Raw genomic sequence first — 144179 nt, forward strand, 5'->3', positions numbered from 1 at the left:
CCTGCGCCTCGCCCTCTGGGTCGTCCCCGAGGCCGGTGTCGGCGTGCCGCTTGAGCCATGCGTCAAGGGGGGGTACTGTCACGACTTCCGCCTAAGTCGGCCCCTGTCCTTGTTCGGGCGACGTTTGGCAATCGACGTCACCGGCTTTCTAGCCATCGCCGCTCCATTTTTCATATTTCCATTTGTTTTGTCTTGTTCCATACACACCTGGTTTTCATTCCCTAATCATACTGCATGTATTTAGTCCTCTGTTCCCCTCCATGTCTTTGTGTGAAATTGTTTTGTGTTACGTGGTTATCGTTACGCGCCAGACTGAGTTTTCATGTTTCTGTGTCTTTTGCACACAGTTTGTTTATTTTGTTATTGCAGTGTCTTGTATTGTACATTTATCACGCCTTACACTTTTGCCTTGTGGGCTGGAGGTTTTCAAGAAGCTGCGTTCTTCTGTTATTTTCTCTACTGCCATAATAAAGTGTGCGCTTGTTCAATACTCCCTGCTCTCCCCACCTGACTTCTCCACCAGCAGCGCACAGCCATAACAGCCAGGATCGATGGTCTCAGAGTTTCACCATTTCCCGCCGTGTAGCCAATGCTCCACATGGTATGGTTAGGAATTCAACGCGTGGTCTAAAGAGGATTTCCTCAGGAGTAGGAAAGGGCTGTTCCATGATGCCGGATCATGTCTGTGCTCACGGGGGCGGGCCAATTACTTAGTTAAACTTTGAAGGGAATATCATTCTCTCACAGTCTCACTGTTTCATCTTTACTCATTCATTTGATACAATAATTATATGCAAACCCCATAATTGAGACATGTACGTATTCAGAGATATAGTTATGTGTTTCCTGTCCTCTCTGAGGTCACCAAATGAAACACACTCGTCATACCCACCCCTTAAGTGTCCACAAACCATTCCCACCTACTGACAAGTGGACCTTTTGTATCAAATCCCCATTTTGGGGATTTAGGAGTTCACCATATGAAATCTTGTGTTTTCTCTGTGTCTCTCGTTCTGCATGGACAAGGGGTAAGAGTCTCTGCCAGGAATTTACGACCTGAGATAACAGAACCTGGGTGTAGGAGAGAGAGAGAGAGAGAGAGAGAGAGAGAGAGAGAGAGAGAGAGAGAGAGAGAGAGAGAGAGAGAGAGAGAGAGAGAGAGCGAGAGAGGGGGAAGCCACAATCTATACCCAGAAAGGGCCACGTCATGACTGTAGATTCTATTCATGGCGAGGTGGTGCAAAGGGAGATCAAACAACTTAAAGAAACCTTGCTTGATGTACAGTGTCGATCAATGCGGACAAGCTAATCTCTTCAGGGATACCGGAGAATGACAACAGCAGAGGCTGTGAGGACACTGTCCGAGACTTTATGTCAACTCAACTGAAACTGCCCACTGATGTTGTGTGTAATGTCACTTTCTCCAGACTATAGAATGGGTAAGGCCTCTGGGAATAGGCCACGGGCTATTATTGCATGTTTTGACAATTTTAAGCAAAAGGAAATGGCGAAGAGCAGCGGCAGAGAACTCAGAAACACTGATTTGGGAATAAATGATCACTTCCCCACAGATATCAATGAAAGGAGATAAAACTGTATTCTATTCATGAATGATAAGAATTGCCTGAATCAAAAAGTTTCCATGGTTATGGATAAACTTTACATCAACGGGCAGTTGTATCGGAACTCTAGAGTAACTCCCTGGCTGTTTTAATTCAATGTTCAAATCTGAGTTTGTGTGTTGTAGTGTATCATGACAACTTCAACTAACTAATACATGCTCTTTTGATCTCCACTTGACAAGGAAAGGGCTGCATATAGCTCAGGTTAATGTATGTAGTCTTCCTAACAAAATACATGAGCTTTTTAACTTGGTCCACATAAATAATATTCATATCTTGGCTTTCACCGAAACGCATTTAGATGCATCTGTAAATGATGGGCAAATGAACACTCAAAGGGCCTCCCGGGTGGCGCAGTGGTCTAGGGCACTGCATCGCAGCGCTAGCTGCGCCACCAGAGTCTCTGAGTTCGCGCCCAGGCTCTGTCGCAGCCGGCCGCGACCAGGAGGTCCGTGTGGCGACGCACAATTGGCCTAGCGTCGTCCGGGTTAGGGAGGGTTTGGCCGGTAGGGATATCCTTGTCTCATCGCGCTCCAGCGACTCCTGTGGCGGGCCAGGTGCAGTGCGCGCTAACCAAGGGGGCCAGGTGCACGGTGTTTCCTCTGACACATTGGTGCGGCTGGCTTCCGGGTTGGAGGCGCGCTGTGTTAAGAAGCAGTGCGGCTTGGTTGGGTTGTGCTTCGGAGGACGCATGGCTTTCGACCTTCGTCTCTCCCGAGCCCGTACGGGAGTTGTAGCGATGAGACAAGATAGTAATTACTAGGGATTGGATACCACGAAAATTCGGGAGAAAAGGGAGTCAAAAAAAAAATATTTAAAAAAATTAACACTCAAGGATATAGTCTACTGAGAAGGGACAGGAATAGGAATGGTGGGGGTGTAGATACATTCAGATTCATATACCTTTTAATGGGAGGGATGACCTTAATGTATGTCAAATAGAGGCACTATGGGCTCAAGTACATCTGCCTCACCAGGCACCCATATTGGTAGGATGTGTGTATAGACCTCCTAGCTCTACGGTGTCCTATCTGGATAACTTATGTACTGGGTTTGACCAGGCCACAGATAGTAACAGAGATGTATTTATCTTGGGTTATTTTAACATAAATTGGAATGATCATAATAAATAAAATAGATCTAAATGTATGAGATATCCCGAGAACAGGGGTTTGAAACAAATGGTTAATGATACTGCTAGATCATCAACTAAGTTGGGTCACCGTCCTGACACATGCATTGATCTGATCTTCTGTAATATACCATTGCAATGCTTAAAAGCCAGATCAATGCCAGTGGGCTGGACAGACCATAACATTGTGATCATAACCATGAACACCAAGGTTCCAAAGAAACCCCCAAGAATTGTGGTCAAGAGAAATTTTAAAACACTTAATCATGAGCTAATTCAAAATGATTTGGCTGCTGTACCCTGGAAGCTGATTTATCTAGAGGATGATTTAAATCACGCTACAGAATGTTTTATTGATTTGCTCACTGATGTAATGGACCATCATGCCCCAGTAAGAAAGAGTACATTTGGGGCTCATCCATCTCCATGGATTGATGATGAGTCTTTTTCTCAAAGAAATATGGCAAAAGATTTAGCAGCCAAATCTAAACTAGAAATTGATTAACAGAATTATAGAACACTACGTAATTATGCAGTTAAATTAAGTCATACGAAAAAAAAATGATTTTACAAAAATGATTTTATTTATTTATTTTTAAAATGATTCTAGAAAGGTATGGAATACAGTTAAGTGCTTACTTGGTACATCTATCTCATCATGCCCATCTAGTGTCGAGGTTGGCGGCAGGAGAACAATAACAAAATCAGCTGATACTGCCAATTATTTTGCAGTTTTTTTACTGCCAAACAAGCTATTGTCCAATGGATTGATGATCATATTATGAGCAACAAGACCGGCTCTTTTAGTCTACAAATGGTGTCAGTAGAGGAGGTGTTAAACCTATTGAAGTCATTACCCGATGGAAAATCTACAGGTTATAATCTTATGGACAATTTTTTACTTTGCTATGCTGCTCCCCAGATTGCAGCTCCACTGAAGTACATATTTAATTAGACATTGGAACAGGGGATGTTTGCAAATGTATGGAAGCACGCTAAACTGTGTCCTATTCCGAAAGACAGCAAAGAACTCATTACTCCTGCCAATAGTCGACCAATTAGTCTACTCCCTTCACTCAGTAAGATATTGGAGGGTATTGTGAGTAGACAACTATGGGAGTACATGGAAAATAATGATCTGATTACAGCCAATCAGCATGCTTATTGCAAAAGCCATTCCACTACCACTGCATTGGTTGACATGACTGACCAGTGGCTCAATGCTATGGATAATGGCAGGTTTGTGGGTGTACTAATTTTTGATTTTAGTGCAGTATTTGATTTAGTGGATCATTAAATAATTTTGACAAAATTATTTCATTATGGTTTTAAGGAGGTAGCATATAATTGGGTACAGTCATATCTAACTGACAGAAAACAGTCCACCTATATCAATGGTTCATTTTCTTCCCCTCATACTTTAAACTGTGGAATACTGCAGGGCCACTTACTGCAGGGCCACCCAAGGAAGTTCCTTGGGCCACTTCTTTAATTCATATATACCAATGACCTTCCTTTTGCCTTATCTGAATCTCAAGCTATTATATTTGCAGAAGATACTACAATTTATACAGCAAGACAATTGGTTCAACAGGTACAGCAAGCTCTACAAGTAGATTTGGAAAATATCAGGGATTGTTTTTGCCGGAACAAACTTGTTTTAAACACCAAGAAAACCAAAGTTATGTTGGTCTGTTCCACCAGGAAAGGGCCAACACAGCATGGGATACACTTAAGTACGGGGGAGTACAAATTGAGGAAGTGGCAAAAAACAAACTACTAGGAGTGCAGCTAGACAACTGCTTATCATGGTCATCTCAAATAACTCATCTATGTTAAAAATAAGTATTAAAACTGCATGCATGATCAGAAGGATAGCTAAGTATTTACCTGGAAATATTCTTAAGGACTCTTGGAAGATTAGTCCAAATGAGGACTAAAAGAGATCCTAATAATCAAATGAAATGTCCATTGCTTGTGTTTCTTGGCCCAAGCAAGTCTCTTCTTCTTATTGGTGTCCTTTAGTAGTGGTTTCTTTGCAGCAATTCGACCATGAAGGCCTGATTCAAGCAGTATCCTCTGAACAGTTGATGTTGAGATGTGTCTGTTACATGAACTCTGTGAAGCATTAATTTGGGCTGCAATTTCTGAGGCTGGTAACTCTAATGAACTTATCCTCTGCAGCAGAGGTAACTTTGGGTCTTCCTTTCCTGTGGCGGTCCTCATGAGAGACAGTTTCATCGTAGTGCTTGATTGTTTTTCCAACTGCACTTGAAGAAACTTTTAAAGTACTTGACATTTTCCACATTGACTGACCTTCATGTCTTAAAGTAATGATGGACTCATTTCTTTTGGCTTATTTGAGCTGTTCTTGCTATAATATGGACTTTGTCTTTTACCAAATATATATACCACCTCTTCCTTGTCACAACACAACTGATTGGCTCAAATGCATTTAAGAAGGAATGAAATTCCAAAAATGAACTTTTAACAAGGCACACCTGTTAATTGAAATGCATTCCAGGTGTATACCTCATGAAACTGGTTGAGAGAATGCCAAGAGTGTGCAAAGCTGTCATCAAGGCAAAGGGTGGCTACTTGGAAGAATCTCAAATATAAAATGTATTTTGATTTGTTTAACACTTTTTTGGTTACTACATGATTCCATATGTGTTATTTCATAGTTTTGATGTCTTCACTGCTATTTTACAATGTAGAAAATAATAAAAAATAAAGAAAAACCTTGGAATGAGTAGGTGTGTCCAAACTTTTGACTGGTACTGTATAGTGTAGATGATGTCGCCACTGTCTGGGATCAAATCAAAGTTTATTGGTTGCGTACACAGTTTAGCAGGGGTTATAGTGGGTGCAGCGAAATGCTTATCTCACGAGCTCCTTACAATGCAGTAAAATGTCAAACATTTACACAAATAATCAATTTAAAGCAGCAATATGCAACTTTTTGGGCGACCTTACCATATTCACATAGAAATGTGTGTTATAGATCTATCATTCTCATTGAAAGCAAGTCTACTATTTTGTAGGTCTGTTCTATGTGCTCTAATTCTATGCTTCTCATTCTTAAGTGTCATTTTTGCGTCTTTTACTTTCGGTTTTGTACACCAGCTACAGACATCTGAAAATCCAATATTTTGGGTTATGGAAAAGATATTTCACAGCAGTTTAGATGGTACAATATTTCTCTACACTATACTTGCTTGTTTTGCCACGGAAACTGAAATTAGTTGAACTATTAGAATTTTAGCAACCAGGAAATGGCAGAGTGATTTCTGCATAGTGGATCTTTAAAAAACTAAAACACAGAAAGAACAACATGAGAAATCAAGAAATGTCTGAACAAATCCAATTAACAACCCAAATAGCACAGTAACAGTAATCCAAATGCAATCTATATATATCTACACCGGATTAATTTACACAAGATATACTATTAATTACTGCCAGATAAGAGGCAGTAGGGATGACCAAAGATGTTCTGTTGATAAGTGCGTGAATTGGACCATTTTCCTGTCCTGCTAAGTATTCAAATGTAACGAGTACTTTTGGGTGTCAAGGAAAATATATGGAGTATAAAGTACATTATTTTCTTTAGGAATGTAGTGAAGTAAAAGTAAAAGTGGTCCAAAATATAAATACCCCTGAGAGAATGCCAAGAGTGTGCAAAGGGTGGCTATTTCAAAAATCTCAAAAATAAAATATATTTTGATTTGTTTAACACTTTTTTGGCTACTACATGATTCCATATGTGTTATTTCATAGTTTTGATGTCTTCACTATTATTATCTTCACTATTATTATTCCACAATGTAGAAAATAGTAAAAATAAAGAAAAACCCTTGAATGAGTAGGTGTTCTAAAAGTTTTGACAGGTAGTGTATTTCTATAGAAGAAGAAAATAGAAGCCAATATGTTTTCTAAAAGACAGCCCGTCGTCTATCCAGATGCCCAGATATTTGCAAGCAGGAACACGATCTTAGTGGGCACCATCTGAAGTACAAATGCTTAAATAATTTGTGTCCTTTTAACACCCGCTAGAAAACAATATATACTTAGTTTTACCCGCATTCAAGACTAGTTTGAGGTCAATAAAGGTTTTCTGTAAAACAATGAAGGCAGACTGTAGATCAGACAGAGTCTTGTCAACAGAAGTGGCAGCAAAATACACAGTAGTATCATCCGCATACAAGTAAAGGTTACTTTTTCTTTCTTTCCTTTTTTACAGACAAACAAATATTGTTAATATTGATAGTAAAAAGTACAGGACCCAAAATCGACCACTGTTGGACACCTTTTGTAGCATCAAGGAAACTTGATTTAACGCCATTAAAAAATACACATTTTGTCCTGTGTCTCAGGTCGTTTTTAAACCAGTTACATGCAGCCTGATCCAGGCCAATATTGGACAACCTTTGAATTAATAATGAGTGGTCCACAGTGTCAAAAGCCTTTGACAGGTCAATTAAAAGGGCAACACAATGTTGCCTGCTGTTAACTATATCATTTATAAACAGTGATGAAGCAGAGATGGTCCTATGACCTGGTCTGAAAACAGATTGATGAATATTTTGAATACATTTTGCAAACAGGAAAGATCTTAAATGAGAATTGATCAAAGATTCTAATATGTTTGCAAGGCAGGAAAGTTTAGAAATAGGCCGATAGTTATTTAGGTCACCAGGTTAAACACCTTTGTGGAGAGGTACATGGGCTGCCCTCCAAACCCTGGGGATAGTACCAGTTACCATTGTCAGAGTAAAAATACGTGCTAATGATTCAGCAATCAAGACGTGAAAAGCTGCAATAAAAACGGGTCAAGCATATCTACACCAGTGGATTTATTTTGCATCAATCTTAAAAGCAAGGCAGTTAGCACAAAATAGGTAGTAAGTTGTTGAAATGAAAACAAAGATTCACTAGTAAATGATGACTGCCCTCTGGGACTGTGCCTTTCCTCCAGCAGCACTGGCTTAGTCTCATTCTCCATGCCTCTTATTGTGCTTACAACATTACGCTTTACCACTTAGTCTCATTCTCCATGCCTCTTATTGTGCTTACAACATTACGCTTTACCACTTAGTCTCATTCTCCATGCCTCTTATTGTGCTTACAACATTACGCTTTACCACTTATGTCAATAAAAACTCAGAAATTGTGTGTGAGACTGCAAAGTGCAAAATATGTTTTTGTTCAACTTATTGACTTATAACTGTTTTATAAGTGGTTTTGTTCATCAAGGCCAGTTTTGGATTTTTGAATCACAGCCAAAATCTGCTAATGGTTTCTGTCTAAATATGTCATCATCCAAAGGATCTATCTAAGCAGCATATGTCTGGAACAGTTGTTTTAGTTTTGTCATCACTCTCTCATCATCCAACAACTTCTGCTTGAAAGACATCCCTTTCTCAGTCATCAAGTTTATTGTAGTTGTGACTGCTGTGCATGTGGATGTTTTGTGGATGTATTTACATGTTTCTCTGCATGTTCCCATGTGCTCTTTCCCATAGTCTCTAGTGGGCCCCAGACATGACCATGGCCCCCTGGGCCGACCACGTGTGTGTGTGTTTGTGTGTATGCATGTGCATGTATCAGCAGAAGCCAGCACACTCCCATTCAGATGGGAAAGGGTGGGTGTTTGGGGGTAGTGATGGAGATGATGTTTGGCTTAACAGCTGGCACGGGGCCATAGGAGACCTGCTCCCCGGCTTTGTTCCTCTCTGGCCCCGGTGACATGGCACTCGCCCTGCTGTCCCCCCACTGCCTCCCTTCAACTCCAGACCCCTCTCTCTGGACCCCCTGAACCAAACAAACCCCTGTCCAAACCCCACCCTTTCAGGGGCAAGGCCAGTGGGGGCCGATCCATCATGAGTTAATCAGAGAGCACTAAAAACAGACACCAGATGCACAATGAATGACAACCACATAGATAGATAAATATATAGATAACCCAGGCATGAATCTGTGATCGGCAATGTAGTCCCTACCACTGCTATGGGTGTTCAAGGGCTGTCCACCAATATAGAAAGCATATTGAAAGTGATTGAAGTGAATTAATGGGAATCGTGTGGGAATCGTGTGGTGTCACATTTGACCTTGTCTCTGTGTCATATATCATAGTGGTGATGGCAGCAGCACCATGTAGAAATGACTGGGGAGGTCTCTATAGGACGTGTCCTGCCAGAGGCTCTGTTAGGGAGTACACTGGGATTCCTAGTGTGCTAGTCTGACTGGCACATTGTTTCTTGGATGATGAGGAAAGTGTTGTTGAGTTAGGCCATAGTATCTCAGTGAAGTCTTTACTCCTTTTCTCTGGGTTTGTAGGGGAGGAATCCACTCCATCACTATTAACCAACAGCTCTGAATGAACAGCAGGTGGTGGTGGTGGTGGTGGGGAGGGGGGGTCGTAGAGGTACAATGGACTGGCCTTAGGCCTACTGCCCTCAGGATCACTTAAACCAATGTGCACAAACACACACCACACACACCGAACATGCACACCTCCCAACACAATACTAACAGCCCTCACACATGCTCCCCCCTATGGAGAAGACGGCAAGACTAAGGAATCTAACAGGGCCCCATGCTGTGTGTGTTTGCACAATAGAGAGTGTCCATGTGTGGTGGTGAGTAGAGATATAAGCACAGAGCATCAGCTGGGCTTCTGGACTACCTCCCCTTTAGAGGCCTGGGGCTCCCAGTGCAGGCCCAGTAGCCTGGGGCTGGAGTAATCCCGTTTGCCTGAAAAAAGTGTGGCACTGTGGGGTTGAAGAGGAGGCGCTACCTGGCCACAGGGAATGCCATCCCACTATGTCCCCTTCCTTCCTCCATCTTTTTTCAATCACTGTTCATCTTTTAGTATCTCTTTCTCTGCCACTTTCGCGTGGCATGTCCTTCATTTAAGTCAGTGTTGATGGGATGGAGCATCTCTCTCTCTCTGTCTCTCTAGTTTCTGTTTCGAGAAGGGGCAGTTTGCTCAGCCTAATCAGATATGGCATTTTACAACAACTATGCTGAACAAAAATCTAAATGCAACATGTAAAGTGTTTCATGAGCTGAAATTAAAGAACCCAGAAATGTTCCATAAGCACATAAAGCTTATTTCTCAACAACAAAAAAATGCACTAATTTGTTTACATCCTGTTAGTGAGCATTTCTCCTTTGCCAAGATAATCTATCCACCTGACAGGTGTGGCATATCAAGAAGCTGATTAAACAGAATGATCATTACACCGGTGCACCTTGTGCTGGGGACAATAAAAGGCCACTCTAAAATGTGCCGTTTTGTCACACAACACAAGGCCACAAGTTTTGAGGGCGTGTGCAATTGGCATGCTGACTGCAGGAATGCCCACCAAAGCTGTTGCCAGATAATTCAATGTACATTTCTCTCCCATAATCTGTCTCCAATGTCGTTTTAGAGAATTTGGAACATCCAACCGGCCTCACAACCACAGCCCACGTGTAACCATGTCAGCCGAGGACCTCCACATCCAGCTTCTTCACCTGCGGGATCGTCTGAGACCAACCACCAGGATAGCTGATGAAGCTGTGGGTTTACACAATCAAAGAATTTCTGTACAAACTGTCAGAAACCGTCTAAGGAAGCTCATCTGCGTGCTCGTTGTCCTCACCAGGGTCTTGACCTGACAACAGTTTGGTGTAGTAACCGACTTCATTCGGAAAATGCTCACCTTCGATGGCCACTGACATGCTGGAGAAGTGTGCTCTTCACGGATGAATCCCCGTTTCAACTGTACCGGGCAGATGGCAGAAAGCGTGTATGGCGTCATGTGGTCGAGCGGTTTGCTGATGTCAATGTTGTGAACAGAGTGCCCCATAGTGGCGATTGGCTTATGGTATGGGCAGGCATAAGCTAAGGACAACATTCCACAGGCCACAATCAACAGCCTGATCAACTCTATGTGAAGGAAATGTGTCGCGCTGTATGAAGCAAAAGGTGGTTTTCTGATTCACGCACCTAGCTTTTTTTCTGTGACCAACAGATGCATATCTGTATTCCCGGTCATGTGAACTCCATAGATTAGGGCCTAATGAATTTATTTCAACTGACTGATTTCCTTGTATAAACTGTAGCTCAGTAAAATCTTTGAAATGATTGCATGTTGCATTTATATTTTTGCTCAGTGTAAATAGTTTCACCTTCTTTTGTTACTACCTCAATAGTTTATTTCTACTGAACTAGCAGCACAGCAGCATGTGTAACAACGTCTTCAAGAGACCCACACATCTTCTTTAAGGATTTAAATCAAACCAAGTGAGGAGAGCAGGTTGCATTAGTTCCCTACAGGCTGAGATGAGCCAGTTAAGGAGAGGAGAACAGAGCAGTGGTGTGTTCTTCTATAAACAGACTAGCGCAGGGTTTGAAAGGTGCAGGGCCAGACCGGCAGGCAGAGAGGCAGGCAGAGAGGAGGAGGAGGACACCTGTTTATATCAGCCTTAGCAGCAGATGGCCAGGTCATGGCTCCCCAGGGGAAAGCTGTCAGCTGAGTCACCCACTGCACTGCACCCCTCAGCAACGCAAGTCAAACTGCCCAGGATACCTCTCCCGCCTGCGATTACACCTACATATGGACTCACAGAGTTACGCACATACTGTACGTAGGCACACACACTCAAATAGGCAACTGCAAACCCTTATGTCCCGCCTCAAACGCACCTTCCAAAAACACTTTCACATTCATGAAGACCCTCCACACGTCCACTACTGCAGCCCCAAACCTGTTAATACCTACATTCCCCCCAGCATACCACACATATACAGTACCAGTCAAAAGTTTGGACACACCTACTCATTCAAGGGTTTTTCTTTATTTGTTATATTTTCTACATTGTACAATAATAGTGAAGACATCAAAACTATTAAATAACACATTTGGAATCATGTAGTAACCAAAAAAGTGTTAAACAAATACATTTTGAGAATTTGAGATTCTTCAAATAGCCACCATTGATGACAGCTTTGCAAACTTTTGGCATTCTCTCAACCAGCTTTGTGAGATTTCAATTAACAGGTTTGCCTTGTTTTAAAGTTAATTTTGTGTTATCCCAGGAGGCCTACCCCGGGGGATGGTAATAGAGGGCAGTCACACCGCGAGGGAGAAGGGGGAGAGACGGACACCAATTACAAGAGAGGAGAAAGACTGAGCAAAACCGAAGTGATTTCTTTGATATATTTATTTTCCGTCTTAGTAAAGTTGTTTTGTCGACTAAAGCCTCCCTGTCTCTGTGTCAATCTCTGTACGCTCAACCCAACACCCCACGGTTTACCACATATGGTGGAGAATGCGGGAAGCTCAGTAGCTTTGGGTGCCGTGGGGTCGAGTGTGCGGAGATTACCATGGAGGAGCTGGTGGCTCAGTTCATCCTCAGCCAGCAGAAGCAACAGGCTCTCCAGGAGCAAGCACTGGAAGAGCTGTACCAAAAAAAACGCAGACTGGTAGAGGAGGTAGTCCAGTTGAAGGTTGGGAGGGCTCAGGAGTCTGGCCCGAATCAGTTCCTGGTTCAGTAAACGTCTTGACGCTAGGGGACAGATTATTTTTTATTTTTTAAAAAAACGTTCCCAAGATAAACAGACTATTTCTCAGGTCCAGATCGTAGAATATGCATATAATTTACAGATTAGGATAGAAAACACTCCAAAGTTTCCAAAACTGTCAAAATATTGTCTGTGAGTATAACAGACAAGGCGAAAACCTGAGAAAATCTAACCCGGAAGTGATTTTTAAATTTTTTTAATCTGTGTTTCCTGGCCCGTCTTTCTTCCATTTAAAGGGGTATCAACCAGATTCATTTTCCAATGGCTTCCTCAGGCTGTGACCAGGCTTTAGACATAGTTTCAGGCTTTTATTTTGAAAAATGAGCGAGATCTTTCAAAAATAGTCAGGTGTCCTCTGATTACTTCCTGCGCGCGAGAGGGGTAGCTCCCCATTTTCTTTTTCTCTCTTATTGAATAGGTTACGGTCCGGTTGAAATATTATCGATTATGTTTGTTAAAAACAACCTGAGGTTTGATTATAAAAAACATTTGACATGTTTCTATGACCATTACGGATACTTTTTGGAGTTTTCGTCGAACGGAACGAGGCTTTGGTTTTCTGAACATAACGCGCAACCCAAATGGCGTTTTTTTGTTCTAAAAGTAATATTTATCGAACAAAAATAACATTTGTTGTGTAACTGGGAGTCTCGTGAGTGCAAACATCCGAAGATTATCAAAGGTAAGCGATTCATTTTATTGCTTTTCTGACTTTCCTGACCAAGCTAACCAAGCTAATATAAGGCTAACTGTTCTAGCATTGATTGATACACTCACAAAAGCTTAGATTGCTTTCGTTGCAAAGCATATTTTCAAAATCTGACACGATAGGTGGATTAACAACAAGCTAAACTGTGTTTTGGTATATTTCACTTGTGATTGCATGATTATAAATCTTTTTAGTAATATTTTTGAATCTGATACGTTTGGGAATTTTCTTCTGCCTTTCAGCCCCGGAACGAGGCTGTAGTTTTCTGAACATAACGCGCAACCCAAATGGCGTTTTTTTGTTATAAAAGTAATATTTATCGAACAAAAAGAACATTTATTGTGTAACTGGGAGTCTCGTGAGTGCAAACATCCGAAGATTATCAAAGGTAAGCGATTAATTTTATTGCTTTTCTGACTTTCGTGACCATGCTAATTTGGGGCTAGCTGTTCTAGCATTGATTGATACACTCACAAAAGCTTGGATTTCTTTCTCTGTAAAGCATATTTTCAAAATCTGACACGATAGGTGGATTAACAACAAGCTAAGCTGTGTTTTGGTATATGTCACTTGTGATTGCATGATTATAAATATTTTTAGTAATATTTTGCGCCCTGCAATTCAGCGGTTGTTTAGGAAAATGATCCCGTAAAAGGGATCCGTAGTGCAGAGAAGTTAAGGGAGGAAGATGATGTGGAGTTGTATCTGTGCACCTTCGAGAGGACGGCACAGCGGGAAGAATGGCCCAAGCCCAGTGGGCAAGCCTGTTGGCACCCTACCTCTCTGGGAAGGCCCAGAAGGCCTACTTTGATTTGAACACGGACCAGGCCGCGAATTATGAGGGACTCAAACGGGCGATACTAAGCCGCTATGGGTTCAATCTCGCACACCGTGCACAACTGGTCCACGACTGGGCCTTTGACCCCACCCTGTCCCCCCGTGCTCAGATGAGCGACCTTTTGCGACTGACCAAGGGCTGGCTACTGACGGAAGTACCGTCCCTCCCGATGCTCGACAAGCTCGTCCTGGATAAATACCTTCGGGCCCTGCCCTATGAGATGAAGAAGACAGTGAGCATGCAGAACCCCCAGAGCCTGGAGGAGTTGCTGACAGCGGTGGAAATTCACCAGAACACCCAGGACCTGCTGAGAGGGGCCAGAGCGGAGAGAGGAGATGCGGCGAGGGGGGTGACCAACACAAAGAGAGGCGAGGAGCTGAAGGGGGCCTGGACGGAACCAGCCGAGGCTGTGAAACGGGACCGTGACCCAAACCAACAATGTCGGCGGCTGCTGGACCCTGATCAGAGACGCTGCTATGCGTGCGGTGAGCTGGGGCACCTTGCGTGGAGCTGTCCCTGCCGGGAGGAGGCCATGCCCTCCGCACCCCCCAGCTCTGGGATAACCCGGATGGCGAGTTACATCACCTCCTGTTGGGCGCACACCGAGACGGCCCCTCCGATGGTTCCGGTATGAATTGACACCAGCGCTCTGCTGGACTCCGGCAGCATGGTGACCCTGGCCCACCCGCAGTGGCTCACATGAGAGGGCAAGGAGGAACCAGGGGGCGAGGAGGTGACAGTGTCCTGTGTACACGGGGACACGAAGAGGTACCCAACGGTGCCCATGAGGATAACCACCCCAAAGGGGGAGTGCCAGATGCGCGTGAGAGCTGTTCCTAACCTGCCCGTGTCCCTTCTCCTCGGTCGAGACTGCCCTCTATTCCAGGCACTGTGGGGGAGGGACCTGGGGAGGCGAGCACGGGAGGTAGGAAGAAAAGGAAAAAAGACGGTGGCCTGTGCAACCCAACCCCCGCCACGAGAGGTGTCCACTGGGCCCGAGTCGGACCCAGAGGAGGGAGACAACCCCGCTCCGGCAAGTGATCCACCGTGCGAGGAAGACCTCAGGCTCCCCTTTATGGAGGTGGAGACCCTAGACGGACCTCCTGACACGGGAATCCTCACGGGTCAGTTCGGGACGGCCCAATTAGAAGACCCCGATCTCCAGAACGCTAGGGGCCAGGTGATTGTGGTGGATGGCGTACTGTTACCTGGGGTAAGTGATTGGCGCTACCCCCACTTTGCAATCAAGCATAACGTATTGTATCAGGCTAGTAAAGCATAATGGGGAGACCAAAGACTTGTTACTCATACCCAGCCAGTATGTTAGGACTGTGTTGCAGCTTGCCCACATCCACCTGCTTGGGGCACACCTGGGGATGGAGAAAACCAGGGAGCGGATCGGGAACCGGATCGGGAACATGTGGAGGAGATGAGGGAGAGGATGATGGTGATTTGGCCAGTGGTGAGAGAGCACATGGCCCAGGCGCAACATGCCCAGGAGCGTGTATACAACCAGGGGGCCCAACCACGAGAGTTCCAACCCGGTGAGAAGGTCTTGGTGCTGATCCCTACCACGGAGAGTAAATTCCTGGCTACATGGCATGGGCCCTACGACATCGTTGAGCGGGTAGGCGACGTCAACTATAAGGTCCGCCAACCGGGGCGGAGAAAACTCCTCCAGCTTTACCATGTGAATTTACTGAAGAAATGGCATGCACGCGAGGCGATGTGCGTAACGTGGACCCGGCCACAGCAGGGTCCGCCCTCGGTCGAAGTGGCAATGGGGGAAGATTTCAGCCCGACCCAATCAGTCAGCCTGAGCCAATCAGTCCAAAATTCTTTTTTTTTCAAACTTTTGACTGGAACTGTACATCAGACTGGCATGAAAAAGCTGTGGACCACACTATCTACCAAGAGAGATAACATCTATATTTTCCAAAGCTGTCTATATACCACAGCAGACCGATGCTGGCATAAAGACCGCACTCAATGAGCTGTATACGGCCATAAGCAAACAGGAAAACATTCATCCAGAGGCGGCGCTCCTAGTGGCCGGGGACTTTAATGCAGGGAAACTCAAATTTGTTTTACCTAGTCTCTACCAGCATGTTAAATGTGCAACCAAAGGGGAAAAAAACTCGAGACCACCTATACTCCACACACAGAGACATGTACAAAGCTCTCCCTAACCCTCCATTTGGCAAATCTGACCATAATGCTATCCTCCTGATTCCTGCTTACAAGCAAAACTAAACCAGGAGGCACCAGTGACTCGGTCAACAAGAAAGTGGTCAGATGAAGCAGATGCTAAGCTACAGGACTGTTTTGCTAGCACAGACTGGAATATGTCCGCGATTTTTCCGATGGCATTGAGGAGTACACCACATCAGTCACTGGCTTCATAAATAAGTGCATCGATGACGTTGTCCCCACAGTGACCGTACGTACGTACCCCAACCAGAAGCCATGGATTACAGGTAACATCTGCACTGAGCTAAAGGGTAGAGCTACCGCTTCAAGGAGCGGGACTCTAACCCGGAAGCTTATAAGAAAATAAGAGCTGCCCAGTGACACAAACCTACCAGACAAGCTAAATTACTTCTATGCTCGCTTCGAGGCAGGTAACACTGAAACTTGCATGAGAGCACCAACTGTTCCGGACGACTGTGTGATTACGCTCTCCGTAGCCGATGTGATTAAGACGTTTAACTTCTTAGAGATCCCTTCCCACTCCAATCCCGTTAACAGGATTGATTTAACAACATCCAGGAAATTGCAGCGCGCTAAATTCAAAAACAGAAATACTCATAATAAAAATTCATAAGACATACAAGTGTTATACATCAAAATAAAGCTTAACTTCTTGTTAATCCAGCCGCCGTGTCAGATTTCCAAAAGGCTTGACGGCGAAAGCAAACCATGCGATTATCTGAGGACAGCGCCCCAGCATACAAATGCATGACAAACATATTTCAAACAGGCAGGTGCGACACGAAAGTCAGAAATAGCGATATAAAAAATGCCTTAAAAATGCCAGATGATCTTCTTCTGTTGGCACCCAAAAAGGTCCCAGTTACATCACAAATGGTCCTTTTGTTCGATAATGTCCTTCTTTATATCCATAAAAACTCAGTTCAGCTGGCGCGATTCAGTCAATAATCCACCCAGTTTCCCTCCATCCAAATGCATAGAAAATGAATCCCAAACGTTACTAATAAACTTTTCCAAACAAGTCAAACAATGTTTATAATCAAACCTTAGGTATCCTAATACGCAAATAAACTATAAAATTTAAGACGGAGAATAGTATGTTCATTACCGGAGATAAATAAGAAAGAATGCGCTTTCCTCCACACGCTTGGAAACACTACAGCCAAAATGGGAGCCACCTAGAAAAACTACAATTTCTGGGTAATTTTTCCAAAAACCAGCCTGAAACTCTTTCTAAAGACTGTTGACATCTAGTGTAAGCCCTAGTATTTGCAATCTGGGAGGACTTGGCCTTATTATTTTAGTTCTAGCCATTGAAAATAGAGGTAAGCTGAATTTTTTTTGGGGGGTGGTATGTCCTCTGGGTTTCGCCTGCGATATCAGTTCTGTTATACTCCCAGACATAATTTGAACAGTTTTAGAAACTTTAGAGTGTAAGGGTAGGCAACAACACGTATGCCACGCTGATCCTCAACACTGGGGGCCCTCAGGGGTGTGTACTTAGTCCCCCCCTGTACTCCCTGATCACCCACGACTGCGTGGCCAAACATGACTCCAACACCATCATTAAGTTTGCTGATGACAAAAAATAAAAATAAAATAAATAAAAAAGTTTGCTGATGACACAACAGTGGTAGGCCTGATCACCAACAATGATGAGACAGCCTATAGGGAGGAGGTCAGAGACCTGGCCATGTGGTGCAAGGACAACAACCTCTCCCTCAACATGATCAAGACAAAGGAGATGATTGTGGACTGCAGGTAAAGGAGGACCAAGCACGCCTCAATTCTCATCGACGGGGCTGTAGTTGAACAGGTTGAGAGCTTCACGTTCCTTGGTGTCCACATCACCAACAAACTATCATGGTTCAAACACACCAAGACAGTCGTGAAGAGGGCACAACAAAGCCTATTCCCCCTCAGGAGACTGAAAATATTTGGCATGGGTCCTCAGATCCTCAAAAAGTTCTACAGCTGCACTCTCGAGATCATCCTGACTGGTTGCATCACTGCCTGTTATGGCAACTGCTCGGCCTCCAACCGCAAGGCATTACAGAGGGTAGTGCGTACAGCCCAGTACGGACAAGCGGTACCGGAGCGCCAAGTCTAGATCCAAAAGGCTTCTTAACACCTTCTACCCCAAGCCATAAGACTCCTGAACAGCTAATCAAAGGGCTACCGAGACCCCTCTTTTACGCTGCTGCTACTCTCTGTTTGTAATCTATGCGTAGTCACGTTAACTCTACCTACATGTACATATTACCCCAATTACCTTGACTAACCGGTGCCCCCGCACAGTTGACTCTGTACCGGTACCCCCTGTACATAGCCTCGCCTGTTATTTTACTGCTGCTGTTTAATCATTTGTTACCCATTTTCAATTATTTACTTATCTATTTTTTACTTAACACGTTTTTTTCCCCCTTAAAACTTCTTAAAGCGTTGTTGTTTAAGGGCTTGTCAGTAAGCATTTCACTGTAAGGTCTACACCTGTTGTATTCGGCGCATGTGACAAATACAATTTCAAATTTACTGCCTTCATGTGCTCGTCGCAAGTGGAAAATGTTCAAGTCGTATTTCTGACATGATTGTGTTCAAGTGCTTTTGATGTTGGAACAACTCTTCAACCAATAATATTTCAGCTAGCTAACATTGCTAATAAGGAGGTTAGCTAGCTCGATTAACATTGACAATATGGTCAAAATAGCTTTTTTACCAAATGTCTATCTTTGTAAACTCAGCAAAATAAGAAACGTCCCAATTACAGCACCCTCTCTTTCAAAGATAATTCGTAAAATTCCAAATAACTTCACAGATCTTCATTGTAAAGGGTTTAAACACTGTTTCCCATGCTTTTTCAATGAACCATGAACACTTGTGGGGCAGCAGGTAGCCTAGTGGTTAGAGCGTTGGACTAGTAACCGAATGGTTGCAAGATCAAATCCCCTAGCTGACAAGGTAAAAATCTGTCGTTCTGCCCCTGAACAAGGCAGTTAATCCACTGTTCCAAGGCCGTCATTGAAAATAAGAATTTGTTCTTAACTGACTTGCCCAGTTAAATAAAGGTAAAATATTTTTTTTTATGAACATGCACCTGTGGAATGGTCATTAAGACACTAACAGCTTACAGACGGTAGGCAATTAAGGTCACAGTTATGAAAACTTAGGACACTAAAGAGGCCTTTCTACTGACTCTGAAAAACACCAAAAGAAAGATGCCCAGGTTCCCTGCTCATCTGTGTGAATGTGCCTTAGGCATGCTGCAAGGAGGCATGAGGACTGCAGATGTGGCCAGGGCAATACATTTCAATGTCCGTACTGTGAGACGCCTAAGACAGCGCTACAGGACGAACAACTGATCGTCCTCACAGTGGTAGACCATGTGTAACAACACCTGCACAGGATCGGTACATCTGAACATCACACCTGCTGGACAGGTACTGGATGGCAACAACAACTGTCTGAGTTACACCAGGAATGCACAATCCCTCCATCAGTGCTCAGACAGTCCGCAATAGGCTGACAGAGGCTGGACTGAGGGCTTGTAGGCCTGTTGTAAGGCGGGTCCTCACCAGACATCACCGGCAACAACGTCGCCTATGGGCACAAACCCACCGTCGCTGGACCAGACAGGACTGGCAAAAAGTGCTCTTTACTGACGAGTCACGGTTTTGTCTCACCAGGGGTGATGGTCGGATTCGCGTTTATCGTCAAAGGAATGAGTGTTACACCGAGACCTGTACTCTGGAGCGGGATCGATTTGGAGGGTCCATCATGGTCTGCGGCGGTGTGTCACAGCATCATCGGACTGAGCTTGTCATTGCAGGCAATCTCAACGCTGTGCGTTACAGGGCAGACATCCTCCTCCCTCATGTGGTACCCTTCCTGCAGGCTCATCCTGACATGAACCTCCAGCATGACAATGCCACCAGCCATACTGCTCGTTCTGTGCATGATGGCCTGCAAGACAGGAATGTCAGTGTTTTGCCATGGCCAGCGAAGAGCCCGGATCTCAATCCCATTGAGCATGTCTGGAACCTGTTGGATCGGAGTGTGAGGGTTAGGGCCATTCCCGCCAGAAATGTCCAGGAATTTTCAGGTGCCTTGGTGGAAGAGTGGGGTAACATCTCACAGCAAGAACTTAATGTACTTAATGCAGCTGGTGGCCACACCAGATACTGACTGTTACTTTTGATTTTGACCCCCCCCCCCCCCCCCCCTTTGTTTAGGGACACATTATTCAATTTCTGTTAGTCACATGTCTATGGACCTTGTTCAGTTTATGTCTCAGTTGTTGAGTCTTGTTATGTTCATACAAATACTTACACATGTTAAGTTTGCTGAAAATAAACGCAGTTGACAGTGGAATGTGGGTTTATTTTTTTGCTGAGTTTTGTTGTCAAAAAGGATTTCTTGGCATCTTTTGGTAGAAAAGGTGAAAGGTCAGTGATGAAAAGTCACAATTCGGGAAAACTCAGGTAATTACGAGTCGGGGTGTAGTTCAAGCTAATCTTCTGAAACTCATGTTTTTAATTATTCCGAAGGCACCATTAGGTGTGAAGGCACCATTAGGTGTGAAGGCACCATTAGGTGTAAGTAAAGGTACCATTAGCAACAGATCTCAACAGGACTAGAGATAGATACGCATCACTGGTTTTAGTGCATTTCACTAAGTCAAGACTTTTCTTTTTATCAAATTAAAACGTGTTGGAGCACTTCTAAGATGCCTTTTGTGAGACTGTATTTTTTTTAGATGTAAGGCATGAGTTTGCTTGTTCTGTGTTTTGTTTATGCAGAGGAAGAATCCAACATGTACATCTCTCTATTGTTTGTTAAAGCGGTGTGGAGAGTTGAGTTTGGCTTTGTGCCTGGGAGATATTGCATTTGGGGTTTCTGTGTTATATGCAAATATGTGTCTGTAGGTGATAATAGGATACATGTTGTCACAGTAAGGTAATGAGACGTCTCCCTGGCTCTCAGGGACAGAGAGTTACCAACCCCAGTTGTTGAACTGTTGCCTCACACTGACTCTTTGATAACCTCAAAGTCCGAAAGTAATCCCTGTCTGTCGCTATCCGTATCCTTTGAAAAGAGTGCACCATTTTGTTGAAGTGTGTCCAAAAAATTAGGATCCCCCCGCCCTCACTCCCCCCTCTCTCTCTATCTCTCTCGCTCTCCCTCTCTCTTTCTCTCTGGACCTCCAATGACACTGAAAGCTTTTGCAGGGTCTCCCTCCACAACCCCATCTTAACTTTTCCCCTCTTTTTTCCTTCTTTCCCCCTTCTCCATTCCATCTATTCTAACACCATTTAGGAATATGCACTACTTTTAACATAATTCAGCTCATTATCTGCCCACCCCCCACCCTCTGGGGGACAAAGGGTCCAAGGGAGACAGTGGTCCCCAGTGAGCCAGGTGTTCCCCAGGGCAAGGCCGCCGCTCTGTAATGGCTGCAGCCTGGTGCCTCTGCAGCTGCCTGCCGGCCGGGACCCTTTTGTTTGACTGCCATTGTCAGTGCACGCCCCTTGTCCATTCATGGCTCGAGCTGGAGGGGTGGAGGGAAGGGAGAGGTGCTTATTTTATTGCCATATTGGTGTGTGTGGGTTTGTATGTGTTGAGGGGAGGGGGGGGGGGGGGTCGAGGTAGTGGGTTTAGGGTGGTGTGTGTGTGTGTGTGTTGAGGGGGAGGGGGTCAAGGGTGATGGTTTAGGGTGGTGTGTGTGTGTGTGTGTGTGTGTGTGTGTGTGTGTGTGTGTGTGTGTGTGTGTGTGTGTGTGTGTGTGTGTGTGTGTGTGTGTGTGTGTGTGTGTGTTTGCGTGTGTGAATAAATGTGTGCCGGATTAGACGGCTTGATGGTGGTCACTGCTGTGCTCTTATTGGTCACTAGGCAGACTGTGTGTAATGGGGAAATGAATGGTAGACACTGCAGCTCCATCTGTTCACACTCACATTGTTCAACCCTCCTGCCTTGGGACCAGACTGCAGCACTACCAAACCTAAAAAGGCATTGAGTTGAGTTGAGTTTGGACCACTGTGCTACAAGGAAGCTTGATTCACTACACCTCCCTTTGGATTTTTTGTCACTTTATTCATTCTCTGCTGGATACATAGAACCTGGATTTGTATGTACAAACATTTGAGAAAATTTGAAAAAGCTGAGAAAGTCCTTCTGGCATGCAGGAATGACCAAAGCTATTCTGTCCGGAGCATATCTTTAGCAGTTCCTTCTGTATTTGTATCGCTGTTTTTTTTTTTTCCTTGAAGCCTGTGGTAAGTCTTTTGATAAACATTTGTATAGGCAGATATATACATTCATTTTATAGTTACAACAGGTGTAAAAACTACATCTGAAGTCAAATGTTTCTCTGTCTGGTCCTGACCGTTGCACAGTTTAGTGCACAATGGTTCATTTTCATTGATTATGTGATTTAATTGAAGTGTTTGATTAAGTGTTTTTATTTTCTGAATTCTTGGTGGGAAACAATCTTAAATAAATCTAATGATAGATAAGCTTTATCCCAGTTTGATTATTTATTCATTTGATATCTATGATAAATTAATTGATAAATAGACTACACTTAATACTACCGGTATACTATCAGTAAAACAGTAAAGATGTAAGATGCTAATTGTCCTAAATTTTGCTATGTGGTCCTCTGTAGCTCAGTTGGTAGAGCAGGGTGCTTGCACCACCAGTGTTATGGGTTTGATTCCACGGGCCACCCATATGTAAAATGCATGACTGTAAGTTGCTTTGGATTAAAGCGTCTTCTAAATGGCATATATTATTATGTTTATACTCGGAACATAGCAACCAGGGAATCCCTAACCCATTGAAGTTTACATTTAAAATGGTTAAGGTTAGTGTTAGGTAAGGGTTATGGGTATGGATGACCCAAGGATCCCGGATAGCACTAACCCATAAAACAGTGTTGGAGTAGACAATACAACATGGAGTGTGTTAGTGTTGAAGCTTTTCATTTCACCTTTGGGCTAAAGATACAGTTTATGTTTGAAAGATCGAATTGTTCAATCCATGTAGTCAGGCGCTTTCAGAGTCACCAGTCTTCATGTTTAATGACAGGGAAAGACAGGTCAGGGATTGCTGCCAATGAAAATAAAACATACTTTCACATACAGTAGCCTATGATACAGTGAATATTTTGTCTGAGAGAGAGAGACAACCTGTCCACTGTCGCTATGTACAGACACAGTGAGCGTTGTTATTTCATAGAGGCCGCCATAGGCAGACCTGGCTCTCAAGAGAAGACAGACTATGTGCACACTGCCCACAATATGAAGTGGAAACTGAGCTGCACTTCCTAACCTCCTGCCACAGATCACACAGACCCACAAAGAATTTTAAAACAAATCAAACACTGATAAACTCGCATATCTATCTGTCAGGCGAAATACCACAGTGTGCAATCACAGCAGTAAGATTTGTGGCCCATTGCCATGAGAAAAGGGCAACCAGTTGAGCACAAACAACATTCTAAATAACACCAATATTTATCTGTTTATTTATCTTCCTCTACTATTCGTACTAGAAGTATATGCACATTGCTAAAACACTGTATATAGCTGATAATATAACACATGAAATGTCTTTTTGAGTGTAATATTTACTGTTAAATTTTAATATTATAAAAAGAATCACTTTTGTTTATTGTTTATTTCACTTGCTTTGGCAATGTTCCCATGCCAATAAAGCCCCATTTAATGTAATTTAATTGAGAGAGCGAGAGAGAGAAGCAAGAGCAAGAGAGAGAGATGGGGGGGCAAAATATAAAGTGAGTGAACGACTGAGCAAATGGAAATTTGTGTTCATGTCCGTGCTGAGGGGTGAAAGTGAGGTCCATCACCGGGTCACATGACAGTGGTGATATGTATCAGCCTTTACTGAGCGCCAGTTTCCGTGGTCCCCTGTGGTTTCAGTAGGCATCTGTTGCCCCTGCTGCCTATACACTCCCCCTGTCCCTCCTCCCCCCCTCTCTTTCACTCCTCTTACCTCCCTTTCTTTGTCCCTGGCTCAGTGCAGACTTCAGAGTGTCATGGCTCAGCATTCTGAGGGGAACAGGTCAGGTCTGCCCCAGCCCCAGGGGAGATAGCAGGGCCTAAGGGGGCTAACTCTCTCCCCCAGCCCCAGGTACAGCAGGCTCGAACACTGAGGAGGAGGCTGCAGCATCTGCTCACTGTAGTACACCCTGAGGCTGCATTCATCGTAGCTGGGGATTTTAACAAGGCTAATCTAAAAACAAAACTCCCTAAATTCTATCAGCACATCGATTGTCCGACCAGGGCTGGCAGAACTCTGGACCATTGTTATACTAACTTCCGCGACGCATATAAGGCCCTCCCCCGCCCTCCTTTCGGAAAAGCTGACCACGACTCCATTTTGTTGATTCCAGCCTACAAACAGAAATTAAAACTACAAGCTCCCGCGCTCAGGTCTGTTCAACGCTGGTCCGACCAATCTGAATCCACGCTTCAAGACTGCTTTGATCACGCGGATTGGAATATGTTCCGCACGGCGTCCAACAACAACAATGATGAATATGCAGATTCGGTGAGCGAGTTCATTAGGAAGTGCATTGACGATGTCGTACCCAGAGCAACGATTAAAACATTCCCAAACCAGAAACCGTGGATTAACGGCAGCATTCGCGTGAAACTGAAAGCGCGAACCACTGCTTTTAACCAGGGCAAGGTGACCGGAAACATGACCGAATACACACAGTGTAGCTATTCTCTCCGCAAGGCTATCAAACAGGCTAAGTCCCAGTACAGAGACAAAATTGAATCGCAATTCAACAGCTCAGACACAAGGGGTATGTGGCAGGGTCTACAGTCTATCACGGATTACAAAAAGAAAAGCAGCCCCGTCGCGGATCAGGATGTCTTGCTCCCAGACAGGCTAAATACCTTTTTTGCCCGCTTTGAGGATAATACAGTGCCACTGACACGGCCCACTACCAAAACCTGCGGGCTCTCCTTCACTGCAGCCGAGGTGAGTAAAACATTTAAACGTGTTAACCCTCGCAAGGCTGCAGGCCCAGACGGCATTCCCAGCCGCGTCCTCAGAGCATGCGCAGACCAGCTGGCTGGTGTGTTTACGGACATATTCAATCAATCCTTAGCCCAGTCTGCTGTTCCCACATGCTTCAAGAGGGCCACCATTGTTCCTGTTCCCAAGAAAGCTAAGGTAACTGAGCTAAACGACTACCGCCCCGTAGCACTCACTTCCGTCATCATGAAGTGCTTTGAGAGACTAGTCAAGGACCATATCACCTCCACCCTACCGGACACCCTAGACCCACTCCAATTTGCTTACCGACCCAATAGGTCCACAGACGACGCAATCGCAACCACACTGCACACTGCCCTAACCCATCTGGACAAGAGGAATACCTATGTGAGAATGCTGTTCATCGACTACAGCTCAGCATTTAACACCATAGTACCCTCCAAACTCGTCATCAAGCTCGAGACCCTGGGCCTCGACCCCGCCCTGTGCAACTGGGTCCTGGACTTCCTGACGGGCCGCCCCCAGGTGGTGAGGGTAGGTAACAACATCTCCACCCCGCTGATCCTCAACACTGGGGCCCCACAAGGGTGCGTTCTGAGCCCTCTCCTGTACTCCCTGTTCACCCACGACTGCGTGGCCATGCACGCCTCCAACTCAATCATCAAGTTTGCGGACGACACTACAGTGGTAGGCTTGATTACCAACAACGACGAGACGGCCTACAGGGAGGAGGTGAGGGCCCTCGGAGTGTGGTGTCAGGAAAATAACCTCACACTCAACGTCAACAAAACAAAGGAGATGATTGTGGACTTCAGGAAACAGCAGAGGGAGCTCCCCCCTATCCACATCGATGGGTCAGTAGTGGAGAAGGTGGAAAGTTTTAAGTTCCTCGGTGTACACATCACGGACAAACTGAATTGGTCCACCCACACAGACAGCGTTGTGAAGAAGGCGCAGCAGCGCCTCTTCAACCTCAGGAGGCTGAAGAAATTCGGCTTGTCACCAAAAGCACTCACAAACTTCTACAGATGCACAATCGAGAGCATCCTGTCGGGCTGTATCACCGCCTGGTACGGCAACTGCTCCGCACACAACCGTAAGGCTCTCCAGAGGGTAGTGAGGTCGGCAGAACGCATCACCCGGGGCAAACTACCTGCCCTCCAGGACACCTACACCACCCGGTGTCACAGGAAGGCCATAAAGATCATCAAGGACAACAACCACCCAAGCCACTACCTGTTCACCCCGCTATCATCCAGAAGGCGAGGTCAGTACAGGTGCATCCAAGCAGGGACCGAGAGACTGAAAAACAGCTTCTATCTCAAGGCCATCAGACTGTTAAACAGCCACCACTAACATTTAGCGGCCGCTGCCAACAAACTGACTCAGCTCCAGCCACCTTAAAAATGGGAATTGATGGAAATTATGTAAAAATGTACCACCAGCCACTTTAAACAATGCCACCTAATATAATGTTTACATACCCTACATTACACATCTCTTATGTATATGTATATACTGTACTCTATATCATCTACTGCATCTTGCCATCTTATGTAATACATGGACCACTAGCCACTTTAAACTATGCCACTTTATGTTTACATACCCTACAGTACTCATCTCATAGGTATATACCGTACTCTATACCATCTACTGCACCTTGCCTATGCCGTCTGTACCATCACTCATTCATATATCTTTATGTACATATTCTTTATCCCTTTACACTTGCGTGTATAAGGTAGTAGTTGCGGAATTGTTAGGTTAGATTACTTGTTGTTATTACTGCATTGTCGGAACTAGAAGCACAAGCATTTCGCTACACTCGCATTAACATCTGCTAACCATGTGTATGTGACTAATAAATTTGATTTGATTTGATTTGATTTAGTAGGACCTTAACGCCCACTTCCATCTCTGTCTCTATCTCCATGTCTAGATCTAGCTTGCCCTATATTTCCATTTTTCCATATCATTCTTTGTCTTTATTTGTATCTCTCTCCAGCTGGAAGTCTAGCTTTACATTTAGTTCCACTCATCTTTGCTGGAGACTGAGGCAGCGCAGAGGGGAGAGCAGTTGTGGAGTTTCTAGGACTGCTAGTGCCTGTGGTTATTGTTTGCAAAATAAAATGTGCAACCAGGCTCACTTATTTTCTAAATAGCCATTCAAGTTTCTCTTCATCTCTAATACAGCATAGGTCTGGTTTCTGTTGTTGCGTTTAATAAAACAATATTACTCTTAAGTCATCACATAAAGAAGTAAAATAAAGAAGGAATGGACACAGTCCTCTATAAATGAGTCAAAGGACCTTGGGCATTCATTGATCTGATCTCAAAGCCTTGGACCTTTCTACATTGTAATTTCAATTCAGTGTCTATTCAGCCTTGGTCCTTTACATCTGACTACAGTACCACCAATGGACTGAGCACTGCACTGTACTACTCCTCTTCATGGGGAGAATGAGTATATCTATGATGTGTAGAAACATGGAAATAATCTGACCTCCGTATCCACTGCTTGTGGAAGATTTTAATGGTGTCTGTGTTTGTTTGGAAGATTGTTTGGGTAAAATTTGAAGGTTGTGTGTTTGTGTTTAAAGAGAGATATAATAAGGGTGTGTGTAGTGTTGGTGTGTGTGTACTGTTGGTGTGTGTGTTCGTGTTGGTGAGTGTGAGTGTGATCATGTTGGTGTGTGTAGTGCTGGTGTGTGTGTGTTCATGTTGGTGTGTGTGTTCGTGTTGGTGTGTGTATAGTGTTGGTGTGTGTGTGTGTGTGTGTGTGTGTGTGTGTGTGTGTGTGTGTGTGTGTGTGTGTGTGTGTGTGTGTGTGTGTGTGTGTGTGTGTGTGTGTGTGTGTGTAGTGCTGGTGTGTGTGTGTGTGTTCGTGTTGGTGTGTGTGTTCGTGTTGGTGTGTGTGTAGTGCTGGTGTGTGTGTGTTCATGTTGGTGTGTGTGTTCGTGTTGGTGTGTTTGAAGTGTTGGTGTGTGTGTTCATGTTGGTGTGTGTGTTCGTGTTGGTGTGTTTGAAGTGTTGGTGTGTGTGTTTGTGTTGGTGTGTGTGTGTGTGTGTAGTGTTGGTGTGTGTGTGCTGGTGAGTGTGTTCGTGTAGGTGTGTGTGTAGTGTGTCTTATCATGTTTAAACACTTGCGGATTCCATCTGGTGAGCAGTGACTCAGGCCCGCACAAGTACGTCTGTTCTGATTCTGACGGGGTAATTGTATGGGTGTGTGTATGTGGTGTGTGTATGTGATGTGTGTGTGGTGTGTGTGTATGTGTGTGTGTGTGTGTGTGTGTGTGTGTGTGTGTGTGTGTGTGTGTGTGTGTGTGTGTTTGAATAGCCCCATCCTCTGTCTGTGCACACCGCATGCCGCTGTGGAACAATGCTCTGTCGGAGGAGTCCAGATTGGGATGTCAGCGGCTTTGTTTGGGGACGGCAAGCCAGACACACTTTAGCCCCACATATCACCCTCCCTCCCTCCCTCCCTCCCTCCCTCCCTCCCTCCCTCCCTCCCTCCCTCCCTCCCTCACACCCTCACACACACACACACACACACACACACACACACACACACACACACACACACACACACACACACACACACACACACACACACACACACACACACACACACACACACACACACACACACACTCTCTCTCTTTCTTTCTTTGTTTGTGCCCCTTTTGTTGTTGCAGGACTAAATTATTTCAGCCATCTTGTGGCATTCATAGCGACCCACAATGGGGCAGCAGCTTGGACACTGAGAGGCAGGTCATTAGGAGGCCTTTTTTCCAGTACTGAGATCCCACCTTTACCCTACTTATACATGCAGAAACACACAGACATATACACACTCATAAATCACTTCACACACATTTATAACCACTCATATATCACTCCACACACACACACTTATACACACTCATATATCACTCCACACACACACACTTATACACACTCATATATCACTCCACACACACACTTATACACACTCATATATCACTCCACACACACACTTATACACACTCGTATATCACTCCACACACATACTTATACACACTCATATATCACTCCACACACACACTTATACACACTCATATATCACTCCACACACACACTTATACACACTCATATATCACTCCACACACACACTTATACACACTCATATATCACTCCACACACACACACTTATACACACTCATATATCACTCCACACACACACTTATACACACTCATATATCACTCCACACACATACTTATACATACTCATATATATCACTCCCCACATACACTTAAACACACTCATATATCACTCCAGACATTCCCTTAAGTTTGATGTGCAGTGGTCTGGTGTAAATACAGGGCTATAGGACAACTGCTTGTGCACATCGATGAAATAATAGTATAATGCAAACGTCTAGCAACCCAATGATTCCGTGTTCAAATCTCATCACTGACAACTTTAGCATTTTAGCTAATTAGCAACTGTGCAACTACTTACTATTTTTTAGCTACTTTGCAACAATTTGCATGTTAGCTAACCCTTACCCTAACTTTAACTCTTTAACCTAACTCCTAACCTTAACCCTAATCGTTTATTATATTACGTATACCCCTGGGTCCAGGTTGCCCTGGGTCCCTAGATTAGTGTGTCACCGTGCTCAGATGATGCTGTAATACATTTCCCTTTTAAAGGGGTCACTGAGCAATTAGGAGGCTGGCCCATTAGAACAGGTCTTTCTTTGTTTCAGCCAATCACAAACCCCAGCCAGGGCTGCACACGACCACTGATCCTAGTTTGAACATCAGGTGGTGGATGTAAAGAGTTCCCTTTAAATCATGTCAAAAAAATACCATCCTGCATTCTCCTGTATGGGTGTAGGTGCAATGTAGAGTATGTTATTGAGTGTCAATTACACCAGGTTTGTGTTTCTTAGCATGGTGTGTTGTTAACAGCGATGTTGATTGAGAGCTTCTTTGACTTCTGATCTCATCGCTGCTAAAATGCAAATCAGTTGAAGTGAATGATGGAAATGACGGTTTTGAACCTGCCCTTTTGGAAATCCATTTGGTGTGTCATTCAGCCTAACCCTTAATAAGCTCTACTACAGCTCAGGTTACTCAATTAGAGCTCTTTAATGTTACCTACCGCCTGCAGCATGGGTGTTGAAAGGGAGGGCTGGGCCCAGTGATTTAATCTGGCTGTTATAAAGTATCTCAACAAGTTAGGAAATAGGAGTCAAATCACTTGGGGTTTCATTGTAACATTACGAAAGGTTCAGATAGAAAAGTATTGAAAATTCGCCAGATTTACAGGAGGAAACCAGTCTGACCAATGCCCCTCCCTCTCCCCCAGGCTTCCGTCTCAGGATTGGTCAGAGAGCAGCCCGTCAGCAGCAGTGACATTGGGGTCGTCTGGGGTCAGAGGTCCGGTGTTAGATACTGGATGTATGAGACGGCTTCATGGGCCTGAAGGACCATCTGGAGGATGAAACAGGCCACATCCTCAACCTGGGGCTGGATTTGGACTACCTCCACGTGGAAGGCACCGACCGCCAGGCCAGCTTGAGTGCCACAGTCGGCACACACTCAGGAGCCTTGGAGGGGGACGAGACAGAGGTAGGAGGCACCCATAGCAGTGTCAGTAGTAGCAGCATCAGCAGTAGTAGTAGTTGTAGTAACTCCTCTGAAGAGAGTGCTGCGTCGGACAGCGAGGATGAGCGGGGGGTCCAACATGGCTCTGGTTCTGACGCTCATACCACCCACCCGCACCCCTGTCACCCTGCTAGGCAGGGCCTGGCACAGAGCCCCCATTCTAGGGACCCAAAACACTCCACCAACCCCTTCACAGAGTACCGCTCCAAGATGGAGTTTGCCCTGAAGCTGGGCTACTCTGAGGAGCTGGTTCTGCTGGTTGTGCGGAAGCTAGGGCCTGACGCCCTCATTAATGACATACTGGGAGAACTGGTCAAACTGGGCACCAAGTCAGAGACGGATCAGGCTGGGGGGTCGGCCACCTCCCACTCGCCCTCCTCCTCCTCCTTATCCTCCTCCTCTCTGGACTCCTGCAGGCTGGACTGCTCCTCCCAGCTGCTGTTGGATGACAAGGAGAACATCAGGCCTGTGGTGGTGGATGGGAGTAATGTAGCCATGAGGTGAGTCAACACAAAATGCTGCTCTATTCAGAAACACTTTACTCAGGTTCCTTTTCACTCTGAAAAACCTCATCCACTAGCTCTTCTAATCTTTATTCCATTTTATTATAGAAATAAACGAAGACACCAAGAATTTCATGACCATGAATTTGTGTATGTTTTTCCACAGCCATGGGAATAAGGAAGTGTTCTCCTGTCACGGCATCCAGCTGGCTGTTGATTGGTTCCTGGAGCGTGGTCACCGTGACATCACTGTGTTTGTTCCCGCCTGGAGAAAGGAACAGTCCAGACCGGACACCCTCATCACAGGTTAACCACCATTTCCACGTGCACCGCCAACATTCCATAACTCTCCACCAAATCCCCACCTGATTTTGATTAAACTCCACCCTCACTCCTGTTTTAAATCACCTCTTTCTCCCAACATTTGTGTCTTCCCTTTACTGTCAAAGGACAGTAACACCAATAACACATTTTAGGTAATTGAGGATGCTCAAATCTCAGGTCATTAACCCTTAAAAAAAACGGAAAAAGTCTATCCTCCTGAGCTTTTTTTTTTACATAACATAAGTGTTTGGGGTGGGAAAAAAACATGTTACCAAAAATGTGTTTCGAAAAAATATTGTTAATTATATTTTATGGTAAGTGCAAAATTGTCCTCTGTAGTGGTCATTAGGATTTAAAAATGAGAACATGTACAGTCGTGGCCAAAAGTTTTGAGAATTACATAAATATTAATTTTCACAAAGTCTGCTGCCTCAGTTTGTATGATGGAAATTTGCATATACAACAGAATGTTATAAAGAGTGACTAGATGAATTGCAATTAATTGCAAAGTCCCTCTTTGCCATGCAGATGAACTGAATCCCCCAAAAACATTTCCACTGCATTTCAGCCCTGCCAGAAAAGGACAAGCTGACATCATGTCAGTGATTCTCTCATTAACACAGGTGTGAGTGTTGACGAGGACAAGGCTGGAGATCACTCTGTCATGCTGATTGAGTTTGAATAACAGACTGGAAGCTTCAAAAGGAGGGTGGTGCTTGGAATCATTGTTCTTCCTCTGTCAACCGTGGTTACCTGCAAGGAAACACGTGCCGTCATAATTGCTTTGCACAAAAAGGGCTTCACAGGCAAGGATATTGCTGCAGTAAGATTGCACCTATATCAACCATTTATCGGATCATCAAGAAATTCAAGGAGAGTGGTTTAATTGTTGTGAAGAAGGCTTCAGGGTGCCCAAGAAAGTCCAGCAAGCGCCAGGACCGTCTCCTAAAGTTGATTCAGCTGCGGGATCGGGGCACCACCAGAACAGAGCTTGCTCAGGAATGGCAGCAGGCAGGTGTGAGTGCATCTGCACACATAGTGAGGCGAAGACTTTTGGAGGATGGCCTAGTGTCAAGAAGGGCAGCAAAGAAGCCACTTCTCTCCAGGAAAAACATCAGGGACAGACTGATATTCTGCAAAAGGTACAGGGATTGGACTGCTGAGGTCTGGGGTAAAGTTATTTTCTCTGATGAATCCCCTTTTCAATTGTTTGGGGCATCCGGAAAAAAAGCTTGTCCGGAGAAGACAAGGTGAGCACTACCATCAGTCCTGTGTCATGCCAACAGTAAAGCATCCTGAGACCATTCATGTGTGGGGTTGCTTCTCAGCCAAGGGAGTGGGCTCACTCATAATTTGGCCTAAGAACACAGCCATGAATAAAGAATGGTACCAACACATCCTCCGAGAGCAACTTCTCCCAACCATCCAAGAACAATTTGGTGACGAACAATGCCTTTTCCAGCATGATGGAGCACCTTGCCATAAGGCAAAAGTGATAGCTAAGTGGCTCGGGGAACAAAACATCAATATTTTGGGTCCATGGACTTGTGGTCAAAAACTTGTGTTGCGTCAAAAAACAGAACACTCACAAAAATTGGCACAATGGCAGCACTTCCTTTAAAGAACTCCAGGCCTCAAAAGGGCAGATAACCCAAAAACACAGGTGGAACTAAAAAATTGAGCCAGGATTTCTGGAGGGACTACTTTTACATGCGCACCTGGCAGATAAGCATGGGTATAAAATGTTTGGTCCTCAACATACACACAGCTCATTGTTAAACCCTAAAGACGCAACTGGTATGTAATGTTTGGAATTATTTATTATGTTGCATCCAGTGCTTAGCACAATTTACATGTTTAACTCTGGTAGTGGTGACTTTTGTTGTGGATATTTTCTGACTGCAGAAGTAATTGCTAGAAGTGCTAGATTAAATTGTTTAAACTGTTACTTTATTCAAAGCCATGCTTTGTTGCTGTGTCATGCATTGTTTAGTGTAAAATAATGCATGTTTATTCTCTGTTTAAGGTTATCAACCTATTGCTATTCCTATTCCTATTCCTATTCCCTATTCCTTATTCCTCTGTCATTCAACTACTCTATTCAACAAATCAACTGTTTCAACATATTCAACAAATGGCATCAAAACCATAATAAAACACTGGAAAGGAATTGAGTTGTCCCTTTGCATCCTTCACGGGTTGAGCAAGCCGTTTTCAAGTTTGGGCAGAGCTGAAATAATTATAACACCTAGACAACTTGACAGTTGATAACCAGCGTGGCAGTGAAGACAAAAGGATTAACGGCCTGAAGTCAGGAAAGCTGTCGTCGCAGAGAGGAGGATTGGCTTACATCTCAAAATGGCGGAGGAAACTCTTGGGAAAACAGTGAAGGAGCTGAAGCAAGAAAGAACTTTGGCTAAGAGTGCTTTTACCAAGCAAGCAAACTTCCTTAGCAGAGGTGCAAAACACATGACTAAGAGCGAACTGCGAGAGGAGTTCAAGAAGCTCACGTCGGAGGCAAGGAAGGTCAGTGAGACAAATGATGAATACAGGGCTGGACTTCTGGCAGACATTGAAGCTGAAACCGATGAGGGTGAAGAAGCTGACCTGAGCAAGCAGCAGCAGACTGAACTTGAGAAGACATTCCAAGAATGCGAAGTACGATTGGATGAGGTCAGGGGGATGATCCAGTCCAACCTATGGCCTAGATACGGGGAGGACGAGGTGAAGTCTGCAATCAAAGAAGCTGAGACCGCCTGTGATGGAGTTGCTCAAATACCTGTTATTGCTGTAAATAGAGATGGCTTCGAGCTACGGTGGGATGGTGCGAAGGCACAAGTCCAAGATGCAATCACAAGCCTAGCAGAGTGGGAGATGTGGATTCCAGTAACAGAAAAAGAACGGCTGGAAGCCAGAGTAAAGGATCTGAAAGCATTCAGAAACAACCTTGAAGCAAGGAGGGCAGAATTTCTCACAGCGCAAAGAATTGCAGAAGAGGATAAAGACAGAGGGAGAGTGCCGCAGATGCCCGTGCCAGCTCCACAGCCGACACTGAGAATAAAACCAACCTGTTTACCCAGGTTCAGTGGGTATAAAAGGAATTTCCATCGATGGAGGAGAGACTGGGAGAGTCTACAGAAGCAGGGGGAACCAACAGGCTCAGTCGAAGTAAAGAAGATCCAACTCCTTGACAGTGTAGATGAGAGAATGTGCAGAGACCTCCGTTTGTCTACTTACAATACTGCTGAGGACATGTTCAGGGTGCTTGAGAACAGGTATGGAAACAAGTCTACAATTGCCTTGGAGATAATTGAGGATCTGGAGAAGATTCCTGCTTTAAGAGCAAATCAGCCAAGGAAAGTTATCGACATGATCCAAACTATAGAGAAGGCACTGGATGATCTCACAGAGCTTGGAGGCACAGGAGCCATCGACAACCCTCTAGTGATCAAATCCATAGAAAGCAAGTTACCTGACAACATCAAGCGAGATTGGCTTGTCTTCATGGTTAACCCGAGGAATAATGTCACGCCGGACAATCACTTTGAAAACCTTCTTAAATTCCTGAAAACACAGGAGGAAATTCTTGAAAAATTAGAGCAGCTGGGAGTGAGTGAAAAGCCAGAAAAGAAATATGCTTGTGTGGAGAGAAGATCTGCGTCCACACGTTCCACAAGGAAAGGCGGCTGTGTTGTCTGTGGAGATGAAAAGCATAGAGAAAAGATCTTCTTTTGCAAGCGTTTCAAAGAACTGAAGCCTGTGGAAAAGTTGGATGCTGTAGAAAAGCTGGGGGCCTGCAAGAGGTGCTTGGTCTGTCATGGAGAAGATGATGAATGCAAAGACACTTACCTGTGCAGGAAAAGAGACTGTAAGAAAGACCATCATTTCTTTCTTTGTCTGAATGGAGATTTCAAGAGGAGTGACTCAGACAGAAGACAATCCAATGTGAGAAGGTATATGCTTACAGAGGAGCAGGAGGAATTGGTATCTAAGCTCTCCCCAGAGATGGCAGAGAAATTCAAGAAAGCATTCACCAACATCACTGCGAAAACAAACTGTGTGGAAAAGAATCAGCTGGGAGTGACTGAGTCAAGTGCAGTAGAAGAATTGCCAGTTATTCTAATGCTGCTCAAGGTAACTGCCAATGCAGGACAAAAAATTGGAACCCTGATCGACTTGGCATCGGACACAAACTACATCACTCACAGAGCTGCCAGAAGATTAAATCTTCGAAGTGAAAACATCACTTTAGTCGTTCATGGAGTCGGAGGAATGGCCATGAAGGTTAGAACCAGAAGATATCTCCTCAGAGTGAGGGTCAAAACGCCCATAGGCACGGAAAGAGCTCATGAGTTTATCTGCTATGGTTTGAATGAAATTGCCAACATCCACAGAGTCATCAAACCTGAGGAACTCAAGAAGTTCTTCCCAGAAGTCAATCTAGGAGATCTGAGTAGACCGGAGAGTATTGAGCTACTGATAAGCCACCGCGAAGGAAGACTTGCTCCGCAAAGAGTGAAGGTGATTGGAGACCTTGTCTTGTGGGAAGGCCCGCTAGGAAAGACTGTTGGTGGAGCACATCCAGATCTGTTTGAAGAAGTGGATATAGCCGCACACAGGTCTGAAACACACTTTGCTCGATCCATGAGAGCAACCGCTGTCAAGTATCAAGAGATAGCTAAGCTGTTCACAGCTGAAACCAAAGGCACAGTTGCTCGCAGAGAGTTCTTGGATTGGTGGAAATGGGACAGCATTGGAGCAGCTTGCGACCCAAAGTGTGGAGGATGCCGGTGCGGCAACTGTCAACCAGGAGGCAAGGAAATGACTCTGAGTGAGGAAAGAGAGCTGGAGATCATAAGGAAAGGCCTCACCTACATCAAAGCAGATGCTCACAGTGATGAACCCCACTGGGACACAAAATACCCCTGGATTCAAGATCCAAGTTCCCTTCCTGACAACAGGAGTGGGGTGGGAGCCACCTTCTTGAGAACAGAAAAGCAACTCAAAAAAGAGCCAGAGTGGAGAATGGCATACACAGCTCAAGTCCATGAAATGGTGAAGAGAAGAGCAGCGAAGAAACTCACCAAAGAGCTCATTGCCAGCTGGAAGGGGCCAGTATGGTATGTCAGCCACTTGGTGGCTGCAAACCCGCACTCTCTCACAACACCTGTGCGACTGGTATGGAACAGCAGCCAGAAGTTTAGAGGGGTCAGCATGAATGACCTTCTGCTGAAAGGGCCTGATGTCCTCAATCCCATCCGAGCAGTACTACTCAGGTTCAGGAGAGGCGTCCATGCTGCCCTCGGCGACATTAAGAAAATGTACAATTCTGTGTGGTTGGAAGACCTGGAGATGCACCTCCACAGATTTCTCTGGAGAGACACTGAGGAGGAAGAGATTGAAGAGTATGCGATCACCAGAGTCAACATTGGCGATCGACCAGCAGGGTGCATTGCGCAATTGGCTATGAGAGAGACAGCCAAACTGCCCATGTTTGCTCACCTGGAGGAGGAACGTAGGATCCTTGAAGAGGATACCTATGTCGATGACATCCTGACTTCCCATAATGACTTGCAAAAGCTGGACCAGAACACCAAAAGGGTTGAAGAGATCCTGAAGGCAGGCGGCTTTGTCCTCAAGCCCTGGGTCCGGTCAGATCAAAGTGGGAGGCAGGAGATCGTACCAGGAGAACAAGGAGCGCAGTCAAGCACAGCACTCATTCTCCCAAACCAAATGAGGGAAGGAGACAATAAAGCCCTTGGAGTTGGATACCTTGTTGAGGAGGATAAACTGTACCTCATGACTTCAATCAATTTCTCAAAGAGGAAAGGGAAAATGAGAGTCGGCCAAAATCTCCTTGATGAAGAGGTGAGAGGGAAAACTCCAAACCCACTGACGAGAAGAGAACTGCTGAGCCAGGTAGCTAGCCTGTATGACCCAATAGGCCTCGTCACACCTGCCAAACAAAAGGGCGCCATTCTTGTCAGAAAGGCGTTTCAGGAAGCTGGAGGCAAAACTCTGACCCGAGACACTTGGGACAAACCTTTGTCTGAAAATTTGAGGGAAGAAGCCATCCAATTCTTTGAGGAATACACACGTCTTGGCCAAATCACCTTTCACAGAAGCCTCACACCAGTCAACTGGATTGGAAAACCTTGGGGAATAACATTCTCTGATGGAAGTGACAAGAGCTATGGAGCCGTAGTGTACTTAAGATGGGAGACCCAGCAAGGCATCAAAGTCAGACTGGTTGAATCCAAAGCAAAGCTCACACCATTGGACCAAAAGGGAGAACCAGTAAAAGCTGAAATCTGCGGTGCTGTCTATGCAGCACGACTTCGAAAGTACGTTGAAAAGCACAGTCGAATAGAAATTGAACGATGGCTCCATCTACTGGACAGTCAAACTGTGTTGGGAGCAATCCAGAGAGACAGCTATGGATATCAAACTTTCTTTGCGAATAGAGTTGGAGAGATCCAGAAATCCACATCCGTAGAAGACTGGTGGTGGATCCCAGGAGTCCTGAACAGTGCTGACATCATAACAAGAGGGGCAGCCCCAGAAGACCTCCAGGAAGATTCCATGTGGCAGGATGGACCAGCATTCCTGAGGCAACCTGTAAAAGAGTGGCCACATAAGTCAGCCAAAGAAATCGCCGCGTATGCCAAGGAAGGCATAAACAAACTTCGAAGGAAAGCTTTCTCGGCAGCACTGACCAGAGCGCAGGTCAAGAGAAACCAGAGTGATGTATAGCGAAATAACCCAGATGAACCCAAGACTCGGATCCGAAGATCACCAGCCGGCTCTGCGGTAACCAAACTGATTGACATCAGGAAATTCAGCAGTCTGACCAGACTGATCCGAGTCATTGCCTGGGTTTGGAGAGCCGTAACGAGATGGAAAGAAATGTTGACCAAGAATTCAGCCTCAGATAAACCAAAGTGGGAGGACGCTCTTTCAACAAACTGGAGGTCCAGAGCCAAACAAGCTGTACTCACTGCCGGGGAGTGTGAAGATGCACTAAGCGACTTGTTCCTTGCAGCTCAAGAAGGTATAACCTTTCAAGACACCACTCTCAACAGACTCGCTGTTTACAGAGATAAAGAGACTGGGCTCTTAGTTTGTGGAGGAAGGTTGCAGATCTTTGATGAGGATGAAACTGCCGTACCAATTCTACCATATGAGGCATGGATATCCACTCTCCTAGCTCAAGAGGCCCATGGTGCAAACCATGAAGAAATAGCAGGCACACTCCTCCGGATGAGGAAGAAAGCCTGGGTGATAAAAGGCCGGAAGCTGGCTAAAAAGAGAGTTGACAACTGTGTGGTGTGCAGAAAGGCCAGGGCCAGAAAGTGCCAACAGATCATGAGTGACCTTCCATCCGAGCGGATAACACCAGCCAGACCATTTGAGTACACAACAGTGGACTTATTTGGACCGTATGAAGTCAAGGACGAGGTGAAAAAGAAAACCAAGCTCAAGGTGTGGGGTATTGTCTTCTGTTGCATGGTATCCAGAGCTATACACACAGATGTTGTCAGTGACCAGTCGACTGAAGGCTTCCTACTGGCTTACCAAAGATTCACGGCACTAAGAGGGCACCCAAAGAAATTGTGGTCAGATCCTGGAAAGAACTTTGTGGGTGCCAGACCTGCCCTCAAAGAACTCTACCTCTTCTTGGATCAACTAAGTAAATCTGAGCTTGAAAATGAAGCTTCCAAGCATGGGACAGAATGGAGCTGGAAAATCCACCCAGCAGACTCCCCTCGCAGGAATGGAGCTGCAGAAGCAGCTGTTCGTACTGTGAAGTGGGCTTTGCACAACCTGGGAGGAGAAGGACTCTTCACATGGAGTGAGTTTCAAACATTTCTCTACACGGCTGCTAACCTTGCCAATGAGAGGCCCATAGATGCAAGAACTCAAAGCCGGGAGGACTGCATAGAATACATCAGCCCAAATTCCCTTCTGCTTGGACGGATTGGACCCAGAGGAGATCTTGGATGCTTTGATTTTGAAAGCTACCCATACAAAAGGTTGAGAGCTTTCCAAACAGAAGTTGACCGGTTCTGGAGGAAGTGGAGTCAGTTAGCTGGGCCCAATCTATTCGTGAGGAGTAAATGGCACACAACACATAGGAATGTGGCTGTTGGAGATGTTGTCTGGCTGGCTGACCAAAATGCCTGGAGGGGTCACTACAAACTAGCCAGAGTCATCAGTGTCAACATTGACAAGAAGGGCATCGTCAGAGATGTGCATGTCAACTTTTCCCAGCTACCCAGTCCCAACTGTGAAGCCTGCTCAAGAGAAGTCAAAGAAACTCTCAACTAAAATACCTGCTACAGTTCTTCATAGGGATGTCAGACGCATCATTGTTTTACTTCCTGTTGAAGAAGGAAGAGCCTGATAGCTGAAATCGAACCTGCCCCAACATCGAGGTTCGTGTGACCTCCTTGGGTTCAAGAACCAGGAGGTCAAGTGGGAGGTGTTGCGTCTAAAAACAGAACACTCAAAACATGAGCACAATGGCAGCTCTTCCTTTAAAGAACTCCAGGCCTCAAGAGGGCAGATAACCCAAAAACACAGGTGGAACTAAAAAATTGAGCCAGGATTTCTGGAGGGACTACTTTTACATGCGCACCTGGCAGATAAGCATGGGTATAAAATGTTTGGTCCTCAACATACACACAGCTCATTGTTCAACCCTAAAGACGCAACTGGTATGTAATGTTTGGAATTATTTATTATGTTGCATCCAGTGCTTAGCACAATTTACATGTTTAACTCTGGTAGTGGTGACTTTTGTTGTGGATATTTTCTGACTGCAGAAGTAATTGCTAGAAGTGCTAGATTAAATTGTTTAAACTGTTACTTTATTCAAAGCCATGCTTTGTTGCTGTGTCATGCATTGTTTAGTGTAAAATAATGCATGTTTATTCTCTGTTTAAGGTTATCAACCTATTGCTATTCCTATTCCTATTCCCTATTCCTTATTCCTCTGTCATTCAACTACTCTATTCAACAAATCAACTGTTTCAACATATTCAACAAATGGCATCAAAACCATAATAAAACACTGGAAAGGAATTGAGTTGTCCCTTTGCATCCTTCACGGGTTGAGCAAGCCGTTTTCAAGTTTGGGCAGAGCTGAAATAATTATAACACCTAGACAACTTGACAATCCTCAAGAGGCAAACAAAACCCCACAAATTCTGACAATCTCCAAGCATTGATTATGCAAGAATGGGCTGCCATCAGTCAGGATGTGGCCCAGAAGTTAATTGACAGCATGCCAAGGCGGATTGCAGAGGTCTTGAAAAAGAAGGATCAACACTGCAAATATTGACTCTTTGCATCAACTTCATGTAATTGTCAATAAAAGCCTTTGACACTTATGAAATGCTTGTAATTATACTTCAGTATTCCATAGTAACATCTGACAAAAATATCTAAAGACAATGAAGCAGCAAACTTTGTGGAAATTAATATTTGTGTCATTCTCAAAACTTTTGGCCACTACTGTACATTACAGTCAATGGGTACAGTAGGTGAAAAACATCATTGTGGCATCTGGGTGTCCACTATAGAGGACATTTCGTAATGTCACACAAATTCAAGGACAAACCTGAAGCCACTTTAGACTGTTATAGACTTGTCTAACATTTTTCCGATATCATTGCTTTTTTCATATAGGTGGGAATTGCGTACTTTTACATTCTCTATAGGCACAAGCCGAGCCCTGGTGTTAGGCTACTTGACATTTAAATGTTTCATCAGAGAAGAATCACAAACAAACGCTGGGTGGCTTTGTTCATGAATTCAAATCAAATCAAAATAAATGTTATTGGTCACATTCACATAGTTAGCAGATGTTATTGCGAGTGTACTGCAAAGTTTCCAAAGGACTAGAAGCGAGGCAGCACTCTCTGTCGGCGCCATCTTAATTCATTGGTTTTTACATGTCTCTCCAGACTAAAAGTCTGAAGCCATAGTCAATTTCTTCACCTAAGTTCCGAGTTTATCTTATACTGTATAAGTTCAATCAATCAAATTTATTTATAAAGCCCTTTTTACATCAGCCGATGTCATAAGTGCTATACAGAAACCCAGCCTAAAACCCCAAACAGCAAGCAATGCAGATGTAGAAGCACGGTGGCTAGGAAAAACTCCTTAGAAAGGCAGGAACCCAGGAAGAAACCTAGAGAGGAACCAGGCTCTGAGGGGTGGCCAGTCCTCTTCTGGCTGTGCCGGGTGGAGATTATAAGAGTACATGGCCAAGATGTTCAAACGTTCATAGATGACCAGCAGGGTCAAATAATAATAATCACAGTGGTTGTAGAGGGTGCAACAGGACAGCACCTCAGGAGTAAATGTCAGTTGGCTTTTCATAGCAGATCATTCAGAGTTAGAGACAGCAGGTGCAGTAGAGAGAGTCGAAAACAGCAGGTCCGGGACAAGGTAGCACGTCCGGTGAACAGGTCAGGGTTCCATAGCCGCAGGCAGAACAGTTGAAACTGGAGCAGCAGCAGGTGGACTGGGGTGGACTGTGAAAGCAAGGAGTCATCAGGCCAGGTAGTCCTGAGGCATGGTCCTAGGGCTCAGGTCCTCCGAGAGAAGAGAGAAAAGTGAGAAAAGAGAGAGAAAGAGAGAGAGAGAGGAAAAGAGAGAGAGAATTAGAGGGAGCATAGTTAAATTCACAAAGGACACCAGATAAGACAGGAGAAATACTTCAGATATAACAGACTGATCCTAGCCCCCCGACACAAAAACTATTGCAGCATAAATACTGGAGGCTGAGACAGGAGGGGTCGGGAGACACTGTGGCCCCGTCCAACAACACCCCCGGACAGGGCCAAACAGGCAGGATATAACCCCACCCACTTCGCCAAAGCACAGCCCCCACCACCACTAGAGGGATATCTTCAAACCACCAACTTCCTACCCTGAGACAAGGCAGAGTATAGCCCACAAAGATCTCCCCCACGGCACGAACCCGAGGGGGGGCGTCAACCCAGACAGGAAGATCACGTCAGTGACTCAACCCACTCAACCCCTCCTAGGGACGGCATGGAAGAGCATCAGTAAGCCAGTGACTCAGCCCCCGTAATAGGGTTAGAGGCAGAAAATCCCAGTGGAGAGAGGGGAACCGGCCAGGTAGAGACAGCAAGGGAGGTTCGTCGCTCCATTGCCTTTCCGTTCACCTTCACACTCCTGGGCCAGACTACACTCAATCATAGGACCTACTAAAGAGATGAGTCTTCAATAAAGACCTAAAGGTTGAGACCGAGTCTGCGTCTCTCACATGGATAGGCAGACCATTCGATAAAAATTTAGCTCTATAGGAAAAAGCCCTGCCTCCAGCTGTTTGCTTAGAAATTCTAGGGACAATAAGGAGGCCTGCGTCTTGTGACCGTAGCGTACGTGTAGGTATATACGGCAGGACGAAATCGGAAAGATTGGTAGGAGCAAGCCCATGTAATGCTTTGTAGGTTAGCAGTAAAACCTTGAAATCAGCCCAAGCCTTAACAGGAAGCCAGTGTAGAGAGGCTAGCACTGGAGTAATATGATCAAATTTTTTGGTTTTGGTCAAGATTCTAGCAGCTGTGTTTTATTTTTTTTAATGTATTTATTTAACCAGGTAGGCCAGTTGAGAACAAGTTCTCATTTACAACTGCGACCTGACCAAGATAAAGCAAAGCAGTGCGACAATAGACAACAACACAGAATTACACATGGAATAAACAAAGGTACAGTCAATAACAATAGAAATATCTGTATACAGTGTGTGCAAATGGAGTACGGAGGTAAGGCAATAAATAGGCCGATAGTGGCGAAGTAATTACAATTTAGCAATTTACACTGGAGTGATATGTGCAGATGAGGATGTGCAAGTAGAAATACTGGTGTGCAAAAGAGCAGAAAAACAAAAACAAATATGGGGATGAGGTAGGTAGTTGGTTGGATGGGCTATTTACAGATGGGCTGTGTACAGCTGCAGCGATCGGTAAGCTGCTCTGACAGCTGACGCTTAAAGTTAGTGAGGGAGATATAAGTCTCCAACTTCAGTGATATTTGCAATTCATTCCAGTCATTGGCAGCAGAGAACTGGAAGGAAAGGCGGCCAAAGGAGGTGTTGGCTTTGGGGATGACCAGTGAAATATACCTGCTGGAGCGTATGCTACGGGTGGGAGTTGCTATGGTGACCAGTGAGCTGAGATAAGGCGGAGCATTACCTAGCAAGGACCTATAGATGACCTGGAGCCAGTGGGTTTGGCGACGAATATGTAGCGAGGACCAGCCAACGAGAGCATACAGGTTGCAGTGGTGTGTAGTATGTGGGGCTTTGGTGACAAAATGGATCGCACTGTGATAGACTGCATCCAATTTGCTGAGTAGAGTGTTGGAGGCTATTTTGTAAATGACATCGCCGAAGTCAAGGATCGGTAGGATAGTCAGTTTTACGAGGGTACGTTTGGCAGCATGAGTGAAGGAGGCTTTGTTTCGAAAAAGAAAGCTGATTCTAGATTTCACTTTGGATTGGAGATGCTTAATGTGAGTCTGGAAGAAGAGTTTACAGTCTAGCCAGACACCTAGGTATTTGTTATTGTCCACATATTCTAAGTCAGAACCGTCCAGAGTAGTGATGCTGTTCGGGCGGGCGGGTGTGGGCAGCGATCGGTTGAAGAGCATGCATTTTGTTATACGAGCATTTAAGAGAAGTTGGAGGCCACGGAAGGTGATCGATGGTATCAAAAGCAGCACTAAGGTCCAGGAGCACGAGGACAGATGCACAGCCTTGGTCTGATGCCATTAAAAGGTAAGGTAAAGGTAATTTAACTTCTCACGAGTCACCAACCCTGATCCTGTAGCACCCCCCACCCCCCACCCCACTGAGTAGCATAGCTAGCATAGCGTCACAAGTAACTTGTAGCATCTAAATATCATTAAATCACAAGTCTAAGACACCAGATGAAAGATACAGGTCTTGTGAATAAAGCCACCATTTCAGATTTTTTAAATGTTTTACAGGGAAGACACAATATGTAAATCTATTAGCTAACCACGTTAGCAAAGGACACGATATTTTTACTCCCAACAGCTTTTTCCTGCGTCAGTAGCTATCACTAATTCGACTAAATAAAAATATATATAGCCACTAACCAAGAAACAACTTCATAAGATGACAGTCTGATAACATATTTATGGTATAGCATAGTTTTTTTTTTTGAAAAATGTGCATTTTTCAGGTATAAATCACAGTTCTACATTGCAGCTGCAATCTGAAATAGTGCTGACCCAGCCAGAACAATTACAGAGACCAACGTCATATAACGAATTACTCATCTTAAAACATTTCAGAAAAATACACAGCGTACAGATATTGAAAGCCCAACATCTGGTGAATCCAAACAATATTTCAGATTTATGAAATGTTTTATAACGAAAACAAAATGTAGCGCTAAATTAGCATAGCTATACCAGGCAGATTCGGCTAGGCGCCCACGGCCAGTTCACATGCACAACAGATATGATATAACATCGTAAATTGGGTCTTACTATGGCTGATCTTTCATCAGAATGTTGATCAAAGTGTCCTTTGTCAAGATGAGTCGTTGGTTCCGTTCAGAATTGTTCCTTGCCCACTCCATTTAGCACAGGTACCGGTCGAGTGGCACGGATCTCAAACGGAACACCACAAAACTCCCGAAAAAATTCAAATAATCTGATTAAACTATATTGAAAAAACATACATTACGATGATCTGGTCACATGTATCAAACAAACTTCGAGACGGAGATAGTTTTCATCCATAATGGCCGCACAAAAGAAGACAATCGCAGCTAAAAGTCGCACGATTTAGACAACCGGAAGTTGTCGGTCACGCCAAAGAATTAGCTCTCATTTCACGTCAGTCCCAGATAAACAAGATATTTTTCCTCTGACGTCCTCTTGACACCCAGAGGAAGGCCAATGAGGTGTGTTTCGGGTCATAGGGGGCACGACCATATATAGGCAGAGCGTTGAAGCTGGCATACACATCTTGCTTTTTTCTTCTTGGTCATGGAAAGTGCTGTCAAATGACTTCTGTATCACTCAGAGACAAAATTGAAACGGTTTTAGAAACTAGAGATTGTTTTCTTTCCAATGGTATTATTTATATGCATATAGTAAGAGCAATAATTGAATAAGAGGCAGTTTAATCTGTAGAGCAAATTATGCTAATGGGAAAATAGCACCCCCTGTATTCTCAAGAAGTTAACACCTTTACTAGTGCAATCTCAGTGCTATGATGGGGTCTAAAACCAGACTGAAGTGTTTCATATACATGGTTGTGAATTGCTGTGCAACATTTTTTCAAAACGTTTTGAGAGGAATGGGAGATTCGATGTAGGCCGATAGTTTTTTATATTTTCTGGGTCAAGGTTTGGCTTTTTCAAGAGAGGTTTATATTACTGCCATTTTTTTATATTTTTAATACATTTTCCCCCCTTTTCCCCCCAATTTTCGTGGTATCCAATTGCTAGTAATTACTATCTTGTCTCATCGCTACAACTCCCGTACGGGCTCGGGAGAGACGAAGGTCGAAAGCCATGCGTCCTCCGAAACACAACCCAACCAAGCCGCACTGCTTCTTAACACAGCACGCCTCCAACCCGGAAGCCAGCCGCACCAATGTGTCGGAGGAAACACTGTGCACCTGGCTCCCTTGGTTAGCGCGCACTGCACCCGGCCCGCCACAGGAGTCGCTGGTGCGCGATGAGATAAGGATATCCCTACCGGCCAAACCCTCCCTAACCCGGACGACGCTAGGCCAATTGTGCGTCGCCCCACGGACCTCCCGGTCGCGGCCGGTATTACTGCCAGTTTTAGTGAGTTTGGTACACATTCGGTGGATATGGAGTCATTCATTATGTTCACCATTGGAGGGCCATGCACAGGAAGCAGCTCTTTAGTTTACTAGTTTAGTTGGTAGTTTAGTTGGAATAGTAGTTTAGTTTAGTAGTTCAGTAGTTTAGTTGGAATAGGGTCCAGTATGCAGCTTGAAGGTTTAGAGGCCATACCTATTTTCATCAATGTGTCAAGAGATATATTATTAAAAAACTTGAGTGTCTCCCTTGATCCTAGGCCCTGGCAGTGTTGTGCAGACTCAGGACAAATGAGCTTTGGAGAAATACGCAGATTTAAAGTGGAGTCCGTAATTTGCTTTCTAATGATCATGATCTTTTCGTCAAAGAAGTTCATGAATTTATCACTGCTGAACTGAAAGGCATCCTCTCTTGGGGAATGCTGCTTTTTAGTTAGCTTTGCGACAGTATCAAAAATAAATGTTGAATTGTTCTTATTCTCCTCAATTCATTTGGAAAAATAGGATGATCGAGCGGCAGTGAGGGCTCTTCGCTACTGCAAGGTACTGTTTTTCCAAGCTAATCGGAAGACTTCCAGTTTGGTGTAGTGCCATTTCCATTCCAATTTTCTGGAAGCTTGGTTCAGGGCTTGGGTATTTTCTGTATACCAGGGAGCTAGTTTCTTATGACAAATGTTTTTAGTTTGTTTGTGGTGCAACTGCATCTAGGTTAAATTTAGCTCCTCAGTTAGGTGGTTAACCGATTTTTGTATTCTTTGTACGTCTTTGTACGTCTTTGGGTAGGTGGAGGGAGTCTGGAAGGGCATTTAGGAATCTTTGGGTTGTTCGAGAATATATAGCACGGCTTTTGATGACCCTTGGTTGGGGTCTGAGCAGATTATTTGTTGCGATTGCAAACGTAATAAATGGTGGTCCGATAGTCCAGGATTATGAGGAAAAACATTAAGATCCACAATATTTATTCCACGGGACAAAACTAGGTCCAGAGTATGACTGTGGCAGTGAGTAGGTCCGTAGACATGTTGGACAAAACCCACTGAGTCGATGATGGCTCCGAAAGCCTATTGGAGTGGGTCCGTGGACTTTTCCATGTGAAGATCAAAGTCACCAAAAATTTGAATATTATCTGCCATGACTACAAGGTCCGATAGGAATTCAGGGAACTCAGTGAAGAACGCTGTATACAGTCATTTTATGGGGGGGAAGTGAAATTTGCTATCGTAAATGTTAGCAACACATCCGCTTTTGCGGGAAGCGCGGAGGATATGGTCACTAGTGTAACCAGGAGGAGAGGCCTCATTTAACACAGTAAATTCATCAGGCTTATGCCATGTTTCAGTTAGGCCAATCACATCAAGATTATGATCAGTGATGAGTTCATTGACTATAACTGCCTTGGAAGTGAGGGATCAAACAATAAGTAGCCCTATTTTGAGATGATGAGATACTGTATCAAAATTTCTTTCAATATTGACAGGAATGGAGGAGGTCTTTATTCCAGTGAGATTGCTAGAGTGAACACTGCCACGTTTAGTTTTGCCCAACCTAGATCAAGGCACACACGGTCTCAATGGGGATAGCTGAGCTGACTACACTGACTGTGCTTGTGGCAGACTCCACTAAGCTGGCAGGCTGGCTAACAGCCCGGTGCCTGGCCTGCACCCTATCTCATTGTGGAGTTAGAGTTAAAGCCCTGCCTATGTTCATAGATAAGATGAGAGCACCCCTCCAGCTAGGATGGAGACCGTCACTCCTCAGTAGGCCAGGCTTGGTCCTGTTTGTGGGTGAGTCCCAGAAAGAGGGCCAATTCTATCTTTTGGCAGGGGCAGAAAACAGTTTTCAACCAGCGATTGAGTTGTGAGACTCTGCTGTAGAGCTCATCACTCCCCCTAACTGAGAGGGGGCCAGAGACAATTACTCTACGCCGACACATCTTTCTAGCTGATTTACACGCTGAAGCTATGTTGCGCTTGGTGACCTCTGACTGTTTCATCCTAACATCGTTGGTGCCGACGTGGATAACAATATCGCTATACTCTCTACACTCGCCAGTTTTAGCCTTAGCCAGCACCATCTTCAGACTAGCCTTAACGTCGGTAGCCCTGCCACCTGGTAAACAGTGTATGATCGCTGGACGATTCTTTACTGCGGGGCTAATACTGCGGGTAATGGAGTCGCCAATGACTAGGGTTTTCAATTTGTCAGAGCTAATGGTGGGAGGCTTCGACGTCTCACCATGTGACATCTCACCATTAAATGTGCTGCATGGTCAATCTGACGTCTTTATTGGCCTTGCATCATTTACGGCGATACGGCCTCTGCAGAAGTCAGGGCATTCACACTTCTTGCGCTTTGTAGAGCAGAGCTGTTGTGAAGGAATCAAATCAAATGAAATGTTATTTGTCACATGCGCTGAATACAACAGGTGTAGGTAGACCTTAGTGAAATGCTTACTTACAAGCCCTTAACCAACAACGCAGATTTTAAAAAATACCTAAAAAAAGTAAGAGATAAGAATAGCAAATAATTAAAGAGCAGCAGTAAATAACAATAGCGGGGCTATATACAGGGGGTACCGGTACAGAGTCAATGTGTCAATGTGCGGGGGCACCGGTGTCAAGGTAACTGAGGTAATTATGTACATGTAGGTAGAGTGGCTATGGATAGATAATAACAGAGAGTAGCAGCAGCGTGGTGGGGGGCAATGCAAATAGTCTGGGTAGCCATTTGATTAGCTGTTCAGGAGTGTTATGGCTTGAGGGTAGAAGCTGTTTAGAAGCCTCTTGGACCTAGACTTGGCGCTCTGGTACCGCTTGCCGTGCGGTAGCAGAGAGAACAGTCTATGACTAGGGTGGCTGGAGTCTTTGACAATTTGTAGGGCCTTCCTCTGACACCGCCTGGTTTAGAGGTCCTGGATGGCAGGAAGCTTGGCCCCAGTGATGTACTGGGCCGTACGCCCTACCCTCTGTAGTGACTTGTGGTCGGAGGCCGAGCAGTTGCCATACAAGGCAGTGATGCAACCCGTCAGGATGCTCTCAATGGTGCAGCTGAGGATCTGAGGACCCGTGCCAAATAATTTTCAGTCTCCTGAGGGGGAATAGGTTTTGTCGTGCCCTCTTCACAACTGTCTTGGTGTGCTTGGACCATGTTAGTTTGTTGGTGATGTGGACGCCAAGGAACTTGAAATTCTTAACCTGTTCCACTCCACTACAGCCCCGTCGATGAGAATGGGGACGTGCTCTGTCCTCCTTTTCCTGTAGTCGACAATCATCTCCTTTGTCTTGATCACATTGAGGGAGAGGTTGTTGTCCTTGCACCACACAGTCAGGTCTCTGACCTCCTCCCTATAGGCTGTCTCATCATTGTTGGTGATCAGGCCTACAACTGTTGTTTCATCAGCAAACTTAATGATGGTGTTGGAGTCGTGCTTGGCCATGCAGTCATGAGTGAACAGAGAGTACAGGAGGGGACTGAGCTCGCACCCCTGAGGGGCCGCTGTGTTGAGGATCAGCGTGGCGGATGTGTTGTTACCTACCCTTACCACCTGGGGGCGGCCCATCAGGAAGTCCAGGATCTAGTTGCAGGGGGAAGTGTTTAGTCCCAGGGTCCTTAGCTTAGTGATGAGCTTTGAGGGCACTATGGTGATGAACGCTGAGCTGTAGTCAATAAAACATATTCTCACATAGGTGTTCCTTTTGTCCAGGTGGGAAAGGTCAGTGTGGAGTGCAATAGAGATTGCATCATCTGTGGATCTGTTGGGGCAGTATACAAATTGGAGTGGGTCTAGGGTTTCTGGGATAATGGTGTTGATCTGAGCCATGACCAGCCTTTCAAAGCATTTCATGGCTACAGACGTGAGTGCTACGGGTCGGTAGTCATTTAGGCAGGTTACCTTAGTGTCAAGGAAGTGAGTTTGTATCTATACAGGACCTCCCACCCCCACCTACCATCAAGCAATCATGTCAATGGGGAGCTATATGGAGCTATACAGAGCCCTCCGCATTGTTACAAAATTTGAAAGGCGCATGGCGATGTGTTACGGAGCTCAATTTGGCCTCTGCAATTGCGTCACATAATGCATACCTCTCTCTCGCTCTCTCTCTTCTCTCTCTAGACCAGGAGATATTGCGGCATCTAGAGAAAGACAAGATCCTTGTGTTCACTCCCTCTCGTCGGGTCCAGGGCCGCCGGGTGGTCTGCTATGACGACCGCTTCATCGTCAAGCTGGCCTACGAGTCCGACGGCATCATCGTCTCTAACGACAACTACCGGGACCTGGCCAATGAGAAGCCAGAGTGGAAGAAGTTCATTGACGAGCGGTTGCTCATGTATACGTTCGTCAATGACAAGTATGGAAGTCCCACCAACACAGTGGACAAAGAGCCTATCACTATTAGTATCTGGAGTTGTTTTTCCAAGGGGATTGATATGTGGATATCTGATGGTGTGTCTGGTATGTGGTTGTGTCCAGGTTCATGCCTCCTGATGATCCTCTGGGTCGCCATGGTCCCAGTCTGGAGAACTTCCTGAGGAAGAGACCAGTTATCCCAGAACACAGGAAGCAGCAATGTCCCTATGGTAACACCTAGCCATTCTCTCTTATGCATTATTCATTCAGCCTCTTTTGGCTTGCCTCAAAATTGAGAGTTAACCATCCTGTATTCTCTCCTTAGGGAAGAAGTGCACTTACGGCCACAAGTGTAAGTTCTTCCACCCTGAGAGAGGCAGTCAGCCCCAACGCGCTGTGGCCGACGAGCTGCGTGCCAAGAACTCCTCTTCATCCTCTACCTCTTCCTCCAAAAGGGTGGGCGAGGCTCTGATGGTAAAGAGTCACAGCATGTCCAGCAGCTCCAGGGTAGACGGGATCCCAGACCCCCACCAAGCTCCCCCAAAGAGGCAGTCGGACCCCAGCCTTTGCGCCCCCTCATACAACGACCTCCTGGAAGAGCGTCTGGGCAGGAGAACTAAAGCAGAGGCCCGCAGAGGGAGTAGCAGCAGCAGTAGCAGCAGCTGCAGCAGCAGCCTCTTGGCTTCTGCTCCTGGGGGACCTCCTTCCGGCCACGGCTTCTCTCTTCAGGACTGGGGGAACACCTCCTCCAGAGCTCCAGGGCTGTCGGGGCTTGGTCACTCAAAGTCATACTCCACGTGTGAATCCCCGGAGCTAAGCTACCACTCCCTGATGAGGGCCTACTCCAGCCTAAGCCTGGTAGTGCCGCGGAGCCCCGATCGGCTGTTCCCGGCTGACCTACGGACGGGCTCACTGGTGTCTGACTGCAGCAGCGAGGGCAGCGTGAGCTCAGACTCCTTCTCCCCTGATCCCCTGCTGGATGACAGCCTCAAGTGCCACTATCCCCACCCCCATCACCACCACCATCACTGCCCTAGCTGCTACCCACATCACCCCAACCACCCACCCCCTGGTCTGACCCAGCACCCCCATGGAGGCTCCCACCATGGCTACCCTCAAGCTCAAAGCAGCCTGGAGGATCCTCCCTCCTCCCTCCACCACTTCAAGGCACAGCTCTCCTACCTTCCTCCCCATATTCAGCAACCGTCTGTGGGGAGCCACTCTGGCTGTTCTGGGAACTACCCTCCCCAAACTCTATCCCAGACCTCAAGCCCCCACTCCCTCTCTCACAACTCTCCTCTGGGGCATAACCTGGGGGGCTCCACCTGGCAGGACAACAACAGCCTCTACAAGCAATCCCATGTCCACCCAAGGAGGATCTACCCTGGGCCAGGACAGGAGCAGCGACTGGCCAGATGGGACCCCCACTACCAGCATCCCCCCCAGGCCTGCTACGAGCCTTTCACTTTCCAGTCCCTGCCTGAGGGCCGCAAACAACCCTGGCACTCGCCCTGGCCCAGGGGGACACACTCTCCCCATCCTCAATCCCTTTCCTCCTCCCATCCTCCACCTCTTACCCACCCCTCCACGGCCCCCCAGCACCAGGAGCCCCCTGCCCTGGGCAGATACCAGGATGTGAGGGAGAATGTGTTTGTCAACCTGTGTAACATCTTCCCCCCAGAGCTGGTGAGGGTGGTGATGGTGAGGAACCCCCATGTGATGGACGCCCAGCAGCTGGCTGCAGCCATCCTGGCTGAGAAGTCCCAGGCTGGCTACTGAGTACTGACACTACCGTAGCAGAGGAAATAAGTGGCGTGCTCAACTCTATAATCTCCCCAAAACATCTACGATGCAGGGGAAGATGCTTTATCTTTTTCCAGCAAATGTTTTTTTTTTCAACCTTTTTTTCAACCTTATTGTTTTATGTCACTGCCCTGCTCGTTCATTACTGTTGTGTGGTATGAGAACACCTTCAGCACTTAAGGTCAGGATTCCGGAGACTCTGAATGGGATGTGTTGCTTTAATTAATTTATTTTGTAATATATTTAAAATTATTTCTATAGCTTTTTATATTTTTTAATGGCACTTTTCATAGATTTATTTATGATTTTTTTATTTTTGGAAATCACATCATAGGGTAAGAGGGGCTCAAGTGTTTCAGGGTGCTTCAGAGTTAGGGAAAGTCCTGAGGTGTCAAAACAGGGTGAATTCTGGGATTCCAAATCTAGGGTATGGTTTGTCATCATAAAATTACACTTCCAAACATTTTAAACTAAAAGACAAAGCAAATACATAAGTCCAAGCTACACTGATGACATTTTATCCCTGTCCTTTTTCATCAGAGAATTGTTAAAACAGGTGGTGAATTTTATATCATTGTTGAAAGATTTGATGAATTTCCCATTGAGAGAAGTGAAACGCAGGAACTCCAACTGTTAAAAGGCCTGATAAAGTTAATGTGAAAACCCCAGGTTATTGTTTACTCTTACATACAGGAGCTAGTTCCTCTCTGGGGAGAGACCAAAAACTTACTTCACAGCATAGAAGATTGCGATATTGATTTTCTTTTCCTTTATTAAAATCATTTTTCTTTGTCCTCCAAAAAACATTCTGGCCATTGAAATCATATCAAGATGGTTCTTGAGGATATTCAGACTAGTGCAGGTGCACTGTTCGTTTAAACATTTTTTTTATATTGCTGTTTTTTTACGTTGTAATGTGTTAATTTATTTGTACCTTTGTCATTTTCATTAAGAGTAAGAGTATTTTAGTTAAAGAGGGTATCATTACAAGAGAAGACGTCTGGTGTAACCATCCAGACAGACAGACAAATAGCGCTGCACTGTAACTTCAGTCTGTGGACAGGGTATTTCTAGCCTCTACCTCCTGGCTTAGAATCCATTGCAAGTTGTCACTATCGCTCAGTGAATAGAATAAATAGTACGGCAATGACACCTCTGTGCCTTACTCACACACAGCAGTCCAAAACACTGGACTTGTGTTGCCAAGGTAACCTGACCACCACATACTTTAGTGAACAAGAGAATGCCTCTCCTCGTTGATACAAATTGTATCCTATTAACTTAAACCAGATCATTGTTTTATATGAGAATATTTATACAAGAGGTATTTTGAGTATATGTGCCGTAATTGGTCACATTTGTTACTGTTCTAAAATATACTGAACAAAAATATAAACGCAACATGTAAAGTATTGATCCCATGTTTCATGAGCTGAAATAAAAGATCCCAGATATTTTCCATACACACAAGAAGCATATTTCTCTCAAATGTTTACATCCCTGTTAATGAGCATTTATTTTTTGCCAAGATAATCCAGATGTGGCATATCAAGAAGCTGATTAAACAGCATTATCATTACACAGGAACAACTTCGCTGCGGAAAATAAAAGGCCACTAAAATGTGCAGTTTTGTCACACAACACAATGCCACAGATGTCTCATGTTTTGAGGGAGTGTGCAATTGGCATGTTGACTGCAGCATGTCCAATAGAGCTGTTGCCAGATAATTGAATGTTCATTTCTCTACCATAAGCCACCTCCAATGTTGTTTTATTTTTGTTCAGTATATATTTTGGGATTTAAAAAAATTGTGTTTTAAGAAGTATTTGTGAAAGAAAAGGGCATCAAATGCAATTTATTCAAACTACTGTACTGTGATTGATGATCAGCATACAGAGAGGACAGAAAAAGTTATGTGATATCCGGGTTCCTTGGGACGTCCCTACCCCATTGAAGTTGACATTTTAAATGGTTAAGGTTTGGGTTAGGTAATGGTTAGGATGGGGGTGAGGGTTTAAGGTAGGGATGTCCCAAGGATTCCGGATAGCACTGATCGACAGGAAAAGGTGAGTTGTTTTTATTATTGTTGAACTGAAATTGTGTTGGGTGGTCTCAGTCATGCGAGTGTGACTGTGTCAGCTTTACGGTGAAGCCAGGATTTATTTCTTCACCATCAGCCTCTATTGACAGTCATGATCTTTCTCTTAATATATTTCTGTACCGTGGTTCTCAGCTCTCTCTTCAAACTAAGGCTATCCCTTCAGAGGATCAGTGGAACACCGCTGACTTGACAAAGACAGTACTTAGTCTCTGGAACCAGTTTCTCATCATGACAACAGCCAAAAGTGCATTTTTTTAGCTGAGCAACGTCTAGCACCTTTCTAGGGCACTATGTGCCAGTGTGCTCCGGTGTGTGGCAGAGTATCACATGCCTCTACATGGCATTGTGCTTTTTTTAACCACATCTGATGATAGTCTGAACCATGTTCAGTTAAACAAATTCATATTTTTCCATGTTCAGATTTTTTAAAGAGGTGTTTTTGGAATTCTGTGTGATGTTTCTGTACTCTGTGTGATGTTTCTGTACTCTACTGTTCATCTCTGGTATAATTAAACACCCTTTGATGAGGTGACTTGTGTTCAGTTTGCAGACAGTGTATGTATACTGTATGTCAATGGAGGCTGCTGAGGGGAGGATGGCTCCTAATGATGGCTGGATGGAGTAAATGGAATGGCATCAAACCTGGAAACCATGTGTTTGATACCATTCCACTTAATCTGCTCCAGCCATTACCACGAGGCCGTCCTCCCCAATTTAGGTGCCACCAACCTCCTGTGGTATATGTGCTGGTTTTTGTATACAGTACTTGGTTGAATTTCTTCCACCAATTTTTTTTATCATTTTGGAATTTGGTTCATTTTATTTTATTTCATCTGACTGGTTAGTATATTATTGTATTTGACTGTTTGTTTCATTGTGTCAGTCTGTATCCAAGGCCTACAATTCAGGTTTAAAAAAACAGTTTGTCAGACACTTCTCCAAATACCATGTATAATTTATTTAAATAGTCATCCCTGTTGTGCTTTAAATCCAACATCATTTATGCTACAATAAAACTATTACATCTAATAAATGCCTTATAAAAGTGCAAAAAAATAAGGTTGGGAGGCAGTAACCTGTCAGGGACCAAAACAATTGGCAAAATGATTGAGGGTTAGCCTATGTTATATATGTATTATGATGATCCTCTCATCACAGGTCAACATGGGTCATTTCAAGCCAAAATGTAATGGAGGAAAATGGAGAACTGATGTGATGTTGATGTTCTTGCCTTAGTGACTGTACTGTATGTGAATGGGGGGGGGCAACGCATGTTAAAACAATGAGCTTTAAGTACTGTAACCCCAGAGCACGTGACTCTTTATAATACTCTGGCCTGTGTAGCAGTCTTACTTGCTGATTCAGGGAACTGAGGCCAAATGGAAAATGTTGACTTCTTATGAGTTATGAATAATAAAGCCTTACTCAAGCTTTCAAGGTGGTGATGATGAGTCTTTTTCGGGGGGGAAAGGAATGGGTTTGCTGCCAAAATTGTTCTCAGGTTAATTTAGATACAGTAGGATGCTAGTGAGGCATGTGTGTATCATCCTGGGATAATGAAATTTCAACACTCGGTGGCATATGTCAAAGACATGTACTGTAGCCTACACTGAATGGGATGACAGGATAATGACACTTAATAAGAAGCTTGTCATTTCAACATCATGATAATAATGCTAGACTTTCCTCCACTTTTGCATGTCAATTCAAATAGGCCTACCTGAAATATTCTTCACAACTTTTATATCTATTTTTTTATTTTATTATTGTCATACTGAACGGAGTCTGAAGATGATGCGTACATAAATCAACTCCGACATTGAAATTCAATTTAAAATCAAACAGTTGTTACATTTACTGTGGTGATGAAGTTGAATGAATAACCTAGTGTGTTGTCATCCACAACACTATATAAAACACTACACATGTACTTTGGAAGGGTTACCACCACGTTAGAGTCATGGGTTACACTTAAATTATTTGACATCTAGAAGAGATCGGAACATATAGTACATACTGTACTTTGGTTGACATTTAAGGATAACACAGTTGACATTACTATTTTACCTAGTCTTAGAATTCCCAGACTGGAACATTGGTTACATTGTGGGAGGCGACCCGTCGGTCTAGACTAGAGACTGTTTTATCAGTTGTAGGAGGAGCTAGACAGATCATTTGTTACAAAACCTTAGTGTCTATACCATGATTTAGACCACTAAAATGTCTCAGGTGGTTTTATGGTTATTTTCCCTTCACTCATTGTTAAAATGCCTGGAAGGTGATTCATCTGGAATGTTCAAAATAAACAGTTCCTCATACTACTCCGTCCATATAATATTGAACTGCTGCCTCCCTCCCATTCTACCCTCATCCAACCTGGGATAAATACTTTGACTGACTGGAAGTAAGAAATATACATGGATTCTTTATTGTGGACCAAAATATATGTTAACAAAACCTTCAATGAACGGTGAACAACACATCAAACATATAGGTTAGAAGGGACAAATAAAACGCTGTGTTCAAATTCTGGAGGAATTAAACACTGGTTCAACATCAGCTGACCCATGACTAGAGCACAGCTAACTCATCACAGTTAAATATGAAACCAAAACTAAAGTAATGTAAATGAAATGAGACAAATAAGGCAGTTTAAGAAAACCATTTAAATACTTGATGATAAACAAAAAAAGTAAGGTACGGTATTTAAAGCTTTACATACAAGCTTGCCAACAACATCAAAAAGCTACAAATGGCAATTCTCTCAATAAAAGCAAGATATTCACCAATTTCTCTCTAAATTATTTTTTAAAATCCATTCTTACATCAGACATGCAAGGGTTAAATTATCCTTTGCTCAAGGAGAAGTTCATTTCGGCAGGATATGTTGCTTGTCATTCCAGATTGGATGATTCCAGATGTGGTTGGGTGGAGCTCTAAGCATGGAGCGGTTTGATTGGCCAACCGCTAGTGGGCAGAGCTTTGGCAAGGCGTAGTGGGTGGGACATTGAATCCACACACCTCTGGCCTTTTTGCAAGTACGGATTTGGGGGAACGGGGTGAGAACGGGCAGGTTCGGCTGTACAAGAAAGCGAGCCGTTGTCATGGCAACGAGAGGGTGGGAGGGCGCAGTCTCTTACATGGACTCGAACTCGTCAATGCGCTGCTTGGTGTTGCCCTGTCGGATCTGGCGCAGGGTTTTGTACTTGTCCCTCCCAGCCTTCACATTCTCCGCATGTAGCATGTCATTCTGGGTCTTCTTGGTGTCGTCCCTCGCCTGAGCCAACTCTGAACTCAGAGCCTGACAAAGAGGGAGAGGGGAAAACAGAGAACACTTCATTTTGACAGTTGCAGACAGATGGTGTATTGTTCAACATATTATCAGTAAACTGTTGATCTACTGACCCCAACACTAGCCCTAGCCCTAAACATAACCCTACATTTTTTTGCAGTTGATAGCTACAAGCATTTCGCTACACCCACAATAACATCTGCTAAATATGCGTGTGACCAATAAAACAGTATTTGATTTTTATCTTGTTGACAGATTGAGCCTGTAGGGGTCTATACATCCTAATGATGTGAGGCCACGTCTTCCTTAGCCTACCTGCAGCTGTTTCTTGACGCGTTCGTTCTTCTGGGCCTCTGTGACACGTTCCTCCTCGCTGCGGTGGCTGGTGACCCCGTCACTGTGCAGCTCAGTACTGCCCTCTGCGTTCGTCTCATCTTGCTCATCGTGCTCCGGCGCCGGGGGTGATGACATCACAGACTTCAGCTCCTCTTTAGTCTTTTCCAGGTCTTCCTGGGCTGAGATGGCCTGGCGGGAGGGTTAATGTGGGAATAACTGATTGTCACTTGGCGTTCAACAAACTACTCATCTATTGTATCATATATAACAATCATACAGTACTGACACATTTCAATATTCTATTTGGAACAGGCAACACAAAAACATTCTCGCTTACACACACACACAAACTCATACACCAACACATTTCAAGAGAACTTTGTCAAAAGACAGGGACCCCTGTATTTAAGAGACTTTCCAAAAACAAACAAGAGACTTTCCAAAAACAATAAAACACGCACATACTAAACTAGGTGTTAACATGCAAATAAGGGACACAATTACATCATAAAAACATCTTGTTCTGGCTCATGCATACAATTTCAACCTCAGATCTTACTCATACATATACTGAACAAAAATACAAACGCAACATGCTACAATTTCAAGTTACAGTTCATTTAAGGAAATCAGTCAATTTAAATAAATTCACTATGGATTTCACATGACTGGGAATACAGATATGCATCTGTTGGTCACAGATACCTTTAAAAAAAGGTAGGGGCGTGGATCAGAAAACCAGTCAGTATCTGGTGTGACCCCTATTTGCCTCATGCAGCGCGACTCCTCTCCTTTGCATAGAGTTGATCAGGCTGTTGATTGTGGCCTGTGGAATGTTGTCCCACTCCTCTTCAATGGCTGTGCTAAGTTGTTGGATATTGGGGGGGAACTAGAGCATACTGACGTACATGTAGATCCAGAGCATGTTCAATGGGTGACATTCCTGGTGAGTATGCAAGCCATGGAAGAACTGGGACATGTTTAGCTTCCAGGAATAGTTTACAGATCCTTGCGACATGGGGCCATGCATTATCATGCTGAAACATGAGGTGATGGCAGCAGATGAATGGTACGACAATGGGCCTCAGGATCTCATCACGGTATCTCTATGCCTTCAAATTGCCATCAATAAAATGCAATCGTGTTCCTTATCCATAGCTTATGCCTGCCCATACCATAACGCCACCTCTACCATGGGGCACTCTGTTCACGTTGACATCAGCAAACCGCTCACCCACACAATGTCATACACGTGGTCTGCGGTTGTGAGGCCGGTTGGACGTATGGCCAAATTCTCTACAATTATGTTGAAGGCGGCTTATGGTAGAGAAATTAACATTCAATTCTCTGGCAACAGTTTGTGGACATTCCTGCGGTCAGCATGCCAATTGCACGTTCCCTCAAAATTTGAGACATCTGTGGCATTGTGTTGTGTGACAAAACTGCACCTATTAAACAGGCCTTTAATTGTCCCCAGCACAAGGTGAACCTGTGTAAAGATGATGCTGTTTAATCAGCTTCTTGATATACCACACCTGTCAGGTGGATGGATTATCTTGGCAAAGGCGAAAAGCACACTAACAGGGATATAAATACATTTGTGCACACAATTTGAGAGAAATAAGCTTTTTCTGCGTATGGAACATTTCTGGGATATTTTATTTCTGCTCATGGAACATGGGACCAACACTTTACATGTTGCCTTTAGATTTTTGTTCAGTGTACATTAGATCTTATGAATGCTGTTAAATGATCTGGTTTGAGGGCATACAGCTCCACACATTTGGATACAGACACTATTATTTATGTGTCAGTCCCAGGGGGCAGAGCAGTGGAGCCTGCTGGGGGAGGACGGTTCATAATAATGGCTGGAACAGAGTGTTCTGGCTGGAATAGAGTGAATGGAACGGTATCAAACACATGAAAACCACATGTTTATGTTTGATACCAATCAATTAACTCTATTCCAGACATTATTATGATCCATCCTTCCCTCAGTAGCCGCCACTGGATCAGAGAGAGGTAGCCGTTACTTTGTGTTGCCATTCAGTCGCCTCCTCTTCCTTCTTCCTCTTGGCCTCTTCAAGCAGAGCGATTTTGGCAGTGAATTCTCCTAGCTCAGCGGCCTGCAAGAGACAAGCACAAAGCACTCTTCTGTCAGACACACACGCCACCAGACTGCAAGAGCTGACCATGGCGCCCATGAGGTTTAATGGGCCAACCAGTATGAAAATGTAATTGACACATGGTTCCATACTGTTAACCATGTAATACCACCCATGAAATATTCATTGAAATACCAAAGAGAGAGTGGGGGTGGTGAGAGCAGAGAACTTCCCCTGGGGCACGCTGCCTGCACATTAACACCTCAATCACAGATATCTGTCAGCACCCAGAGATTATATTTAGTATTCAATGCAAAATAGGCAGGTAGCCTGGCGGGTAGAAGAGTTGGGCCAGTAACTGTAAGGTTGCTGGATCAAATCCCCAAGCAAGGCACTTAACCCACTGTTCCCCGGGCGCTGATGATGTGGATGCTGATTAAGGCAGCCTCTCTGATTTAGAGGGGTTGGGTTAAATGCGGAAGACACATTTCAGTTGAATGCATTCAGTTGTACAACTGACTAGGTATCTCCTTTTCTCTTAAAGTTTACTGCCTCAGGGCCTTCCAACACTGTATAAATGTTATTTCCCTACACCCAATGACAAGGTGTCTAGTCTCTTTGGCTTATTGTCTCCCTCTCTCCGTAGCTCTCCATAACTCTACCAACTTGGCAGTACTTTTTTGGGATGTTATTTCACACCTTATTACTGTAGCTCAGAACGTGTTCTTTGCATTATTACATACAGACGGAAATAACTTTTGGATATTAGAGCGGTGGTAACTCACCAGCATTTTGTTTTACAAGCATTTTGCTACACCCGCAATAACATCTGCTAATTATGTGTATGCGACCAATCAAATTTGATTTGATGGGGAAACAGGTACATGAGCAATAAGCCTACTGTCAGTCATTTGGAGCTGTAAGCCATTAGTAGAGCTATGGGATTCCAGGTTAAATACCATGAGGAATAACCAAATCACCTTTGGAATGCATGTCGTAAAAACATCCATACATTTTCTGTAAGCGAGAGGTGTTTACAAGAGGTCAGTCAGTGCCACTCATTTACATAGAACCGTATGTATTGACATGATAATAACTTAGCAGGTACAGTGCAGATATGTTGTAGGTTAGTGTTTGCAAAGGTTTTAGTGTGTTGGACAATCCAGAAGAGACCGATGACTTAGATAATTGCTGTATACCTGTCTACAGTAGGTATATGTACATGGTTCATCCTTCCTTCAGGTAATCAATCAATAGGAAGTCGAGTAGGGTGTCTATTATATTGCATTCATCAATCATTTAATATAAAATCAGTGATTTCTTCAAGGAAGGAAGGAAAGAAGGACGCACTGAAAGTATGTCTACGGGGCCCTGATCGAAAGTGGTGATGTGAAGTGAAGTGTTACCAGTTGTTCCTGGTTCTTCATCTGGTCAGCGGACTGTTTAGCCAGCGCTGCCTTGGCCTCCTCCGCTGCCTGTCTCTCTCCCTCCAACCTTTCCGCCTCCTCCTTCGCTCTCTTCCTCTCCTGGTCCAACTCCAGGGCCCTGCGCGTCTGCTCCTCCAGCTCTGTATGAGTGTGCACAGACAGAGACACAGACAGAGACAGAGACAGAGACACAGAGACAGAGACACAGAGACAGAGACAGACACAGAGAGACAGAGACAGAGACACAGAGACAGAGACAGAGACAGAGACAGAGACACACAATTACTGATTACAACAATATACTGTATAACAAATATACTCAGATCTTAGCGAGAGTCGCTTCCAACTCACACTCTCAAATACATAGATCCCCTGAACGCAGCTCACTCTCCAGATCCCAATCACCTGAATTATGATCACCTGTTCACACACCTGTATGTCATTATCACACACTATTTGGTTCAGTTCTTCGCACCCCATTATTGTGAGGTATTGTTTGTTTTGTGACACACTTCTATTCGGAGCTGTTTTCCCCGTAATTGAAACATCCCGTGTATGATAGTTTTTGCCTGCCTCACTAACGACACCTTTTGGCTATTGCCTGCCTGTACTTTAGCCTATCGGATTTCCTGTTATCAACCTATTGCCTGATCTCCCAGATAACGTTACTAGCCTTTTCCCTGCCTGTACTGTTGCCTTTTTGGACCCCCTGTGTATGACCTTCTGCCTGCCCCTGGACCCAGCTACCTGCCTCCTCCTGTGGTCCTTTACAAATAAACACCTGCTGCGCCCTGCGCTTGAAACCAGCTCTCTGTCTCCCATCGTGTTCATTACAGCACCCATCTTTCCTGACACACATTCACCTCATGAAACACAAGAGGAGGACTTGAATAATCTCCCATGGAACACCAGTGTTTATATAGGGAGACAGAAAGATACCTCTGAGAAAGGCCCAACCTATATTTGATGAGAGCATTTCTAGAGGCAACATTCTGTAGAAATAAATCATTCTGATTCTGATTGGAATGGCCCTTTCGGGATCAAATAATTTTTTATCTCAGCCAAGCAAATAAACTCCTGTCTTTTACAAACAGAATGGCTCTGCAGTGATTCGTTAGACCTGCTGGGGATTTCAGGGCTGTAGCTAACTCTCTCCCTCCAGCCCTTCACTATGTAAATACCCCCCAGGTGTGTTCTGCCCTTTTCGGTTATGACAGCCGTGGTGCTAGGTGAGAATGAATTCACACTATAGAGAATGAATGTTCATGTCCCCCTCCCTGTAACATGATAAAACAGCTAGCAGTCCTCCTATGGTCTCTAAATGATAGCCCATTCCTCACTCCTCCTAACAAGAGCTAGTATGCAAATCCCAGTGTTGCGTACTATAGCTGTAAACTTGTCTGAACACCAGCTGTGAACTACAGGGTGTTGTTTGCATGGTAAACTTTGACATGTAAAATAAGTGAGATGATCAGTCCCATTTACATTGTTCCTCTGAAGTTGTATCCTTTGTGTGTGTGTGGGTGTGCGTGTGTGTAATGCATGTGCATATAATGTGTGTGCATGCATGTAATGTACGTGTGTGAGTGCGCGTGTGTATATGTGCGTGTGTAATGCATGCGCGTGTGTGCAATGTACGTGTGTGTGTGAGCGTGTTGAGATGTACAGTTGAAGTTGGAAGTTTACATACACTTAGGTTGGAGTCATTAAGACTCGTTTTTCAACCACTCCACAAATTTCTTGTTAACAAACTATAGTTTCGGCAAGTCGGTTAGGACATCTACTTTGTGCATGACACAAGTAATTTTTCCAACAATTGTTTACAGACAGACTATTTCACTTATAAATTAACTGTATCACAATTCCAGTGGGTCAAAAGCTTACATACACTAAGTTAACTGTGCCTTTAAACAGCTTGGAAAATTCCAGAAAAGGATGGCATGGATTTAGAAGCTTCTGATAGGCTTATTGACATCATTTGAGTCAATTGGAGGTGTACCTGTGGGTGTATTTCAAGGCCTACCTTCAAACTCAGTACCTCTTTGCTTGACAGCATGGGAAAATTAAAAGAAATCAGCCAAGACCTCAGAAAAAAAATTGTAGACCTCCACAAGTCTGATTCATCCTTGGGGGCAATTTCCAAACGCCTGAAGGTATCACGTTCATCTGTACAAACAATAGTACGCAAGTATTCACACCATGGGACCACGCAGCTGTCATACCGCTCAGGAAGGAAACGCGTTCTGTCTCCTAGAGATGAACGTACTGTGAAAAGTGCAAATCATTCCCAGAACAGCAGCAAAGGACCTTGTGAAGATGCTGGAGGAAACAGGCACAAAAGTATCTATATCCACAGTAAAACAAGACCTATATCGACGTAACCTGAAAGGCCGCTCAGCAAGGAAGAAGCCACTGCTCCAAAACCAAAACCCATACTACGGTTTGCAACTGCACATGGGGACAAAGATCGTACTTTTTGGAGAAATGTCCTTTGGTCTGATGAAACAAAAATAGAACTGTTTGGCCATAATGACCATCGTTATGTTTGGAGGAAAAAGGGGAAGGCTTGCAAGCCGAAGAACACCATCCCAACAGTGAAGCACGGGGGTGGCAGCATCATGTTGTGGGGGTGCTTTGCTGCAGGAGGGACTAGTGCACTTCACAAAATAGATGGCATCATGAGGGAGGAAAATGATGTGGATATATTGATGCAACATCTCAAGACATCAGTCAGGAAGTTAAAGCTTGGTCGCAAATGGGTCTTCCAAATGGACAATGACCACAAGCATACTTCCAAAGTTGTGGCAAAATGGCTTAAGGACAACAAAGTCAAGGTATTGGAGTGGCTATCACAAAGCCCTGACCTCAATCCTATAGAAAACTTGTGGGCAGAACTGAAAAAGCGTGTGCGAGCAAGGAGGACTACAAACCTGACTCAGTTACACCAGCTCTGTCAGGAGGAATGGACCAAAATTCACCCAACTTATTGTGGGAAGCTTGTGGAAGGCTACCCGAAACGTTTGACCCAAGTTAAACAATAAAAAGGCATTGCTACCAAATACTAATTGAGTGTATGTAAACTTCTGACCCACTGGGAATATGATGAAAGAAATAAAAGCTGAAATAAATCATTCTGTCTACTATTATTCTAACATTTCACATTCTTAAAATAAAGTGGTGATCCTAATTGACCAAAGACAGGGAATTTATACTAGGATTAAATGTCAGGAATTGTGAAAAACTGAGTTTAAATGTATTTGGCTAAGGTGTATGTAAACTTCCAACTTCAACTGTAGATACCTTTCTGGGCCTTTAGCGTCTGTTCCTCAATCTGTCTTAGCCTCTCGACAAGCTCGTCCTTCTCCTTCTCTATCTTCGCCCTCTCCTTCTCTGCGTGCTCTCGTTTTCTCTTCTCGTTCTCTAGCTGGGCTCTGTAAAACAAAAGAGGCATAGTTCAGTTGATGAAAATGCCTGGGCTAATAATATATTCAAATTAAATGTAATTAATTGTTGAATATCTTACTCATATGATTCAATATCAAACTATATTTTGATGTATAAAATATGATCACAACACAGGTACAACTTTCTGCAACTTCAAGATGCTTTACAAAAAGGTAAAACACAAAAATGCACATTAGAGCAATACAGATATCCAGTCCATGAATGACTCTAAATAGCCTCATTAGACACACGAGAGCAGCTGTCAGGATGGTGGATCTCACCTCCTTTGAGGAGTCAAGTGAATACAGAGATCCACCATTTATGAGGCTCTGGTACAGACCAGACATATTTTAATACAATGCTGCCCCCTTCTGGTCAGAATCACAACTACATGTTTGTGTTCCTTCTGTACCTTTCCATCTGTTTGTGGTGTTTCTCCTCCCTGGCCTGGGCCTTCATTTGCTGAACCTCAATGGTGTCAGGCTTCCTCCTCCTCATGTACAGTTCGTGGTTCCCCATGCACAGCGCCAGGATACGCTTGTTGATCCGCAACCGCGGGGCATAGAACACAAAATCCTATAGAGAGAGGAGTGAAGAGGAAAAGGGGAGAGGAGGGAGAGGCAGGGAGGAGAGAGGAGGGAGAAGAGAGGGGAGAGGAGGAGGAAGAGGCAGGGAGGAGAGAGGAGGATAGGCAGGGAGGAGAGAGGAGGGAGAGGCAGGGAGGAGAGAGGAGGGAGAAGCAGGGAGGAGAGAGGAGGAGGAAGAGGCACGGAGGAGAGAGGAGGAGAGGCAGGGAGGAGAGAGGAGGGAGAGAAAGGGAGGAGAAAGGATGGAAAAGGAGGGGAGAGGAAAAGAGGAGGGGAGAGGAAAAGAGGAGGGGAGAGGAAAAGAGGAGGGGAGGCGGAGGGAGGGGAGAGAAGGAGGAGAGGCAGAGCAGGGAGGGGAGAGGCGGAGGAAGGGGACAGGAGGAGGGAGGGGAGAAAAGGAAAAGAGGAAGGGGTTGACTCATTTTGCAGGTAATTCTACATTTAAGGAATTTAGCCCTCATTTTACTAATTTACAGATTAGTGAAATGTCTTTATTATATTGTCATTGTTTATTGTACATTGTGGTGTATTGTTTCCTCCCGCCTTCCCCAACCTTCCCAGTAGACTGACCAACCCTAAACCTAACCCTACCTTCCCGGGCAGACTGCCGAACCCTAAACCTAACCCTACCTTCCCGGTAGACTGACCAACCCTAAACCTAACCCTACCTTCCCGGTAGACTGACCAACCCTAAACCTAACCCTACCTTCCCAGTAGACTGACCAACCCTAAACCTAACCCTACCTTCCCGGGCAGACTGCCGAACCCTAAACCTACCTTCCCAGTAGACTGACTAACCCTAAACCTAACCCTACCTTCCCGGTAGACTGACCAACCCTAAACCTAACCCTACCTTCCCGGTAGACTGACCAACCCTAAACCTAACCCTACCTTCCCGGGCAGACTGCCGAACCCTAAACCTAACCCTACCTTCCCGGGCAGACTGACTAACCCTAAACCTAACCCTACATTCCCGGTAGACTGACCAACCCTAAACCTAACCCTACCTTCCCGGTAGACTGACCAACTCTAAACCTAACCCTACCTTCCCGGTAGACTGACCAACCCTAAACCTAACCCTACCTTCCCGGTAGACTGACTAACCCTAAACCTAACCCTACCTTCCCGGTAGACTGACTAACCCTAAACCTAACCCTACCTTCCTGGTAGACTGACCAACGCTAAACCCTACCTTCCCGGTAGACTGACCAACCCTAAACCTAACCCTACCTTCCTGGTAGACTGACCAACCCTAAACCTATCTTCCTGGTAGACTGACCAACTCTAAACCTAACCCTACCTTCCTGGTAGACTGACCAACGCTAAACCCTACCTTCCCGGTAGACTGACCAACCCTAAACCTAACCCTACCTTCCGGTAGACTGACTAACCCTAAACCTAACCCTACATTCCCGGTAGACTGACCAACCCTAAACCTAACCCTACCTTCCCGGTAGACTGACCAACCCTAAACCTACCCGGTAGACTGACCAACCCTAAACCTAACCCTCCCTTCCCAGTAGACTGACCAACCCTAAACCTAACCCTACCTTCCTGGTAGACTGACCAACCCTAAACCTACCTTCCTGGTAGACTGACCAACTCTAAACCTAACCCTACCTTCCTGGTAGACTGGCCAACCCTAAACCTACCTTCCTGGTAGACTGACCAACTCTAAACCTAACACTACCTTCCTGGTAGACTGACTTACTGGAGCTTTTTTGTCGATGGGTTTGATGACAAACTTCTTGTCGCTGAAGGAGATGTTCCTGATCTCGCTCCAGGGGAAGCCAATCTTTGGTGTCAACCTGGGGAGAAGGGAAGGAAAAATACAGACTGACTGTCTCAACACTATGCTAGTACAGTACTATGCCATGTGAAGGTAACTACCTACCCATATCAGTGTAGTATTAAATTAAGCTCGAGGTACCATCCATGCCCAGCAGACGGCGATAGAGTATATCTGACAAGGCCATGCTCAGGTAGCCACAAAAGCTCTCTTACGTTCCACCTTAGTGGATGAATGGCATATTCCACCTTCCACTCTAAAATAACAAAAAAAACTGTATATATCAGTATTGCGTACTTGTCCTCGTGTTCGTAGATATTGAGTCCCAGTGCATCCACACCCAGCCACAACTCTGTTCCCTTCTTGTTCTTGATCTCAAAGTAGTTGACTCCATACATCTCCAGGTCCTGGGCTATCTTCAGATACTCCATCACTGAGTCCTCTCTGTGGACACAAACACACATTAGAAACAGTTAGAACTCGTGTAGAGAAGCAAGTTTGACACTAACAGACTCATATAAAGAAGCACACATATAGACCCTCACACAAAGCACTACCTGAGCATGCCTCTGTGTTCCTCATGCCAGGTCTGTATTCTGTCCTCCCACTGCTCCTTAGTCAACTTGTGCTGCTCCAAGACTCTGCAGGACACACAAAAACATAAAGGGTTATTCAAACAGGGTTATTCAAACGTGGTTATTCAAACAGGGCCACACTAGAGGCCTAGCAGAACAGATTTATAGTGAGGGAGGGGCAAGCGACTCTACTGAAGAACTCCTTCTTTACAAAAGCACAAAATCCCTCCCTCCAACACACACTAATGGGGGAGTATGGAGAGAATTCATTAAGTAGAATGACATTCCAGCCTCCTCAACCATTGTAGGAGCAATTTCAATAGAGATCCTCTGAGTTACTATGACAGCAAGACTCTTCCCCTGGTATTCTTTGAGTGGGACAGAGAGGGGCAGAGGAAGTGAAGGTGGAAATGTGGAGGTCTCTTCTGTACAGAGAGGGTTAGAGAGGGGACAGAGAGAGGTGTGTGTGGGGTACGGACCTCTGTGGCAGCAGGCGGTCGGAGGTGAGGTAGCCAGGCCTGTGGAGGTCTCTGTTGTAGTCTGCGTACTTGGCCTGGACAGAGTAGGAGGCCAGCAGCACGGCTGTCTCTGGAGGACAGTAGTTCTCATCATTCAGGATGGCCTCCTTTACCTGGCATGGGCAGGGAACACACACACACAGAAACACACACTTGTTTAAATACTTTGTTTGGATCTGCAATGTACATTGTGAGTACGACGGACACTAATAAACACGGAACAAAAATAAACGTAACATGCAACAATTTCAAAGATTTTACTGTTACAGTTCATAGAAGGAAATCAGTCAATTTTCATTAGGCCCTAATCTATGGATTTCACATGACTGGGAATACAGAAATGCATCTGTTGGTCACAGATACCTTTAAAAAAAGGTAGGAGTGTGGATCAGAAAACCAGTCAGTATCTGGTATGACCACCATTTGCCTCATGCAGCGTGGCACATCTCCTTCGCATAAAGTTGATCAGGCTGTTGATTGTGGCCTGTGGAATGTAGTCCCAGTCCTCTAATGGCTGTGCAAAGTTGCTGGATATTGCCGGGATCTGGAACTCACTGTCGTACAAGTCGATCCAGAGGATCCCAAACGTGCTCAATGTCTGGTGATGGAAGAACTGGGGCATTTTCAGCTTCCAGGAATTGTGTACAGATCCTTGCGACATGAGCTGATGGTGGCGGATGAATGGAATGACAATGGGCCTCGGGATCTCATCACGGTATCTCTGTGCATTCAAATTGCCATTAATAAAATGCAATCGTGTTCGTTGTCTGTAGCTAATGCTTGACCATACCATAATCCCACCGCCACCATGGGGCACTATGTTCACAACGTTGACATCAGCAAATCACTCGCACACACACGAAGCCATCTGCCCGGTACAGTTGAAACCGGAATTCATCTGTGAAGAGCACACTTCTCCAGCATGCCAGTGGCCATCGAAGTTCAGCATTTGCCTAATGAAGTCGATTACGACGCCGGACTGTGGTCAGGTCAAGACCCTGGTGAGGACGACGAGCGCAAAAATGAGCTTCCCTAAGACGGTTTCTGACAGTTTGTGTGGAAACTTTTCGGTTGAGCAAACCCACAGCTGCCCGGATGGCTGGTCTCAGAGGATCCCGCAGGTGAAGACTCCAGATGTGGAGGTCCTGGGCTGGCGTTGTTACACGTGGTCGGTTGGACGTACTGCCAAATTCTCTAAAACAACATTGGAGGCTGCTTATGGTGGATAAATGAACATAAAATTCTCTGGCAACAGCTCTGGTGGACAATCCTGCAGTCAGCATGTCAATTGCACGCTCCCTCAAAACTTGAGACATCTGTGGCGTTGTTTTGTGTGACAAAACTGCACATTTTAGAGTGGCCTTTTATTGTTCCCAGCACAAGGTGCAAATAATCATGCTGTTTAATCAGCTTCTTGATATGCCACACCTGTCAAGTGGATGGATTATCTTGGCAAAGGAGAAAAGCTCACTTACTTACGAAACATGGGACCAACAATTTACATGTTGCGTATATATTTTTGTTCAGTATAAGAGTGTGTGTGTGTGTGTGTGTGTGTGTGTGTGTGTGTGTGTGTGTGTGTGTGTGTGTTACCTGCAGGAAGAAGAGTCTCTGTGTGATCTCCTGGATGAGTTCCTCAGACACGTCCTCAGGGAAGAACTTGGCTCTGAACTTAAACTGCAGAGGGTTTTCTTTCTTCACATCCTGCTGCGTCACCTTCTTGTTGAGTTTGAGCCACGTGCTGTAGCCTTTACTGTCTGTGTACTGCAGGCCAAAGAACCACACCTCCCGGAGGCCCACTGTCTTCACCACCTGAAAACACAAACACAATATGCGTCAATGATTAGCAGGTTAGGCCTCACGTAGCACTGAGAACCCAGATTCACCCTAGCCCAAAGCCTGCTCACCATGCTCAAGTGTGTGAGCCACTTCACTGTTTCACCCATAAGTGGGAGAACATCACTTTACTACAACACTCCTCTCTTTTCTCCATTCACACATGACCACATCTCTTTCACTCTCTCAGAAAGGCCCCTCAGGGTGTGTTCTCTCAGGCGCTGGCTCAACCATCAGGCCTGATGTGATTTACAGTCAATAGAGCACCACTGACCAGGGACATCATTCACTAACACATCAATCCTCCTCTCAATCTTACTCTGTCCATTTCTCACTCACTCTGTGACCCCATTCTCTCAAACACACACTCGTTTTGAACGAAGCCTACTTGTGTTTTATTATTATTTCATTATCATTAGTCATATATATACACACACACACTACCGTTCAAAAGTTTGGGGTCACTTAGAAATGTCCTTGTTTTTTAAAATCAAATTGATCAGAAATACAGTGTAGACATTGTTAATATTGTAAATGACTATTGTAGCTGGAAACGGCTGATTTTGAATGGAATATCTACATAGGCGTACAGAGGCCCATTATCAGCAACCATCACTCCTGTGTTCCAATGGCATGTTGTGTTAGCTAATCCAAGTTTATCATTTTAAAAGGCTAATTGATCATTAGAAAACCCCTTTTGCAATTATGTTAGCACAGCTGAAAACTGTTGTCCTGATAAAAGAAGCAATAAAACTGGCCTTGTTTGGACAAGTTGAGTATCTGGAGTATCAGCATTTGTGGGTTTGATTACAGGCTCAAAATAGACAGAAATAAATAACTTTCTTCTGAAACTCAGTCTATTCTTGTTCTGAGGAATGATGGCTATTCCATGCGAGAAATTGCCAAGAAACTGAAGATATCGTACAACGCTGTGTGCTACTCCCTTCACAGAACAGCGCAAACTGGCCCTAATAGAAAGAGGAGTGAGAAAGAGTAGAAAGAGGAGTGAGATAATAGAAAGAGGAGTGAGAGGCCCTGGTGCACAACTGAGCAAGAGGACAAGTACATTAGAGTGTCTTGTTTGAGAAACAGACGCCTCACAAGTCCTCAACTGGCAGCTACATTAAATAGTACCCGCAAAACACCAGTCTCAACGTCAAAAGTGAAGAGGCGACTGACTCCGGGATGCTGGCCTTCTAGGCAGAGTTTCAAAGAAAAAGCCATCTCTCAGATTGTCCAATAAAAAGAAAAGATTAAGATGGGCAAAAGAACACAGACACTGGACAGAGGAAGATTGGAAAAAGGTGTAATGGACAGACAAATCTAAGTTTGAGGTGAAAAGTGAAAAGATGCTGAACGAGTGCTTGACGCCATCTGTCAAGCATGGTGGAGGCATTGTGATGGTCTGGGGGTGCTTTGGTGGTGGTAAAGTGGGAGATTTGTACAGGGTAAAGAGATCTTGAAGAAGGAAGGCTATCACTCCATTTTGCCACGCCATGCCATACCCTGTGGATGGCGCTTAATTGGAGCCAATTTCTTCCAAACTATGCAAGAACTATTTAGGGAAGAAGCAGTCAGCTGGTATTCTGTCTATAATGGAGTGGCCAGCACAGTCACCGGATCTCAACCCTATTCAGCTGTTGTGGGAGAAGCTTGACCGTATGGTACGCAAGAAGTGCCCATCAAGCCAATCCAACTTGTGGGAGGTGCTTCAGGAAGCATGGGTTGAAATCTCTTCAGATTACCTCAAAAAATTGACAACTAGAATGCCAAAGGTCTGCAAGGCTGTAATTGCTGCAAATGGAGGATTCTTTGACGAAAGCAAAGTTTGAAGAACACAATTATTATTTAAATTAACGTCTTGACTATATTTCCTATTCATTTTGCAACTAATTTCATGTATGTTTTCATGGAAAACAAGGACATTTCTAAGTGACCCCAAACTTTTGAACGGTAGTGCATATGTGTACATTATGATTCCCCTCAAAACAGGCCTCCTAGATCGCAGAAAGGGATGGGTAACTCCTGAGGTATGTTAGTACTAATATTGACATGCATAACACCATAGAGCCTCTCTTTTTTTAAATGATTTAATTTCACCTATATTTAACTAGGTAGGCCAGTTGAGAACAAGTTCTCATTTACAACTGCGAAATGGCCAAGATAAAGCAAAGCAGTTCGACACATACAACAACAGAGTTACACATGGAATAAACAAAATAGTCAATAATACAGTAAAAAAAGTCTATATACAGTGTGTGCAAATGAGGTAAGGTTAGGGAGGTAAGGCAATATATAGGCCAATAGTGGCGAAGTAATTACAATATAGCAATTAAACACTGGAGTGATAGATATGCAGAAGATGAATATGCAAGTAGAGATACTGGGGTGCAAAGGAGAAAAACAAATAAATAAGGTATGGGGATGAGGTAGTTGGATGGGCTATTTACAGATGGGCTATGTACAGGTGCAGTGATGTGAGCTGCTCTGACAGCTGGTGATTAAAGTTAGTGAGGGAGATGAGTCTCCAGCTTTTTGCAGTTCGTTCCAGTCATTGACAGCAGAGAACTGGAAGGAAAGGCGGCCAAAGTAGGAATTGGCTTTGGGGTGACCAGTGAAATATACCTGCTGGAGCGAGTGCTATGGGTGGGTGCTGCTATGGTGACCAGTGAGCTGAGATAAGGCGGAGCTTTACCTAGCAGAGACTTGTAGATGACCTAGAGCCAGTGGGTTTGGCGATGAGTATGAAGAGAGGGCCAGCCAACGAGAGCGTACAGGTCGCAGTGGTGGGTAGGGCTTTGGTGACAAAATGGATGGCCCCGTGATAGACTGCATCCAATTTGTTGAGTGTTGGAGGCTATTTGGTAAATGACATCACCGAAGTCGAGGATCGGTAGGATAGTCAGTTTTACGAGGGTATGTTTGGCAGCATGAGTGAAGGAGGCTTTGTTGCGAAATAGGAAGCCGATACTAGGTTTAATTTTGGACTGGAGATGCTTAATGTGAGTCTGGAAGGAGAGTTTACAGTCTAACCAGACACCTAGGTATTTGTAGTTGTCCACATATTCTAAGTCAGAACCGTCCAGAGTTGTGATGATGGACGGGCAGGCAGGTGCGGGTAGCGATCGGTTGAAGAGCATGCATTTAGTTTTACTTGCATTTAAGAGCAGTTGGAGGCCACGGAAGGAGAGTTGTATGGCATTGAAGATCATCTGGAGGTTAGTTAACACAGTGTCCAAAGAAGGGCCAGAAGTATACAGAATGGTGTCATCTGCGTAGAGGTGGATCAGAGAATCACCAGCAGCAAGAGCGACATCATTGATGTATAAAGAAGAGAGTCGGCCCGAGAATTGAACACTGTGGCACCCCCATAGACACTGCCAGAGGTCCGGACAACAGGCCCTCCGATTTGACACACTGAACTCTATCTAAGAAGTTATGATATCGTTTAGGACCTTGAACGTGGCTGAGGTGCACCCACGACCAGCTCTGAAACCAGATTGCATAGCGGAGAAGGTACGGTGGAATTCGAAATGGTCGGTAATCTGTTTGTTAACTTGGCTTTCGAAGACCTTAGAAAGGCAGGGTAGGATAGATATAGGTCTGTAGCAGTTTGGGTCAAGAGTGTCTCCCCCTTTGAAGAGGGGGATGACCGCGGCAGCTTTCCAATCTTTGGGAATCTCAGACGATACGAAAGATAAGTTGAACAGGCTAGTAATAGGGGTTGCAACAATTTCAGCAGATCATTTTAGAAAGAGAGGGTCCAGATTGTCTAGCCTGGCTGATTTGTAGGGGTCCAGATTTTGCAGCTCTTTCAGAACATCAGCTATCTGGATTTGGGTGAAGGAGAAATGGGGAGGCTTGGGTGAGTTGCTGTGGGGGGTGCAGGGCTGTTGACCGGGGTAGGGGTAGCCAGGTGGAAAGCATGGCCAGCCGTATAATGTTTTTTATTGAAATTCTCAATTATCATGGATTTATCGGTGGTGACAATGTTTCCTAGCCTCAGTGGAGTGGGCAGCTGGGAGGAGGTGCTCTTATTCTCCATGGACTTTACAGTGTCCCAGAACTTTTTTGAGTTTGTGCTACAGGATGCAAATTTCTGTTTGAAAAAGCTAGCCTTAGCTTTCCTAACTGCCTGTGTATATTGGTTCCTAACTTCCCTGAAAAGTTGAATATCACGGGGGCTATTCGATGCTAATGCAGAATGCCACAGGATGTTTTTGTGCTGGTCAAGGGCAGTCAGGTCTGGAGTGAATCAAGGGCTATATCTGTCCCTGGTTCTACATTTTTTGAATGGGGCATGCCTTTTTAAGATGGTGAGGAAGGCACTTTTAAAGAATAACCAGGCATCCTCTACTGACGGGATGAGGTCAATATCCTTCCAGGATACCCGGGCCAGGTTGATTAGAAAGGCCTGCTCGCTGAAGTGTTTTAGGGAGCGTTTGACATTGATGAGGGGTGGTCGTTTGACCGCAGACCCATTACGGATGCAGGCAATGAGGCAGTGATCGCTGAGATCTTGGTTGAAGACACGGCAAGTTGGTTAAGATGATATCTATGAGGGTGCCCGTGTTTATGGATTTGGGGTTGTACCTGGTAGGTTCATTGATAATTTGTGTGAGATTGAGGGCATCAAGCTTAGATTGTAGGATGGCCGGGGTGTTAAGCATGTCCCAGTTTAGGTGACCTAGCAGCACGAGCTCTGAAGATAGATGGGGGGCAATCAATTCACATATGGTGTCCAGGGCACAGCTGGGGGCAGAGGGTGGTCTATAGCAAGCGGCAACGGTGAGAGACTTGTTTCTGGAAAGGTGGAGAAGTAGAAGCTTGAATTGTTTGTGCACAGACCTGGATAGTAAGACAGAACTCTGCAGGCTATCTCTGTTATCTCTGCAGCCTCTTTGTGCTATTGGGGAAAATAAGTATTAGGTTGATTAAATATGTTATCGAATTTTATTTAGAATTCAGTTTAATTTCAGTATTCAGACCTGATTTGCTAGTTTTAATTTAAATTTTATTTAGTTGTCTAAAAATATATCTATTTTGTTGTAATATGATTTAGTTTTAGTGTTAGGGTCAGAAAGCATGCATGGGCCAGGCTAGGAGCCATGTGTGTTGAATAGTGTTTTTTGGGATGTCACTACTGGGGGGCAGTAATACAGTCGTGGCCAAAAGTTTTGAGAATGACACAAATACTAATTTTCACAAAGTCTGCTGCCTTCTTAATGATGGCAATTTGCATATACTCCAGAATGTTATGAAGAGTGATCAGATGAATTGCAATTAATTGCAAAGTCCCTCTTCGCCATGCAAATTATCTGAATCCCCAAAAAAACATTTCCACTGCATTTCTGCCCTGCCACAAAAGGACCAGCTGACATCATGTCAGTGATTCTCTCGTTAACACAGGTGTGAGTGTTGACGAGGACAAGGCTGGAGATCACTCTGTCATGCTGATTGAGTTTGAATAACAGACTGGAAGCTTCAAAAGGAGGGTGCTTGGAATCATTGTTCTTCCTCTGTCAACCATAGTTACCTGCAAGGAAACACATGCGTCATCATTGCTTTGCACAAAAAGGGCTTCACAGGCAAGGATATTGCTGCCAGTAAGATTGCACCTATATCAACCATTTATTGGATCATCAAGAACTTCAAGGAAAGCGGTTCAATTGTTGTATAGAAGGCTTCAGGGTGCCCAAGAAAGTCCAGCAAGCGCCAGGACCGTCTCCTAAAGTTGTTTCAGCTGTGGGATCGGGGCTCCACCAGTACAGAGCTTGCTCAGGAATGGCAGCAGGCAGGTGTGAGTGCATCTGCGCGCACAGTGAGGCGAAGACTTTGAGGATGGCTTGGTGTCAAGAAGGGCAGCAAAGAAGCCACTTCTCTCCAGGAAAAACATCAGGGACAGACTGATATTCTGCAAAAGGTACAGGGATTGGACTGCTGAGGACTGGGGTAAAGTCATTTTCTCTGATGAATCCCCTTTCTGATTGTTTGGGGCATCCGGAAAAAAGCTTGTCCGGAGAAGATAAGGTGAGCACTACCATCAGTCCTGTGTTATGCCAATAGTAAAGCATCCTGAGACCATTCATGTGTGGGGTTGCTTCTCAGCCAAGGGAGTGGGCTCACTCACAATTTTGCCTAAGAACACAGCCATGAATAAAGAATGGTACCAACACATCCTCCGAGTGCAACTTCTCCCAACCATCCAGGAACAGTTTGGTGACGAAGAATGCCTTTTCCAGCATGATGGAGCACCTTGCCATAAGGCAAAAGTGATAACTAAGTGGCTCGGGGAACAAAACATCGATATTTTGGGTCCATGGCCAGGAAACTCCCCAGATCTTAATTCTATTGAGAACTTGTGGTCAATCCTCAAGAGGCGGGTGGACAAACAAAAACCCACAAATTCTGACAAACTCCAAGCATTGATTATGCAAGAATGGGCTGCCATTGGTCAGGATGTGGCCCAGAAGTTATTTGACAGCATGCCAGGGCGGATTGCAGAGTTCTTGAAAAAGAAGGGTCAACACTGCAAATATTGACTCTTTGCATCAATTTCATGTAATTGTCAATAAAAGCCTTTGACACTTATGAAATGCTTGTAATTATACTTCAGTATTCCATAGTAACATCTGACAAAAATATCTAAAGACACTGAAGCAGCAAACTTTGTGAAAATTTATATTTGCGTCATTCTCAAAACTTTTGGCCACGACTGTACATAATAAGGTGATGGGTCAGGTCATAGGTTAGGCTGAGTTTCATCTCTCGTGGACAGACCAGTTCAACAGAAATGGTATCATAGATCAGTCATGGTACAACAGGATGCATGAGACAAAAAGCAGTATTAGTTCCGGTGCTTTGAACAAATCACGATTTCGGGAGAGGAGGGAACAATCGGCCATCAGCCTTGGATCAACAGTTGGCCCAGTGTAGTGTTTGAGAGAGAGAAAGCAAGAGAGCGTTAGAGAGAAATTATTTTGTAGAAAATGCAACAGAGTATCTTGTAGTGTGTATGTGTGTGTTGTAGCGATTATGACATGGTGTGCATGCAAGATTGTAAGTAAAGGTCATTGGAGTCCAGTGACTGAGTGTGTCATTGGAGTCCAGTGTGTCCACTGATGTGACTCTGCCTGTATGACAAGCAGAGTCAGCAGAAGAGGATGCCTGCTGAGTCAGAGCTGGGCTCCAGTCCAGCACTACAGAGATAACTAGTTACTAACAATCTTTGGACTGGAATGGAGTCGCAAATTGAACTGACTGTCAACGTGAACCACATTACGAGTTAAAAGGTTTCAAATATCAGCATTTCCTCGACTCACATACACAGCCATTTCCTGTCTCAATCAGCTTCCTTGGGAAACACATGCAAACAATATCTGTCTCTACATCTCTCTGCCTATCCCTCTCGCTCTCTGCTGCTCCAGCAGTCTCCTGTAGCCCACCCGAGTTCTGCTACTGAAAGCTGCCCTTTCTACACACAACACACACACTGGCCTCCCACCTCTCTGTCTCAGTCTCCACTGGCCTCTCTCTGTCACTGCTCTGCACAATGAATGCTCTGTTTCTCTGTCTCAGTCTCTCCCTCTCTGTTCCTGACAATACCCATACAGGCTCTAACTAGACCAGCTCCCAGCCTTGTTGACCCTCTATAGTGTGTGTGTCTGTTCTAAGTCAACCCCATGCTTACCTGGTCAAAGAGCTGTTTGCCGGTGGTGTTGGGCTGGATGGCAAACTCCAGCTCTGCATCCATGGTGGTGACCCGCACATTGATCTACACAGACAGACAGACAGAATACCCATTAGTAACTCATATGTTCATAAACACACAGTACTTTAAGCAAAAGGAGAGGAAACATTTGTGCACAGCAGGGTAATTCTCTTCCAAGGTGCTGGTTTTGACGAAACCAATATGAGCACAGCAAATTCAGAGGAAACAGATGCACATGTTAATGTCCCACAGATATGTGTCACACAGAACCCACTTGGCAGCATGCTCCCCCTCTTCCCCCTCCCTCCGTCAGTCTCCTTAGCTGCATCCCTCCATCTCACAGCTGGAGAGAAGAGAACACATACTGTTAATGTACAGCAGTACAAAGTGAGAGTCCACTACACTGATACACCACCACTGCCGGGTAACTGAAAAGAGAGGGCCAAGGGCTTTAGCTGCATATACTGTAGCCTAATGCGTGTTCACGTGGATGTTGGAGTTATCGGACTGAGTTGAGTGGGCACCTGTGCAGTCTACTGCTGAAGACATGCAAGTGTGTGTGCTCCACTTCTTATCATTCTTCTAGAAATATCTCTAACCTCTTGTAGGACATCTACTCACACACTACATATGCACGCCACGAGCACACAAGTCAGACAGGCTCTCATTCTCACTTTAGAATTTAGGTCAACCCCTTTAAGTGATTGCCTAGTTAAATAAAAAGGTTCAAAAAAAAAAAATAATAAAGAAAAGTTGAGCAACGATGCATCCAAAAGGGCTGTGCCACAGACATACCCCCTGAAACAAACTCCTGTCAATTCACATGATGCAGCTCATAAGACACAAAATAAGCCAGAAAGTGCTCCGGGCCAGAATCTAAGTGAGTCACACTTGCTCTGTTGAAATGATCCCCTCTCTCACTCTCTCTCTCTCTTTGTCTGTCCCATTTCTCTCCTCCTCTCCTCTCGTCCCGAGGCACCGAGCTTCACAGAAAGAGGGTACAATAGCAGTTATTTGGCAACAGAATAGCAGCAGCAGCCATTTGACTGAGGATTCTCCGATGGCCCTTTAGCGCACTGGTTCTCAATCCTGGTCCTGGGGACCCGGAGGGGTGCACATTTTGTTTTTGCCCTAGCACTACACAGCTGATTCAAATTATCAACTCATCAAAAGGCTTTGATGATTGAATCAGGTGTGTGGTGCTAGGGCAAAAACAAAAATGTCCACCCCTCCGGGTCCCCAGGACCAGGATTGAGAACCAGTGCTTAGCGCGTCAATGAGTAAATACCTCTGGTACAGAAACAGAACTCCCTGGGTTTGAATTATTCCCCGCTTTAAAAATAAATCCTCAATGCCAGCTGAACTTCATGAGTAAATAGTGCAGTGTAGTTCTGTTCTAGGAGGTGAGATGTAGGCCAAAGACGGGGACAAAAAAGGAAATAAATTAAGTGTTTCGGGTTTGCACCAGGGGCAATATTGGACTCAATCCAATGCAATCCAGGATATCAGAACTATGTCTGTGCCAAAGCTAAAAGTCATAAGACCCTTTATCCGTTAATGAAAACATACGCCATCTTAAATCATATCTATAGAACACAGAGGCCTCAGAACAGGCAGACAGCAGTAGCAATACAGAGATATAACATCTACAGAAAAGACAGGAATACCCTATAGGGAGGTGTTGCTGTATATGTTCAGAGCCATATTCCTCATATTTGATCTCATGTTAAATGTTTTTGAAGTGTTGTAGTTGAAAGTTCACCTGCCCCATCTAAAGCCTATTCTTTTGTGATGCTGCTATATGCCATCAAGTGCTAACAGTCAGTATTTGCATAATATATGTTAGAGGTCGAACGATTATGATTTTTCAACGCCGATACCGATTATTGGAGGACCAAAAAAGCCGATACTGATTAAATCGGCCGATTTTATATATATATTTGTAATAATGACAATTACAACAATACTGAACACTTATTTTAACTTAATATAATACATTAAAATCAATTTAGTCTCAAATAAATAATGAAACATGTTCAATTTGGTTTAAATAATGCAAAAACAAAGTGCAATATGTGCCATGTAAAAAAGCTAACGTTTAAGTTCCTTGCTCAGAGCATGAGAACATATGAAAGCTGGTGGTTCCTTTTAACATGAGTCTTCAATATTCCCAGTTAATAAGTTTTAGGTTGTAGTTATTATAGGACTATTTCTCTCTATACCATTTGTATTTCATTAACCTTTGACTATTGGATGTTCTAATAGGTACTTTAGTATTGCCAGCCTAATCTCGGGAGTTGATAGGCTTGAAGTCATAAACAGCGCAATCAAATCAAATGTATTTGTCACATACACATGGTTAGCAGATGTTAATGTGAGTGTAGCGAAATGCTTGTGCTTCTAGTTCCGACCACGCAGTAATATCTAACAAGTAATATAACCTAACAATTTCACAACTACCTTATACACACAAGTGTAAAGGAATGAATACAAATATGTATATAAAAATATATGAATGAGTGATGCCCGAACGGCATAGGCAAGATGCAGTAGATGGTATAGAGTACAGTATATACATATGAGATGAGTAATGTAGGGTATGTAAGCATTATATAAAGTGGCTAGTGATAAATTGATTACATCAATTTTTCCATTATTAAAGTGGCTAGAGTTGAGTCAGTATGTTGGCAGCAGCCACTCAATGTTAGTGATGGCTGTTTAACAGTCTGATGGCCTTGAGATAGAAGCTGTTTTTCAGTCTCTCGGTCCCCGCTTTGATGCACCTGTGCTTGAAGCACAGCGAAGAGCTTCTGGCAAAACGCAGGAAAGTGCTGTTTGAATGAATGCTTACGAGCCTGCTGCTGCCTACCACCGCTCAGTCAGACTGCTCTATCAAATCATAGACTAAATTATAATATAATAACACACAGAAATACGAGTCTTAGGTCATTAATATGGTCAAATCCGGAAACTATAATTTCGAAAACAAAATGTTTATTCTTTCAGTGAAATACGGAACCGTTCCGTATTTTATCTAACGGGTGGCATCCCAAAGTCTAAATATTGCTGTTACATTGCACAATCTTCAATGTTATGTCATTATTATGTAAAATTCTTGCAAATTAATTACGGTCTTTGTTAGGAAGAAATGGTCTTCACACAGTTCGCAACGAGCCAGGCGGCCCAAACTGCTGCATATACCCTGACTCTGCTTGCACAGAACGCAAGAAAAGTGACACAATTTCCCTAGCTAAAAGAAATTCAAGTTAGCAGGCAATATTAGCTAAATATGCAGGTTTAAAAATATATACTTGTGTATTGATTTTAAGAAAGGCATTGATGTTTATGCTTAGGTACACATTGGTGCAACGACAGTGCTTCATTCGTGAATGCGCTTGTTAAATCACCCGTTTGGCGAAGTAGGCTGTGATTCAATGACAAATAAACAGGCACGCATCGATAATATGCAACGCAGGACAAGCTAGATAAACTAGTAATAACATCAACCATGTGTAGTTAACTAGTGATTATGTTAAGATTCATTGTTTTTTATAAAATAAGTGTAATGCTAGCTAGCACCTTACCTTGGCTCCTTGCTGCACTCACATAACAGGTAGTCAGCCTGCAACGCAGTCTCCTCGTGGAGTGCAATGTAATCGGCCATGATCGGTGTCAAAAAATTCAGATTACCGATTGTTATGAAAACTAGAAATCGGCCCTAATTAATCGCCCATTCCGATTAATCGGTCAACCTCTAATATGTGTGCAATGCTTGATAATGTGTGTGAAGTCAACAGAGAGGTCTATTTTCTGGGTGACCTGAACATTGACTGGTTAGCAACTAGAGTTGAAGTCGGAAGTTTACATACACCTTAGCCAAATACATTTGAACTGTTTTTCACAATTCCTGACATTTAATCCAAGTAAAAATTCCCTGTCTTTAGTCAGTTAGGATCACCACTTTATTTTAAGAATGCGAAATGTCAGAATAATAGTAGAGAGAATGATTTATTTCAGCTTTTATTTCTTTCATCACATTCCCAGTGGGTCAGAAGTTTACATACACTCAATTAGTATTTGGTAGCATTGCCTTTAAATTGTTTAACTTGGGTCAAACGTTCCGGGTAGCCTTCCACAAGCTTCCCACAATAAGTTGGGTGAATTTTGGCCCATTCCTCCTGACAGAGCTGGTGTAACTGAGTCAGGTTTGTAGGCCTCCTTGCTCGCACACACTTTTTCAGTTCTGCCCACAAATTTTCTATAGGATTGAGGTCAGGGCTTTGTGATGGCCACTCCAATACCTTGACTTTGTTGTCCTTAAGCCATTTTGCCACAACTTTGGAAGTATGTTTGTGGTCATTGTCCATTTGGAAGACCCATTTGCGACCAAGCTTTAACTTCCTGACTGATGCCTTGAGATGTTGCATCAATATATCCACATAATTTTCCTTTCTCAATTATGCCATCTATTTTGTGAAGTGCACCAGTCCCTCCTGCAGCAAAGCACCCTCACAACATGATGCTGCCACCCCTGTGCTTCACGGTTGTTTCCTCCAAACATAACGATGGTTTCCTCCAAACATAACGATGGTCATTATGGCCAAACAGTTCTATTTTTGTTTCATCAGACCAGAGGACATTTCTCCAAAAAGTAAGACCTTTTTCCCCATGTGCAGTTGCAAACCGTAGTCTGGCTTTTTTAATGGCGGTTTTGGAGCAGTGGCTTCTTCCTTGCTGAGCGGCCTTTCAGGTTGTGTCGACATAGAACTCGTTTTACTGTGGATATAGATACTTTTGTATCTGTTTCCTCCAGCATCTTCACAAGGTCCTTTGCTGTTGTTCTGGGATTGATTTGCACTTTTCGCACCAAAGTACGTTCATCTCTAGGAGACAGAACGCGTCTCCTTCCTGAGCAGTATGATGGCTGCATGGTCCCATGGTGTTTATACTTGGTAGTATTGTTTGTACAGATGAATGTGGTACCTTCATGCGTTTGGAAATTGCTCCCAAGGATGAACCAGACTTGTGGAGGTCTACAATAATTTTTCTGAGGTCTTGGCTGATTTCTTTTGATTTTCCCATGATGTCAAGCAAAGAGGCACTGAATTTGAAGGTAGGCCTTGAAATACATACACAGGTACACCTCCAATTGACTCAAATGATGTCAATTAGCCTATCAGAAGCTTCTAAAGCCATGACATCATTTTCTGGAATTTTCCGAGCTGTTTAAAGGCACAGTCAACTTAGTGTATGTAAACTTCTGACCAACTGGAATTGTGATACAGTGAATTTCTAAGTGAAATAATATGTCTGTAAACAATAGTTGGAAAAAGTACTTGTGTCATGCACAAAGTAGATGTCCTAACCGACTTGCCAAAACTATAGTTTGTTAACAAGAAATTTGTGGAGTGGTTGAAAAACGAGTTTTAATGACTCCAACCTAAGTGTATGTAAACTTCCAACTTCAACTGTAGCTGATGTCTCAAGAGGAAACTTCTAACTGTGCCTAATGTCTGTAATGTAACCCCGTTTATCACTTAACCATCTAGAGTGCATACCAATAGTGTTGGATCTGTGACATCCACTTTGATCACATCTTCACTAATGCTGCAGAACTTTGCTCCAAAGCAATATTAGTTTTCATTGGCTGTAGTGGCCATAACATTTTGGCAATAACAAGGAAAGCCAAAGTGCCAAAGGTTGGGCCTAAAGAAATTCATAAGAGATCATACAAAATGTTTTCTTAGGATTCGTTTGATAAATTGTTTACATCTTTATGTTGGTCTGATGTGCATGAGGAAGTGAATCCAGATGCAACACCGGAAGTATTTGTACAATTATTCATACAAATGATTGACAAGCATGCAACTGTGAGAACCATTAGAGCCCCCTGGATTAATGATGAATTGAAAAATGGTATGGTTCAAAGGAATAATGCAAAAGAGGTGGCATGCTCAGATGATTATTTGTTTTTTTTCTCTCAGCTGATTGTTTGACATACTGTGAATTGAGAAATGTGGTGACTAAACTTAAGAGAATAATACATTATATTACCAAACAGAGATAAATGACATAAAACAAAATAGAAAAAGACTTGAGTACCTTGAATGAGCATCATGGGCAGAAAACCCAATACATCTACATCGTTCAATGAAGTTGATGGGTCATTTAAAACAAAACCTTTTGATATTGCCATTAATTTCAATTGCTATTTCACTAGTGAAATGAAATTACATTGAACAGTGAAGCATCATATTTTTGTATAAATGATCTAATAATGAAAGAGAAGGATTGGCGTTTTGAATTTGGTCAAGTTAGTGTGGGAGAGTTGTAAAAACTATTGTTATCCATTAATAATGATAAGCCACCAGGTATAGACAACTTGATGGGAAACAAAAAAATAGTAAAGCACTTTGCTGGCTCTAACAGCCGCCCAATCAGTTTGCTGCCTGTTTTTAGTAAACTGACGGGGGATAGTGTTTGACGAAATACAATTGTATTTTTCAGAGAACAAGTTAACTACAGACTTTCAGCATGCATCTAGAGAAGAGCACTCAACTTGCACTGCACTGACTCAGATGACTGATGATTGGTTATAAGTTGATAGTTGGAGCTGTATTGTTAGATTTCAGTGCAGCCTTTGATGTTATTGACATAAATAAAACATACTTGCTATGGCTTTACATCACCTGCCATCACATGGTTGGAGAGTTATTTATCCTATAGAACCCAGAGAGTGTTCTTCAATGGAAGCTTCTCTAACATCAGATATGTATAGTGCGGTGTCCCTCAGGGCAGTTGCCTTGGGCCATTATTCTTCTCTATTTTTTATGATTTGCTACTGGTCTTACACAAAGCTAGAATGACTATGTATGCGGATGATTCCACAATCATGTCAGGACCCAAAGCCAGTGTGCTCACTGAAAATCTATGAGGAGTTAGTCAGTATCATAATGGTGGCTTATTAATAAACTTGACTTAAATACATCTAAAACTAAACGCATTGTATTTGGTTCTAAACATTCTCTAAGATCTAAACCCCAGCTGGAGTTGTAATTAAAGGTTGTGACCATTGAGCAAATTGAGGAAGCTGAACTCCTAGGTATAACATTGGATGGTCAATTATCATTGGCAAGTCATATCTACAAAGTCGTTGTGAAGATGGGGAGGGGTGTGTCTGTTATAAAAAGAGGTTCTGTGTTTTTGACACAAAAATCAACTGTACTAGTTGTTCAGGGGCTGGTCTTGTCCCATCTTGATTACTGTCTGGTAATATGGCCATGGGCAGCAAAGAAAGACCTAGCAAAGCTGCAGCTAGCTCAAAACAGAGCAGCATGCCTTTAACTACACATGCAGAACTAACATCAACAACATGCATGCCAGTCTTTCCTGGTTGAGGGTTGACAAGATATTAACTGCTAACATACCACCAGGGGTCTCTTTACAGTCCCCAAGTCCGAAACGAATTCACAGCAATGCACAGTTTTATACAGAGCAATGATCGCATGGAACTCCGTTCAATCTCCAATTTCTCAAGCAAACAGCAAAATTACCTTTAAACTGTATTAAAAAACAACTCATGGAACGGCGGGGACTGTGAAGGGAGAAACACAAACACACATTGTTTGTAAATCATTGTATTTTACATTTCTGTGACTGTCCTTGTCTATCAATGTATCAGTGTTTTGTTACTTGTCATGTTCTGTGTTTTTTTGTGGACCCCAGGAAAAGTAGCTGCTGCAAAAGCTAATGGGGATCCTAATAAACAAATAAATAACAAGTCTCATAACCAAATATTAATTTAGTCCATCATAACTATATGGGTCATTTGTAGCTTCAGCGCCAATATGTGGCCATCTATCTCCCTTCCAGTCAGTGTGTGATAACTTTCTTTGCTTCAGTGTGTGTCTGTGACTGCAGCAAGTCAGGCTCAGCCAGAGCCAGTGGTACAGTATCAACCGGATATAACCTAAGGGAGGAAGGAAGAGTAGAGGCTGGTAGAGGAAAGAGATTGGCACATGGAGAGAAAGAGAGAGAGAGAGAGTACAGACTCAGTGAGCATAGCCTTGCTATTGAGAAAGGCCGCCGAAGGCAGACCTGACTTTCAAGAGAAGACAGGCTATGTGCACACTGCCCACAAAATGAGGTGGATACTGAGCGGCACTTCCTAACCTCCTGCCAAATGTATGACCATATTAGAGACAGATATTTCCCTCAGATTACAAAGAATTCAAAAACAAATCCAATTTTTATAAACTCCCATATCTATTGGGTGAAATACCAGTGTGCAATCACAGCAGCAAGATTAGTGACTTGTTGCCACAAGAAAAGGACAACCAGTGAAGAACAAACACCAATTGTAAATACAACCTATATTTATGTTTATTTATTTTTCCTTTTATACTTTAACTATTTGCACATCATTGCAACACTGTATATAGACATAATGTCATTTGAAAAGTCTATTCTTTTGGAACTTTTGTGAGTGTAATGTTTACTGTACATTTTTATTGTTTTTTTCCACTTTTGTTAATTATATATTTCACTTGATTTGGCAATGTAAACATATGTTTCCCAATAAAGCCATTAAATTGAATATGAAATTGAATTGAGAGAGAGAGAGAGCAAGTTAGAGCCGAGCGGAGATCTCCAATAAGACGTGTGACAGAGGGAGTAAAAATCCCAGTGCATAGTTAGCCAACTCAGCAGACAGACTGACAGCACTGGCCTTGCTATATACAGTACATCACCGGCCAGCAGCAGCAGAGATGCAGCTGGGGACAATGCACTAGCAGTTAGAGGGGTGTGCATGCCAGAGACAGAAGCTTGAAAAGCATGCACACACTTAGAGCAGTGTGCACAAGCAGAGGATGTGCCTTTTGAGTGTGCACGAGGAGAGAGGATCTATCAGAAGCGTGCACGAGGATAGCGGATCTATCAGGAGTGTGCAAGAGGAGAGCGGCTCTATCAGGAGCGTGCACGAGGAGAGAGGACCTATCAAGAGTGTGCATGAGGAGAGAGGTGCAATGCTAGAAGAGCATGCACATAGAAAGCAGTAGGTCAGTTATTATTAGAGGAGGATGTTGACATGTTGGTAGTCAGTGAATTAGCAGGTCAGGACAGGGCTGTTGGAGGATTAGTGGGTTACGGCTTTGGTGTCTATATATACAGTAAGTACTGTGTCTATTTATGTGTTGTGTAAATTAGGGTTACGGAGGGTTAGGATGGGGCTGTATGAAGGGTTTGGTTTGTATATAAGTGTCTTTAGAAAGTATTCATACCTCTGGACTTATTCCACATTTTGTTGTGTTACAGCCTGAATTCAACATTTATTAAATAGTTATTATTTTCTCACCCATCTACACACAATATTAGAGGTCGACCGATTAATCGGAATCTGCTTTTTTTGGTCCTCCAATAATCGGTATCGGCGTTGAAAAATCATAAATCGGTCGACCTCTACACAAAACCCCATAATCACAAAGTGAAAACATGTTTAAAAAAATAATTCCACTTTGACATTATGGGATATTGTGTGTAGGCTGACAAAAAAAATCTAAATTAAATCAATTTTAAATGCAGGCCTTAATAACACAACAAAATGTGGAAAAAGTCAAGGGGTGTGAATACTTTCTGAAGGCATGTAACGGTGCTCCTCCTCTTCGTCTGAGGAGGAGTAGGAAATATCGAACCAATGTGCAGCGTGGTAAGTGTCCATAATAGATTTTTAATAAATCAAATAAACACAGAACAAAATAACAAAACATGAACAAACAACCGAAACAGTTCCGTATGGTGAAACACAGACACAGAAAATAACTACCCACAACCCATAGTGGGAAAACAGGCTACCTAAGTATGATTCTCAATCAGAGACAACGATCGACACCTGCCTCTGATTGAGAACCATACTAGGCCAAACACATAGAAATATAACACACAGAACAAAACATAGAATAACAACATAGAATGCCCACCCCAACTCACACCCTGACCAAACTAAAATAAAGACATAAAAAAGGAACTAAGGTCAGAACGTGACAAGGCACTGATATATATACAGTGCATTGGGAAAGTATTCACACCCCTTGACTTTATACAAATTTTGTTTCGTAACACCCTTATTCTAAAATTGATTAAATCGTTTATTTTTCCTGGTACTGTATATACACACTACATGACCAAAAGTATGGAGATACCTGCTCATATTACATCTCATTCCAAAATCATGGGCATTAATATGGAGTTGGTCCCCCCTTCGCTGCTATAATAGCCTCCAATCTTCTAGGAAGGTTTTCCACCCCTATACATTGCTGCTGGGACTTGCTTCCATTCAGCCACAAGAGCATTAGTGAGGTCAGGCACTAAAGTTGGGCGATTAAGCCTGGCTCGCAGTCAGCTTTCCAATTAATCTCAAAGGTGTTCAATGGGGTTGAGGTCAGGGCTCTGTGTAGGTCAGTCAAGTTCTTCCACACAGATCTCGACAAACCATGTGTATGTGAAGTCACCACAAGAATAATAAACAAGCAACTTTTGCTAGTCCACACAAGGTCAAATGCTATTCTAGGGGGTTAAGGTTAGAATTAGTGTTACAGTTAGGTTTAGGAGCTAGGTCTACTGTAGGTTTAGGGTTAAGGTTAGGTTTTAAGTTAAAGGTTAGGGTAAGGAGTTAGGGAAAATATTGTTTTGAATGGGACTTAATAACCTCTACCGACCCCCCCTCCCGGATCCGGGATCCTCCTCATCAGAAACGCTGACTAGCCTAGCCTAGCGCCACAGGGAATATCATATAATATAATTTCATGAAATCACAAGTCCAATACAGCAAATGAAAGATAAACATCTTGTGAATCCAGCCAACATGTCCGATTTTTAAAATGTTTTACAGCGAAAACACAACATATATTTATGTTAGCTCACCACCATATCCAAAAAAACACAGCCATTTTTTCACAGCAAAGATAGCTTTCACAAAACCCACAAATAGAGATAAAAATAATCACTAACCTTTGAACAACTTCATCAGATGACAGTCTTATAACATCATGTTATACAATACATTTATGTTTTGTTCAAAAATGTGCATATTTATAGCTACAAATCCTGGTTTTACATTGGTGCCATGATCATAAATGGCTCCAAAACAGCCGGAATAATTACAGAGAGCAACGTGAAATACATAAATACTCATCATAAAACATTTATGAAAAATACATGTTGTACACATAATTAAAGATAAACATCTTGTGAATCCAGCCAACATGTCAGATTTTTAAAATGTTTTACAGCGAAAACACAACATATATTTATGTTAGCTCATGTAACGGCAATATAGCTCTTCCTCCTCCTCGGACGAGGAGAGGCGAGAAGGATCGGAGGACCAATGTGCAGCGTGGTAAGTTTCCATGATTTAATGAACATGAAAACAAGACACTATACAAAATAACAAACAAACTAACCGTCACAGTCCCGTGTGGCACAAACACTGACACAGAAAACAACCACCCACAAAATCCCAACACAAAACAAGCCACCTATATATGATTCTCAATCAGGGACAACGATTGACAGCTGCCTCTGATTGAGAACCATATTAGGCTGAACACAGAAACAGACAAACTAGACACACAACATAGAATGCCCACCCAGCTCACGTCCTGACCAACACTAAAACAAGTACAACACATAAGAACTCTGGTCAGGACGTTACAGTACCCCCCTCCTGAGGTGCGGACTCCGAACGCACCCCTAAAACTCAAGAGGAGGGTCTGGGTGGGCATCTGTCCGCGGTGGCGGCTCCGGCGCAGGACGAGGACACCACTCCACCATTGTCTTTGTCCCCCTCCTTGGCGTCCTTTGAGTGGCGACCCTCGCCCCCGACCCTGGTCTAGGAACCTTCACAAAGGTCCCCCCTAGATAGAGGAGGTAGCTCAGGACAGAGGGGCAACTCCGGACTGAAGGGCAACTCCGGACTGAAGGGCAACTCCGGACTGAAGGGCAACTCCGGACTGAGTGGCAGCTCCGGACTGAGTGGCAGCTCCGGACTGGAGGGCAGCTCCGGACTGGAGGGCAGCTCCGGACTGGAGGGCAGCTCATGACTGGAGGGCAGCTCATGACTGGAGGGCAGCTCATGACTGGAGGGCAGCTCATGACTGGAAGGCAGCTCATGACTGGAAGGCAGCTCATGACTGGAGGGCAGCTCATGACTGGAGGGCAGCTCATGACTGGAGGGCAGCTCATGACTGGAGGGCAGCTCATGACTGGAGGGCAGCTCATGACTGGAGGGCAGCTCATGACTGGAGGGCAGCTCATGACTGGAGGGCAGCTCATGACTGGCGGGCAGCTCATGACTGGAGGGCAGCTCATGACTGGAGGGCAGCTCATGACTGGAAGGCAGCTCATGACTGCAGGGCAACTCTGGACTGACTACGGCTCTAGCGGCTCCTGACTGACGGACGGCTCTAATGGCTCGGGACAGACGGGCGGCTCTGACGGCTCGGGACAGACGGGCGGCTCTGACGGCTCGGGACAGACGGGCGGCTCTGACGGCTCGGGACAGACGGGCGGCTCTGACGGCTCGGGACAGACGGGCGGCTCTGACGGCTCGGGACAGACGGGCGGCTCTGACGGCTCGGGACAGACGGGCGGCTCTGACGGCTCGGGACAGAGGGGCGGCTCTGACGGCTCGGGACAGACGGGCGGCTCTGACGGCTCGGGACAGACGGGCGGCTCAGATGGCGCTGGGCAGACGGATGGCTCAGACGGCGCTGGGCAGGCAAGCAGCTCAGACTGCGCTGGGCAGGCGAGCAGTGCAGGCAGTGTTGGGCAGACGGCCGACTCTGACCTGCTGAGGCGCACAGTAGGCCTGGTGCGTGGTGCCGGAACTGGTGGTACCGGACTGGAGACACGCACCTCAAGGCTAGTGCGGGGAGCAGGAACAGTGCGTACGGGGCTCTGGAGACGCACAGGAGGTTTAGTGCGTGGTGCCGGAACTGGAGGTACTGGGCTGGAGACACGCACCACAGGGAGAGTGCGTGGAGGAGGAACAGGGCTCTGGAGACGCACTGGAAGCCTGGTGCGTGGTGTAAGCACTGATGGTACTGGGCTGGGGTGGGAAGGTGGCGCCGGATATACCGGACCGTGCAGGCGTACTGGCTCCCTTGAGCACCGAGCCTGCCCAACCTTACCTGGTTGAATGCTCCCCGTAGCCCGTCCAGTGCGGGGAGGTGGAATAACCCGCACTGGGCTGTGTTGGCGAACCGGGGACACCATGCGTAAGGCTGGTGCCATGTACACCGGCGCGAGGAGACGTACTGGAGGCCAGATATGTTGAGCCGGCTTCATGGCACTTGGCTCAATGCTCAATCTAGCCCGGCCAGTGCGGGGAGGTGGAATAACCCGCACCGGGCTATGCACACGTACAGGAGACACCGTGCGCTCTTCCGCATAACATGGTGTCTGCCCGTACTCCCGCTCTCCACGGTAAGCATGGGAAGTGGGCGCAGGTTTCCTACCTGCCTTCACCACACTACCCTTTAGCCCCCCCCAAGACATTTTTGGGATTTCTTCTCGGGCTTCTTACCGCGCCGTCGTGCTAACCTCATTCGCCGGTATCCCTCCGCACATTGCTCCATCGAATCCCAGGCGGGCTCTGGCACTCTCCCTGGGTCAACCGACCACCTGTCTATTTCCTCCCAAGTGGTGTAACCCAGATCCGGCTCCTGCTGCCGAGCTAGCTCCTCGAAACGCCGCCTCTCCGCTTTTTCTGCCTCCAGCTCTGCTTTGGGGCGGCGATACTCCTCTGGCTCTGCCCAGTGTCCTTTCCCCTCCAAAATTTCCTCCCATGTCCAGGAGTCCTGTGTAGTTGGCCGCTGCTGCTGTCGCTGCTGCCCGTTGCCACGCTGCTTGGTCCGAGTTAGGTGGGTGGTTCTGTAACGGCAATCTAGCTCTTCCTCCTCCTCGTCCGATGAGGAGGACGAAATAGACTGCCGTTAGAGCTCACCACAATAGCCCAAAACACAACGCCATTTTTTCATCGCAAAGATAGCTTTCACAAAACCCACAAATAGAGATACAAATAATCACTAACCTTTGAACAACTTCATCAGATGACAGTCTTATAACATCATGTTATACAATACATTTATGTTTTGTTCGAAAATGTGCATATTTATAGCTACAAATCCTGGTTTTATATTGTGAACATGGCGCCAAAATGCTCCAAATTGTCCGGAGAAATTTTAGAGAGTCACGTAATCTAACAGAAAAACTTGTTGGACATATAATTAAAGATACACTGGTTCTTAATGCAACCGCTGTGTTAGATTTAAAAAAATAACTTTAGTAAAAAGCACAGCATACAATAATCTGAGACAGCGCTCAGCCATTCTCCGCCATGTTGGAGTCAACATATTCAACAAAAATACGAAATAACATCATAAATATTCTCTTACCTTTGATGATCTTTCATCAGAATGCAGTGCAAGGAGTCCTAGTTCCACAATAAATCGTTTTGTTTTAGAATGTCCATCTAGTGAAAGGCGTATGAAATGCATACATATCCATAAATACAAGGCAATTGAATAGGCGAAGCCCTTCACAGAGACCCATTTCAGAATTTTCACTTCCTGTTTGGCTGCCAAATGAGTTCTGTTTTACTCACAGATATAATTCAAACAGTTTTAGAAACTTCAGAGTGTTTTCTATCCAATAGTAATACTAATATGGATATCATATGATCTAGAACAGAGTACGAGGCCATTTAATTTGGGCACTATTTTTTCCCAAAGTGGAAATGGCGCCCCCTATTAAGAAGAAGTTTTAAGGTTATTTATACAAGACTATGTGTGTGTGTGCGTGCACACGTGTACGCATGTCTGCACATATGCATGTGTGCACGTGCGTAACAGGTGGCTGACAACGTGGCAGACACCTTGCGGGATTGGTTTAATGTAATTGTAAAAAGCTGCCCCACACCACTTAACAGGGATTTAAACACTGACTGGGGCACAGAAAACAATGACTGTAGGATTAACCTCTTAGGCTGGGAGATGGGACCTTAGTAACTAGAGGTCGACCGATTAAATCGGAATGGCCGATTAATTAGGGCCGATTTCAAGTTTTCATACCAATCGGAAATCAATATTTTTGCCGATTATTATTTTTTTATTATAATTTTTTTTACACCTTTATTTAACTAGGCAAGTCAGTTAAGAACACATTCTATTTTCAATGACGGCCTAGGAACGGTGGGTTAACTGCCTCGTTCAGGGGCAGAACAACATATTTTTTACCTTGTCAGCTCGGGGGATATAATCTTGCAACCTTACAGTTAACTAGTCCAACGCTCTAACCACCTGATTACATTGCACTCCACGGGGAGCCTGTCTGTTACGCGAATGCATTAGAAGCCAAGGTAAGTTGCTAGCTAGCATTAAACTTCTTATAAAAAATAATCAATCAATCAGTCATAATCACTAGTTAACTACACATGGTTGATGATATTACTAGTTTATCTAGCGTGTCCAGCGTGTCCTGCGTTGCATATAATCGATGCGGTGCGTATTGTTGCTCCAATGTGTACCTAACCATAAACATCAATGCCTTTCTTAAAATCAATACACAGAAGTATATATTTTTAAACCTGCATATTTAACTAAAAGAAATCCAGGTTAGCAGGCAATATTAACCAGGTGAAATTGTGTCACTTCTCTTGCGTTCATTGCACGCAGAGTCAGTGTATATGCAACAGTTTGGGCCACCTAATTTGCCAGAATTTTACGTAATTATGACATAACATTGAAGATTGTGCAATGTAACAGGAATATTTAGACTTATGGATGCCACCCGTTAGATAAAATACGGAACGGTTCCGTATTTCACTGAAAGAATAAACGTCTTGTTTTCGAAATTATAGTTTCCGGATTTGACCATATTAATGACCTAAGGCTCATATTTCTGTGTGTTATTATGTTATAACTAAGTCTATGATTTGATAGAGCAGTCTGACTGAGCGGTGGTAGGCAGCAGCAGGCTCGTAAGCATTCATTCAAACAGCACTTTCCTGCGTTTTGCCAGAAGCTCTTCGCCGTGCTTCAAGCCTATCAACTCCCGAGATTAGGCTGGTGTAACCGATGTGAAATGGCTAGCTAGTTAGCGGGGTGCGCGCTAATAGCGTTTCAAACGTCACTCGCTCTGAGACTTGAAGTAGTTATTCCCCTTACTCTGCATGGGTAACGCTGCTTCGAGGGTGGCTGTTGTCGTTGTGTTCCTGGTTCGAGCCCAGGTAGGAGCGAGGAGAGGGATGGAAGCTTTACTGTTACACTGGCAATACTAAAGTGCCTATAAGAACATCCAATAGTCAAAGGTTAATGAAATACAAATGGTATAGAGAGAAATAGTCCTATAATTCCTATAATAACTACAACCTAAAACTTCTTACATGGGAATATTGAAGACTCATGTTAAAAGGAACCATCAGCTTTCATATGTTCTCATGTTCTGAGCAAGGAACTTAAACGTTAGCTTTCTTACATGGCACATATTGCACTTTTACTTTCTTCACCAACACTTTGTTTTTGCATTATTTAAACCAAATTGAACATGTTTCATTATTTATTTGAGGCTAAATTGATTTTATTGATGTATTATAGGTTCTGAGCTTTTGTGAAATAGCACAGTTACAAGTGGAAATCAAACTGGATGGACATCAGAAATAGAGGAAGGACTAAGAACAAACAAGAGAGAACTATTGTAAAGTAGACTGTCTGTAAAATGTGTATAAGATGTATAAATTGAAGGTAAAAGCAGAAGTGTTTATTAGTTTACTCCAATTGGGGGATCGGTGGTAGGGTTTGCGGGGAATAATAATAAAGGTATGTTCTTTAGAAAAGTATGTATGTCTATATAAGTATGTGTATGTATATATGTGTTTATGTATGCATACGTGTATGGATATATTTACAAAAAAAATATGGGGGATTGGAAATGATGCAGACAATTACATTGGAAGCAACATTCTTTCCGCAATATTAAGCTGATCCACCCCTAAAAAGAAAATAAATAAGAAAAAATAAAAATAAATCTGTAACGATCGTCTGTTGAAGAAGGAGTGGACCAAAGCGCAGCGTGGTAAGTGTTCATGATTTATTAATAAAACTGAACACTAAATAACAAAACAACAAAGAGAACGAACGAAACCGTTCTGTCAGGTGCAGAACCACAAAACAGAAAACAACTACCGACAAAGCATCGGTGGGGAAAAGCTACCTAAGTATGGTTCTCAATCAGAGACAACGATAGACAGCTGCCTCTGAGAACCACACCCGGCCAAAACCAAAGAAATACAAAACATAGAAAATGAACATAGAATGCCCACCCAAATCACACCATGACCAAACCAAAATAGAGACAAAAAAAGATCTCTATGGTCAGGGCGTGACAAAAATCGGCTGATTAATCGGTATCGGCTTTTTTTGGTCCTCCAATAAATCGGTATCGGCGTTGAAAAATCATAATCGGTCGACCTCTATTAGTAACACTGCATCATTAACACATGATGGACCACATTAACGGAAAGGTTGCACGATATATATTCCACAAATCTAACAACGTAGATTATGTTTGATCTAAACGGTCTTTATGCAAAAGTTTATAAAAATATATATAATTATACACTTCAATTGCTACAGGACTTGTAGCTACAGAAGTCTTGCAGGTAGACCACTTTTTCCCTTCAAGAATGATTATGTGGCCTGGATCCTGTTATTGGAGGCAATTCTGGTCTGGTGTTTAGAGAATTTCCTTTGTGTCGTAGCAGTGCACATCCTATAGCCCATCAATAGCTTATTTCTATAAGGAAATAATTGAATATGTGTGTGTGTGTGTGTGTGTGTGTGTGTGTGTGTGTGTGTGTGTGTGTTTGAGAGCAAGAGAGAGCGAGAGAAACTGAGCGAAACTGAGCGGGAGAGAGAGCGAGAGAAACTGAGCGGGAGAGAGAGCGAGAGAAACTGAGCGGGAGAGAGAGGGAGAGAAACTGAGCGGGAGAGAGAGGGAGAGAAACTGAGCGGGAGAGAGAGGGAGAGAAACTGAGCGGGAGAGAGAGGGAGAGAAACTGAGCGGGAGAGAGAGGGAGAGAAACTGAGCGGGAGAGAGAGGGAGAGAAACTGAGCGGGAGAGAGAGGGAGAGAAACTGAGCTGGAGAGAGAGGGAGAGAAACTGAGCTGGAGAGAGAGGGAGAGAAACTGAGCTGGAGAGAGAGGGAGAGAAACTGACAGGGAGAGAAAATGAGCGGGAGAGGGAGAGAAACTGAGCAGGAGAGGGAGCGAGAGAAACTGGCAGATACTGTAGAGGAGAAGAGCAGACAGAGCAAGATGTCTCAGAACTGATAGGAGCTGATCACCAACTGACAAATCACGTAGAGACAGAGCAGTGCACAGTGAATACTAGAACTCCATTCTCTGACAGCGACTCGGCTATACATACAGTAGCAACGTCTGCTAGTTAGGGGTCAATTCAGGAAGTAAATTGGAAATGGCTTAGAAAACCAGGCAAAAAAACAGATAACACCATCTGTATGCTTGAGTGGCTATTTCTATATGTCCAGTGACCCCCAAGGCAGAGGTAGTAGCCCGTTACATATCCCCAACCCAAGCAACACTTGATAAGCATTGGTAAAATTGGTTAAAGATGGACAGCTGTGACTTATAGATAGCAAAATAGTTGTGAAGAGATGTACCGATTCAAATGGCACATGGTTTGTGAACTGATACACAAGACAACGCTGGATTCAAAACCTTTCAGTTTAACTGATTATACAAAATTCTTGCAATCAATAGAATGTTATATACAGTGGGGCAAAAAAGTATTTAGTCAGCCACCAATTGTGCAAGTTCTCCCACTTAAAAAGATGAGAGAGGCCTGTAATTTTCATCAGAGGTACACTTCAACTATGACAGTCAAAATTAGAAGAAAAAAAATCCAGAAAATCACATTGTAGGATTTTTTATTTATTTATTTGCAAATTATGGTGGAAAATAAGTATTTGGTCACCTACAAACAAGCAAGATTTCTGGCTCTCACAGACCTGTAACTTCTTTAAGAGGCTCCTCTGTCCTCCACTCGTTACCTGTATTAATGGCACCTGTTTGAACTTATCAGTATAAAAGACACCTGTCCACAACCTCAAACAGTCACACTCCAAACTCCACTATGGCCAAGACCAAAGAGGACACCAGAAACAAAATTGTAGACCTGCACCAGGCTGGGAAGACTGAATCTGCAATAGGTAAGCAGCTTGGTTTGAAGAAATCAACTGTGGGAGCAATTATTAGGAAATGGAAGACATACAAGACCAGTGATAATCTCCCTCGATCTGTGGCTCCACGCAAGATCTCACCCCGTGGAGTCAAAATGATCACAAGAACGGTGAGCAAAAATCCCAGAACCACACGGGGGGACCTAGTGAATGACCTGCAGAGAGCTGGGACCAAAGTAACAAAGCCTACCATCAGTAACACACTACGCCGCCAGGGACTCAAATCCTGCAGTGCCAGACGTGTCCCCCTGCTTAAGCCAGTACATGTCCAGGCCCGTCTGAAGTTTGCTAGAGAGCATTTGGATGATCCAGAAGAAGATTGGGAGAATGCATATGGTCAGATGAAACCAAAATGTAACTTTTTGGTAAAAACTCAACTCGTCGTGTTTGGAGGACAAAGAATGCTGAGTTGCATCCAAAGAACACCATACCTACTGTAAAGCATGGGGGTGGAAACATCATGCTTTGGGGCTGTTTTTCTGCAAAGGGACCAGGACGACTGATCCGTGTAAAGGACAGAATGAATGGGGCCATGTATCGTGAGAGTTTGAGTGAAAACCTCCTTCCATCAGCAAGGGCATTGAAGATGAAACGTGGCTGGGTCTTTCAGCATGACAATGATCCCAAACACACCGCCCGGGCAACGAAGGAGTGGCTTCGTAAGAAGCATTTCAAGGTCCTGGAGTGGCCTAGCCAGTCTCCAGATCTCAACCCCATAGAAAATCTTTGGAGGGAGTTGAAAGTCCGTGTTGCCCAGCAACAGCCCCAAAACATCACTGCTCTAGAGGAGATCTGCATGGAGGAATGGGCCAAAATACCAGCAAGTGTGTGAAAACCTTGTGAAGACTTACAGAAAACATTTGACCTCTGTCATTGCCAACAAAGGGTATATAACAAAGTATTGAGATAAACTTTTGTTATTGACCAAATACTTATTTTCCACCATAATTTGCAAATAAATTCATAAAAAATCCTACAATGTGATTTTCTGGATTTTTCCCCCTCATTTTGTCTGTCATGGTTGAAGTGTACCTATGATGAAAATTACAGGCCTCTCTCATCTTTTTAAGTGGGAGAACTTGCACAATTGGTGGCTGACTAAATACTTTTTTGCCCCACTATACATGTATATGGGGGATAGAACCATCCCAGCTCTGCAGATTTTGCTGCGAAGAGACAAATTCATTAGATCATTTGTTTTGGTGTTGTCCATATGTAGCTTGTTTTTGGTCGCAGGTTCAAGAATGGCTGAAGAATTGCAACATTTACCTGGGGCTAACTCTGCAAATAGCACTGCTAGGTGATTTAAAAAGTCATAGTCAATCGATCAATAACACAATTATACTCATAGCAAAAAAAAATATCTTTAATTTACAATATGTAGAATCTATGAGAATAGAAAGGTTCAGAACTTTTATGAAAGTTCTGAAAAACAAACAAAAGATAACTATTGTAAACTATACTGTGTCGATGAAAATGTATACAGTACGTATACAGTAAAATGTAAGACGGATCTAGAAGCATAAGTCTTGTTGTCCATTAGTTTACTCCAATTAGGGGAGGGGTGGTAGGGTTAGGAGAAGATAATAAAGGAAAATATATAAGAAAATTGTGGAATAATAGTGAAGACATCAAAACTATGAAATCATGTAGTAACCCAAAAATACCCTTTGCCTTGATGACAGCTTTGCACACTCTAGGCACTCTCTCAACCAGCTTCACCTGGAATGCTTTTCCAACAGTCTTGAAGGAGTTCCCACATATGAGGAGCACTTGTTGGCTGCTTTTCCTTCACTCTGCAGTCCAACTTGGGTTGAGGTCGGGTGATTGTGAAGGCGAGATCATCTGATGCAGCACCATCACTCTCCTTCTTGGTCAAATAGCCCTTACACAGCCTGGAGGTGTGTTTTGGGTCATTGTCCTGTTGAAAAACAAATGATAGTGGGACTAAGTGCGTATCGCTGCAGAATGCTGTGGTAGCCATGCTGGTTAAGTGTGCCTTGAATTCTAAATAAATCAGACAGTGTCACCAGCAAAGCACCCCCACACCTGCTTCACGGTGGGAACCACACATGCAGAGATCTTCCGTTCACCTACTCTGCGTCTCACAAAGACACGGGGTTGGAACCAAAAATAACGTATCCTCTGCAGCAGAGGTAACTATGGGTCTTCCTTTCCTGTGGCTGTCCTCATGAGAGCCAGTTTCATCATAGTGCTTGATGGTATTGCAACTGCACTTGAAGAAACTTTCAAAGTTTTAGAAATGTTCTGCATTGACTGACCTTCATGTCATAAAGTAATGGACTGTCGTTTCTCTGCTTATTTGTGCTGTTCTTGACATAATATGGACTTGGTCTTTTACCAAATATGTCCATCCTATCTACCTTGTCACAACACAACTGAATGGCTCAAACGCATTAAGGAAAGAAATTCCACAAATTAACAAAGCACATCTGTTAATTGAAATGCATTCCAGGTGACTACCTCATGAAACTGGTTGAGAGAATGACAAGAGTGTGCAAAGCTGTCATCAAGGCAAAGGGTGGCTACTTTGAAGAATCTCAAATATAAAAGATATTTTGGTTTCTTTAACACTTTTTTTTGGTTACAACATGATTCCATATGTGTTATTTCATAGTTTTGATATCTTCACTAATATTATCCAATGTAGAAAATAGTAAAAAATAAAGAAAAACCCTTGAATGAGTAGGTGTGTCCAAACTTCTGACTGGTACTGTATATTTACAAAAAATATATATGGGGGATTGGAAATTATGCAGATAATTACATTGATGGAAGCCACAATCTGCAATATTCAATCTGATCTACCCCCACCAAAAAAATGTAATCTTGATAAGTACGGATTTTCCATATGGTAAACTGTGTGTGTGTGTTTGTGGTACCAGACAGGCCTAATTAAATGCACAGCTGTTTGTTGCTAAGCCAGTTACCAGGGGCTTTAAGGCACAGAGGACCAGGCTTTACCCCTCTTCACTGCCTCCTCCTCTACCTCACCTCTCTTCACCCATCCTCATCTACCTCACCCCTCACCCATCCTCCTCTACCTCACCCCTCTTAACCATTGACCTCTACCTCACCCATCCCCTTCCTCCTCACCTCTCTTCACCCCTCACCCATCCTCCTCATCCCACTTCACCCTCTTCCTAACCCCTCTTCACCCTCACCCATTCCCCTTTACCTCCATTACCTCACCCTCTCCCTCACCTCTTGCCCGGGATCTACTAGATTTGTTTTACCTAGCAAGACATATAATAGGAAAGATACAGAGACGGATGTAGGGACATACGGCCGAGAGAGCAAGGGATGAGAGTTTCAAGAGAGTTCTTTGGGGTCAAGGGTTGAGTGTTTCAAGATAGTTATTTTGGGTCCAAACTGCTGCAGAAGACTCTTGATTTACCAGCTGTCCTGCTAGGCACCACAACACCAAGTCCATGTTTTTCTGGGAGATGCAGCTTTCCCCCTACATGAGAAACTGAGTCGCCCTTATCCAGGTATGTTGATAATAGAATGTTGGAATCAATTTTTCTTTCTAATTTCCCTTGTTACTGCATACATGTATGCACATCTATATGAGAAATGCCATTTTATTAAGGCTTTTGGAATATGGTTCCTGGAAAATTGTAATTTCTTTACCAAATAGGCTATATTTTATATCTAACATATATTCTTATTATCTCTCATTCACAGGTGTCCATCTCAATGAACCTGGGCGTACCTACAACTACCGCCACTCTCGTTGTCATAGAGAATGCATTCGGCATCATGGCTGCAAGGATGAGGACTCCTGTTCGGCTAATCGAGTGTACCCCTGAAAAGGCTAAGGACATTCTGAAGGCTTGTCTGGCCTTCCACAACTACCTGTCCTCCACAGATGAAGCTCATGAACCGAACACAAGATAAGTGTCTTTTGGGGACACTCCCCTCCCTTCTAGCAACTACCAACCTGGAGAGTGGAAGTGGGTTGTTGCAGGGGACAACAATTTCCAAGAGCCAGGCAGACTCTTTCGTGCCAGGGCGAGACGGCTTGCAAGCGAAACAAGAAACACGCTCAGGGATGTCGTCTCCCCCCCGCATGTGTGCAATGGCAGAAAGACATGGTTAGGAGAGGACAACTCAACCCATGACCAGCCAATCATGCAGAATAGGACTTTGTTTGGACTGCTCACACACACACAGCCCTTGATGGAGGCACGCATTCTTTGTGTGCACTGTGAACCAAAGTACTTCGTACTAAAATGTAGTTTTAATCTTGTTAATGATATGAAACCAAATGTTTATGATGTCTGTGTGCATTAATTTAGATTAGATTGAACTACACCACACAAAATATAGCCTGTAAGGTCTGCAGCGCACAGCTCTTCTCAACATTGTCAGTACTTGATTATCAAATAGAATGCATTGAAACACCTTGTATCGAGATGAAGAAACAGAGCTTTTTCAGCACACAAAAAAATTTACCTTATTCTTGCATCTGGGCTCTGAAAGTAAACCACAATACAACAGTGTCTGCTAAGAACAGACATGTAAACAACACATCAATGAAATATCATTAAAGTGTCAGACAAATGCAATTATTTGTAGAATAATACAAATGTGTCTGTGAAAAACAGACATGCAAACAACAAAAGTGTCTATGGAATAAGATTGTCTAGGGTCTGACTCCTGAGATGTCTGAACAACAAGAACAAGTTGTTAATTTCACTGTGGTCCCAGTCGTTCGGTCCATGTCTTCTTGAAGTCATGCAGCTGGTGATCGAATTCCAACCAGAGTTTTGGCAATAGTTCATCCATGAAATCAGCTATAGGTGCCAGGGCCCTGTGGAGAGGATGAGAAGAGGGGGGACATGTTAGGAGTGTCTGTGGAGAGCAGTGTGCATGGTGAGGAGAAGAGGAAAAAAGGACAACAGAAGAGAGGAAAGGATATCAGAATAAAGGAGGAGAGTCTGAAATGATTTACCTCTGGGTTGCTCAATGCATGACGTTCTCCAGATCTTGAGATCGGTCTTTGCAACGCCTTTGTGAGTGATGTGTCAAGGGCTGAGTCTGCAGCTCATTTCTCCCTTCTTCTCACAGTCCTGCTACTACTGCTGCTGCTCTGTGACATTGGTGAGGAGCAAGCCAGTGGAGTAGGTATTGGAGGTGGGCCCAGGATAGGGCTTCCCAGGTCCTTCATAGAGATGGTTTTCATTCTGCACTGCAGCTCAGTGCGAGAGATGGGCTGGGGGTTAATGACCAGTCAGTGCTGGGGGCCGGTGAAGAGGCCATGCTGGGGAGCAGAGAACAAAACCTGGTGCTGTCCCCATTCACTGGTTTGTGCGTGCCTTGAAAAAGAAAAAAAGTAGAGGGCTTTTTAGTTCACATAATCAAACCATCCAAAACAATCAATAAACAACATATCAAATATCATTAACCAAGACTAAAATAGACTATAATGTTACACATGTTTGAGCAGAGTTGAGTTGGCCTAGCTACATTTGCAACATTTTAGCTAGCTGGACCTTGATACCGAACTTTGACTTAGGTGTTACCAATGTGGGAAGCTTATGATTTTCTTTATCTGACAAAATTATGTTTGATCAAAAAGTTGTAAAGATCTTTAGTTTAGTTGGTTGGCTTGCTTGCTTTCTCTACATGAGTATGCTGCTAAGCTAGAGCTAGCTGGCTGGCTGGCTTTTGTTCGCAAACATGGCTACTCTTTTCCTCGACTACAATAGAAAATACAACATACCTCATTCTCTGGTGAAGATGGCATGTTGCTTTCCGTCTTGCTCACTTCTGTACCTCCTTGGCTAAGCAACGCTTGAAGTTGTCGTTCGCCATGTTGAATCCACACTGAGTTTTCGGACTAAATCGAGAAGAAGAAACTCGCGTCACCCCTACAGTTGACCAATCGCCAACGAAGGGGTGTAGACTTCGGCTATCGAACTTCGGCTTGCTTCGTCAAAACATTTTGTGTGCACGAACAGATTAACAAAACCCTTAACAAAGACCAAAACGAACCAAAATATCACAAAATGTCTTCATAATATATGGACAAACTGTTCCAGATGGAGAGACTAGGAGAGGATGAGAATAGAGAGGGAGGACTAGAAGGACATCAAAAGGTATTGAGAAAATAAAGAGCAGGGGAGAGAGACGGTAGACGTGGAGAGTGGAAGATTATTTTATGTAGAGCCTACGTTTTTCTATGTGTTTGGGCTAAGGTAAGGTTGAGGGAAAGGGATGGGTGAGTGAACTTCACACCTGATAATTAGATTTAGTGACTTGGATAATTCCCATTATATTAATGAAAACCGGCTTATGAAATATTTAAAGCCTGACTGTGTGTCCGGCGGGTGGGCGCAGGCATGCTGGTGTGGAGCAGGGAAAGTAGTGAGGCGAACCAGAGGGGCGACATGTGCAAAACGTTTCAGTAAATCAATAATGCATTAAGTCCCACCACGCCCAACACCACAGTCCTACAATGGTGATACATGCTTACAAGCCACACAAATATACAGATGAAGTACACACACAACAAACAAGTACTCACTAACACATACAACCCCCCCCCCCCCAAAAGAAAAACCTGCAGACACTCGGCCCTCCGTGGAATGAGTTTGACACCTCTAGTTTACAGTGACTGACGGACTATAGAGTGGAGGGTTTACAGTGATTATGTAAACCACAGGGAGACTCTCTGGAGCTCTCCGTCTGTCCGTCCCCAAGCTCTGAGCCTGTTACAGACAAAATAAGCCTGTGTGTGTGTGTGTGTGTGTGTGTGTGTGTGTGCGTGTGCGTGTGCGTGTGTTCGCTCAAAATAAGAGTAAAAGATGCCTTTGTGTTTTCTACAAACAGGTCGGAAGTGGGTAATCAGGACTCTGTGTTTTTGTTTATGTGTTAGGGGGGTGGGGGATACTGTGTGGTTGTCAGTGGAGGCTGCTGAGGAGAGGACGGAGCAAATGGAATGGCATCAAATAGGTGTGTTTGATGTATTTGATAACATTCCACTAATTCCGCTCCAGCCATTACCACGAGCCCGTCCTCCCCAATGAAGCTGCCACCAACCTCCTGCGGTGTATGTGAGTGTTTGTTACAGTCAGGTTACTGTGTCCTAACATGTGGCTGCTTAGTTACTTGCATGGTGTGAAAGATGCTTTGTGACAAAGCCTGAGGTGTTGTGGTGGAAAATACATTGTGAAATTCACAACAAAACCTGAACATTCACGTCTCCTGTGAATATTGTTTTCCCCAATGTGTTTATACATCTATATTGTCATCATTTTTCCCCGACGTGAGTCTCACCGGTTTGGGCATCTTTGTCCTCTCTCCAGCCTTGCCCTTCTGCTGAGAAAATGCAAATAAATCGTCCTCCGTCTCGTTGACTCGCCCTGGGCTCCACTGCCTGTAGGAGAGAGCAGACAAGTTATTATTAACACTATAAATAACAAAGAAGAGTGCAGATCAGTTACCATTAACACAGAGAAAGAAACAAATGTATCTAACATCAATGTCAGTGATAATTGACAGTTCAGGATAACAAAACTCATGTAAAAAACCATCACATTTGAATTTATTTTGTATTGAGTCAGTTGTAGTGGTTACTACACTTCCCAACTGAAAACATATGCTGGCTCCTGAACAACAACTCCAAACAGTGAAAAGAGAAAATGGGGGGAGGGAGGGAGGGAACGTACATGGCGGGAGGGAGGGCTCGAGCGCCAGCGGTAGGTAGGCCTTGAAGTAGTCCCTGTGGTGACAGAGCCCTGAGATGGCAAAGGCCAGAAATAGGCTCTGCTAATGAAGTAATGAAAGTCAGCCCAGAGAGAGAGCAGAGAGATGTGATAGCAGCCAGCCAGGCATGCAGGGCTGCAGAACTAAGCAGGAAATGGGGAGCAGGCTTACTGAGGGACGGTAATCTGACTCTATCTTTACCTCTCTCTCTCTCTCTCCCTAGCAGAGAACAGATATACTGCAGTGTGATAGGGAAGGTAGAGAACCCAAGCTGGGCCTGCCCCACTTACCTGGTACAGAGGAGATAAAAGAGTGGACAGAATCACTAGAGAGTGATGGAGGAAGAAGGGGCAGAAGCTCCACATTGCTTCCTAACTTAAACTTTCTCCCTAATTGAGCACAAAGTAAGAAAATAAGGTTATTCTAACTTCTGAGTAAGAATTACCCTTTAGAAGGACACAGGAACTATTTTAGACAAGGTATTGAGTCCAAATAGACATTTCATGCTATTCCTCTACTTTTTAATCTCCCTTTTATCTCCCTCATAATTTATAGGGTGTAGTCAAGTCCCTGGACTCCCTGCGTTTAGTAGGGCACAACGTTGTGGTACGCTGAGATAGAAATATATCAGGCCAGACATGCCTCTCTAACATGTAGAGGAAGCAATCATATCTATCACCCTCCTCAACGTGACACAGGTGCTTAGATTTCATCCCTAGAGCAGGACTGGTTTCTATATATTCTAGCTATATTAGTCTCTATAAGGACCTCTGGTGGGTCTTTGGGAGAAAGATGACCTATGCTTCCCCCACCCACCTCAGGGCAGCCTTAACCTGCGACTTTGTGAGGTCATTAATTAGCATCCGCTGCCAAACATAGGTACTCCCTGTTTACCCCACTCACTTTTAAACCTGCCTGGCAGAGAAAAGCTATAATCCTGTCTGCAGTGTGTCTGTGTTACTTGACCCCTCCATTCACCAAATCCTGAGCGTCACTCTCAAACGGATACAGCTTCCAGGTCACCATTCATGCAGAAAGTAACAGGCTCTGCTCTCCACACACACATTACTCTCTTTCATCTCTCTCCCTTTCTGTCTTTTTCTTTCGCTCTCTGACGCAGTAGCTTTTAACAGGACATGGCTTATAGCTCTCATAAAACTAGTTACAGGCGTCTAAGTAACAAGCCTTTTCCACACCACGAATCCTGTTTCCCTCCTCTCCATCCCCTTGTTCCTCTCTAATTTCATACTTTCACTGCAGTGGTACAAGCGAGTGCAGAAGGGCTGCTGAACACATGGGCCAATGGGTTTGCAGGGTGTGTGTGGTTGTGTTTACAGATCTGATGGCCAGATCTCCAGCTGTGGTGTGAGTGATACTACAGAGGGTATACAAACAAAGGAGATGTAGAACCCACTACAACAACAAGAAAATGTACTAGGCTCTCCTTATGGGGGCATTACAACTTCCAGATAGTTGGGTGAAAGGCTCATAAGAGTGACACTGTGTACGATTTCTGTCATGACCTCGCCTGATGGTTCCAAAGAAAAGTTCACCCCCCCAAAAGATATTACACATCAAACCTTGTTACTTTTGCCAAGCCCATCAAGAAAGACCCTGATTGGCTAACCACTGCTCCATTCACAGCTATTTTTGTCTGTTGGCAAGGATACTCACATACACACACACAGTGCTTTTAACAGTGTTTTCAACTTACATATTTAACACACATTATTACATTGTGCATGTTCATTTACACAGTTATTAGTATTCAACATGTACTCTTGGTTCACATCTTGCTGCTACGCCACCATGTCTATGTCAGTTATCATTTAGTTCATTTGAATATTCTCTCATCATTGATGTAAGGGCTTAGTTATCTAATGTTGGTGCGGCATATTAACCTGTTTTAAGGATACTCCTGAATCAAATCAAAGTGTATTTGTCACGTGCGCCGAATACAATAGGTGTAGACCTTACAGTGAAATGCTTACTTACAGGCTCTAACCAATAGTGCAGAAAAGGTATTAGGTGAACAATAGGTAAGTAAAGAAATAAAACAACAGTAAAAAGACAGGCTATATACAGTAGCGAGGCTATAAAAGTAGCGAGGCTACATACAGACACCGGTTAGTCAGGCTGATTGAGGTAGTATGTACATGTAGATATGGTTAAAGTGATCACTATGATCAATAACAGTTTTTCTTAAGTGTACCTTTAACAGAGCTGAGATTCAAGTGCCTTCACCCTATTGCTTACCCCTATCAAGTTGTTTCAGATCTACACAAGTGCCTAGGGAGGAGGGTTTACGGTTTCTTCTGGACAAGGCCTAACTGTACTGGCCCAATTAGCACATACCCTAGAGATATCCCTTACTGGGACAGTGGTTAAGGTGTTTGTCATTGGTGCTAGTGGCCTGGGTTTGCGACCCGCTTGGGGAATCCCCCTACGCTCACATTCTTAGCAATATATGTGAATGTCATTATTTGGCAACAATTATAACATACCTATCTGATCTCATTAAAATGTGTTTCTCATTAAAAGACGGGAATCGGTAGAATTCTAGATAGAGTTATTTTTGAGATGCTCAGCTATCATCTTTTTGAAATCCACACCACATGTACCAAATGGGTCTCTGATAAGAAATGACATCAGTTCGTCATTGCATTTCCAAAACATGGCCGAGGTAGTAGTGTTGCTTCTGATAGAAACATGGCCGAGGTAGTAGTGTTGCTTCTGATAGAAACATGGTCCGAGGTAGTAGTGTTGCTTCTGATAGAAACATGGACGAGGTAGTAGTGTTGCTTCTGATAGAAACATGGCCGAGGTAGTAGTGTTGCTTCTGATAGAAACATGGTCCGAGGTAGTAGTGTTGCTTCTGATAGAAACATGGCCGAGGTAGTAGTGTTGCTTCTGATAGAAACATGGCCGAGGTAGTAGTGTTGCTTCTGATAGAAACATGGCCGAGGTGGTAGTGTTGCTTCTGATAGAAACATGGCCGAGGTGGTAGTGTTGCTTCTGATAGAAACATGGCCGAGGTAATAGTGTTGCTTCTGATATAAACATGGCCGAGGTAGTAGTGTTGCTTCTGATAGAAACATGGTACAGGTAGTAGTGTTGCTTCTGATAGAAACATGGTCCGGGGTAGTAGTGTTGCTTCTGATAGAAACATGGCCCAGGTAGTAGTGTTGCTTCTGACAGAAACATACCCAGAACATGGTTGCCATATTCTCAGAAATGTGTATATTTACAGTAGCATGTCTGTACTCCCACATTTGCCATTTAAGCAATGATGATGATATCAGTTATACAAAAACAATAAACAACACAGAGTTCCATCTCCAACGTTTAATGTGGAAAAATAGACAAATTGCAAGAGAATCATTTCGGACCAGTATTGGGGGTAATATATTACTGTTATAGTTAGGCTCTGTCCAGAAGGGAACTTTACACCACTGCTATGGAGGAGGGGTTAAGTACTGAAGTATTTTATTTATTTAACCTTTATTTAACTAGTAAAGTCAGTTAAGAACAAATTCTTATTTACGATGACGGCCTACCAAAAGGCAAAAAGCCTCCTGCGAGGACAGGGGCCTGGGATTAAAATACTTAAATAAATACAATATAAATATAGGACAAAACACACATCACAACAAGAGAGACACAACACTACATAAAGAGAGAGTAAAAAAGTAAAGTAAAAATACATTAAAGTACTACTTAAGTTGTTTTTGGGGTATCTGTACTTTATACTATTTATATTTTTGACAATGCCTGTTACATTTTAAAAGCTTAGCAGGACAGGAAAATGGTCCAAATCACACACTTATCAAGAGAACATCCCTGGTCATCCCTACTGCCTCTGATCTGATGGACTCAAACACAAATGCATCAATTGTAAATTATGTCTGAGTTTAGGAGTGTGCCCCTGGCTATCCGTAAATTTTTTAAAAGCTGTCTGGTTTGCTTAACATAAGGAATATGAAATTATTTCTACTTTTACTTTTGATACTTAAGTATATTCAAGTAGTATTTTACTGAGTGACTTTCATTTTTACTTTAGTCATTTTCAATTAAGGTACACTATAGTTCAAATGAGTGGATTCGGCTATTTCCGCCACACCCGTTGCTAACAGGTGTATAAAAATCGAGCACAGCCATGCAATCTCCATAGACAAACATTGACAGTAGAATGGCCCGTACTGAAGAGCTCAGTGACTTTCAACGTGGCACATCATACAGTAGGATGCCACCTTTCCAACAAGTCAGTTTGTCAAATATCTGCCCTGGTCAACTGTGCTGTTATTGTGAAGTGGAAACAGCTCAGCCACGAAGTCGTAGGCCACACATGCTCACAGAACAAGACTGCCGAGTGCTGAAGCGAGTAGCAGGTAAAAATCATCTGTCTTCGGTTGCAACACTCACTACTGAGTTCCAAACTGCCTCTGGAAGCAACATCAGCACAAGAACTGACTGTTATCTGGAGCTTCATGAAATCGGTTTCTATGGCCGAGCAGCCGCACACAAGACTAAGATCACAGTGTGCAATGCCAAGTGTTGTCTGGAGTGGTGTAAAGCTTGCTGCCATTGGACACCGGAGAAGTGGAAACGCGTTCTCTGGAGTGATGAATCACACTTCACCATCTGGTGGTCCGACAGACTAAACTGGGTTTGGCAGATGCCAGGAGAACGCAACCTGCCCAAATGCATAGTACCCCATATTGTAGTTTCTAGGACCTGAAGTATTTGGTGCCCCGAGAACAGTGTTGCCATGTTCGTTGTCTTTCCGCTAAATTAGGCTCATTTGAAAATGATTTTGCGGGTGAAAATGTAATTGTTGCAGGTTTTTGGGCTATTTCTAAGTTGCACCGTGGCCGTCATGGCATTCCTCTTAAATATAGATTTCACTGTGACCTGTTGCTGAGGCAGTGAGGCAGGCTGTTGATGAGTGAGTGGTGGGGAGGGCCGGAGGGGTGTGTGTGTGTGTGTGTGTGTGTGTGTGTGTGTGTGTGTGTGTGTGTGTGTGTGTGTGTGTGTGTGTGTGTGTGCGTGCGTGAGTGAGAGAGAGCAGCACACATGCATGTTGTGACAACTTATTACCAGTTGTCAGTGGCGGATTTAGACATAGGCGACATGGGCAGCCGCCCAAAATAAACAAAATATATATATTCCGAAAGGTGACTTTTGCGTAATCGGTTTTCTATCACTCCTTGTCACGTCAATGATATCATGTCACCGTGTGGGACTGTGGGTCAATTAACCTTGTCGGAGTGGGCTCCCTGATTCTAGTTTGTGAGCTAGGCAGGCTACTGCCTGGGAAGGTCTCCCACTCAGAAGTACGAGATAGGGAGGGAGCGGGGGTAGGTTGACCTCAGGTCTCCCCACTGGAAGCCTGAGATAGGGGGAGAATCTATCAAATAGCACACCTCTAACTTTGTACAGTACTAACGCATTTAGATTGTCATTATGGAGACACCAATTTCCAACTCTTTAAACATAAAACATTAATACGCTAAAACTGATGCACATCAAGAAATAATGGAGACAAAGCACTGGAAAAATACTTTGGACACACTAGAGCATATTAGATGAATTCGGTCGTAGTTGGTTTAAACTGCAGTCTAATGTTTACTGCTTAAAGAAAACGGTATCAAGCGAAGTGCTTATGCATGCTTAGCTCTTGGATCTTGGGGAAATTTGAAATGGAGGTTATGGAACGTTCTCATGTGGCTCTTTTTGTTGAGAAAGTCCTCAATGAAACTGACATTAGGCAAAATCTGAGGAATGATACATTTGCCTCTGTTGGTTATCAAGTAGCCAATTAATTTATATGCCATTGTCGGCTACCATTTGATACAATAAATATGATGAAATGACAATATCACTGGAGTCATTGCAATTCAATTTGTGCCACTTGTGTAGCCAATTTAATAAAATAGCCTTAAACTTCAGATTATTGTTGTTGTAGCCTTGTGTTATTATGCAATTATTAATGGACATGTTTAGTTAATTAAATTGGAAATTATCAAAGCTCTATCGCAATTGTTAGAATGCATTAGATTGACGGTAATAGCAGTCAGATTATACTACAGGTAAAACAAATTCTAAAATATAAACACTGGCTGTTGACAAGCATATTCAGTTCATATACATATTATTCATATTTAATTCAGTCATTGAAATGACCCCATCCTCAGTAGCCTATTCCAGCAGGCTATTGGGAAACACAAACACTTCTTACCTCTTAAATCGCCTCGTTATTCATGTTGAATAAATTAGTTTGTTTTCTTGCTCAGAGATTTTGAGATCCTCTGTCCAACTCTCCTGTCGGATGTATCTATAGTTATGCACATGCGCAAAGGGAATTTATTTACAATTATAAACTTGGTTCGAGCCCTGAATGCTGATTGGTTGAAAGACGTGGTATATCAGACCATATACCACAGGTATGATTAAACATAACTTTTTACTGTTCTAATTACGTTGGTCACCATTTTATAATAGCAATAAGGTACCCCAGGGGTTTGTGGTATATGGCCAATATACCACTGCTAACAGCTGTATCCAGGCACTCCACGTTGCATCATGCTTAAGAACAGCCCTTAGCCGTGCTATATAGGCCATATACCATACTCATTGTGCAAATGATCTGATGAGGTTAATAAGGGCGAATTATCTTTTCTCTTGCCACATATTCAAATTCCTTTGTTACGTCATGTCATAGCTTGCCTAATGTCATAGCTTGCAATAATTATTATTTTGAAACCCAGGTTACTATGATATTCCTTCTTAGTTGTCTCGAAACTATGGAAAAGGGGTTTATTGTATAAATATGGCAACGCCTCTCTTGATGTGAAAAAATTCATCGATGCTCTAGTTTTCAGGCCTTTTGGGACGGTTTTGAGTGGTCATTGGGCTAGACATTTGAGCTTAACCTGGCAACCCTGCCTGAGGAGACAAGTGAAATTTGATTGTAGATACTAACACACAAAAAAAGCCAAAGAAAAACACTCCACTGGCAAGCTATTTTGAGGACCCTGGTCGCAAGAGTGCAAAAATAAACTGCTGTTACAAATGCTGCATATAATCACTTGCAACAAAGTTGCACACCGTTGTTTCCACTATGCCACAATGGGGAGCATTAAATGTAACGTTTTAAAGTGAATGAAGTTGCCAATTAGCTTAATGTTGATTCACAGTAGCCTAAAGGTGCAACACTAGTCATGAAGCGCTTATCTAATTAGATAACTTTTGAAATGTTTAGCGCTTAATTGTTGTTCTATTGTCGATGGACCACAGTAATGCCCTTGAATAAAACGTGGAACATGATACAAAAAAATGGGATTAATACCAATAGGCATATAGAGATCACGTAGGCTATACTTAGGTAGGCAACAAGCCTGCGTAACGACGACAAACAGCCACCGTCGAGCACAGGGCAAATCCTCTTCATTCTGAGCTGTTTAGGAGCCACCAGCGAATAAATACACCCGATAAAAACTCACCTCAGTAGATGGACTGCGTTCAGAAAATGGTAAACTGCCTCCCCTGGGCCCACAGGGTAGTCTACTTTATATATCCAACGCGACCAAAATAGATCGATTTGTGTACCGTTAGGCACTCCGCTGTTTCTCAGCCTCCGTATGCAGTGTGATGTATGAAGCGACTGAGCCAGTTTCACCGCCGGGCAAGAGAGGAGGTGTAGACAGTCAATATGGCCGTCGAACTTTACCGTGCGACGCGAGGCGTGGTTGAGCCGGGGGCATAACGTGTGCCGCGAAATTCAGACACGCTCCCTTCAAACTGAGTTGAGAGAGGAATACACATACATTGATTAGCCACCAATCACCTTATTAACACACATACAACAAAAAACGTAAATATAACAAAAGAGTCAACTTCAAAATATCTAGCCTATAATAACCTGAAGGTAACCCATAGAAAGATGGACTATAGTACAGCCAATATAAAATATTTCTGAAAAAGTAATTATTTTATACAGGTTAAGTGTTGAGATCAGTATATCATTTCAAGGTAGTGTTGTTTCTATGAATATACTTTTTTCAGGGGCTAAAATGTCATTATCTTTTATATTTTTATTTAAGGTCTAATTAAATATAGCCTTCATTTGTGAGTTACATAATCCACATACTGTAGTTTACAGACTAGACCAGTTCCAGGCATGACATATGACTGACTACCAAGATCTGCTTGTGAGGATGACACTTCAGAAACATAAGACCTACCAATTTATTCACTGACATATTGCTTTCTTCTATGAGTACTGTACTGCATTACCAGCTTATGTGTGAGCAGGAAATTTGACTCAGTGATTATGAACATCCTAATGATGAGAACATATGACTGCAACTTGTTGTGACACCTGTGGTTCCTAAACCTGTCTTCTCTATGGTCCTAGGCCAACTCATACTCTTCCGAGAATATAATAAGCCTACATTTCATGCACTTGATCAAACATGTCCCGGTTTACACACACTTTCTTCTCCTACAGTCGTGGCCAACATTTTTGAGAATGACACAAATATTAAATTCACAAAGTTTGCTGCTTCAGTGTCTTTAGATATTTTTGTCAGATGTTACTATGGAATACTGAAGTATAATTACAAGCATTTCATAAGTGCCAAAGGCTTTTATTGACAATTACATGAAGTTGATGCAAAGAGTCAATATTTGCAGTGTTCACCCTTCTTTTTCAAGACCTCTGTTATCCGCCCTGGCATGCTGTCAATTAACTTCTGGGCCACATCCTGACTGATGGCAGCCCATTCTTGCATAATTTTATACCGTTATTTTACCAGGTAAATTGACTGAGAACACATTCTCATTTACAGCAACGACCTGGGGAATAGTTACAGGGGATGAATGAGCCAATTGTAAGCTGGGGATGATTAGGTGACCGTGATGGTATGAGGGACAGCTTGGGAATTTAGCCAGGACACCAGGGTTAACACCCCTCCTCTTACAATAAGTGCCATGGGATCTTTAATGACCTCAGAGAGTCAGGACACCCGTTTAACATCCCATCCAAAAGACAGCACCCTACTGTCAATCACTGCCCTGGGGCATTTTTTAGACCAGAGGAAAGTGTGCCTCCTACTGTCCCTCCAAAACCACTTCCAGCAGCATCTGGTCTCCCATCCAGGGACTGACCAGGACCAACCTTGCTTAGCTTCAGAAGCAAGCCAGCAGTGGGATGCAGGGTGGTATGCTAATCAACACTTGGACATTGTTAGAATTTGTGGGTTTTTGTTTGTCCATCCTCCTCTTGAGGATTGATCACAAGTTCTCAATGGGATTAAGGTCTGGGGAGTTTCCTGGTCATGGACCCAAAATATCTATGTTTTGTTCCCCAGGCCACTTAATTATCACTTTTGCCTTATGGCAAGGTGCTCCATCATGCTGGAAAAGGCATTGTTCGTCACCAAACTGTTCCTGGATAGTTGGGAGAAGTTGCTCTCGGAGGATGTGTTGGTACCATTCTTTATTCATGGCTGTGTTCTTAGGCAAAATTGTGAGTGAGCCCACTCCCTTGGCTGAGAAGCAATCCCACACATGAATGGTCTCAGGATGCTTTACTATTGGCATGACACAGGACTGATGGTAGCGCTCACCTGGTCTTCTCCGGACAAGATTTTTTCCAGATGCCCCAAACAATCGGAAAGGCGATTCATCAGAGAAATGACTTTACCCCAGTACTCAGCAGTCCAATCCCTGTACTTTTTGCAGAATATATAATCCCTGTACTTTTTGCAGAATATCCTCCAAAAGTCTTTGCCTCACTGTGCGTGCAGATGGACTCCCACCTGCCTGCTGCCATTCCTGAGTAAGCTCTGTACTGGTGGTGCCCCAGCTGAATCAACTTTAGGAGACGGTCCTGGCGCCTGCTGGACTTTCTTGGGCGCCCTGAAGCCTTCTTCACAACAATTGAACCACTCTCCTTGAAGTTCTTAATTATCTGATAAATGGTTGATTTAGGTGCAATCTTACTGGCAGCAATATCCTTGCCTGTGAAGCCCTTTTTGTGGGAAGCAATGATGACGGAACGTGTTTCCTTGCAGGTAACTATGGTTGACAGAGGAAGAACAATGATTCCAAGCATCACCCTCCTTTTGAAGCTTCCAGTCTGTTATTCGAACTCAATCAGCATGACAGAGTGATCTCCAGCCTAGTCCTCGTCAACACTCACACCTGTGTTAACGAGAGAATCACTCACATGATGTCAGCTGGTCCTTTTGTGGCAGGGCTGAAATGCAGTGGAAATGTTTTTGGGGGATTCAGTTCATTTGCATGGCAAAGAGGGACTTTGCAATTAATTGCAATTCATCTGATCACTCTTCATAACATTCTGGAGTATATGCAAATTACCATCATACAAACTGAGGCAGCAGACTTTGTGAAAATGTATATTTGTGTCATTCTCAAAACTTTTGGCCACGACTGTAGTCACACATTCTCACATGTAGGCTACACATTCTCATTGTTACTTAGTCAGTCACTGTTCTCTGACTGTCCCTCACACTACCACCACATCGTAACTGCTCCCATTCTGTGTTGATGAGTCATACCTAGCCTACCTACTGATGTGGTTACTTCACACTCCATTACCACAGCCTTATGAGGTGACATTTCTTGATTTGGTTTTATATATTTTAATTTTCTTATTATTTTTGCACTGTTTGACATCATACTGCATTGCAGTGCTTAATTTGTCAATTGGAAGGTGCTGGAACAAGTGAACCCTGGATGGGGTACCTGGGGGTGTTGCCTGGGGGCCTCTGAAGTAATGAATATATTTTAATGATTGAAATGAGAGGCTACTTTGATACTGACAAACTGAGAATCTGAGATCAATAAATCCAATAAATCCATATTCAATCTATCAATAGCCTAGGCGTGTGAACAATGTAAAAAATATATATATCATTGCGTTAATAAAGCTGCATACAAACATGTTTTTTTATTGTATTCTTGAGTAAGGCAGCTCCAAAATGCAGGTGTTTCAGCTTAGCTCAGTGCTTTCTGTGGTGGTGGGGCAATCCAGCAGAAAATACACAGCATTGCGCCGTGATTGGCTCAGTGTTCTGTCACTCATGGAGACATTACGTTACCGGTCTTTTGACCAATCAGACCTGCTCTGGAAAAGATCTGATGAGATTCTTCAAAAGACAAATTAGTAGAAAACTATCAGAATTGGGCTGCCTGTGTAAATGCAGCCAGACTTGCTCAGTTTATCGCTTGGCACTAGTCTACTTTGACTTCGCTGTAACTCTGAATACTGACTGTAAAGCCATTATCACCATCTAGTGGGCGAAAGAGTCTCTCTCTCTCTCTCTCTCTCTCTCTCTCTCTCTCTCTCTCTCTCTCTCTCTCTCTCTCTCTCAGTATTGGGGATTATGATCTAACTCTAATCTGTCCCTGAGTTTTGATTATCCCCCCATCCTTACTTCCACCCAGTCTTCTAATTAAACCATTGTCTCCTCCCCTATTCCTCCTTCATCCCCACCTCCACTCACTCAGTAGGTATAAAGCTGCCCTAGACACTGATCTCTGGTCAATTTAGCAGTTTCCACTAATTAAGGTTGGGATTAGAGGGTATGCTGATCCTAGATCTGTGCCTAAGGGCAACTTCTATCGAAAGTCTAATGCTAATGCCGAGTCTTACTGTAGTTTATACATTGAGCTGAGGGTTCATTGTTAATTTAAACAAAATCAAGGCTGCATGAGAGAGTTTAACAAGTCTATGGTTAAAAATCACTTGACTGTAGCCGGCAGCTACTGTAGCCTATACATTGATACTAGGTCAAGTCTAAACAATGCCTGAACGAACGGTTCCACTTTATTTTAGAGAAATAACCAGGTTAAGAAATGCAAAACAATTAATCTACTTAGTAAATGTATCAATTCATGTACTTTATTTTTTAAATTACATTTTAGAGTGCTTGTGGGAGGCAATAATCAGTATTAGAAATAAACCATGGAGTCTAGGGTTTTAAATTAATTAGTAACCTACCACGCACAGTGCTGCTCAAGACACACAAGCACATGCACAGGCCCACACACACACACAAATCCTGGTTTGGGTTACATTGTTCTGTGTAATTTGTCCCCTCCTGTCCTATGAGCAATTCCGAGGGAGCCAGGAGTAATCTATTTAGGACAGCAAGTAAGGTAAAGGTTTTGCACTCCACTCTAGCCTGGTACATTTCTACACTCCCGAGCTGCTTCTCATTATTGATTGGCTATACTTTAGGCTATTTTACGTTGGCGTCGTGGCAACATGTCGGTTGCGTCTGCATTAAGACAGTTTTTACACGTTTGCACGGTTTGTTACGATGCCGAACGTAATGTGATGTTCCGTTTCACGCAGCATCTAGGATTTTAATATCACCATATCTGACCCAGGCCTCTGGCGATAATACAGCGCTACTGAGCATCTGTGTACAGCCACCAAGGTAGGAAAAATGTACGTCTATAACGTTATTACTTAGTGTTCAGCACTAGCCATAAACCTCAACATATTACCCTCGAAAGAAAAATGTAACAACTATTATCGCATGTCGACTTAAACTGCGCAAAGCAATGGTGTGGACATACCCAACAAACAGAATCAAATCAAGTTTATTTTATATAGCCCTTCGTACATCAGCTAATATCTCGAAGTGCTGTACAGAAACCCAGCCTAAAACCCCAAACAGCAAGCAATGCAGGTGTAGAAGCACGGTGGCTAGGAAAAACTCCCTAGAAAGGCCAAAACCTAGGAAGAAACCTAGAGAGGAACCAGGCTATGAGGGGTGGCCAGTCCTCTTCTGGCTGTGCCGGGTGGAGATTATAACAGAACATGGCCAAGATGTTCAAAATGTTCATAAGTGACAAGCATGGTCAAATAATAATCAGGAATAAATGTCAGTTGGCTTTTCATAGCCGATCATTAAGAGTTGAAAGCAGCAGGTCTGTTGAAACTGGAATAGCAGCAAGGCCAGGTGGACTGGGGACAGCAAGGAGTCATCATGCCCGGTAGTCCTGACGTATTGACCTAGGGCTCAGGTCCTCCGAGAGAGAGAAAGAAAGAGAGAAGGAGAGAATTAGAGAGCTAAGATTTTCAAAATGTTCATAAATGACAAGCATGGTCAAATAATAATCATGAATAATTTTCAGTTGGCTTTTCATAGCCGAGCAAGGAGTCATCATGCCTGGTAGTCCTGACGTATGGTCCTAGGGCTCAGGTCCTCCGAGAGAGAGAAAGAAAGAGAGAATTAGAGAGAGCCAAGATTTTCAAAATGTTCATAAATGACAAGCATGGTCAAATAATAATCAGGAATAAATATCAGTTGGCTTTTCATAGCCGATCATTAAGAGTTGAAAACAGCAGGTCTGGGACAGGTAGGGGTTCCATAACCGCAGGCAGAACAGCTGAAACTGGAATAGCAGCAAGGCCAGGCGGACCTCATGCCCGGACATCATGCCCGGTTTGCCGTGACGTATGGTCCTAGGGCTCAGGTTCTCCGAGAGAGAAGAAAGAAAGAGAGAACGAGAGAATTAGAGAGAGCATACTTAAATTCACACAGGACACTGGATAAGATAGGAGAAGTACTCCAGGTATAACCAAATGACCCTAGCCCCCCGACACATAAACTACTGCAGCATAAATACTGGAGGCTGAGACAGGAGGGGTCAGGAGACACTGTGGCCCCATCAGAAGAAACCCCCGGACAGGGCCAAACAGGAAGGATATAACCCCACCCACTTTGCCAAAGCACAGCCCCCACACCACTAGAGGGATATCTTCAACCACCAACTTACAATCCTGAGACAAGGCCGAGTATAGCCCACAAAGATCTCCACCACAGCACAAACCAAGGGGGGGGCGCCAACCCAGACAGGAAGATCACGTCAGTAACTCAACCCACTCAAGTGACGCACCCCTCCCAGGGACGGCATGAAAGAGCACCAGTAAGCCAGTGACTCAGCCCCTGTAATAGGGTTAGAGGCAGAGAATCCCAGTGGAGAGAGGGGAACCGGCCAGGCAGAGACAGCAAGGGCGGTTCGTTGCTCCAGAGCCTTTCCGTTCACCTTCACACTCCTGGGCCAGACTACACTCAATCATATGACCTACTGAAGAGATAAGTCTTCAGTAAAGACTTAAAGGTTGAGACCGAGTCTGCGTCTCTCACATGGGTAGGCAGACCGTTCCATAAAAATGGAGATCTATAGGAGAAAGCCCTGCCTCCCGCTGTTTGCTTAGAAATTCTAGGGACAATTAGGAGGCCTGCGTCTTGTGACCGCAGCGTACGTATAGGTATGTACGGCAGGACCAACTCGGAAAGATAGGTAGAAGCAAGCCCAGTAACGCTTTATAGGTTAACAGTAAAACCTTGAAATCAGCCCTTGCCTTAACAGGAAGCCAGTGTAGGGAAGCTAGCACTGGAGTAATATGATCAAATTTCTTGGTTCTAGTCAGGATTCTAGCAGCCGTATTTAGCACTAACTGAAGTTTATTTAGTGCTTTATCCGGGTAGCCGGAAAGTAGAGCATTGCAGTAGTCTAACCTAGAACTAACAAATGCATGGATTAATTTTTCTGCATCATTTTTGGACAGAAAATTTCTGATTTTTGCAATGTTACGTAGATGGAAAAAAGCTGTCCTTGAAACAGTCTTGATATGTTCGTCAAAAGAGAGATCAGGGTCAAGAGTAACGCCGAGGTCCTTCACAGTTTTAGAATGGTGTGGGCTTATACTGCTCATTAATATCATTCATGCAAGTAGACCGATGATTGGCCAGCTCAGCCAATGAGCCAACATGACATCATGTTCTATGAGGAAATAGCAGAGAAGAAGGTAGCTGCAGCCCAATATGGCAGCCAGAGACTGGGTACATCGAAAGAAATTGGGGTTTTGGGGGAAAAAAGTAGGTGTATCGAAAGCGCACATGTAATTGGTCAGATTTTCTGCCAGTTCTTGCCAGCGAGTGCAGAGATTCATGGAAACATGACTGTGTAGGAAGGCACATAGAAATTAATTTGAGGACGTTTGGGAAACTCAAAATTATGGTGTCCTGAAATCACTCAGGGTGTGGAAAACATTTATGTTGTGAACATTTTAATGTATCACATTTCATTGCAATTGTGTAGGTTACTGTGTGCAATGTCATTATTAAACTTGTCGAATTAGGTTACCCTGGTGGCAGATCTTCATGTCTTGTCACGATTGCTTTCATACACCCACTTCTTTAGACATGCCCACTACTCCGAGACCAGTCCGGGAAGCAGCTACCTTTACTTTGAAATAGTTAGCATTTTATGAAACGGTCTGTTTGAGATGCAAGTTTGAGGTGGGGTGTTTTTTCTCCAATTTATGCTTTGGCCACAAATACGAGTCAACAACATTATTTGGGTATGAGTTAACAGAATATTAACTTTTATAAGTTATATTTTCACTGGACAGTTAGTTTAAAACAGCAATCGCCATAGTTGTTTCTGAACAACAGCTCAAATTTCCTCAGATCAAGTTTATCTGTAATGAGATGGCCTTGAACACAGCCACAAATGACTGTACATCTAGAAGGGTGGTGATTACTGGGTTTAGAATCCCTTATCTTGCCTATAAGGCCATACCAGCTTAGCCAGTTCCTAGAAAGAAGCAGCAGTCCTGAGAATGTCCTGAGGAACGAACCAAAGTGCACTGACATTTCTTTTACATTGAAAGTGCCAGACAAGATGGTGCCAACAGAAAGGGTTGCCCTGTTTCTAGCCAACTTTCAGTATTTTGTTTGTTTTTTAGTTTTATTTCTTACATTATTTACTCGTCTCCAACTCAATCATCAAGTTTGCTGATGAGACAACAGTGGTAGGCCTGATTACCAACAATGACGAGACAGCCTACAGGGAGAAGGTGAGGGCCCTGGTGGAGTGGTGCCAGGAAAATAACCACTCCTACGTCAGCAAAACGAAGGAGCTGATTGTGGACTTCAGGAGACAGCAGAGAGAACACGCCCCATCCACATCGACGGGGCCACAGTAGAGAGGGTGATAAGCTTCAAGTTCCTCAGTGTGCACATCACTGACAACCTGAAATGATCCATCCACACAGACAGTGTGGTAAATAAGGCGCAACAGCGTCTGTCTGGGCCCCTAAGGCCCTCACAAACTTCTACAGATGCACCATTGATAGAATCCTGTCAGGCTGTGGGCAATTGCACCGTCCAACCGCAGGGCTCTCCAGAGGGTGGTGTGATCAGCCCAACGCATTACTGGGGGCACTGTTAAATAGTCACCACAAGGCGGTGTCTCCAGGCCATCAGACTGTTAAATAGTCACCACAAGGCGGTGTCTCCAGGCCATCAGACTGTTAAATAGTCACCACAAGGCGGTGTCTCCAGGCCATCAGACTGTTAAATAGTCACCACAAGGCGGTGTCTCCAGGCCATCAGACTGTTAAATAGTCACCACAAGCCGGCCACCGCACTGGAACCTACCCTAAACTTAGTCACTGTGACTACCCGCCTCCCAATCTCTACTCTCCCCTGCATATTAGAGATTGCTGCCCTATGTACATAGTCATTGAACACCGGTCACTTTAATTATGTTTACATACTGTTTTACCAACTTCATATGTATGTACTTTAATCTTGTCAAGGCTCATCCTACACCTCTTCTATTCATATACTGTCCATACTGTCTATACACATCATTATACACTGAGTGTAGAAAACATTATGAACAACTTCCTAATATTGAGTTGCACCCCCATTTTTCCCTCAGAACAGCCTCAATTGGACTCTACAAGGTGTTGAAAGCGATCCACAGGGATACTGGCCCATGTTGACTCCAATGCTTCCCACAGTTGTGTCAAGTTGGCTGGTAGTGGATCTCTACTCCGAATAGCTTGTTCCATCTCATCCCAGAGATGCTCAATTGGATTGAGATCTGGTGACTGGGCAGGCCACTGCAGTAAGCTGAATTGACGTTTGTGGAACCATTCCTGGACAATCCTAGCCTTGTGGCATGGGTATTATCCTGATGAAAAAATCTATTTGCAGGTGGATACACTGCTTCCATGAAGGAATGCACCTGATTGGCAACGATGTTCAGATATCCTGTGACATTCAAACATTGATCAACTTTTATCAAGGGGCCCAATGTGCGCCATGAAAACTCACTCCACACCTTCACCACCACCGGCCTGCAATTTTGACACACGGCATGATGGATGCATGTACTCATGTGGTTTTCTCCATGTTGCGCTGCACAATTCGTGTCAGCTTCCATTGTCCTCTCAATGACCCGTTTTCGACCACTGGCCTGCACTTGGCTGGATGTCCGTTGGGTAGGGGACCATTCTTGATACACACCGAAAACTGTTGAGCGTGGAAAAACCCAGCAGCATTGCAGTTATTGACACAAACCGATGCGCCTGGCACCTACTACCATACCCCGTTCAAAGGCACTTAAATCTTTTGTCTTGTCCATTCTCCCTCTAAATGGGACACATACACAATCCGTATCGCAATTGTCTCAAGGCTTAAAAATCCTTCTTTAACCTGTCTCCTCCCCTTCATCTACACTGATCAAAGTGGATTTAACAGGTGACATCAATAAGGGATCATAGCTTTCACCTGGATTCACCTGGTCAGTTTATGTCATGGAAGGAGCAGGTGCTCCTAATGTTTTGTACACTCAGTGTATATATATATTTTTTTATTTTATTTTATATATTTTATATTCCGGACTCTGACATTTCTTAATGTGTTCATTTTTATTTTGGGGAATTGGTGTGTATTGTGAGGTGTTACTGCACTGTTGGAGTTAGAAACATAAGCATCTGCAAAATAAGTGTATGCAACCAATAAAATTGTGAGCAGGTGCACTCTTCAGGGAGAAGGGGTGGCGACTCCATGCCAAAACTGTCTTCTCACATACATTTACATTTACATTTAAGTCATTTAGCAGACGCTCTTATCCAGAGCGACTTACATAGACACAAGAGGGCAGCAAAAGATTACCATAAACCACTGTGTGCTAAGGAGACGCTCCCTTCCATTGTATGTGCTGTTGACTCTTTTGGTTTAGTATTTAATTCAGAGGCGGACTTAGACCAGAAATCATCCCTGGCATTTATAACACACCGGACAATTTTTTCCCTTGAGGCCCTCACACCGGCCCATTTTTTCCCCCCCTTGAGACCCCAAGTTGTAGCCAGATAATTATAATTTTGCCGACTGTTTCTGTGTGCTGTACTGGGCTAAAAATGGATCAGCTCATCTGGCATTTGCCTGAAATGCCAGATGACCAGTCCTTCCCTGATTGCATTTGATATATTTAATTAGTATTTCACATTTCTTGTAGTATGGTATATAAATTAATAATTAAATTGTTAGTGGCAGCAGCATGAACACTTTGACCTTGACTAAACCATGTTGTCTGGTTACAATGAAGACTATGTTTGTTTGCATAGGGGGGAGGAGCACTGACTGACATGACAGTTATCAAGCTCTCGGTCTCACCTCTGTTAAAACCTCTACGGGATCGGTGTCCCCCCGCGGGACGGTTGTGCTAACATAGGCTAATATGATTAGCATTAGGTTGTAAGTAACAACATTTTTTCCAAGGACATAGACATATCTGATATGGGCAGAAAGCTTAAATTCTTGCTAATCTAACTGCACTTTCCACTTTACAGTAGCTATTAAAGTGAAAGAATACCATGCTATTGTTTGAGGAGTGAGCACAATTATGAACTTGAAAATGTATTAATAAACCAATTAGGCACACCTGGGCAGTCTTGATGCAATAATACGTTATGGCCTTTCTCTTGCATTTCAAATATGTTTTTTTCTTTGTATTATCTTTTACCAGATCTAATGTGTTATATTCTCCTACATTAATTTTACATTTCCACAAACTTCAAAGTGTTTATTTTCAAATGGTATCAAGAATATGCATATCCTTGCTTCAGGTCCTGAGCTACAGGCAGTTAGATTTGGGTATGTAATTTTAGGCAAAAATATATAAAAAAGGGTCTGATCCTTAAGAGGTTTTAAACCCCCATGGCAGTGATTCAGCATGTGAGAGTACAAACAGAGAAAGTGTGTTGTTCTTATTGTCTAACTCTATAAACCAAAGCCTCTGGCCAACACAGTACAGTACAGCACACAGAACAGTCTGCCTTGTAAAAGTCTGTTATGTTGATGGTGTTTGGGTGCTGTGCTCTGGCAACCAAACCACTACAGTGTTGGATACTCAACAGACAGTGTTGCTTTTTTTCAGATGATGTAGTAAGACGAGGGGATACTTGGTACTGTGACTAAAGCGGCACCGTGGTTTGTTGACCATCCACTTAAAGCCTACATAGCAGTGAAACTATGTTTTAGTTTTTCTAAGAAAAAGAGTAACTGAAAAATTAATAGAATGATGTGTGTGTGGGTAGCATTACCTGGATACTTTGGTCCTTTTGAGGCTTCAAAGGTAACTAAATGTACTTGCACCGCTAACATACATCATGTAAACTCATTTCAGTTGGGTTCAAAGGCAGTCCAATTTGTTTTGATCCTGTGAAGGTTTTATGATGTTATTCTTGGCTCACCTGAAGAGTAATGTACAGTATACACCTGAATACACTTGAATGATCCCCCCTCTCTCTCGCGCTCTCTCACGCTCTCATTCTGTCTCATTCTGTCTCCATTTACTCTCTCTCCCCTACTCTAGGTCAGAGGAGAAGGTGACAGTCTATTTCGTCAACCGTGACGGGCAGAAGATCACCACTTCCTGTGCCAAGGGCAAGTCTTCTAGACCTGGTCGTCGACCAAAACGTAGATATTGATGGCTTTGGTAAGTTTGGTGTGCCATGGTGGAAGTGGTCAACAGACAAGTGGATACAGTCCTGGTTAAATGCTTTACTGTATATGGTGCATACACTGTTGGCATCCTGGAAATTGCCAACATGGGTCCATATTTCTGATGCTGTGTTTATTTGATAAGATCCAAGACACATTTCCCAGAAGAAGCTGAGAAGAAGATGGAGGATGGCATGGCATTGTGTCCATATTAGGGCATGTAGTAAGACTGTCACCCTCTCGCTAAGTGGCACTTCAACATTTACCTCTGGCACTCTGGGCACGTTTGGTTTGGTTTCCACTAAATATTTGCATGGCTTTATATGGATGAGCCCCAGGATCAAACAGTCTATCCAGAAAGAGTGCTAGAACAGAGGGAGGGAGGCAGAGAAGAAGCAGAGAGAGAGAGAGGGTCAAAGAGAGGGGGTGAACACAATATGCGTCAGCAACGTCACCTTTGATGTTTGCAAGGCTTTCTTTCTCGCTCTATATTCCCTTTCTCTTCCTCTGCCTCTCTTTTCTGCTCTTTTCTCATGCACACCTGTCCTATTTAGGCATTGACAAGATACAATCTGGATCCCTGGAAGGACTCAGTGTTAAAAAGAGAAAGAAAACCGGTCTGGTGTTCTGTCTTCTTTTGCAGATGTCAGGACTTCAACATTGTTCATTTTAGAGTTATCTGGTGAATCATTTTATGTTAAAAACATTTCCAAAAGAGACACTTAATTGTCTTGATTTTCACATGCCGTTATTAACACTGTCCTCAGGTTAGGTACTTGTGGTATGTGTGTAAGATATTTACAATTATTAGTTTTTATGAGGAAAATTTTCTCACGTTCTTAGTTAATGGTGACTACCTCATAAAGCTGGTTGAGAGAATGCCAAGAACATGCAAAGCTGTCATCAAGGCAAAGGGTGGCTCCTTTGAAGAATCTAAAATATATTTTGATTTGTTTAATACTTTTTTGTGGTTACTACATGATTCCATATGTGTTATATCATATTTTTGATGTCTTCACTATTATTCTACAGTGTAGAAAATAGTAAAAACAAAGAAAACCCTTGAATGAGTAGGTGTCAAACTTTCTACTCGTACTGTATGTTTTTGTGTGTATTTCTTACTCAGACTCCCGTGACCCAATCAAAACTTACGGCGACCCAAATTTTGGTTGCGACCCACCAGTTGAGAATCACTGCTATATAGGACCTCTATGGCAGGGCTACTCAACTACCGGCCCTCGAGGGCCCTCAAAGTATTGCTGGATTTCTACTAAACTAACACCTCGTGTCAAACCATGTGGGCCTCGCAATGGCCTGCACAGCCACAAGCAATAACTTAAATGCAACCAGAAAGTTGGACAGGCAGATCTGGCAACCCAGACTAATAAAGAACAAACTCAAATTGGGTGCAAAGTTATCAACAATGTTGATGGAGGGCCTGAAGAAAGTAGTTAAGCCAAAGAGGTCCTGGGTGGTGCTGCAGAAAGAGTTCGTTAGCAGGTGGAATGTGGCTGCAGAACAGTGTAAGAGGCGCGAAGGGAAAGGAGAGAGGGAAGGAGAGAGAGAGGGACTCCATTCGTTCTCAATCCTACTTGGACCATGTGAGGCCACGGCTGGTAAAAACCAAGTGCTCCGATAACATTCTCCTTATTCAGAGAGAACTCTCCTCTCGCAGAAGAAAGGACGTCCTGAATGGAATGTGCATTTCATAGGCTGAACTGATTTTAATGGACTGTTTCTGGGCAGGTCCAGGGTGTGGGTGGAACTGTGTTTTGAACGAACCCAACGCGTGGCTCAGCCAGGTGTAAAGCTCCCAACCTCTCGCCTCTTTCTCTCTCCTCACAGTGAAAACTGCTACATGCCTTAGAGTAGACCTTAATCCAGTAGCTCCAGAACTTTATAGTGCCTTGATCCTCTGAGCCTTCTGGACATCCATGTCCCATCAAATGAACAAAACAATGTTTTTAGCTCCAACCACACACCATGGCGCCTCACTCACTCACTCACTCACTCACTTTCCCCATACTGAAACTGCAGGGTGAAGATGTATTCCCCCAAAAGTTTCAATCAAATGAACTAAACGAAAGTCAGTCAAGTCTTGGGCTCTGCTCTACCGATAGATCCTGATATACATCATCCCTTATCCCTCACCCTTTGAGCTGGAAGAATTTAGAAACATGATGTCCTAAACCAGCAATATACAGTGGGCTCCAAAATTACTGGCACCCCTGACTGGCAATGCACAAATAATGCTTAAACAAATATTAATTATAGAGAACTTAAAATACCAACATGTGAGAAATACGATACTTTATTAATGTTTCAATGGAACCAACCAAAATAATTGATCGATTTAATTAAAAATCAATGTCCTCCAAATCAAGGTTTCACAATTAATGGCACCATTAAAGATTATTGTAAATAACATCTACCAAAATTAAACCACAAATTAATTCCACTAATTTAAGTTTAAGGAACTATATTGAGCCATTACATCACTTCCTGTTTCACTAGGGTATAAAAATGAGGGAACACGCATGCAATATCCCACTGTCATCCAACACCATGAAGAAAATTAAAAGAACTGGCAGTTCAAAAGAGACAGATGGTCGTAGACCTTCATAAATCTGGTAATGGCTACAAGAAGATCCACAAACGATTGAATATACCACTGAGCACTGTCAGGGCAATTATAAAAAAATTCAAAATATATGGAACAGTTGAAAATCTCACGGGTAGAGGACGCAAATGCATTTTGCCCCCCAGGATAGGGAGGAGGATGGTGAGAGAAGCAACAAAATCCCCAAGAATCACTGTGAAAGAATTGCAGGCCTTGTTGGCGTCTTGGGGTCACCAGGTTTCAAAAAGCACCATCGGACGCCACCTCCACAACCACAGGCTTTTTGGAAGGGTTGCCAGAAGAAAGCCCTTTCTGACCACAAGACATAGACGCAAGCGCTTGGAGTTTGCCAAACGTCATTTAAATTATGACTGGAAGAAGGTGCTCTGGTCAGATAATACCAAAATTGAAAGTTTTGGTCAGATACAACATCGGCATGTTTGGCGTCGAAACAGATGCATACAAGGAGAGGTACCTCATACCCACGGTGAAATATGGAGGGTGGTCAGTGATGTTTTGGGGCTGTTTTAATTCCAGAGGTCCAGGGGCACTGGTTAAGATTGATGGCATAATGAATTCCACCAAGTATCAGGCAATATTGGCTGACAATCTGGTTGCCTCTGCCAGAAGGCTGGGACATGGCCGTAGTTGGACTTTCCAAAAAGACTATGACCCGAAACATACATTAAGATCCACACAGAAATGGTTCTGTGACAACAAAATCAATGTTCTGCCATGGCCATCTCAGTCGCCGGACGTCAATCCAATCGAAAACCTGTGGGCTGAGTAGAAGAGGGCAGTTGATAAGCGCAAACTCAAGAATGTGAAGGATCTTGAAAGGATCTGCATAGAGGAATGGTCCAAAATCTCTCCAAATGTGTTCCTTAACCTTGTCAAACATTACAGGAAAAGACTCTGGTTTCCTTGCCAGAGGTGGTTGCACTAAGTACTAAATGAGGAGTGCCAATAATTATGAAACCTTGATTTTGGTTCAATTTATTTTGTATTAAATAATTGTATGATTTTGGTTGGTTCCATTGAAACATTAATAAAGTACAGTATTTCTCACATGTTGGGTTTTTTGAGTTTATCTCTACAATTATATTGTTTATATTTTTTTAAGTATTGTTTGTGCATTGCCAGTCAGGGGTGCCAGTAATTTTGGAGCCCACTGTATATATATATATATATACAGTGGGGAGAACAAGTATTTGATACACTGCCGATTTTGCAGGTTTTCCTACTTACAAAGCATGTAGAGGTCTGTAATTTTTATCATAGGTACACTTCAACTATGAGAGACGGAATCTAAAACAAAAATCCAGAAAATCACATTGTATGATTTTTAAGTAATTAATTTGCATTTTATTGCATGACATAAGTATTTGATACATCAGAAAAGCAGAACTTAATATTTGGTACAGAAACCTTTGTTTGCAATTACAGAGATCATACGTTTCCTGTAGTTCTTGACTAGGTTTGCACACACTGCAGCAGGGATTTTGGCCCACTCCTCCCTACAGATCTTCTCCAGATCCTTCAGGTTTCGGGGCTGTCGCTGGGCAATACGGACTTTCAGCTCCCTCCAAAGATTTTCTATTGGGTTCAGGTCTGGAGACTGGCTAGGCCACTCCAGGACCTTGAGATGCTTCTTCCGGAGCCACTCCTTAGTTGCCATGGCTGTGTGTTTCGTGTCGTTGTCATGCTGGAAGACCCAGCCACGACCCATCTTCAATGCTCTTACTGAGGGAAGGAGGTTGTTGGCCAAGATCTCGCGATACATGGCCCCATCCATCCTCCCCTCAATACGGTGCAGTCGTCCTGTCCCCTTTGCAGAAAAGCATCCCCAAAGAATGATGTTTCCACCTCCATGCTTCACGGTTGGGATGGTGTTCTTGGGGTTGTACTCATACTTCTTCTTCCTCCAAACACGGCGAGTGGAGTTAGACCAATAAGCTCTATTTTTGTCTCATCAGACCACATGACCTTCTCCCATTCCTCCTCTGGGTCATCCAGATGGTCATTGGCAAACTTCAGACAGGCCTGGACATGCACTGGCTTAAGCAGGGGGACCTTGCGTGCGCTGCAGGATTTTAATCCATGACGGCGTAGTGTGTTACTAATGGTTTTCTTTGAGACTGTGGTCCCAGCTCTCTTCAGGTCATTGACCAGGTCCTGCCGTGTAGTTCTGGGCTGATCCCTCACCTTCCTCATGATCATTGATGCCCCACGAGGTGAAATCTTGCATGGAGCCCCAGACCGAGGGTGATTGACCGTCATCTTGAACTTCTTCCATTTTCTAATAATTGCGCCAACAGTTGTTTCCTTCTCACCAAGCTGCTTGCCTATTGTCCTGTAGCCCATCCCAGCCTTGTGCAGGTCTACAATTTTATCCCTGATGTCCTTACACAGCTCTCTGGTCTTGGCCATTGTGGAGAGGTTGGAATCTGTTTGATTGAGTGTGTGGACAGGTGTCTTTTATACAGGTAACGAGTTCAAACAGGTGCAGTTAATACAGGTAATGAGTGGAGAACAGGAGGGCTTCTTAAAGAAAAACTAACAGGTCTGTGAGAGCCGGAATTCTTACTGGTTGGTAGGTGATCAAATACTTGTCATGCAATAAAATGCAAATTAATTATTTTAAAATCATACAATGTGATTTTCTGGATTTTTGTTTTAGATTCCGTCTCTCACAGTTGAAGTGTACCTATGATAAAAATTACAGACCTCTACATGCATTGTAAGTAGGAAAACCTGCAAAATCGGCAGTGTATCAAATACTTGTTCTCCCCACTGTATATATATAAAATCTCAAAAACAATTTTCTATCGCAAACCATATATCATATATTTCTATCGCAAACCATATATATATATATATATATATATGGTTTGCGATAGAAAATTGTTTTTGAGATTTTTGTTTTAAGCCTATCACTGGATTTGAACTTGCAACTTTTGGAATCAGAGGCAAATGCTTACACCAATTCACAACACCCCAGCAAAACTGAAACCTACTTGAAGGTAACAGAACTCACTGTTGCTCCTTGTGGCCGGTTTCCATGTAATCTCCTGATGTCCTCAGACATGGATGGACGTCAAATACGGACTTGTATCACGGGTGACCGTCATTCACATCATCACATTGATATCCTAATAAAGTATCATATTCTCATCCATTCATCCCGTAGTCTCTGAGGGATACAGCCCATATGATGGTGATGCAGAGCCAGGATTAGCTCATGGCTTTGGATGGGCTTTGTAACCATCAACAAGCATCAACAAAGAGAGATGTGGAGAGATGCTAGAGGTGCTCAGCAGTACCATCATAAGGGCCAGTACTAATTGGAGCTGAACTGACTGGGGAGGTCTTACCTCACTCGCACTGACCTCTGTGTCCCTGGAATGAATTATGCTCTACAGTGAATTACATCCAACATAATAAGGCATTATTATGACATAATAGGGCATTCCGTTACTCAGAATGGAGCGATTTTGGAGGCTGAGGGGTTTGCCAGAATGACCCACCCACCACTAACCCCCTACACTCAACTCCCCAGATAGCACAGCGCCAGAGTGTCTAGGGATTCAACCAGAACCAGACGTGATATTAATTTAATGCTTTACATTGATATAGCACATTTCACTAGGTCTGAGTTCATTAGCTATATTGATATAGTACCTTCATAAGCTGTGTCTTAACAGTTTGATTGTTTGTGTGTGTGTGTGTGTGTGCGTTCCCCAGGTGCGTGTGAGGGGACCCTGGCCTGTTCCACCTGTCATGTGATCCTGGATCAGAAGGTGTACGACCAGCTGGGGCCCATCATTGATGAGGAGAATGACATGCTGGACCTGGCCTTTGGCCTCACTGACACGTGAGTCTCACACGCACACACATACACACACGTAGGCATACATACACACACACGTAGGTAGGCATTCCCAAACACACATCGACAGGAAGATCAATGGGGCTTAAGGCCTCACAAGTGACACACTTGCTGATGCATACACATCACATACTATATACTCTCTCCGAAACACACAGAGCACCTACAGTATGAACATGTTTAGCCTGGCCCATGGCCTAACCAGCACGTGAGTGACAGCTGGCTAACACCTTCTCATAAGTCACGATACCTCAGGTAGGTTTCCAGCCAAGATATCAAGAGGTTCAGATGCCGGGTGAGATGAGCAGATTAAAGATATAATCATAGTTTGACTATTGACGATTGTTTCTGCCCAATTCACTTCACATTAGAATATAATCAGTTCGGCATGAAAATTGTACAAACTCCCCTCGGGTGACAAATCAAATAAGTACAGTTATAAAACATTATCTGATTAAATATGTGTTTTTTCTCCATCACAGGTTCTCTGTGTCAGCAACTTGAGGCTCTCAGCCACCTTGTAGTTTAAAAAAATAGAAATAAATCACCTTTATTTAACCAGGTAGGCTAGTTGAAAACAAGTTCTCAATTACAACTGCAACCTGACCAAGAATAAAGCAAAGCAGTTCGACACATACAACAACACAAAGTTACAAATGGAATAAACAAAAATACAGTCAATAATACAGTAGAAAAAATATATATACAGTGTATGCAAATGAGGTAAGATAAGTTGGGTAAGGCAATAAATAGGCCATGGTGGCGAAGTAATTTCAATATACCATTTAAACACTGGAGTGATTGATGTGCAGAAGATGAATGTGTAAGTAGAGATACTGGGGTGCAAAGGTAAGATAAATAAATAAATACAGTATGGGGATGAGGTAGTTGGATGTGATATTTACAGATGGGCTATGTATACAGAGAAGAGAGTCGGCCCAAGAATTGAACCCTGTGGCACCCCCATAGAGACGGCTAGAGGTCCAGACAACAGGCCCTCCGATTTAACACACTAAACTCTATCAGAGAAGTAGTTGGTGAACCAGGCGAGGCAGTCATTTGAGAAACCAAGGCTGTTGAGTCTGCCGATAAGAATGTGGTGATTGATAGAGTCGAAAATCTTGGCCAGGTCGATGAATACGGCTGATCAGTAATGTCTCTTATCGATGGCGGTTATGATATCATTTAAGACCTTGAGCGTGGCTGAGGTTCACCCATGACTAGCTCTGAAACCAGATTGCATAGCGGAGAAGGTACGGTGGGATTCGAAATGGTCGGTAATCTGTTTGTTAACTTGGCTTTCGAAGACCTTAGAAAGGCAGGGTAGAATAGATAGTCTGTAGCAGTTTGGGTGTCTCCCCCTTTCTAGAGGGGGATGATCGCGGCAGCTTTCCAATCTATGTGAATCTCAGACGATACGAAAGAGTGGTTGAACAGGCTAGTAATAGGTGTTGCAACAATTTCGGCAGATAATTTTCAAAAGAGAGGGTCCAGATTGTCTAGCCCGGCTGATTTGTAGGGGTCCAGATTTTGCAGCTCTTTCAGAACATCAGCTATCTGGATTTGGGTGAAGGAGAAGGGGGAGGCTTGGGGGAGTTGCTGTTTGGGGTGCCGGGCTGTTGACTGGGGTAGGGGTAGCCAGGTGGAAAGCATGGCCAGCCGTAGAATAATGCTTATTGAAATTCTCAATTATAGTGGATTTATCGGTGGATACAGTGTTTGCTAGCCTCAGTGCAGTGGGCAGCTGGGAGGAGGTGCTCTTATTCTCCATGGACTTTACAGTGTCCCAGAACTTTTTTGAGTTTGTGCTACAGGATGCAAATTTCTGTTTGAAAAAGCTAGCCTTAGCTTTCCTAACTGCCTGTGTATATTGGTTCCTAAATACCCTGAAAAATTGCATATTACAGGGGCTATTCGATACTAATCCAGTACGCCACAGGAAGTTTTTGTGCTGGTCAAGGGCAGTCAGGTCTGGAGTGAACCAAGGGCTATATCTGTTCCTGGTTCTAAATTTTTTGAATGGAGCATGCTTAATTAAGATGGTGAGGAAGGCACTTTTTAAAGAATAACCAGGCATCCTCTACTGACGGGATGAGGTCAATATCATTCCAGGATACCCAGGTCGATTAGAAAGGCCTGCTCGCTGAAGTGTTTTAGGGAGTGTTTGAAAGTGATGAGGGGTGGTTGTTTGACCGCAGACCCATTACGGATGCAGGCAATGAGGCAGTGATCGCTGAGATCTTGGTTGAAAACAGCAGAGGTGTATTTGGAGGACAAATTGGTTAGGATGATATCTATGAGGGTGCCCGTGTTTACAGATTTGGGGTTGTACCTGGTAGGTTCATTGATAATTTGTGTGAGATTGAGGGCATCAAGCTTAAATTGTAGGATGGCCGGGGTGTTAAGCATGTCCCAGTTTAGGTGACCTAGCAGCACGAGTTCTGAAGATAGATGGGGGGGGCAATCAATTCACATATGGTGTCCAGGGCACAGCTGGGGGCAGAGGGTAGTCTATAGCAAGCGGCAACGGTGAGAGACTTGTTTCTGGAAAGGTCTAATTGTTTGGGTACAGACCTGGATAGTAAGACAGAACTCTGCAGGCTATCTCTGCAGTAGATTGCAACTCCGCCCCCTTTGGCAGTTCTATCTTGGTGGGAAATATTATAGTTAGGGATGGAAACTTCAGGGTTTTTGGTGGTCTTCCTAAGCCAGGATTCAGACACGGCTAAGACATCCGGGTTGGCAGAGTGTTTTAAAGCAGTGAATAAAACAAACTTAGGGAGGCTTCTAATGTTAACATGCATGAAACCAAGGCTTTTACGGTTACACAAGTCAACAAATTAGAGCACCTGGGGAATAGGAGTGGAACTAGGAACTGCAGGTCCTGGATTAATCTCTACATCACCAGAGGAAAAGAGGAGTTGGATAAGGGTACAGCTAAAGGCTATAAGAACTGGTTGTCTTGTACGTTCGGAACAGAGAGTAAAAGGAGCAGGTTTCTGGATGTGATAGAATAGATTCAAGGCATAATGTACAGACAAAGGTATGGTAGGATGTGAGTACATTGGAGGTAAACCTAGGCATTGAGTGATGATGAGAGAGATATTGTCTCTAGAAACATTTAAACCAGGTGATGTCATCGCATATGTGTGAGGTGGAACTAAATGGTTGGTTAAGGCATATTGAGCAGGGCTAGAGGCTCTACAGTGAAATAAAACAATAATCACTAACCAGAACAGTAATGGACAAGGCATATTGACATTAGGGAGAGGCATGCATAGCCGAGTGATCCAGTGAATGGTTGGACTGCCTGGAGACACGGCGATTCAGACAGCTAGCAGGCCGGGGCTAGCAAGCTAGCAGAAGGGCCTTAAAGGGATGTCACGATGGAGGAAAGTCTGTTGTAGCCTCCTCATGCGGTTCCGTCGATAGACCAGTCGTGATGGATTAGTAGTGTTCCGTGTAGCAGAGGGGTTCAGTCCAATTGGCAAATGGATCTATTCAGCAGTCCAACAGTCTAATATGCTCTAGACAGCTAGCGGGCCGCGGCTAGCAGGCTAGCAGATGGGCATTCAGGGGACGTTGCGACGGAGGGGCCTGTTGGAAAAAAACCCTTGGGCAGATTACGTCGGTGGTCCAGTCGTGATGGATAAGCAGGGCTTCGTGTAGTAAAAGGAGCCCAGGCTGATTGGCAAAATAGGAGTAGTGGCACGAGAAATTGGCCGATGGACCTATTAGCTAACAGTCCGATATGCTCTAGACAGCTAGTGGGCCGCGGCTAGTAGGCTAGCAGATGGGCATACAGGGGACGTCACGTAGTCCAGTTGTGAAGAATGGGCGGGGTTCCGTACCCCGTACCGGCAGTAAAAGGGGTCCAGGCCAGATGGCAAAATAGGTATTGTAGCCCAGGAGTGGCTGATGGACCTCTTCAGCTAGCCGGGAGATGGGCCTAGCATGGGCTAGTTCCAGGCTAATTGGTGCTTGCTTCGGGACAGAGACGTTAGCCAGGAGTAGTCACTCGGATTGCAGCTAGCTAGCTGCGATGATCCAGGTGAGACTCTTGTCTGTCTGTAACATTTATCCTGGTCAAGACCAGATCTTTCCCCTGGCGACCTTTCACATATCTAACATGATTATCCAGAAAACATCATTACTAATCTAACGTTATTCTCTAGAACACATCATTATCAGACACTGACTGAGTGCTTAATTCTCTACTAATGAGGAATGTTTCATCCCAGTCTGATCTTTAACAAACATGCTTCTCCCACATGGCTCCCATCCAGTTTAAGCGAAAAACAGTTTAAACAGTAACTCAGACATGTAGAATGATAACATAACATGTTACGTAAGGTCCAGTCACACGTGAAAGTGAACATACTGTATGTGCACTTATCATGCTAGCATGGTTACAGACAGTTTACTTTAACTGTCTGTAGCATTAAATTATTATCTCTTATTTTTAGGGGGGGCACAAGTCCCCGAAAGAGCCAAACCAAGCTGCTAGTGGAAAGGGAACAGATATGATAACATGATTCCTAAAGTGTGTATAATGACCTTGTCCCTGTACCTGCTGTCTCCTGTCCTGCAGGTCTCATCTGGGTTGCCAGGTCTGCCTACCAGTGATCTGGAGGGAGTAACAGTCCGTTTGCCAGACGGGGTGAACGACATAGGCGATCTGATGATGTTGGACCTACACTGTAAAACAAATGGTGTTGTTTTTACAATATTATACAATAGAAATAACAGTACTGTATTCATTATTTACAGTAAATTGCCGTAAATCGCAATGCACTGTGGGTGATTTTAGGCATAACTGGTCAATTATACCGTAAATTCTAAATAAACTTTGTTTTAACAGTACATTACTGTAAAGAAGTGCTGTATTTCAAAAGGTACTGTAATTCCACCCCAAAGAATACAGTACCCTACCAGTAGTTGGTGCATGGTATTGTTGTTTCTGTCTCATTTTGAGGAATGCCTTGTAAGAGGCTACATTTGTTGCAACCATTAGTTAGAGTGATCTGGTGATGTAAAGTGATATACCAATGTATCTGATGTGTGGCAACAAGTTCTAAACCTTAAACCTTTAATGGTTGAGTATTTGCCATGTCCATTGGCCTGTTTTGCCCTGTAGTCACCGCCAGTTTGGAAGCCTTTGTTAAGGCTTCTAGAAGTGCAAGTGATATAAAATACAAAATATTAATATATACTGAACAAAAATATAAACGCAAAATGCAGATTTTACTGAGTTACAGTTCAGGAAATCAGTCAATTGAAATAAATAAATTAGGCACTAATTTAAGGATTTCACATGACTGGGCAGGGGTGCAGCCATGGGTGGGCCTTGGAGGACATAGGCCCAACCACTTTGCAGCCAGGCCCACCCACAGTGAAGCCAGGCCCAGCCAATAAGAAGGAGCCTTCACCCACAAAAGGGCTTTGGAGGCAGCTTATGGTATAGAAATGAACATTCAATTCTCTGGCAACAGCTCTGTTGGATATTCCTGCAGTCAGCATGTCAATTGCACTCCCCCACAAAACTTGAGACATCTGTGGCATTGTTTTGTGTGACAAAACTGCACATTTTAATGTGGCCTTTTATTGTTCGCGACACAAGGTGCACCGGTGTAATGATCATGCTTTTTAATCAGCTTCTTGATATGCTACACCTGTCAGGTGGATGAATTATCTTGTAAAGGAGAAATGTTCACTAACAGGGATGTAAACAAATTTGTGCCCACTCCCCCTCCTTTGCCCTCAGAACAGCGTCAATTCATTGGGGCATTGACTCTTCAAGGTGTCGAAAGCGTTTTCCACAGGGATGCTGGCTCCTGTTGATTCCAATGCTTCCCACAGTTGTGTCAAGTTGGCTGGGTGTCCTTTGGGTGGTAGACTATTCTTGATACACACAGGAAACCTTTGATGTGAAAAACCCAACAGCATTGCAGTTCTTGACACAAACCGGTGCGCCTAGCACCTACTACCATACCCAGTTCAAAAGCACTTAAATATTTTGTTTTGCCCATTCACCCTCTGAATGGCACACATAAACAATCCATGTCTCAATTGTCTGTCGTTTCTTTAGTATCATTAAAGGTGAAGACTGTTATTTTATCAAATCAATTCTCTGTAATTATTATTACGTGAATAAACTAATCATGTATATTTAATTAACTAGGAAGTCGGGGCACCGTGGAAAATCTTCAGATTATAAAGTTATACTTTTCCGAATATAACTCTTCAGATATTTTATTATCTGATCAATTAGTCTTCTATTAAAGTCAGTCTCATTTCAAACATCATAGTTTGGTTATCTGCACGAACCTAGCTTAAACCATGAATCATCCATACACCAATTGGCTTAATCATTTATTTACTAACTAACTAAATAATCACAGAAATGCACAAACAAACAAACAGTACATATTGGTTATTAACAATGATAGGGAAGATCCCCTAGTGCACTAAACCGATATGACGGCTTGGTATACAAAGAAGAGGGGGTGTGGACTGATAAGGAGCGGGAAAGACAAAATGGATCACTACACACAGTGGATAATTATATTCATTGAAATGCTAATCCTTTGCACATGAACGCTCGCTCATTCAGGAATAATTGTAATCAATATGTTTACGCTCATATGTCGTTGTTGTATTCTCTGTTGGAGTCGTCGGTCCGTCTGCGGGAGAGTCAGTTCATCAGAGAGTGGTTGTAGGTCTATTGGCGGCTATCGGTATTTGCATCCCAGGTTTACATACAGTTGAAGTCAGAAGTTTACATACACCTTAGCCAAATTTTTTATTTTTTATTTAACCTTTATTTAACCAGGAAGGGCTCATTGAGATTTAAAATCTCTTTTTCAAGAGCGTCCTGGCCAAGATAGGCAGCACCAAGTCATTACAAAAATTACAGACAGACATGAAAAACTACAAGTAATCTAGTAAAAACCATTGAATTCACAAGAGTATAACAATATCAAAAACAGCAAATTAAAAACATTGACAGGTCAGGGAATCAGCCTCAAAATCCTTCATCAGTGATTTAAAAACACCAATCGGGACAAGTTCTTCCAGTTTAAAATTATTTTGTAATGCGTTCCAAGACGATGGCGCAGAGTACATAAAAGACCTTTTACCAAATTCAGTTCGAATATTTGGAACAGTTAGCAGGATAAAGTCTAGCGAACGAAGAGAGTACCCACCACATTTCTGAACAATAAAAATGCCCAAATAAAAAGGTAGTAAACCCAAAATGGCTTTGTAAATAAAAGTATACCAGTGACTGAGCCTACGAGTGACTAGAGAAGGCCAGCCAACCCTGGTATATAAAGTACAGTGGTGCGTAAGGGTTTTGCAGTTTAAAATAAATCTCAAAGTGCCATGGTAAAGAGTGTCAATTGATCTCAAACACTGAGCGGAAGCATTCATATATAAAATATCCCCATAGTCTAGTAAAGGCATAAATGTAGCTGATACTAGCCTCCTTCTGGCTTCAAAAGAAAAACAGGCCTTATTCCTAAAATAAAATCCCAATTTCAGCTTCAATTTTTTTGTAAGTTGTTGAATATGCAATTTAAAAGAGAGGCCGTCATCAATTAGAATTCCAAGATATTTATATGAGGTTACAACCTCAATCTCCTTGCCCTGACAGGTAGTAATAGGTGATAGGTTCAGAGGTCTATTTCTTGCATTAGAAAACACCATTAGTTTAGTTTTGTCAGTATTGAGGATAAGCTTCAATTGACACAAGGTATGTTGAACAGTATAAAAAGCAGTTTGCAAGTTCTGGAAAGCTTTTGTAAGAGATGAGGCACAACAGTAAATAACAGTATCATCAGCATAAAAATGAAGTTGTGCATTTTGGACATTTTTGTCTAAATCATTTATATAAATAGTGAATAAGAGAGGACCAAGTACAGAGCCTTGGGGCACACCATTCAGGACAGACAATTTGACAGACATGAGCCCATCAAATTGAGTGCACTGAGTTCTATCAGACAGATAGTTAGCAAACCATGCAACTGCATGCTCCGAAAGACCTACACTCAACAATCTCTGCCTTAGTATAGCATGATCAACTGTATCAAAAGCCTTAGAGAGATCAATAAAAAGTGAGACACAGTGCTGTTTTTTGTCAAGGGCTTCAGTGATATCATTTAAAACCTTCATGGCTGCTGTAATTGTGCTATGCTTCTTCCTGAAGCCCGATTGGTACATTGATAAAATAGAGTTAGTAAATAAAATAAAAACTCTTTTAGCTGTTCACTTACAAGGGTTTCAAGTATTTTCACCAGGGGTGACAGCTTTGAGATTGGCCTATAATTATTTAAAAGAGTTGGATCTCCCCCTTTTAAAAGTGGTAGGACAAAAGCTGATTTCCAGATCTTTGGAATTTCATTACATTCCAGGGTTAGATTGAACAGATATGTAAGTGGTTCAGCTATGAAATCAGCTGCCAGATTTAAAAAGCAGGGATCCAAAAGATCAGGACCTGCAGGCTTTCTTTGATCTAAGGATTTCAGGGCTTTATGTACCACCTGCACTGAGAATGGCAGAAAGCTAAAAGTTTGACCAGCTCTCACTGGTTCATCCACACAGGGTTGTACAGAGACAGAGGACACTGGTTCATCCACACAGGGTTGTACAGAGACAGAGGACACTGAATCAAACAGCCTACCAGATGATACAAAGTGCTCATTGAAACAATTCAGCATTTCAGTTTTGTCATATATAGCAACAGAGTCCTTCAAAACACATGACGGTAATTCATTAACATTACTGTTACCAGACATAGACTTAATAGCATTCCAAAACTTTCTAGGGTCATTCAGGTTATCAGTGGTAGCAGACATAAAATATTCAGACTTGGCCTTCCTGAGAAGAAAAGAACACTTGTTTCTTAACTGCCTAAAAATAAGCCAATCAGCATCAGAACAAGATTTCCTTGCTTTAGCCCAGGCTAGATTACGGTCGTGAATAATACAAGACAGCTCAGAAGAAAACCATGGATTATCCCGCCCTTTAACCCTGAACCTGCGGAATGGTGCATGTTTGTTTACTATTTGGAAAAAACCATCATGAAAGAATATCCAGGCAGTTTCCACATCAGGGATAAGCTCAATCTTGCTCCAGTCAAAATAAAACAAATCATGAAAGAAAGCCTGCTCATTAAAACACTTCAAATTTCTCTTACGAATAAAACGTGGATTTGTCTTTGGAACCTTAGTATTTCTAACAGCAACAACAGCACAATGGTCACTTAAATCATTACAAAAAACACCAACAGCAGAATATTTATGTGGAACATTTGTCAATATCAAATCAATCAGGGTAGATTTCTCTGGGCATTTAAGATTTGGGCGAGTGGGTGAATTAATCAACTGGGTAAGATTCATAGAATTACAAAACATTTTTAAATCATCAGACACCGGCTTTAACCAACACCAGTTGAGATCACCAATCAAGATCATTTCACTGTAAAGAAGTTTAGACATAAGGTGCGTCAAAGAAGAAAATGCATCACCGAGAGCAGAGGGGGGTCTATAACAGCCAATCACAGTTATAGAGAGGCCCTTTGAAACCTCAATATTCAAAGCAAGAAATTCCAACTGTTTACAAATAGTTTCAGACTTTGCCACACTTACATGGAATTTAGATTTTACATATATAGCCACACCCCCACCTTTCTTAACCCGATCAGTGCGATAAACATTGTAACCACTTATACAAATATCCTTATCAAAAACAGACTTGCTGAGCCAGGTTTCAGAAAACACAATTACATCAGCATCAGTTGATTTAGCCCAAATCCTAACCCCATCAATTTTTGACAACAGGCTGCGTACATTTAAATGAAAAATACCAAAACCAGATCTTGATTTAAAATCAGAGGGGGTTTGGAGACATTGCATATCAGGGCCAGGGTTAGGTTGCACGTTACCTGATATCAACAACAGAATAATAACTAGGCACCTCTGTTTAATAACCTTGCACGGCTTCTCTTTTTTAAGAGACCTACTGCAAGCGAATTCTACAAGTGCGTTTCCAGACAATACAAAACAGTCATTTAAAACCATTAGACTTTGGTAGTGACACAAGTTCGTACTGTTCACATCATGACACAAATGCATCGGCACTTGGACGAGTGGACCGAGTGAAAAAGAGCTAGTTCCTGCATACAAAATGTCTAATGGACGCGAGAGTACATTGTCAGATGTACTCACCCTGCGACAATGTTCGTTTTCTCCAGAGTTCAGTAAAGTCAGTGCACAAAGCAATACCACGTAAATTGTCATTTTCTCTGACAAAAAAAACAAGAGGCCAACGAAGGTAAGTGGAGAGAGGGACAGCGTGTATGTGAATCAATGTGAGTGTTTGCGCGTGTGAGTAGATTGGGTGTTGAGGGAGATCGAGAGAACGGGTTGAGCTGCCACTGACAGCCAGGCAAAGAGCAAAAAGGAGCAGCTTGGACAAGACACTCCGCGGACGAAGGAGGAACTCAGGCCAGCCAGAGATAGGGTTACTTTGGTAAACTTCAAGTAATGAAGTGCCAAGTTGAGGAGGACCCGTGATCTTTACACCAGCAAAAATGAAATAGTTTGCACTACACAACAACGAAGTTACGCAACCATAAATAAATAGATTATTAGTAGGTTAAAATGTACTAGTCACAAACAAACGACTTGACATGCTGCCATCTTGGATTTGTAGGTTCACTTGTTGCTACTCTCCCTAGGAGATTCACTACAGGTGAATACATTTCAAATACATTTCAACTCAGTTTTTCACAATTCCTGACATTTCATCCAAGTAAAAATTCCCTGTTTTAGGTCAGTTGGGATCACCACTTTATTCTAAGAATGTGAAATGTCAGAATAATAGTAGAGAGAATGATTTATTTCAGCTTTTATTTCTTTCATCACATTCCCAGTGGGTCAGAAGTTTACATACACTCAATTAGTATTTGGTAGTATTGCCTTTAAATTGTTTAACTTAGGTCAAACATTTCAGGTAGCCTTCCACAAGCTTCCCACAATAAGTTGGGTGAATTTTGGCCCATTCCTCCTGACAGAGCTGGTGTAACTGAGTCAGGTTTGTAGGCCTCCTTGCTCGCACACACTTTTTCAGTTCTGCCCACAAATGTTCTATAGGATTGAGGTCAGGGCTTTGTGATGGCCACTCCAATACCTTGACTTTGTTGTCCTTAAGCCATTTTGCCACAACTTTGGAAGTATGCTTGCGGTCATTGTCCATTTGGAAGACCCATTTGCGACCAAACTTTAACTTCCTGACTGATGTCTTGAGATGTTTCTTCAATATATCCACATAATTTCCCCCCTCATGATGCCATCTATTTTGTGAAGTGCACTAGTCCCTCCTGCAGCAAAGCACCCCCACACCATGATGCTGCCACCCCTGTGCTTCACGGTTGGGATGGTGTTCTTCGACATGCAAGCCTCCCCCTTTTTCCTCCAAACATAACGATGGTCATTATGGCCAAACAGTTCTATTTTTGTTTCATCAGACCAGAGGACATTTCTCCAAAAAGTACGATCTTTGTCCCCATGTGCAGTTGCAAACCATAGTCTAGCTTTCTTATGGCGGTTTTGAAGCAGTTGCTTCTTTCTTGCTGAGTGGCCTTTCAGGTTATGTCGATATAGGACTCGATTTACTGTGGATAAAGATACTTTTGTGCCTGTTTCCTCCAGCATCTTCACAAGGTCCTTTGCTGTTGTTCTGGGATTGATTTTCACTTTTCACACCAAAGTACGTTCATCTCTAGGAGACAGAACGCGTCTCCTTCCTGAGCGGTGTGATGGCTGCGTTGTCCCATGGTGTTTATACTTGCGTACTATTGTTTGTACAGATGCACGTGGTACCTTCAGGCATTTGGAAATTGCTCCCAAGGATGAACCAGACTTGTGGAGGTCTACAACTTGTTTTTCTGAGGTCTTGGCTGATTTCTTTTGATTTCCCCATGATGTCAAACAAAGAGGCACTGAGTTCGAAGGTAGGCCTTGAAATACATCCACACGTATACTTCCAGTTGACTCAAATGATGTCATTTAGCCTATTAGAAGCTTCTAAAGCCATGACATCATTTTCTGGAATTTTCAAAGTTGTTTAAAGGCACAGTCAACTTAGTGTATGTAAACTTCTGACCCACTGGAATTGTGATACAGTGAATTATAAGTGAAATAATCTGCCTGTAAACAATTTTGGGAAAATTACTTGTGTCATTCACAAAGTAGACGTCCTTACCGACTTGCCAAAACTATAGTTTGTTAACAAGAAATTTGTGGAGTGGTTGAAAAATGAGTTTTAATGAATCCAACCTCAGTGTATGTAAACTTCCGACTTCAACTGTAATTTCTAGCTGCAGTCTAGTAATTAGTATCGATAGTCTCAGAGTTGAACCCTTTCCAGCCATGTAGCCA

General features: G+C 43.7%; 2 protein-coding genes and 1 pseudogene across 4 annotated transcripts; 2 read left to right on the top strand and 1 right to left on the bottom strand.

The window, feature by feature from the left end:
- Positions 1–22043: 22043 nt before the first annotated feature.
- On the top strand, positions 22044–56151 carry LOC139546493 (probable ribonuclease ZC3H12C). Its single transcript, XM_071354921.1, has 6 exons — positions 22044–22355; positions 30473–31271; positions 31441–31580; positions 50576–50810; positions 50933–51039; positions 51135–56151. Exons 2-6 carry the CDS (start codon positions 30580–30582, stop codon positions 52586–52588), a joined length of 2628 nt encoding a protein of 875 aa, XP_071211022.1. The 5' UTR covers positions 22044–22355; positions 30473–30579; the 3' UTR covers positions 52589–56151.
- A 968-nt stretch (positions 56152–57119) lies between these two features.
- LOC139546495 (radixin) lies at positions 57120–113212 on the bottom strand. 3 transcript variants are annotated; one of them, XM_071354922.1, is made up of 15 exons: positions 112886–113100; positions 104955–105054; positions 78609–78677; positions 78314–78397; positions 70381–70599; positions 68749–68900; positions 68252–68335; positions 67992–68138; positions 67617–67713; positions 65731–65894; positions 65175–65305; positions 61854–62014; positions 60376–60468; positions 58322–58531; positions 57120–58015 (listed from the first exon to the last, which is right to left on the bottom strand). In XM_071354922.1, exons 3-15 carry the CDS (start codon positions 78660–78662, stop codon positions 57851–57853), a joined length of 1761 nt encoding a protein of 586 aa, XP_071211023.1. In that variant the 5' UTR covers positions 78663–78677; positions 104955–105054; positions 112886–113100; the 3' UTR covers positions 57120–57850. The 3 variants fall into 3 exon arrangements, with proteins under 3 accessions (XP_071211023.1, XP_071211024.1, XP_071211025.1); XM_071354923.1 differs by lacking the exon at positions 78609–78677 and having other exon boundaries at positions 112886–113212; XM_071354924.1 differs by lacking the exons at positions 78609–78677; positions 104955–105054; positions 112886–113100 and adding an exon at positions 99372–99570.
- An 8052-nt stretch (positions 113213–121264) lies between these two features.
- Positions 121265–136602, top strand: LOC139547088 (adrenodoxin-like; annotated as a pseudogene).
- Positions 136603–144179: the final 7577 nt, after the last annotated feature.

This window comes from Salvelinus alpinus, chromosome 20 (genome assembly GCF_045679555.1).
Source record: "Salvelinus alpinus chromosome 20, SLU_Salpinus.1, whole genome shotgun sequence".
NCBI lineage: Eukaryota > Metazoa > Chordata > Actinopteri > Salmoniformes > Salmonidae > Salvelinus > Salvelinus alpinus.

Coding starts and splice junctions, on each gene's coding strand:
- LOC139546493 (XM_071354921.1), top strand. CDS start 30,580: ATGGGCCTGAAGGACCATCTGGAGGATGAAACAGGCCACATCCTCAAC. Junction 31,272..31,440: donor GGGAGTAATGTAGCCATGAG/GTGAGTCAACAC, acceptor GTTTTTCCACAG/CCATGGGAATAAGGAAGTGT. Junction 51,040..51,134: donor GAAGCAGCAATGTCCCTATG/GTAACACCTAGC, acceptor TTCTCTCCTTAG/GGAAGAAGTGCACTTACGGC.
- LOC139546495 (XM_071354922.1), bottom strand. CDS start 78,662: ATGCAGCTAAGGAGACTGACGGAGGGAGGGGGAAGAGGGGGAGCATGC. Junction 68,139..68,251: donor GAACACAGAGGCATGCTCAG/GTAGTGCTTTGT, acceptor TTGTGTCCACAG/AGAGGACTCAGTGATGGAGT. Junction 58,532..60,375: donor CGACTGAATGGCAACACAAA/GTAACGGCTACC, acceptor CCCTCCCGCCAG/GCCATCTCAGCCCAGGAAGA.